The following is a 119,901-nucleotide window of genomic DNA, read 5'->3' as shown; positions in this document are numbered from 1 at the left end:
CAGAGGCCAGAGTGCTTTGAAAGTGGAAATGTTGAGGTAAGTTAGGATTAGAACCACAGGAATAAGAATATGAAGTCACCCTCCTCCTCCACCCACACCAGTAAGTCATACCTAGGCAGAAGAACAATGGCTTCCAACAGTAACTCTTAGGACTGGCTAAGATGGGGGTAACAAATGTGGGGCCCTCCCGGTGTTGGGAGATCTGAGTGGGCAAGCTCCTTCCAGACTCCAACCCCACTCTACCCACACACACACACCCAGAAAAATCTGATTTAATTTTGCCCAGTGTGCATTGGAAGTGTATACAGACAAAAGACACGAGATTGGATGTGCTGGCTCGCAGTCTTACAAGGGTTTGCTATTTCCTCCTAGTATCTCTTGGGACCTTGAGAGGGTGCTTTGGGTTCAAATAGCACTGGTTGTTGTGGTCAAAATGGGCCACTGGATTGCCTCATGAGTGATTTATGGCCCTGTCTGTGCTGCAGGCTGGTTCTGTTAGCAGATCGGGTTCCTCTGCATATGATAAGGCACAAGGTGGGCTTGGGGGGCTGAATGATTATGCACCCTGTGATGTGGGAGCAATTCATACTGGCACCTTAAAGGGGCAGTGGCTTGAAATAACCTGCGAGCATGTCTTACGTAACCATGGAAGGGATGATGCCTTGGGTGTGGGCAGCAAGTCCCTTTGGACTCAACTAGAGGAAAGGCTATTCCCTTTCTACACCTTTTCCCCTCGCCACAGTTGGCTGCCTGGCTAGGATTCTCAACCCGGGAGTGTTGCAGGATGCCTTCCTCGGCTGCCATATAGATGCTTCAGCCATGCTCATTTGTTGTCTGTTAGGAGGGCCTTGGCCTACCTATGAAACCAAACTGAAGTGGTAGCCTGGGCTTAACCAACTCATACTCTACGTCAGGTGGGTGGTATTTTTATATCTTCCCCCTTGTTTAAAATCCATAAAGGTCCTTGCAAATCAAGCTAGCTGGAGAGCATCTCGCCATTCCTACTTGCTAGTGTTGTATTCTGTTTACATGTGGGAATATATATTTTTTCCTAACAACCTCCGTCCTGCATACCTGTAATTTGAAGTGGTACAACCCATTCTGCTGCCTCATTCTGTCACCTATGTAAATAAGACCTCAAGATCAAGGGCACCAAGCTGCTGGTTCCTCTCTCAAGGTTGTTCTTTCTCATAGCCTGGATTTGCCCCTTAGCCACTCCTTTGCAATACAGAGAGGATACAATACAGTGACACTTGCCCCAAACTCATGCCTTCCCGATATTGTTGGGCTACAGCTCCCATCAACCCTGAAATTTGGCCATGCTGGGAACTGGAGTCCGGTAACACCTTGAAGGGCCCCAGGTTACCCACTCCTACCCTAAGTATTTGCAGCAACCTAATAAGGTCAGGTTACAAGGGATGCAGGTGGTGCTGTGGGTTAAACCACAGAGCCCAGGGCTTGCAGATCAGAAGGTCAGCAGTTTGAATCCCCGTGACGGGGTGAACTCCCATTGCTCGGTCCCTACTCCCGCCAACCTAGCAGGTCAAAGGCACGAAGTGCAAATAGATAAAGAGGTACCACTCTGGTGGGAAGGTAAATGGTGTTTCCGTGTGCTGCTCTGGTTCACCAGAATCAGCTTAGTCATGCTGGCCACATGACCCGGAGGTTGTACTCCAGTTCCCTTGGCCAGTAAAGCGAGATGAGCGCCACAACCCCAGACGAGTCCGTGACTGGACCGAACGGTCAGGGGTCCCTTTACCTTTAATAAGGTCAGACCACATATTATTAGCCTATCTGAGTCGCAGAGGGGCTGGTGGATTTTGAGGTATGAACTTGCAACCTTATGGCTCACAAATCCATAACAGCTACTGTACAGCAGTTCTCCGATATAAACTTGCTGGCTGCAGTAAGAGGAAGTCCACATCACTCAAGCTACACCCAATGCTTGGAACGTTGAATCATTCACAAGTCATTGTGTATCTTGTATCTATAACCATGGCTTCCACCCACCAGAGAGCAACTCTGCCCACCTCTCCATCCACTTATTGTGCCATAACTTGCTTATTCCACTCCTGCCTTTTGACTTAACCCAGTGAATGTATAAGCAAGCTAAGTTTGTAATCAGTTTTGGGTTGGGTTGGTTTAGGAAAAAATGGGCTATATCAGTACTGCCCCAAAGATGTTTGATAGCCTTGAATAATCAACCTTAAGGATCCAGCCAGCCCCCACTTCTTGATGGAAAGACCTTGGAGGTGGGGCCTCAAGACTAGACAGGATACGTGGGGTTTGCTTTGGGCCAAGTGTACACATGCGATTTAAGGTTTGGTTCACACATTTGTGTACCTTGCTGGATTGCTCCTCGGTAGCTGGATGACTGTGTGAGCTGTCCCCATTGAAATCTGGGGTGGACATTGGAAGATCTGTCTTGACTAGTGGTTCTGTTTATCCCTCATTTGCACATGCATGGCTGTCTTTGGTGTTGCGGTCACCGCTTCATACCCTAAGAGGACGTGATGTTGCAAGCACAGACCTGATGGAAAATCACCATTGGAAACTATTTAATCAAAGGGTGGAGGGCTTGGGATGGTGAATTCTGGAGGGTTTGGAACATTAGCATATGCTGGGACATTAGCATGTGCTGGGACATTAGCATATATGGGGGTGCTTGGAACTTCTGCATATATTGGATTGGCATCCGCCTTCTCTGAACTATCAGAGCTCGACTCAGAACTCTCTGAGCTGTCCTCATCTCCTGAAGACTTGTCCTTTCCTTGCTCCTTCTGTTTGCGACGGCGATACCTGCGGTTAAAGAGAGGAACCCCCTTAAGAGCATAGCAAGACATCTGTTTTGGTTTTGCTGTTCATTCCCAGGCAGCCAGCGAAAGCTGATGGAATAATAATATTAATTTTAATTAATAAGTGCTTTCAACATCCAAAGGGTTTTGCATACATTATCTCCTGCAGAAAGAGGTCTGAGGCTCAAGCTGTCTTGCCAGGTGACTTCAGCTTGATCCATCCCATACATTTCAAGCACATGGCTTCCCCCAGAGGATCCTGGCAACAAGCTGTGTGAGGGGTAAACCAAAGTTCCCAGAACCCTTTGGGGGAAGCCATGTGCTTGAAAGGAACGGCATGGATGTGACCTTCATGGTATGGAATAGGTTTGAACGAGGGCTATTTTGAGTCCTTGGCTCATTCCCCTAAGCCAGGGGTGGAGAACCCATGGACAATAAATCCCAACATTCCTCTGGGCTCTCAGTGATGCTGGATGCAGCTGATGGGAGTAACCAAGATCCAAAATATTTGGAGGACCACATTTACCCATCCATACTTTTGTTGCTATGCTAAGACTCTGCTGTGTAGCCCAGTTCTCCCTGCCCTGGAGTTGAGCTACAGTTTTGCAAAAATAAAAAATGAATAAATTACACCTATCCACAAAGACTATATATTCATGAACTTACCACCATGCTGCTCCTATTCCAAGCAAGAACGTCAGTGGCACCAGCACTGCTGCAATAACATTGGGCCCTATACAAAAGGAACAGGATAACATTTTTGAGAAGGCAGAAGTCTTGAGAGACCAAGGTGGGACCATGGTGAAGACCTGCGTCAACAGCGTCCTAAGGGCACTTGTAGCCAAAAACAGGTTCACTGACTGCGCTTGGACAAAGAAAACCACCAGAAAACCGGCAAGTACAGTTTTTGCATGAAGGTAAGGATTATTAAAAGGGACGCAGGTTAAACCATAGAGCCTAGGACTTGCTGATCAGAAGGTCGGCGGTTTGAATCCCCGTGATGGGGTGAGCTCCCTGCTCCTGCCAACCTAGCAATTTGAAAGCCCGTCAAAGTGCAAGTAGATAAATAGGTACCGCTCTGGCGGGAAGGTAAACGGCGTTTCCGTGCACTGCTCTGGTTCGCCAGAAGTGGCTTAGTCCTGCTGGCCACATGACCCGGAAGCTGTACGCTGCTGGCTCCCTCAGCCAATAAAGCGAGATGAGTGCTGCAACCCCAGAGTCAGCCATGACTGGACCTAATGGTCAGGGGTCCCTTTACCTTTACCTTTAAGGATTATTAATATTGATACATACCCCGATGTCTACATGATAGCTACAGAGCAAATTAGGCAAAAGAGTAAAGGAGATGGGCCCCAATGAGGGTGTTGAAGGCTCCAGCTGAAGCGCCCCAGGCCACGTTGGCTCTCAGTTTGTACTGACACGTACAGAGAGTAGTGAGAGATGCTGTGACTGGAGGGAGACGTTAAGGGATAGAGGTATAGAAAGGCAAGTTACCTGCACATACAAAGGGGTCAAGGCAGGGAACTTTGATAAGCTGGCAGTTTGAACACTGTGCCACTTCGTAGGGTCGGAACCGGGACTTAGCTGTGGAAATGTCAGGGAAAAGGGGGTTCCATTAGACAATGACATCTTCTGAACATTTTGCCAATCTCTTGTTGATTCAGATGTAATGCCAGCTATGGTTTGTTGTGATGTCTGGACCAAATCAAGTCAGCAGATTTTGGTTTGAGAATGACCACCAAACCAGGAGCTGAAACGTGGTATGAAACCTAAGGTTTGGTGTCGCATATGAACCAACAAACCATGGTTTGGAATGCTGATCCAGGCCTGGAAGCTGCTGCTTCAGATAGCAGCTAGGTATTCTTCAGGGGACAGCGAGAAACTACCCAAAAAATGGTTTCCATTATTCCAGGCAGAGGGCCTTCTCGGTAGTGGCACCCGCCCTGTGGAACGCCCTCCCAACAGATGTCAAAGAGAACTACTACTACCAGACTTTTGGACATCTGAAGGCAGCCCTGTTTAGGGAAGCTTTTAATATTTGAGGCATTACTGTATTTTAATATTGTGTTGGAAGCTGCCCAGAGTGGCTGGGAAAACCCCGCCAGGTGGGGGGGAATAATAATAATAATAATAACCGTATTTTTTGCACCATAACACTCACTTTTTTCCTCCTAGAAAGTAAGGGGAAATGTCTGTGCGTGTTATGGAGTGAATGCCTATGGATGTCGGGGGGAATCTGCTGCAGTCGTGAGCAGAGGATCCATGGTTCCCCTTCCTTCCCTCCTCCGTGGCTCTCCCTCCTCCGTGGCTCGCTTTGAAACAGCAAAGCGGGAGAAGAGCCGCTGAGTGGGGAGGAGAGAGGGACAGAGAGCCTGCTTGCTTTAAAGGAGCAAAGCGGGAGAGGAGAGGCTCGTGTAAGCGGCTCCTGTTCGGTTGGCTCCTTTAAAGCAAGCAGGCTCTCTGTCCCTCTCTCCTCCCCACTCAGCTGGCTAAATAGCAGCAAAGTTTTTCAGCGAGCCGGGGAGGAGGGAGAGAAGCAGAGCCTGCTTGCTTCTCCTCTTATACCCCTCTTCTGCATTATTAACAGCATCCTTCTCCACCCACCCCACGCGTGTTCCTTGGCCCTTGAGTGCTTTTCCTTACCTCCCCACTTAAAACGTGGTTACAAAGCATGGATCCACATAGATCCTCAGGATTTTTGCATAGGGTACCTCAAACTCACCGTCAGATCACATGTCTGTGACCACAGCATGAACCACAAAAATCATACATCCACTTCCGTTTAGAATTTTTTTTTCTTGTTTTCCTCCTCTAAAAACTATGTGCGTGTTATGGTCGGGTGCGTGTTATAGAGCGAAAAATACGGTACTATTATTATCATCTTATTTATTTATTTATTTTATTTATTTCCCTGCACGTGTAGACACGGTAGTTTCAAATCTAAGTGTGTGGTTAGTGAAAATCATGGTTTGGTGGTATGCCTGAACCAACTCAAGGGCACAAAACTGGCAATGAATTTAAATAACCAGTAAAGTCTCGTCTTTGACTCCACAAGCACTAACACGGATATCAGTGCCAACCTGCATTTGCACACACAATCCCTGGATGAGATCCTTTTCATTTATTCCTGATCTGGTTACTGCCTTCTTTTTCCTGGGGCTGTGAGGAATGGATACCCACCATTTATAACTGGCATCTCACACACACACACAAACAGACACAATGGACACTAAAAAAAAAAAAAAAGCAGCAGACACCATATGGCCAGACAGATGCCCCTCTAGTTTGGACAGACGGACTCACCACAGGAAAGGCTGCAGACTGTGGATATAAAAGAGAAAAACAAAGGCATGAGAACTAGAGAAAGGAGATCCCTCCCCACTCACAGGACTCCATGGCCCTATCTTGCCCTACCCAAGAGGTCACCCCAAAACCCTGTCACCTCCATGATGTGTGGGCCACGTTCTCCCTCAGCTGTGTGCCTCCGACCAGAGGTTCTGCCCTCAAGGACTTACCTTCCTTCACAAATGCCTTAGATGCCTCTTCCAATAGCTTGACAAAATTCTTCTTTTCCTCCTCTGCCTCCCTCATAAGGCTGCCATGATCTGTAGGGGAAGAGAAACGGGTCGATAGAAGCCAAGGCTTTTGAGTGCAGCAGAAGGGATAGTGCCTGATCAATTGCCTGGTTCATTGGGGCCACCAAGGGGTGGAATGAGAGGAGGAGGGTCTGGGGGCATTTTGTGTTTGCGTGTGCGCCTTAGGAGCTACTGCAATGGCAATCAATGGCTCCCTGACATAGTTGTGCTGCAGGCAAGTCTGGAAGGAAGAGGAGGACAGGCTAAGAACAACTACCTTTCCCGCTCCTCTTGATGATCTGCTCAAGGTGGAGAAAGAGAGTCCCGGCCTCACGCTCCATATGTTCCCGTTCTGCAGGGGAAATAAACCAAAAAAATGATGCCTGATTCTTTCCTAATTCTCCATTTTGAACACACCCTCCCACACGGTGGAACCTAAGTTGGTGTTCTTTGAATAATAATAATAATAATAATAATAATAATAATTTTTATTTATATCCCGCCCTCCCCAGGGCGGCTAACAACACTAAAATAGTGCAACATTATAAAATTAATTAAAATCAAAATTGATGGCAACCATAAACTAAAGTTTTGTAAAGATTGCCAAACGAGGGAGTCAGGCTGCACCCTGACCAAAGGCCTGGTGGAACAGCTCTGTTTTGCAAGCCCTGCGGAAAGATGTCAAGTCCTGCAGGGCCCTTGTCTCTTGTGACAGAGCGTTCCACCAGGTTGGAGCCACAGCCAAAAAAGCCCTGGCTCTAGTTGAGGCCAGCCTAACCACTCTGTGGCCTGGGACCTTCAAGATGTTTTTATTTGAAGACCGTAAGTTCCTCTGTGGGGCATACCAGGAGAAGCGGTCCCGTAGCTATGAGGGTCCTAGGCCGTATAGGGCAATAAGGTTAAAACCAGCACCTTAAACCTGATCCTGTACTCCACCGGGAGCCAGTGCAGCTGGTATAGCACCGGATGAATGTGATCTCGCAGCGAAGACCCCGTAAGGAGTCTCGTTGCGGCATTCTGCACCCGCTGGAGTTTCTGGGTCAGTCTCAAGGGCAGCCCCACGTAGAGCAAGTTACAATGCTTCAGCAATCCTGGCCTTTAGGACTGAGAAAGGGTGAGGGCAACCGGGCGTGCAGGTGAGGCAGTTGAGAGGAAGAAACACACCCCTAACTGCAGGAATCCTTTCTACATGTCTGCTAAGGACCTGTGTGTGTGCGCCCGAGATCCCTGAGCATCCCTGAATATTTTGGGGCTACTTCTGCGGCACTCCCAGTTTAATCAGGGAAGCCACCAGGCCAGGTAGATGTTGGCTTTGTCTCCTGCTGAGACGGCACCCTGGAATATGTTAAAATATTTCCCCAAGGGTGCAGGTTGCAATGGGAAATCGGCAATGGTAGCTCATCTGCCGTTCCCAATCTTGTTGAGGAGCCCTGGGGAGGCCCCGGAGCAACCCCAACAGTTCTTAAGGACATCGTTTTCATGTGCTCTAAATGACGTCACGTGGAGTCGTTGCACGTAGGAGGCCCATGCACACTCTCACAGCTTGTGGGAGGGAAAGTGGGTGCCAAGTTTGCTATGGTATATGGGTTCCATATGGAAGATTGCATCCCTGAAACTCCAACCACAAAAGTGCTTCCACTAAGAAAATCCTGTTCGACTGTGCTGTTTTAAAGGATGGGCTTTAATAAAGGCTCTTTACTGTATTTTGATTTGTAGCATCTGATGGCATTGTTACAATTTGGTTAAAGATGTATAAACGTATTGGAAAATTAATAAAAAATTATATATATATAAAAAGAAAATAATGAAATAGATTGCTGCACAGAGGGTATAGGAACGCTTTACAAAATGGAGCAGATGGCTTCAACTTGTCTTCATAATCCATTCCACCCACTGCTATAACTTCAGCCTCCTCTCACCAGATGATAATCTGCTGCCCAACTCTTCCTGCTCACTGCAGCCAGCGACAACCAATAAATCTATGTGGATGAATTTAATCGGAGCAGAGTTGCATATTATCATTATGCTCAACAAGATCATGGGCTCTTGGGTTCCTTGGACCAGGGAGGGGGAAACCTGTGACCCCTTCCCCACAACACTGATGGGCTACAACTCCCAGCGATCATAACCATTGGCAACACAGGCTGGGGATGATGATGCAAGTTGGTTGGAGCCCAATAACATCTAGAGGGCCACAGATTCCCCATGGCAAGCAGGGGCGACACCTGTTCTCTTCAGCCATTTGAGTCCTTAGCAAAATCAGCAACAGCTTTGTACTTTTCAGGGTATTATCCCACTGTAGCTGTGCTTCTTCAGACCCAAAATGGCCTCTGTCTTGGATTTCTGAATTGTCAGAAGCCTAGCCTACTTCGCAGGATGGCTGTGGGGTGTTAAACAAGGAGCGAAAGAACCATGTACTCCACCTTGAGCTCCTTGGAGAAAATAAATGCAATACAGTGGTACCTCTGGTTATGTACTTAATTCGTTCTGGAGGTCCGTTCTTAACCTGAAACTTAACCTGAAACTTAACCTTCTTAACCTGAAGCACCACTTTAGCTAATGGGGCCTCCTGCTGCTGCTGCACCGCCAGAGCACGATTTTTTGTTCTCATCCTGAAGCAAAGTTCTTAACCTGAGGTACTATTTCTGGGTTAGCGGAGTCTGTAACCTGAAGCGTATGTAACCTGAAGCGTATGTAACCCGAGGTACCACTGTACTGTAATTAAATAAGTAAGTTCCAGGCTTTCCACCCACTCAGATTGTAAAATAAAATAAAATGGGGAGCTGGATAATGTGCCGTTTGGAGGTTCAGAAATGGGGACCTTTTGCATCCCCTTGGAGAAGTTCCTCCCTAGTATTTGATGGACATTGCTTGTGCCTTCTCTGTACCCAAATAGTGTCTGCCATAGGCGGCGAGGTCTTCAGCGCTGCCTATGAAAAGCTTCCCCAGGTTTTTGGTGGCCTCTGAGTCCTGGCCAAGCAGCAAATAGGAGTCGTAGCCAAAGTAGACAATGGCATCTGGCCAGCAACGGAGGCATGTGCCTGCCAGCTGCACAGGCAGGGACCAGGCCAGCCAGCCGAGCAGAGATATCCTGGCCATAGGAACCAGGACAAAGGAGCCGCTTCCTGCTCAGGGGTAGTGCTTGTTCCGAGCCAAGCTCCTCACCTGCTTCTTACATCACTTCCTGTTGTAGCATCACAGAGACCAGCGCCAAACGCACCGTCTATTTACTCTCTCTCTCCTTGGCAACGTTTCCGTGTGTCGTGGAGGTAGTTGCCTTTCCAGTGGTTCCTGACTTCACGGAAGAGTGTTCACTGGCTGCAGTGTAGGGAAGAGGCAATGGCACCCCAGTTCCTGCGGGTGTTCCCCCTTTGGCTCTTCTCCCTCCAGGCGGTGGCTGGTTGCCTTCAGTGTGACCGCCGCTTCTTGGATTCTGTGGCAACCTTGCTGCTGGAAACACTCCCAGCAGACCTTCCTGACCGAGACGCCCTCATACAACGGCACATCCAGGCCTTTGCTGACCTGCACGGCACCTTCCTCCGGAAGATGCACGAGCGAGTGCTGGGTGCGAACTGAGCAGAGAAGCGTCGGCAGGGCTGTAACATCTGGGGCGGGGTAGATAAGGGTTGAGGTTAGAGCCACAAATCTCTCTTTTGCAGATGTCCGAGGAGTGATGTCTATCAAATCAGATGTTATTAGTCAGTTGAGGGACATCAAGAGCAGCAAAACCTGGAAAGGTGAGCTGGGGAAAGGAGAGAAGGAGCAGGGGGCATGGAATTGCATTTGGGAGAAATTTGATGCAGTTTGTGCTGAAATGTGTACTTAACCTATTTTACGCCTACGAAAACAGCCGTCTCCCCAAATTAGCACTCACTTCTCCAAATCTTGAAATGCAGCTCGCCAGCCAAATCATCTGTGGGAAGACACATAGGCTAGGGTTAATTTTGCCTAATAATAATAATAATAATAATAATAATAATAATAATAATAATAAATTTATACCCCATCCATCTGGCTGGGTTTCCCCAGCCACTCTGGGCGGCTCTGAACAGAATATTAAAAGCACAATAAAACATCAAACATTAAAAACCTCCCTAAACAGAGCTGCCTTCAGATGTCTTCTAAAAGTCAGATAGTTGTTTATTTCCTTGACATCTGATGGGAGGGCGTTCCACATGAATGCATATATTAGTGAAAATAGCATACTGAAATGCATTCTACATGGGGAAATTGCTTTGCCAAAATGTTTATGTGAGGCAAAATAGCACACAAAAATGGGTGCATGCTGGGGGATGGGGGTGGGAATCACACTAAATTTTCTGGAGGACTTAAAAAAAAAAAAAAGCAAACTGATATGGAAATGTGGGAAAATGAGAAAAAGAGAGAAACTAAAATGGGCAAATTTCTACTTAAACGCTGAATCTCATAAAGCTATTAAATCACCATAGGGAGTGGGGTGGGGAGACCACCCAAATATTTAGGTGGTTCTCCTAAGCTTTGAAGTTCTGATCTCCTGCGCTCATGACCAGCTATGGGGACTATGGGTCCTCATAAACCTCCTCTTTGTGTTTGCTAAGGCCCCTGCCCCCTAATTTTATTTCTTTACTGCTGTTTAGGGTGCACGTGTTTTACTTTGTGGGGGTGGGGATTCTGAGCATTGCAAGTTCTTGTGTGTGAAATGAGTATTTTTGGTGCCCTAACCGTCCAAAAAGGCCAGGGACCCCCGATTTGATCCCAGACCTAAAGCAGGTCTGTAGCTCAATGGCAGAGATCCATTTTTGCAGGTGAAAGATCCTGGGCTCAGTCCCCTGCTTCTCCAGAAAGGGCTTGGGAGAGACTCTTGCTTGGAACCTAGATAAGCCACTGATGGAAGTCCACAAAGCCAGGATTGATATTTTAGTGTCAGAATTAATTCCAAACCCTAATCCTAAGTATAACATGTGAGGGGTCAGGTTTTTATGTGCTGTGCAGCTTTGCCAGGCTAAAATTCTAACCCAACATCTTAGGAATTATCTCCCTCTAACAAATCTTAAGCTCTGTTTTCTTCCTCAGGCGTCTTCCTGTGGCAACTTTCCCTGTATCAGCTCCGGGTATCTCTGCGAAGGCGCCTGCAGCAGTCACTGGAGAAATTCGCCGACCTCGGTACCAATCGGGAAGGGAAGCCAGAGTAGTTAAAGGCCCCAGCACCTCTTATTCTAACCCACTGCCCTGACCTTCACTTCCCCCTGTATCCAGGAATCCTGGGGTCAGGGTTGGGGCTCAGGGTGGGCCAGGGGTGCCCTCTCTCTCTATGTATAAAATACTGCTACCGGCAGTCTTGTAGCCAGCATTGCTCAGGAACGATGAGAAACAAAATCAGCGTGCTTTCGAAATCAGAGTTCAAAATAGGTGCACTTTTGAAATCAGTGGTTAAATTTGATGCAATTTTCAAAGATTCGGTCTGCAATCCTGATTAATGATGGCATGCAATTATATCCAAGCTTACACAAAAAACCTGCTCCGTGATCTCAGGACCCATCATGCAAAATTTGTTTACGTTATCTTGAGAGGTGCCCAAATCATAGAATCATAGAGTTGGAAGAGACCACAAGGGCCATCGAGTCCAACCCCCTGCCAAGCAGGAAACACCATCAGAGCACTCCTGACGTATGGTTGTCAAGCCTCTGCTTAAAGACCTCCAAAGAAGGAGACTCCACCACACTCCTTGGCAGCAAATTCCACTGTCGAACAGCTCTTACTGTCAGGAAGTTCTTCCTAATGTTTCCAAATGGATATAGCAAACAGAAAAACAACTTTCCAAAATATATGGTAGAGGATAGGGGCTGTCAATGCTTTCAGGACCACGGGCACATTTGCAGAACGGTGTAACATTTGTTGGCATCACACACACACACACACACACACACACACAATCACTACCATAAAGCGCACACTGCAGCCTGTTCTATTGACTACAACAGAAAACTTCTTTCAAGGCCAAATTCATCTGAAGGAATTCAGCTGAGAGATGGGGCCCTGCAGGCACCATGCAAAGGGCCTGGGAGAGGGTGGGCACACAGATGACCCTGAAGATATGGCCAGGAATAAAACCTACGAATAAGAATATACGGCTAAATACAGAGCAATAACAAACACAAGAATAATGACAGTGTAACAACTTCCTGCATTAAACATCAACAGTTCAGTGAGGTTGAAAATGGGGGAGCAAGAAAAGAGCCGGTGACTCGCTGCGCCAGATGTAGATTTAAAATATACATATTTGCATTTTGGGCAGAACGTGCTCACTTGGAGGAAGAGCTTCGTTATAAAAGGGGGAACTGAATTGCTGTGGCATTGGTAGGCAGAGGTGGGTTATGAGGTGCCAAACTTTGAGTTGATTCCTTGCACATTGAAATAAAAAAATTAAGGTCTTAATAATCAATGTACCAAGCAAAACATGTACATAAATATATAAACCACATGTCTGAAGCAGCACAAGAAAACAGCCCTGAAACCATTTTGACTCCCAAACTGACCAAATGATTTCTCTGCAAGGTCAAGGAAAAGGGAAAAGCCTCCTCATTGTCTTTTCATTTACAAATCCTGTCTTAAGGGTATGTCTGTGTATGAATAGGGTGAGCCTGTGACCTGGCTCAGGAACTAAAGATTTATCATTACAAAAGATAATGGCTAGGCTCCCCAGGGTATCCAATCAAGTAAGCATTAACAGGTAACCTGCCAGACAGGAGGTAAACAACACACTCAGATTTCTGTTGTAGACCGCCCTTTCTGTGATGTAGGTATGATGTATCTAGGGTGGGGCTGGGACTCCAGGGCTGGCAATTTAAAATGTCTATATAAGGGTGGGCACACCTTTGTTTGGGGTCCTCCTTCTCCTGTGTGTGAAGGGGGCACCCTGTTGCAACAGTTCAGGCTCACTAGCTGCTTTGCTTCTCAATATTCTCTGGTTGGCCTCTGTTATTTTCTCCGACCAATGGAGAACCTGCAAATAACTCTCTAAGGGCTCTTGTGTCCCCCATAAGGGAATAACGGCAGATTTCTGTTTATTACAACATAATTGTAAATTGCATACCAGCTGAGTGAGACTCCCTCTGTCTGGGTCTCTAAACCAGGCCTCCCTCTTTTCTTCCACCCTCACCCTTCAGCTTGTTCTGAGGATTGCAGTAAGTATCAGACTCCCTCCCCCATCAGAGCCCTTCCTCCGCCCCCCAAGTTGCCCACACAGCCTCCTGGACTGGAACTGGATGCACCAGCGAGGCCCCCAGATCCCTGCCTTGTTCCTCCCTCTGCAGCGGTGACTGAGGGCCCTGTCCTGGACTGCTGGACCTGCTTACGTATTGCCACCCAATGCTTTGATGGAGAGCTCTGTGGAGGTAAGACCAAGGTGGGTGGGGGGCTTCCAGCTTCTGCCTTCTGTTCCCAAACTTGTGCACAAAGTGGCCATTGGTACCTCTACTCGTGGCTGTTAAGAACAGGTTCCCAACATGTGTTGTAACTCTCGCTTCCTGTTCCCTTTTGAAAGCCACCATTTGGGTGGCTGGACCAGGGAGCAAGATAAGAGAGGATTGCTCATCCCGGCCAACGCCAGAGGCTAAAAGGATGTTTCTGTTGCCCCCTAGTGGAAGACAGACGCCTTGCAGAATATAATGAAGTTGTTCTTTACCTCTTCTTTGTTTGCGAGTCTGTGTTGGTGACCTCAGTTGTTCTTGTGTGAGTAAATGGCTCTGCAGAGTTCTCTCCCTTTCCCATAGAATCCGAGAGTCCAAACTTTCAGGTTTCCTGACAGGCATTTGTCTTCCTTCCCAAAAAAGCCACCGGGCACCCAACCCTATTGTGGTACACAAGACCATCATTCTCTCATCCTAAAGAAGCCAGGAGTTCTTGCTGCCAGCTGTTCCCATTCATTTGACCCACATCTGTCGACTCTGTCGATTGAATCTGGGACTGCCTGCAATCCATAGACCTTCTCTACTACTGAACTGTGGCCCTTCAAAGGAGTGCAAGCATAGAATGTGGTGTGGAATTTAGATTTCTAAGAACATTGGCTGCCTTTCTTTCCAGAAATCTACCGTATTTTTTGCTCTATAAGACCATAAGACACACATAGTTTTTAGAGGAGGAAAACAAGGAAAAAAATATGCTGAATCAAATGTTGTTGAAGAGGCTTTGCACAGCTATCCCTGAAGCTAGAACAGCAAGAGGGATTGCTGCGCAGCTCTCCCTCTTGCTGTTCTGGCTTCAGCGATAGCTGCGCAGCCTGCATTCGCTCCATAAGACGCACACACATTTCCCCTTACTTTTTAGGAGGGAAAAAGTGCGTCTTATACAGCAAAAAATACGGTAGTTTCTGGACCTCAAGGTTCCAGAGTAAATCTCCTACCCATTTCTATTACTTCTCCTTTCTTGCCACCAGATTCCCAAAAGATTTTGAAAACTTGATTTATGGACACAGAATATTCAAATCCAAGCATAGTTAATACATGCTTAATTTCTGCTTTCTGTTTATTTAGGAAAGTTAGTTGACTGGGGTTTCCCCCCTGTGTGTGCAGGTATTTGCATATACAGAGGATTCCAGAAAGTAGACCTGGGTTTAAATTCAAGCCCGGAGATGGAGGAGGGGACAGTTCTCAAAATGTTTGAGAAATGCGGACCAGTCGCTCCATATGCAGCCGTGTGAGATTGGAGAATGCTGAGATTGTAGCAAGAAGCAGCAAAAAAAAAAAAAAAGTGCAAGTCTTGAGCCTTTCTCTCTGATGTGTGATTTGTGTTGCAGGGAGTTCAAATGCAGAGGAGCATTTAAGGCTGTGAACAGACCATGCATTTAAAGCACTTGACTCCCCCCCCCCCCCATATATTGATAAGTGTAGTTTACCCTGCGCAGAACTACAATTCCCAGCATCACTTTGTTGGATTTTTTTTTGGGGGGGGGGAGAAGTAACGAGCTTTAAATGTCCACAGCCTCAAAAAGAGAAATGGCATCTCCCACCTGCAGTCCGAAGTGATATAGTTTGCTCCCCCATCTCAGCATTCTGCCACCTCATTCTGCCTCCAAGGGTAGACCAGGCCCCAGAAGACCCAGGAGTTTCTCTGCCTCCACTAACCACACTTCCCACACTTCCAGGTACTGGGTGTGCGTCAAGCATAAGAAGCAGATGCTACGAAAAGCACTGCGCCTTTAGGGCATTAGAGGCTGCTGGACCCTTCCAGGACCCCCTCATCTGTGAGCTTCTGCTGGTTAGACCAAATACAAATATTTGCACCTGGAATAAAAGAACATCTTTGCTTCTTATTTCATAGAATTGGAAGGTACCCTGAGGGACATCTAGTCCAACCCCCCTGCAATGCAGGATTTTCTCAGCTAAAGCATCCATGACAGATGGCCGCCCAACCTCTGCTTAAAAACCTCCAAGGAAGGAGAGTCCTCCACCTTTCGTGAGAGTCTGTTCCAGCTCTTACAGTCAGAAAGTTCTTCCTGATGTTTAGTCAAAATTTCCTTTCTTGTAACTTGAATCCACTGGTTTGGGCCCTAGCCCAGGAACAAACAACCTTGCTCCATCTTCCATGTGAGTGACAGCTCTTCAGATATTTGAAGATGGCTACAATATCTCCTCTTGGTCTCCTCTTTTCCAGGCTAAACATACCCAGCTCCCTCAACTGTTTCTCATAAGGCTTGGTTTCCAGGCCCTTGATCATCTCAGTCACCTTCCTCTGCACAGGGAACAGAGAAGAGAGAGCTGCAAGCCCCTGTGGTGGATTTTAGGAAGACCTGGGAGGGCAGGCAGACTGTCTAGACCAGAGCTTTCCAAACTTTTCATGTTGCTGACACACTTTTTAGACATGCATCATTTTGGAACACAATACCATATTTTTCAGTGTATAAGACTGTATAAGATGTACAGTCCCCATGTATAAGATGACCCCTATTTTTTTTTTAACCCAAATTTAAGAAATGTTGTTTAGCTTTTTGGGGGTGGGGGGTGGGAGAGGTCACTTCCACCAGTCGCTCACCTGCCTGCCTGCCACTGCCGATCACTTGCCACAGCCACTGCCGATCGCACACCTCGCTGCAGCTGCCAGTTGTCTGCCCGCTCGCTGCCACCACCAATCCACCCGCCCACTTGCCACAGCCGCCAATCACCTGGCCACCTCGCCACAACTGCCAATTGCCTGCCCAATTGCCACACCCACAGCCAATCACCAGCAGGCCTCACAGCAGCCACCAATCACCCGCCCAATCGCCGCTGCCAATCTCCTGCTTGCTGCTGCCATTAATCACACGTCCCCTCTCTGCATTCACTATCCATGTGTAAGACAACACCCAATTTTTGCCTTTTTTTTTTAGCAGAAAGCACCGTCTTATACATGAAAAAAATACGGTAATTCAGTTTTACTAGGAAAGTGGAGGTTAAACTAACCCCCTTCCAGCCCCATGAGGAGAACGGGTAGCATTCGCATGCCACACCTACACATTGCAGCTGACACACCAATGTGTCACAACACAGTTTGGAAAGCTCTGGTCTAGACAGTAAGGATGGATCAATCAATCAATCAATCAGGCTTCTCACTTCTCCATTCTTCAGTTCAGTTCTCCATATTCCCTCTGCAATTTGCAACTTAACAACAAAAAACTCTTGAAAATTCATCAGCATCTTATTTTAAATTTCCCCTGGTAAAAACTTTCTTGTATGCAGTTTTGACTAATGCCCGTATTTTTGCAAGCATCAAAAGCATATGATGCATTTGTGTTTGTTTGTTTCCACTAACATTTCCCCCTAAGATAATGCATTTTTGTACATATCGTTTGGCTGCGAATTCGGCGAAGTTCACATTTCAAAGGGCAGGTGTCTGTTCCAGTTCACGTATTGGTTCAGGAAGTATTAATTGGGTAGCTTCTCATTAAAATGCAAACAAAACTGAATTCCACCTTCATGCCCACTAAACACCTTGGTCTGTGGGCTGGAGGGAACGAGGAAGACTTTATTAAAGCCAGATCTTTGCAGTCCAAAAAGAGAGAAGGACAGAAACAGACAACTATCAGGGTGCGTCTGTGCGTATTTATTTTGTGAATATGAGGGATAAGAAGAGGATTAGAAGGCAAGAGGTGTAAGCCAGGAAAAACAACAACACACTAATTTTGGAGGCAAAAAAAGGATTTCTGGAGGTTGTTACAATGAAGATATGCAGACCACATTTCAGACTTCACAACTGGGAAGCTCGATAGGACCTTTTCCTTACAGGTGAGAAAAGGGGCGGATCTCTGCTAAATGTACAAGAAGAGCCGGTTTTTCCAGTACCTGATAATCCTGGGGAAAAGAGAGAGTTAGAGCCCCCCAAAACCCTCCCTAACCCTTTGACGAGTGCTGAGTGAGATGCCTCTGGGGCTCCCCCCCCCCCCGCCAGTGGCGTAGCGTGGGTTGTCAGCACCCGGGGCAAGGCAAGTAATTTGCGCCCCCTAACCCGGGGCAAGGCAAGTAATTTGCGCCCCCCCCCCTCTGCACTGTCCCTCCCCCAGATAGTCCCTCGCTCTCTCTCCGCACCGTACCGCATGCCTGGCACCCCCCCCCTCCACAGTGGGCGGCGACCCGGCGGCTCGGATTGGATTCGCACAGCCAGCACTGCAGTGAGAGAGAGTGAGCCAGGTAGGGGCAGAGAGCTGCGAGTGCAAGCGCCCCCCCCCAGATGTTACGCCCGGTGTGGCCGGCCCCCCTGCACCCCCTACGCCACTGCCCCCCGCCCCATCTCAAGGTCCCTTTCTGGGAGAGGGAGAGCAGTGCGGCTGACTGAGCTACAGGAAGGTCTATTGCTTATACTCACACGCCTATCATCACCACGAAGAGCAGTCCACCCATACACAGGACAATGGCGACTCCAGTTTTGGCGATATCGGGGTCCTTTATGGGCTTTCCAAAGCGAAGGGAGAGGCGTTCCTGGGCATCCACTGCAGGCAGAGACCCCAGATTCAGTGTTTTAGGCTGAGCACACATCATACATTCGAAGCACACTGAAAAATGTACATCACACACACATACACCAAGAAGCCTGGGAACTGTAGATGGTTTAGGAGGCAGGAATGGTAGGGGGGTTTTTTTGGGGGGGGTTACCTGCAGTTCCCAGGATTTGGGGTCTGTGTGTTTTTTTGATATGCTTTAAATGTATCTTTCTTCCCATACACAGTCATGAGTCTCGAAACAGGAGACCTCCATAAAAGAATGCAGTTTGTGCTTAGTCCCAACACAGAAAAATATATATCATGATATATAAGAGACTGGGTTGTAGATAAGGAGGCCTATAATTAAAAAAAAAAAAAAAAAATCTGCCATGAATTTGTTAGGCAGCCTTAATGTAATCCATTGTGGGGTTTGGGGGGGTGTTTAAATAATTTTTATTAAATTTCTGTTTTACATTTTAGAATATTCACTTAGCCTTAAAATATCAATGACTTCCCTTCCCCTCTTTTCATGGTTCATTTTGCACAACATAAATACCTGCATGTTTTATATAAACTAAATCATTCAGTATTCCATTATTACATCCATCAAAACTGATTTACACTGTTCAATTTATCTTAATGCTGACGTTTTAAAGTGTACACAATTTTCTTCTATGTATTCAATAAACATTTTCCAGTCTTCTTTAAACGTTTGTTCTTTTTGTTCTCTTACTCTATATGTTAGGACTGCAAACTGCGCATATTCCATCAGTTTAAGTTGCCAATCTTCTTTAGCTGGGACTTCGCTTGTTTTTCACTTTGGGGCTAACGAAACACGAGCTGCAGTAGTGGCATACATAAATAACCTTTTTTGATACCTGGGAATTCGGAATCCATTGTTTATAGGCCTCTCAGGCCACCGCTTGCAACAGCTAAGAACAGCGGCCTACCTTATAAGACTGTGGTAAAGTTTTCTGAGACGATATATTGCGGAGCACTTATAAGTCAGGAATGGGAAAAATTTGGCCCTCCTGGTGTCATTAGACTCCAACTCCCATCAGCCCTGGTCAGCGGTTATGGGGGGAGCATCTAGAAGGCCACAGGTGTCCCATTTAAATACTGATTTCATCATCCTTCCATGTCAAATTCAGATTAGGCCCTTTGTCCTTCAGTTCTGACATTTCTTCAGTCAGGCCTGCAAAAACTCCCTGCTTCATATTTGTGCAGGAATGCCCATGGGCCACCCAGTAAGTGCTGCCCTCCTCTGGAGATGGTATCACATGGCACCACCCTGAGTAACACCTTTCTGATGAATTCTCCTGGAAGCGAAACCTGTATCCTAATCTGGGCTCCCGCCTCCTGTCAGCATTTGGGCCTGGAGTCGGGATTTGTGTTTCCACCACTTCACTTTGGCCAAGGAAGGGAAGCAGAGCAAAACAAACTGGACCATCAAGTCAGCTTCTTACAACTTCCGTGTCAGGCTATCTGAACCGAATTGGGCTGAACAGGAAGAGTGCGTTGCTGCTGTTCCTACATGACGGGGCAAATTCATCTTACATCTCACCTTCCCCTTCTTGCGGGATGGAGATAATGGCCAGAAAAGGGTGTCATGCCTTGCTAGAGGATTCCTCCTCAGATCAGGATCTGGAGCCCCCCGCCCAGTGCCATCTAGAACCCTGGACCTCTTAGAGGAGCCTGTAAGGGGTCCCAGCCCACAGGAGGGGAGCTCTGCCTCAGAAGCAGAATGACTCCCCAGCCCCAGGACTGCTGGCCACTTGAAGAGGCAGGTCAGCATCCTCACGTTCAGAAGGAGTGCCTGTTTACAGAAATGGACTCCTTGTGAGCAAGACTCTCCTCCCAAGGAGGACTTCTTCCAGAAACTTAACAACAACAACAATTTGTTATTTATACCTCGCCCATCTGACTGGGTTTCCCCAGCCACTCTGGGCAGCTCCCAACAGAATTAAAAGCACAATAAAACATCAAACATTAAAAACTTCCCTAAACAGGGCTGCCTTCAGGTGTCTTCTGTAGTTGTTTATTTCCTTGACATCTGATGGGAAGGCATTCCACAGGCCAGGCGCCACTACCGAGAAGGCCCTCTGCCTGGTTCTATGAATCTACAGCTACATTGTGGGTGGGATTCTGGCCCCTCCTGCTTAACTCCAGGCTGAAAGAGCTGCTGGAATGATGTCTTCATATTAGTGCTGGGCCGTGTCTACCTTATCTTTGGATTTCCTTTGCTGGATCCTGGTGAGTAACCTTTGGGTTCTTGCTTTTGCTTGGGCTGTCGCGATCTGCTTGTGCAGACTGCCTTGGGGCCCTGCTGTCAGTGGGACCTAATCCTGGCCACGCCCGAGACACGTCAGTGGGTCTGACACACACGCAAACCCAGACCCCACTTTCTCTGCCACATATCATGCAGACTCCTGCGTGGACACACTGCCCAGGCCAACGAATCGTTCCTCTTTCTACCTACCAAAGCACTGGCTTAGCGACAAGCAAACGGCGCTGGTCTCTTGGCATCCTTTGCAATTGAGCACTTTATAGCTCAGCCAGCCTGAGGCATCAGGAGTCCGGGAAACGGAGGAAGAGAAAGAGAAAGTGTGAAAAAATACCAGCCAGAGAGTAATATGGATGGTATCAACGTACGCCTACAGAACCCAGGATGTTCATCTTCTAGCAAGGCCCACTACATCCAATCCCAACACTCTGCAGTCCAGGGATTTGCAAAATTCCCAAGATGGGGGTAGGATCTTTCTGTGTGTCTTGGGCAGTGCATGGCTGCATAGGGATGCCATGTGTCCTCATTTTCCAGGACACTTCCTCTTTTTCAGGGGTAAAAATTGAGACATATGGCCTTGATTTGCTTTGAATGGTCGTCATATTGTCCTCTCTTTTTTGCTCTTCAAAATATGGCAACCCTGCATATGGAGCCAAGCCAGTCTAGGCCCAGGCCGCTTTGAAACCATACGTTTTAAAGCACAAGGATAGCATTTTAAACAGTCACGGCCTCCCTCCCCAAGGAATTCTGGGAGCGGCGGTTTGTTCCCCTGTTCCCCTCACAGAGCCACAGTTCCTAGAGCTCCTTAGGAAGAGAGACTGTTTTTTTGAAAACCACTTTGAGAATTTAAGCTCTGTAAGGGGGCTCTTAACAAACTGCAGCTCCCAGAATTGTTTGAGGGAAGCCATGTAGGGTGTGAATGTGAAGAGAATCTTGGGCATCTCTTTGTTCAGTCATGATGCTGATTAGGTTATTATTCTGTCAAATTAAAAACACCCACAAAAATTAATGCAAAACTAAGGGCTGTTTTACAGATGAAGATGAACTGCTGGCACTAATTTTTTTTAGTTGCTGGGTGGGTAGTTGAATCAATTGCCTCTGATAGATGCCCCCCACCCCCTGAGTCAAATGCCCCCTAATCCCTCCCTGTAAGACAGTCCTTTCGGTTGTCTTTCTCCTAAATCCAGCCCTGGCAATATATCCATTGCTTTTATAAATGTCTTTACCGCAGGGGTTGGCAACGTCAGTCCCAGGGGGCAAATGCAGCCCTCTATCTATGCCTCTGTCTAACCCTTAGAAATCTCTCAAGGCCAAACCCATCACTGGACTGCTCCATACCCTCCTCTAATGTTTCCAGGGGTTATTATTATTATTATTACTTTGCTTGAATGTGTCCTTAAACTGCAGTAACGCCTCTTGCTTCCCTGGATGTAGAGAGGTACATGTGGAGACCTCTGGTTTGTGTGCGGCTGAGCAAAGTTGAGAATCACATTGTGTGTGGCCCCTGGAAGGTCGCCCACTTTGGAATGCGGTCCCTGGGATCACAAAGTTCCCTGCTCCTGCTGTATAGATGGCCTCCTAGAAACCCTCCCTCTATTCTCTCCCTTTCCTCTTCTCCTGAGGCCCAAACACAGCTAACGGCAGAACTGGAGAAATCCTCCTCAGCCCCCCTGGCCCATGTGCGTGCGAGAGACTCTGGCTTCCTTGAGCTGCTCCCACGCCGCATGCTATGTGTCCCCGCCACAGAACCACAACACTTCTCATTTGCTTTCAATTGCCGGGTTCCCCTCCTCTTAATACCCAGCTAGGCAACAAGATGAACTCACCGCAGGCAGATTTGTCGCAAGCTGTGAGGGGAAGAAAAGCAGAGGCCGAGAATGAGTGTACATGCCCCAAATATTCTATTATCCCCAGATTTCTTTCTTTCCACATCCAAAGCGTTACCGCAGGGCAGAAATATTCCTGTCGATACAATCAACAGAACCCTGCAATAAAGCAGGGAGTTTTTCCTGGCACAGCGTTCTAATCTATAATACATTATTATTATTATTATTATTATTTGCATACCGCCATATACCCGCAGGTCTCAGGGCATCTCACAGGATAACATCGCAACATAAAAACACAAAATACATAAAATAATACATGGAATTGGGGGAGACTTGCTACCTTTCATTTGGTGTTCCTTTAAAGCTTCCTTGAGCTTCATAGTCGTTTTCCTCCGGAATTCAACCAATTCATCCAACAGAGCCTGGTCTTGGGGTAGATCGAGATACATAGGATGTGTGTAATATTGGGAGCCCCCTACAAATTCCTTCTGTAAATGACCAAGAGGCCTTTTTCTGGCAAATGAGGCCCTGGGAGCTTCAATCCCAACAAAAGGGCACTGAGGGAGAGAGGAGTCGGGATCCTCACCTGTCAGATGGGTTTGAAGTAGACTTTCCGTGCTGAACCTCGCCTCGTGGATCAGGGCGTCAACTTTGCTCTTAACTGGGGGGAAAGGGGAATAAAAGGGTGGCTGCAGATCTGGGGTCAGCAAACTTTTTCAGCAGGGGGCCGGTCCACTGTCCCTCAGACCTTGTGGGGGGCCGGACTATTTTGAAGGAAAAAAGAAAATGAACAAATTCCTATGCCCCACAAATAACCCAGAGATGCATTTTAAACAGAAGCACACATTCTACTCCAATGCAATACTCTTCCCACCCGAGGGCAAAGCCTCATAAGGCTACACTACTAATGTAAAAACACGCTGATTTGCAGGCCAGATTTAGAAGGCGATTGGGCCGGATCCGGCCCCCAGGCCTTAGTTTGTCTACCCATGCTGTGTAGACTGTAGGAGCCTGAATATGCAGAGAGCAACAATGGGGAGGGGAAAGGGGCAGAGGGATTTCAAGAATACCAGGCAGCTGTTAAGAGTCTGGAAGGGCAGGCAGAGGTGATTGTTTGTGCATCGTTCCAGATAAAAACTTGGGTTTAAACACCCATACAGGCTGTGTACACATTACCGGATTAAGACGCAGCCAAGTCATTCTTTTTCTCCAATTCGGATTAAAGCTGGCTGGTGGAAAAACACTTTGAACCACAGGATAGATATGGGTTGTGGCTATGCGTACACCGCTTCCCAAACCAGCGCTGGGAGCACTTTGGGTGGAGGAAAACAGGAGTGTGTGCGCAGCCAGAGTGTTACACGGCAGATTGAAGAAGCAGATCCTGTTCTCAATCGCAAAACCCAGCTCTGCCATTCTCAGGTCTCCTGCTCCCTCTAATTTCTGTGTCTTTGTCCTTTTCTGCCCAAGGGGATGCGGTAAAGCAAAGGGGCAGCAAAGATGGGTGCTGGGAGTCAGGGCACTGGGGGAACTCTTGGTTGGCACCAGACCTGCAGGAGCTCCTTTGACCTTGTCACCAACCCAGCAGGGCTGGGGGAAAAGCTGCCAATCCCAAACTCTCCCCCCCCCCAAAAAAAGCTTGCCACCTCCTTACCCATCTTTTCCTGGTGAATGCCAGCATGAGAACCCCACTATTGCTCCACATTCCTTGTGCACCAAGGAGAGGGAGAATTCTCAGGTGATGCAGGTGAATAAAAATGCACGAAAAAACGTATTTTTTGAAAAGTTCATTAAATGGTGTGGGTACAGTGAGGGAGGGAAGACGTTGCTCGTTATCAGAGATGTGATGGGCGGTAGCCAGTCTGTCACCCTTGCACAGCTAGATTTCACACTGCAATCCACAAACGGCTTTAGCTGGTAGGGATGCACTGCTGCGACCATTTTGGATTTTGGATTCTTATTTTTGCAACATTTCTGTGTCAGTTTGTAATTTTTATTTAAGTCCCCGTGAAGATTATTCTTGCTAACAATGCATTTTTTAAAAGGTTACTTTTAGGATTATATGCACTTTTATGCTGTTTGCCCACATTTGTGCCGTTGTTGTTTTTTAACTGCATCACAACATTTGGAGAAGTGTGAATTTTGATGGAAAGCTGCACTTTGGTTCATGCATTGTATTGGGAAGGGGAAATTGGGTCAGCTGGCATTAAATGCAAATGGAAACTGCTCTCTCCTCCATCCCTACTAGATAAAGAAATCACATTTTCTTTGCAGTGAACATAGCCTTGGATGACTCATGCTGCCCGGGTAAGAACCATGCAGTCACCACCCAGTCAGATGATCAGCATGAAATTCAGGCCCCCTGATTGTCTAGTGTGGACCCTGAGCTAAGCAGAGCAGGAACTTGTATACCTGCCAAGCCAGAAAACTGGCTGGTGGCATAGTGCAGGAAGAAATTCCCCTCCAGACCACTGAGGAGCACTTCGGCCCGCTCCCTGAGGCGGCTGTCCTGGATCTTGCTTGGGACAACCTCTGTCCGGAGCTTGGCCACATTCTCCTTGAACTTTTGGTCGCACTGCAGGCAGCCCCGGAGGCTTATGGGAAACCAGGCCAGAAGCAGAAGCCGCAAAAGCGGTCCTAGGGGAGGCATGCTGGAGCCAAGCGGAATTAGATGGCCTCAAGGTTCCGCAGGAAGTGACATCACAGTGGGGGGCGAGTTATGGAAGGGGCATCTGACAAGGGTTAGGTTTGCATAGGGAGAGGACAGATAGGGACACCTCAGTCCGGAGGGGGGGGGCGGTTCTTCCTCCCCAAGGTTAGAGCCCTCTCGTATCCTGTGGTTTCCATCAATGATATTCAGAAGCCTACTGACTCCAACCGTGGAGGCCATCATGCATTTAAAGCACACATGCCACATCTAGAATCCTGATCACAGTAGTTTACCCTCACAGAGCTACATTTCCCAGCACCCTTGACAAACTACTGAAGGAGGTGAGGAATGAATAGGCTCTGTCATTGCCAAGAATACTCAAGCCTGAGAATTGACTTTTATCTCATTCAGTTGCAACATCTTGGAAATGCTGAACCACCAGCAGTGGCGTAGCGTGGGGGGTGCCAGGGGTGCGAGCCACACCGGGCGCAACATTTGGGGGGGCGCAAGTCCAGAGGGAAGGGACAAGCAATCGAGGCTTGGTTGGGGTGAGGGATCGTCGTCTCCGTTTGGCCGGCCCCCCTCGAGGAAGCGGGAGGGAAAAGAGCCGCGCAGCAGCAGCAGGGAGGAGGAGGTGGAGGAGGAGGTGGAGCAGCAAAGCCGGGAGGAGAGCGGGCCCGTCCAGGAGGAGGCGCGATGCTCGGGACCGATCGGGGCTCCGGTTCGACAGGCGCCGGCGGCCGGCTACAGCCTGCCGGCCCGCGTCTTCCTTCCCCCTCGGAGAACTCAGCGGAGAAGGGCAAAACTAGTTTGAGTTGGTTCTGCGGAGTCTCTTTGGCTCTGGCGCCCCCCTACCGCTTGTCTCCCTCCTGCCATACCAGTCCCAGGGGGCACCGACCCCCCACATTGACCCTAACTTCCATGTGGTTTGCTCCTGAGTAGCCTCTGGTTGGGCAGAAGAGCTTGTCCACCTGGAAAGGCAGCCCACCTAGGAGAAAGAAAACTCTTATCCTAAACATCTGCTGCCTTGGGAGAGATCTCCCAGTGGTGGAGTTTCCTTCCTTGGAGGTTTTTAAACAGGTCGGTTGGCCACCTGTCATGAATGCTTTAGCTGAGATTCCTGCATTGAGGGGGTTGGGCTAGATGACCCTTGGGTCCCTTCCAGCTCTGTGATTCTATGAGAGAAGAAAAGGCTCAGGAGTAAACACTACACAAATACCGAGTGGAGTCCCCAACATGGTTGGATGGCACCTGGAACACTTTCATCAGTGAGGCCGAGAGGGGGGCTGTCATCTGGGCAGCAGTCAGTGGCGTAGCGTGGGGGGTGCAGGGGGTGCCGGCCGCATCGGGCGCAACATCTGGGGGTTAGGGTTAGGGGGCGCAAATCCACGAGTTAGGGGGCGCAAATTACTTTCCTTGCCCCGGGTGCTGACAACCCACGCTACGCCACTGACCACCAGGGCTCCTCGACCCCTTGGCTTCTCACCCCCCTTTCGGAAAAGACAGGAGCTTTCTGTTCATGCTCAGGGGAACTCGAGGCAGGACTCTGGAGGAGGAGGAGGAGAAAGGGGAGGGAACTGGAAGAGGAATATATACCCTGTGCATATGACTGTGAAGTGTGCTTGTTTGTGAACTATCACACTTGCTCCTTCTACCAGTTCATGGATGGTAGAAATAAAGCTTTTTCTCCGAAACTATTCCTTGAGTGTCTGTTGACTCCCATCTCCCTTTCCAGGGCGCAATATTTTTCCCACCCGAGGGCAAAGCCTCATAAGGCTACACTACACTTCCTGGGATTTTCCGGAGGAAAAAATGTTCTTTAAATATGTGGTGTGCATGCAGCCAGCATTCATTTCTTCAGTTGTTTTAAATTTGTTCTTATTGAAGATTTTCTTGCGTAACAAAACAAGGAAGAAAATACATACAGCGTCTCCACTTTCAATTCATAGATTCTTTTTCACAGTTTGTTTTCATTTGGTATGAGACACTGTTGACGTAGACATTATGTGGTTGGGGGAAAAGAACGGGGAGAGATAGGGGAATAATGATCTTTTGTTCAACTGCCCAGTGTTTGTCCAGGGTGCAGCCAGAATTTATAAAGCGTTTTAGAGTGTTCAAAGCATTCCTCTTCCTCTTAATCTTGCTGCATCCCTAATCTTTAATCTTTACAGCATCCCTAAAAGATGGCTCATGGTATGTCTTTCAGAAGGCATGAAGGCCTCAAGGGGAAGAGCATTCCCTTAGCCTTGGGGCCATCGTTGTAAAGGCCCTGCTTCTCACATCTGCAGTTGTATGTTCTTATACCGGTGCAGCATGAGGACCAGGCCGTGTTTTGAAGAAGGTGGGCATGAGGGTGTTAATTTAAGGAGACAAATCTCCCGCCATTCCCTGGGCAAGGTTTGCAGAGACCAAGAACTAGAAATGGAGATGGGGTGCCGAAAAAACCACAGCACGGCCCTTTGGTCACTTCTCAGACGGCATCTTTACTTGATTCTCTCCTGCCCTGGATGGAAACAGCCCAGCCAAGCCTGGCACCGCCTGGAAGAGCTGGGAGGTGGTGTCGTGAGCATCAGTTTGGCGCAGGTAGCAGAGAAATGCCGTCCACAGGAAGGAGCAGGCCCCCACGTAGGCTGTGCGCAACAGGGGTGGCACAAGAGCAAAATTCACTGCCTGGTGGAGAGAGAGAGAGAGAGAGAGAGAGAGAGAGAGAGATGAGGAGGGAGGAACATAAACCGCCAGTGGGTCTTGGACAGCAGCACATGCTCTGATTCTCCTGGTATTATTTTATTGACTGACCGATGATGATGATTTATTATTTATACCCTGCCCAAAGAGTTCAGGGTGCTGTACAGGGTGGTGCTCGCTCTCCCCAGCCCCCAACTTCCATTTCATCCTAACAACAACAACAAGCCTGTAAGGTAGGCCAGGACGCGAGAAAGTGGTCACCCAGGGAGCTTTGTGGGGATTAGGAGCTCCCTGACCTTCGTCTGACGTGGCAACCACAACACTGCAGTGGATTCTGTAAAGGGGATGGTCAGCTTTATCACCCAGGTTTCTGGGCTCTTTGCTTCCTTATGAAACTAGCTTCTTCAAGAAAGTGAATGATTCCTAGTGACTGTAGGAATGGATCTGAACCATCTGAGAGGAAGGGGTCATCAGCATCCCATGGTCTTGGGCAGGCATAGGCAAACTCCGGCCCTCCAGATGTTTGGGACTACAATTCCCATCATCCCTGACCACTGGTCCTGTTAGCTAGGGATGATGGGAATTGTAGTCTCAAACATCTGGAGGGCCAGAGTTTGCCTGTGCCCGGTCTTGGGGAAGGTAGCTCTGTGTGTGCCTCTTAGACTAGCGATGATACCTCTCGTGCCTATCGCATACTTATTTGTTGTTCTTTCAAATATCTTATAAACTGCTCTTTACGGCCAAACCCTCAGAAAAAGAAGTACATAAAAATAGTGCTCCTGTATGCGCTAGGCACACAAAGTAGGTGTATGATTATTTCGGGGAAACTGCTCTGAGTCACACAAGTCATTAACAGTCTAAAGAAAAGGCGGCACTGAAGAGAGAGAGATGTTCAAGGCCCTCTTAAAAGCCTGTGCTGAAGCAGCCAAGCATAAGCCAATCACAAGGTTAGTTCCATAACTGTGGGGCCACCACGGAAAAGCCCCTGTCTCTCACGTATGCTAGCCAAACTGGCCTTACCAACACGCATGTGAGCAGGACCTCCAAAGCAGATATTAGCATCTTTGAAGGTCATAGGGTGAAGGCCATCCTTGAGGTCACCCGGATCTCCAGCCAGTCTCTTTTAGGGCAATCCTTCTCAAAGTCCATGGGCGGTAGCTCAGTGGTAGAGCATCTGCTTTGCGTTCAGAAGGTCCCAGGGCTGGGAGAGATCCTTGCCTGAAACCCTGGACAGCTCCTGCCAATCAGCATAGACTATACTGAGCTAGGTGGACCAATGATATGACTGGGTCCAAGGCTGCTTTCCTGATGGCTATTTGGGGCAGGTCCCAAAATATCAACCACTCTGTTGAACTTCTGGCACTTTCTGAAGCCTAAAACAAAACAAAACAACAACCCAAACCCCCAAACCCAAACCAAACCACCCTCCAGCAGGCTTTCTAACTGAATTCTGTTTTTATAGTTTGAATTCATTTGTAATCTGATTGTTCTGGGTCCCCTGAGAGACAGCTGTGATTAAGCGGTGTACAGATTGTTGGAATAAATAAACAATTTCAATACATTCCCGGCAGGCTTCCGAAAACCCACTGTATTCCTAGGACAACTTGGAAGGAAGTGATGCATTTCAAATATTTTAGGTTTGCTTTTCAGCAGCTCCCTGACTAGCAGAAATGAAGCAGGGGAATGTTTTTCCTAATGCTTTATCCCTTTATGACAGGAAAAACCTGCCTGTCTGTCTCGCAGTTGTCTATTGGCACAGGAGCTCTGTTTGGGGGTGGGGGTGGGGAAGCTGGCAAGGCTTCCAGCTCATTCAGGGAAGGAAAGGATGGACCACAATACGTACCTGGAACAAGGTCCAGCACACCACACCAGCCTAAATTGGGGGAAAATAAATAAATAGCAAATTTAACATAAGGGTTAAAGTTGAAGTTCCTCAACAGTGCTTGGATTTCACACTAAGGAGTTGCAGGACTTTGCTGCGGAGTCCACAGCAGCTACTCCTGAGGCACCAAGGGTCAGAAGCTACAGTAACAAAATGGCCGACGGACTGTGCACCAAAGTATTATTCTTGTTATTTATTAATCAGCTTCCACATCTGTCCCAAGGCGAGGCACAAAATAAAACGGAAAAGTCACAAAAATAACCGAAGATTAGTTTAAGAACAATACAAAATGGACACACACACCACACCTGTCCAACCAGCTGGGAAATCTTGACAGGAGGAAAAAAATATCTTAGTTGTTTCTGGGAAATTCAGATAGTGGGCCCCTGCTACTATCGAAAAAATCTGGGAAAGAGAAGAGATCCCAGCAGACTTTAGGGATGCCAAAATTACCAATCTCTTTTAAAAAAGGTGACAGAACTGATTGTGGAAAACTATCGAGGCATCTCTCTATTAGCTGCGGCCGGCAAAATTCTTGCAACGATCTTAGCAAACTGTCTCTTAACAATATCCGATGTGAACCTTCCTGAATCCCAAAATGGTTTCCGGCCTTCTAGGGGGACAGTGGACATGATTTTCACCGCTTGACAGCTTCAAGAAAAATGCAGAGAGCAAAATCAACCCCTGTATATGGCGTTTATTGACCTGACTAAGGCTTTTGACAGGGACACAGGTGGCCCTGTGAGTTAAACCACAGAGCTTAGGGCTTGCCGATCAGGAGGTTGGCGGTTCGAATCCCCTCGACGGGGTGAGCTCCCGTTACCCAGTCCCTGCCCCTGCCAACCTAGCAGTTCGAAAGCACCTCAAAGTGCAAGTAGATAAATAGGTACCGCTCCGGCGGGAAGGTAAATGGCGTTTCCGTGTGCTGCTCTGGTTCACCAGAAGCGGCTTAGTCATGCTGGCCACATGACCCGGAAGCTGTATGCCAGCTCCCTCAGCCAATAAAGCGAGATGAGCGCCGCAACCCCAGAGTCGTCCATGACTGGACCTAATGGTCGGGGGTCCCTTTACCCTTTACCTTTTAAGGCTTTTGGCACTGTAAATCGTAATGCCCTGTGGACTGTCATTCTGAAAATTGGCTGCCCAGATAAATTTGTAAACATCATTCGGCTCCTCCATGATAATATGACAGCAACAATTTCAGATAACAATGGCTTTCAAAGTGAACCGTTCTCAGTGGGATCAGGTGTTAAACAGGGTTTCCCCAACTCTATTTATTATTTTCATTGCCATGATCCTACACTTTGTCGAACGGAAACTCCCTACTGGAGTAGAAATCAGTGACCCTCCAGGTCCCAGCCCGGCCCGGGATTCTGAAAAACTAGTCTTTATGGTGCCACAATGGCCTCTTTTTTCTGTTTGCGTGTTTCTTTGCTGTAACAACCTAGCACAGAATCTACAGAGCGGTTATTATTACCTTGTACGTTGGCCAAAACTTCTCCTGCAGCTTCCCAAATATGTTGCTTTCACCATCCAGGAGAGAGAGACCTGAGAAAGGGAGGGAAGCATAAACATTCACAAACTTTTTATTGATAATAATCAGCTAAATAGTTTGAGGATCTATACAACTTTGTAACATGCAGAAAACAGCAGTCTCAGAGAAACCAAAGGCTGGAACTGAGGGAAGTTGGGGGGGGCGGGTGGGTTTTGTGGGGGGGGGAGGGAGGAAAAATGGGGGGGGGGAAACAAGGATGATATGTTTTTGGATAATATGTCTTGTTTTAATTTTGAATATAAAAAAATAAAGAGAAAGGGAGGGAAGCAAACTCATCACTTCCAAAGAGCTCTCCCAGTGGTGTAGCGTGGGTTGTCAGCACCCGGGGCAAGGCAAGTAATTTGCGCCCCCTAACCCGTGGATTTGCGCCCCCTAACCCTAGCCCCCAGATGTTGCGCCTGGTGCGGCCGCCCCCCCCTGCACCCCCCACGCTACGCCACTAAGCTCTCCAGCCCCCTGTTGTCTCTCACCAGTGTAAAAAGCCCCAATGGTGACTGGCGCAGCGATGACCTGGTCGCAAGTGACCTTTGCTATCACCGTGGTCACCTTCACTCCTGGAAGAATGCGCTCCAGGCTCCGGAACCAGGCGTAATTGAAGTTGGCGTGGAATGTGAACCCGACCAGCGCCACTTTTGCCGTCTGCTTCAGATCCAAACCGTCATGTCTGCGGGGATCCTGGCACGGCTTAGCCAACTTCTGCTGGGCTGCATCTGCCGCTGAAAACAGTGTGCCGTAGGCAACAACATTTGCCAGCCAAGGGTGGCGATGCACCAGACCAAGCAAGGGGTGCATTTGAATACAGATCTGGTGTGGCGGAAGTGCAGTTCCCCAAGATGGCCCCTAGGTGGCGGCGTCCTCTGCTCAGGTGGGTTGCAATGTCGCCTCCTGCTGGTATATATCTGCAAATGCACACGGAAAGGCATGTGGCTATTATCTCCCAAGGCCAGAAGGCTGCGGTTGTGTTGGTCAATTGTGTGAAAAACTTGGGATGTGGCTTAATCCTTAAAGAGCTTAGGATCTGGGGATCTTAAGGATCACCTTCTTCCATATCCTTTTTTATTTTTTTTATTGCATTTATTTATTCCCCCACAGTTACTCAGAGCAGGGCTTCCAGTGGGGCTGCCCCTGTTCTGTGGAATAGCATTCCTGTCAAGATACGACAAGCGCCCACTCTCTGAACTTTCTGGAAACAATTGAAGACATTCTTGCTCCAACAGGCTTTTCCAGCTGGGTGAAAAGATCTCTGCCGCTGGTGTTTATTTTGTATTGTTTTTAAAAACACATCTACCATTTTCTGTGTTGTTTTTAAGTGTTTTTAGCTGTTTCAGTTGTCTCCTGTACGTTGCCTTGAGATGGGTGCATTCGGAAGGCAACTAACAACTTCTCTCACAGACAACATCCCCTCCCATAAAGTCTGCAGCAAGTGACAAGTGTTTTCTGAAGACCTGCCTAGACGAGATGCTCTAAAGTGTCCTGAATTTCCCCTTTAAATAAGCCTGGTAGTTATAAATCTATAAGGACGAGAGGGGAGGAAATGCTCAGTGCCCTCACCAAATAACTGATCTTTCTAGTTAAATCAGTTTGAAACTAGTTTATGTTTACAAAAGAAACAGGAATAAACTCTGTCGTAAAGCTGTTTATATAAACACAAATCTGTGTATGCAACATCCTTGTCCAGATACCTGTTGGACCACAGTATAAACACTTACCTACACAGGGGTATTTCTGCACCTGCTTAATGCTGCCCGCCCTTCACACAAACAGGATCATGTCATCTCCACATTTTAATACCCGGCTGTTCACACACCTGTGTCACTTGTGTGCACCATCTCTGCACCACTGGACTATGCACTTTCACCACACACCTCAAACACAGGCAGCAGGCGCACACACCACATTTAAAGCACATGGGAACTGTAGTTTGCCCCCTCACAGCGCTACAATCCCCAGCCTCCTTAATAAAGTACAGTTCCCAGGATTCTTTTTGGGGGGTGTGCTCTGTACGCACTGCAGCCCCCAATTCTATGTGCTGCCCAACTACAATATGCCAACGTCCTCTTCAGGCCTCTCTCTAATAACACACTTCTCCTATGGTAAGACAATCGTCTATATTCCACATGCACGTCAATGCACAGTTCTGCAGACTGCAGCCGCCTCTGCTCTCTCTGGGCCCCTGTGACGAAGCAGCGCTATCCTTTATGGGCATGATGTGTGCGCACACCTCCCACAGAGCCTCTTCTGCCACAGCCTTTAATGCAGGACAAAAGGATAAGGTTAAAAATCCCCCCTGCCATCATAAATACAGGTGGGAAAGATTGGATCTGAATGAAACAGGAATCCACATCATTTTAGTTGAAAGGTTAGGGAGAGACATCTGTGAGCAGGATCAAATAGGAATTTAGGAGCTTGTTTGTCGGCGCCATATGTTAGAGCATTTGTTTAATTATTACATTTCTATTCTGTCTTCTCTTTCCCCACCCTTTTCTCTTCGCAACAATCCCATGAGGTAGCTTAGGCTGAGAGAAGGTGATGGGCCCAAGGCGAGACTGTGAGCTTTGTGGTGGCAGACTGAAGATTTGAAACTGTCCTCATCGGTCACCCTAACCATTACTCAGTTTTAACCAAAGTTCTGTCCTCTTGCAGAAAATCTGACATATATAACATATCAATCAAGACACAGCCTGCACTTGTTTTTAGCAGAGACACCCAATGCTGGGACATATCAAATACAGTGGTACCTCAGTTTACGAACTTAATCTGTTCCAGAAGTCTGTTCTCAAACCGAAACTGTTCTTAAACTGAGGTGCACTTTTCCTAATGAGGCCTCCTACCGCCGGTGCCCTTCCACCGTTTGGATTCCGTTCTTAGACCGAGGTAAAGTTCTCAAACCGGGACACTATTTCCAGTTTTGCGGAGTTTGTAAACCAAATCGTTCTTAAACCGGACTGTTCTTAAACCGAGATACCAGTGTAATCAGAAAGCAAAGTGTGCCTTGGAGCACGTACAAAGTGCATTTCTCGCACAGCAGTGCAGGGCCACAAACCACAGCACAGGTGGGTAAAGAAATTCATGTCAGTCAATATTCTCTCTCTCTCTCTCTCTCTCTCTCTCTCTCTCTCTCTCTCACACACACACACCCTTCTCTTTGTCTCTCTCAAGCCCAGCCGCTTTCCTCCCCCGTTGCGTTGCAGCCATTATTACCCCGAATGCTCTGTCTTCTTTTTCTCTAGGGCTAGGAGAAGCGATAAGGGACGGGTCAGCCACGCTTGTCTGCTCCACAGAACTATAAATATCTGGACACATGGTAAGGGTGCAGACAGGGAGGACAGCAGAGAAGGGGGGTGGGAGAGACCCACTGAATAGCCAATCCTTGCTGCATACTAAGAAAGTATAGTTGTGGGGAGAAAGCAAAGCAGCTGTGGAGGGAGGAAGTTGGCAGCCCATTTGAGAACCAAATAGAATACCAGACCCAGTCCCAAATTGCAAGCAGACATGTCTGGGGAAGACAGTTAATTGGGAGAGAGACCTGGGAAAGGGCTGGCTGAATCAATAAATCACACAAAAACACAAACCTTATTTACCTAAGCTCTCCCCCTTTCCTTTTTAATCTTAATACTTACGATTTTCTGAGATGCATGGGATTTATTTATTTGGATGTTTCTGTGTCATACCATTTCCTAATTGCTTACGTAGGGTGATATCTCAGCTCTGTAAAAAATACCTGTAAAAGTGTATTCAAATCACTTTCTTTCCCTCAAAGAATTATGGGCTTTGTAGTTTACCCCTCACAGAGTTACAATTCCCAGCAGCCCTTAACAAACTACAGAGCCCAGAATTCTTTGAGGGAAAGAATGGGCTGTATATGCAGCCTAAGTCCTACTCAGAATAGTACACCCACTGAAACCAATAGACAAATCAGATAAAAGTGTAGTTGTTCACCACAAGGAGTTATGGGTGATATTCAATTATAGTCATCTCAGAAATCAGTGGACTGAAATTAATGGACTCTACTCTCTGAACAAGACTAAGACTGAATAGCACCCCTAATTTTTTGTAGTGAACAACTGCATTATTATATTTTTTAAAGGATTATAGTTAGTTTAAGTTAGTTATACACCACATTTCCCCCTCACGGGAATCAACGTACAGTAGTTTACAGCTAAAAATAGGATCTGCCCATCTGAATGGGGTGTTGTTGTTGTTCTTGTTAACATTTATTACTATATTTGTTGTTGTTGTTGTTGTCACTGCTTTTTTCTGGGGCCACGTAGGGGTGTGCATACCCCTAAACATTTTGTGAATCTAAGTTTGGCCTGATTGAGGGACAGTATTTCAATATGAGTGGGAAAATGAGAGTACCCCTAAACAATTTTTTTAGAAAAAAAAGCACTGGTGGTTGTTATTTTAAGGTACCCATCTCCTGGGGCTCGGTCTGAAACAGGTTCGACATATCTTAGCCTCTCACAACCAGTCTTTGGTGCCTTTATTTCCTCCGGAGTGTTATTTGCTACGATCTCAGCCTCTGGGAGTTACAGTACTGTACTGTACTGTGTACGTAGTGGGAAAAGAAAACCATGAGCCTCTTTGTTCCGGCACCAGGGGGCGCTGTTTTATCACATGTGCAGGGAGCAGGTTTTCTCTTGCGCAATCCCCATAGAAATGAATGAGCCGGTGCTCCAGAATGCAGAGTCGATGCAATCTCTTGTTCCTTTCAGAAGGGCTTGCGCAAAAATAGGCCCAGTGGTAGATTGTGCTAATTCTTTCTCGTTCTTATCTGTTCAGCCTCATCTCTGCTGCTGGGCACCTCTTGGGTACTTGGTAGGAGGGGACTGACTCTCTTGAATGGTTTGGGTGGGAGGGTGAAGTCTTCTACTTTTATAGCTATTTATATATTTCTTTATTTAAACATTTATATCCTGCCTGTCTAAAACAAGCACACACAACAGACACAATGGTTCTTATCCAGCTGGCAATCTTTCCAAAACCAGAGGCGATTCAAAGAGACGCATTCAAAGCTGCTGTGCTAGCTTCCCTTGTGTTATCAGCCCTGCAGAAGAGATTTTAGCCGGTTTGACTGTTCAGTGGTAGCTCGGGTTACATACGCTTCAGGTTACAGACTCTGCTAACCCAGAAATAGTGCTTCAGGTTAAGAACTTTGCTTCAGGATGAGAACAGAAATCGTGCTCCAGTGGTGTGGCAGCAGCAGGAGGCCCCATTAGCTAAAGTGGTGCTTCAGGTTAAGAACAGTTTCAGGTTAAGAACGGACCTCCGGAACGAATTAAGTTCTTAACCTGAGGTACCACTGTATGCTGATAGATAGTCAATCCGCATGACGTTTGGGACTATGGTTCATATGTGCACATGCCGTATTTCACTTTGTAATTGAACTGCAAGTTCCAGGTGGCTGTGATTACACTACGTGGTCAAATCCAAAGGCCCTTTGCAGTTTGTCCACCTGATTTAACTGCTAGATGATGATAATAATAATAATAATAATAATAATAATAATAATAATATTTATACCCCGCCCATCTGGCTGGGTTTCCCCAGCCACTCTGGGCACCTTCCAACAAAAGATTAAAAATACATTAAAACATCAGTCATTAAAAAAATCCCTAAACAGATGTCTTCTAAATGTCAGATAGTTGTTTATTTCTTTGGCATCTGATGGGAGGGCGTTCCACAGGGTGGGCGCCACTACCAAGAAGGCCCTCTGCCTGGTTCCCTGTAACCTCACTTCTCACAGGGAGGGAACCGCCAGAAGGCCCTCAGAGCTAGACTTCAGTGTCCGGGCTGAACGATGGGGGTGGAGACTCTCCTTCAGGTATACTGGGCTGAGGCCGTTTAGGGCTTTAAAGGTCAGCACCAAGTCTTTGAATTGTGCTCGGAAATGTACTGGGAGCCAATGTAGGTCTTTCAAGATCGGTGTTACGTGGTCTCGGCGGCCGCTGCCAGTCACCAGTCTAGCTGCCGCATTCTGGATGAAGAATTCTTTGTAACTTCCAGCTGACAGCGAACTGCTCCACAAACAATTTTTCTTTTTAAGAACAATTTTATTGTAAGTTTTAAAACTACATTAACCAGTAAAATTCAGACTCATTTATAAGAAAAGACAAACCACAACTGCACAGAAAAGAAAAAGAGAAAGAAATAACAGCGAAAGGATAACTAAGAAGATCCTTTATCACATTTATATCGCGCATAACGTATCATTTATCCACACACAGAAAGCCAGACTCCACCAGCTCCACCAATAATTCTGTGTGACATAAAAAAAGGGGCATCCTTCTATCTAGAGTAGCAGGTCTTGGGCATTTTTTAAAGCTGTGTCTCACCATCTTTCTTAAGCCATGCTGAGCACATGCACCTATTTGGGTTCCGATGAAGTTTCCGCTTTCCATTTTTTGCTCATGAGCTTTGCAGGTGGCAAGAATCTGCCTTGAGCGTCACACAGATAAATATAGCGTCGCACACATTTAAGTGCATCATCGCTGTGGGTGGAGGACTTTGTTGAGTCACTTCTACCTCTAAAAGTAGTCCAGGGAACCTTTCCTTTAGGCCCTGCCCCAGATAACCTCATTTACTGCCATTCCCTTCGCTGCCTCCCGTGGAGTTTTTGCTGTGTCACACTGGCAACCTGACCCAGGCCTAGAAATCAGGAGTGGAGCCACACACCTTTACCCCACAAGGGGGCAGAGTAGCTTTGGCAAGACAGACCGCGGCAAGAGCTGTGGGCTTCGATAATCACAGCGCTGTGTAGAAAGCTGAAAGTTGAACTCCTTTATGGCTCCGTCTAGCTCAGTATTGTCTACAGTGATGGACAGCAGCTCTCCAAAGTTTCACAGTCTTATGTGGAGATGCCTGCTATTGATTGTGGGACCTCCTGAATGCAAATGAGGTGCTCTACCCCTGAGCTACATCATACCCTCCAACATCTCTCCAATGAAAGTAGGTAAAGGTACCCCTGACCGTTAGGTCCAGTCGTGAACGACTCTGGGTTTGCGGCGCTCATCTCGCTTTACTGGCTGAGGGAGCTGGCGTTTGTCCGCAGACAGCTTCTGGGTCATGTGGCCAGCAGGACTAAGCCGCTTCTGGCAAACCAGAGCAGTGTACGGAAATGCCGTTCACCTTCCCGCCGGAGTGGTACCTATTTATCTACTTGCACTTTGACACGCTTTCAAACTGCGAGGTGGGCAGGAGCAGGGACTGAGCAACGGGAGCTCACCCCATCACAGGGATTCGAACTGCCGATCAGCAAGCCCAAGTCTCTGTGGTTTAGACCACAGCGCCACCCGCGTCCCCAATGAAAATAGGGATATCCTATTTCATAGGTATGCAAACTAAGGCCCGGGGGCCGGATCCGGCCCAATCGCCTTCTAAATCCGGCCTGTGGACGGTCCGGGAATCAGCATGTTTTTACATGAGTAGAATGTGTCATTTTATTTAAAGTGCATTTCTGGGTTGTTTGTGGGGCCTATCTGGTGTTTTTACATGAGCAGAATGTGTGCTTTTATTTAAAATGCATCTCTGGGTTATTTGTGGGGCATAGGAATTCGTTCATTATTTCCCCAAAAAAATATAGTCCAGCCCCCCACAAGGTCTGAGGGACAGTGGACCGGCCCCCTGCTGAAAAAGTTTGCTGACACCTGTGACCTATTCCATAACAAATTGTTCTTATATTTATACCCTGCTCACCTGACTGAGAGAAACGTCCAGTATACAAAAACGTAATAAAATATTTAAGAACTACCCTATACTGGGCTGCCTTCAGATGTCTTCTAAAGTTTGTATAGTTACTTATCTCCTTGGCTCATAACTATACACCCTCTGACGTTTCTCTGATGAAAACAGGGACATCCAAAGGAGAAGTGGGACATTCCAGGATCAAATCAGAAACTGGGAAGGCTTCTGTAAATCCAGGACTGGAAAATAGGGACACTTGGAGGGTCTGCTACAGCAGCCTTTCCATGCAAACTGGATTAGGTGTGAGGAGGCCTGTTCACACTGCCATTTTTGCAGTGCATGATGTCCTCAGCAAATTTATCTCAAACGGATGTGCACTGTAGTGTGCTGAAAGTGGGATCCTACATGTGCTGGCAGATGTGGCTGCTATGCGCTCCCCTGGTTATTTGAATTAAGCTCTGAGCAAGGGGTTAATGCAGCGAAATGTCATGGACCAGAGTTGCTGAGGATATATTTCAGTGCCGGATTGAAATGGGTCCAGCTTTGTCCAGACTTCGTTATACTTCAAAATGCACCACCGCACCACTGCCCAGAAGTAATGTGCCCTGGCTTGAATGGGACTTACTCCCAGCAACCTGTGTATAGGATTGTTGCTGGGGAACAAAGCAATCCCAAGCCCTGACTGGGAACGGAAACACAACAACCACTGCCATCGAAAGTCTTGCTAGCGCAGGATGACCAGGACAAAAAAGAGGGTGTTGTTTTTCTAATTTTCTGCTATGCCAGCTCCAAGCTAGAAGAAGCTGAGAGGTCTGAGATGGGTCCCTCTCCAGGGATGAAGCACCTTAGGATCCAGCGGATACATGGCTGGCTATGCTCCACCCCATAACATCCAGTTTCACAGCCTTCCACTAGCCAACACCAGTGGGAATGTCGGTGGAGGGGCTCCCTGACCCTAGCTGTCAACTTTCAGATTTGAAAATAAGGGATCAGCAGCGTCGAAAATAAGGGATCAGCAGCCTCACCTGTCCCGGGGACCGTCTACGGGATATCTAACAATCCAGGATAGCAGCGGGAAACGGCGCTGGAATTAAGGGAATTTCCTGCAAAAAAAGGGAAGGTTGACAGCTATGTCCCTAACCCTGGCCCAAAGGCTGATACAACCCAGAGCATGGGCGTATCTGTTACATCCTAAATCCACCCAACAGCAAGGATCAGGGTGTTAAGTTTGCATCTTAAACTCTACTTAGTACTGGAATTTGGTTTTTAAAAAGTTTCCAAACCGCCCTTCGCCCAGTGGATTCCAGAGCAGTATACGAAAAGCTTAAAAAAGGGGGATTCATATAAAGTACAATTAAAGAACATTTTTCAGAACTAAGAGGCAGCAAAAGCTATAAATATGTTTATTATATATTTATTATTTAGCACAGTAATTATGAGGACCAAAAAGAAAAACAACACAGCCTACTTTAATCATCATCAGCTAAGATAATTGTGCTAAGCGCAGAAACAAGTTAGTTCACTGTTAACTGTCAGACAGCGAAATTAACTTTAATCCTTTAAACGTTTCAGCAATGTCAGGGAAAGTTTCTGTAAACGCAAACTATTTGTGGAACTACTGTTCTTTGTCACATTTATACTGAAACACCAGGATCAGCCTATAATTTTGTAAAACATGTGAAATTGTAACAGAAATCAAGCAAGCAACTATGAAAAAGGGCAGTTGCACACCATTCTTTAAGTATCATCACTTCATGGGATACTGGGCTGTGGTAATTTCCAGATGACCGGTTTTTCCACGTTCATCTTAATTTGGACAATTTGCAGAGATTTGTTCCCTTAAACGTTGATAGAATTAAAACGATATACATACATATGCATACATACATAAGCACTCAAACAATATTAAATCCCTCCAAACATGCATCGGGCACCCCTTCTGCAGAGAGACACTTACAGGAAGCCCTTAAGCATTATTACTAATTTATTATTTGGCAGCGCAAGTTTTCTGAGTACAGAGTTTGGGAGTCCCTAGTTTTGCGGGTGAAGGAGAGAAACTGCAGAGGAGAAAATGCGTGACCCTTGGGGGGGAGAGAGGTTTTGGGGGAAAGCTGGGGGGGGGGGTCCTAGCTTCTGACGTAATCCCAATCCCCCTCCCAGCAGACAATAGACCCCATTCATCCTTCTTCCTCGCCCCCCGCCCCTCTCACGATCTGTTCACACACAAAGAAACCCATTCAGCGCCCAAGAGGGCCCAGCCGCTCTCCTGCCTCTGGTTGGTGGATTCCCCTGTCACTCATTCTATTCCCCCACCCGAAAGGGGGTGTGTCGCTGCCCCCTTTCAGCCTATCTTTGTCTCGCTGTCAGATTTCCGCCCCCCTCCCCGCCACCAGCGGCGCCGCTGCCACTCCCTCTTTTTTGCGATTGGCCGTGGTGGGCGTGGCCACGGCACCGGGACTCCGCCCCCCCGCCCGTGGCTGCTCAGTTGCGGTTGGGCCTTGGAGGTGTCAACATCTCTCTCTCGCTCCTATCTGCTAAGGTACAGTGCAGCCTTGTCCAGGGCCCTCTTCTTCCCTCTGCGCTGCCCTTCTCTCCTTGGTCGAGTCTCTCTGTCTGATTGACGGCGGCTGGCAAGGGGCTCTGCCAAGGTCTGGGGAGTGGGAGGGGCAAGGGGGTCCGCGTGCCTGTGCATTTTTTGCCTTAATCATAGTAGCGTGCTCCAAATTGTTGATCGGGTTCCTTAGAGGGGTTGATCCTTTGTGGGGTGATCTTGCTTAAATGACAGAAAATGACATTGCATGATGGGGAGGGGGGGTGGGGATTTGTTTAGATTTGTCTTCTGCTCATCCCCAGATGATAAATCAAGTTTCCCCCGCCCCCGCCCACCCCCCGATCTTTCTGCCTCGGCTTCTGCTGCTTCTGATCATGTTTTCTCTGCGGATCTGTGCACCGGTGTTGCTTCCTTTATATGTGTCCAGCGAGAGAGCGATGCGTGGCTTTCCATCCCTCAATCTGTTCTCTTCATTCCCTTCCCTATGTCTCTCTTATACATGACTCCATCTGCCTGCCCGTCCCTCCATCCATCTAGCCCTTCATTGGTGGCCAGCCAGAGAATGTCAGCTGCTGAATTTCTGCAGGGTTCCTTCTGATGCTGTCCTCCCTCCTCCATTCCCGCCTGCACCCTATTCTGGGCTTTGCTCAGGTATGAATATGCAGTCCTTTCTTGCCTTTGAGCCTGTGACCCGGTAGCGTTAAATAAAAAAAAATCACCCCAAACCTACTGAGGATGTAAATGGGATGGAGGCAACTATTCCTGCCAAGGAAAAATACCTACAACACTGTACTGCAAAGGCCTCTGGTAAGGTGTTTTTGCCGAGGCTTGGTGAGTGGAAACAGAACCGTTAATGTAAAGAGAAATGGGAGGTTGTAAAGGGGACTTAATCCGAAGAGGTTTGGAATGACAATGGAAGATGGCACTGCAGAAGGATGTGGAATATGGGTGCAGCTTGTAACCCTCGTACACCTGGATTTACTGGCAAGAATAGGCCTGTCTCCCGTCTCCCAAGGTGGCTTGGCAATGCAGGCTTCCCACTGCAAAGAGTTCTCTGCAAGAAGTGGAATTCTCAAGGATAATGTGATTCTGTGTGGCCTCTACATTTCTATATATCTGCCATGCTCTAGTAGCGGGGAGACCGTTGGGAGGTTTCAGCGGCTGAATGTGTCACCCAGTGAACCGAAAGCATGATTGGATGCCTGCATTCATTGCACATTGGGATAAAGGTGCTGGAATTTCTGAGTATTATGCCCAAAATAATATAAAGCATTTCAGGAATGCAGCGGAGTGTTTTCATGCTGAAAAAGTGAGGTATTTGTAGTTTGGGGTTTTGTTTTGTGGTGGGGTTTTTTGGGTGATTTTCTTTTGCATGTGTCTAACCTCTAATTCAAGACAGCTGAAAGAGCCATCTGAATTTAATCAAGCCAATTACAGAGTTTTATCTAAAAGTCCACTAAAATGCTCAGATTTGATCTGCAAATCCGAGGAATGCTTAGCATTTGGAACTTGCTGTGTCAACAGAATGGTGAATTCCAGAGGGGTGGGTGTGTGGCTGTGTTAGTCTGTTGTAATGAAAACAGCAAAGAGTCATGTGGCTAATGTTTTTTTTTTTGGTGGCATAAGCTTTTGTGGACTAGAACCTAATTCATTAAATGAATTGGCAAAATAGTTGCAACCCTTCCATTGGCCCAGTTTGCATGTAACACTAAGCTAAACTATAGCTTAGTGTGTGTGATCAAATCTTGCAAGAGCCTGGAGAGGAGATACTTGCCCACGTTGTTCCTCTCCTGTGGTTTCGCTGCTGTGCTAAGCCAAGGCATGATTTAGCTCAGTGTGTCATTCAGGTCCAGGCTCATGGGTTAGGTGTTCCAGGCAAACCATAAGCAATAACCAAGGTTTGTCCTAAAGTCTACAGCCAATGGTTTGCCTAGGAGAGTTAAACCAGGAGCCTGGACTTAGGCAACACAATAAACCATAGCTTAGCTCAAGTGGGTACGACCTCCTCTTTCAAGATCCTGTACACTTGATCATGGTTTGGCTTAGTGTAGTGTGTGAATGAGGGCATTGTGTGCTGTGTGTGTTCTAGTGTCCCTCACTCCCTTTAAATGTCTGAAGGATTTATTTTGACAGATGATTTGGTTTCTGGATTATATGACCCTCAACACTCACCAGGCCTTTCATAAAGTCACATTCATCTGTTCTTAAAACTGAGACATTCAAGTGGGAAAGGCAGACTTACTGTTCTAATGGAAAGTTGAGGATGCCTGTTTGGTTGTGGTTTAGTACAGAAAGTTAATATATTTGAGTCTTAAGAACTATCTTTCTTTTATCATGCCTGCCACTCAACAAAATGTGGGCTGCGTCGCTCAAAAGGCATTTGCTGGCCATTAGTTAGCAGCCAGGAAGTGCTTTGTGTCCAAAGAGGCTGTCTGTCTGATTTCATAACCCTGGAGAGGTGAATATTTTCAGCTGAAGTGAGCCAGTGGAAATGGTGGTGGCGGTGGGTTTATTTCCTGATCCTTGATGTCACATGTGTTTTTCATATTTCTGTGAACTGTGGCCAGAGATTTAAGGCAGACTTTTTTATGGGGAAGGTGGTAGAAGAGGAGTAGTTTGAGGAGACACGTGGTAATTGATGTTGGGATGTTCAGCAGTGGGCCGGACGGTGAGCATTTCGTTCCAAATTCTTGAAGGAGAGAGGGCTGCAGGGGTGGTTGCGGTGCTGTACGTAATGCTAGACATTACACAAATCAAAGAGGTGTTTTTGCTTTTTTTTATTTTAAAAAAGAAGTTAATTCCAAGTAATCCTGGTTTCATGTTGAGCTGGGGCTAGAACCGAGAGAGTTCTGGTTAAAATCCTTTGCCCTCCCCACACAGCCGTGTCTCCTCTGGGCTTGAGCACCAAACAGTTATGTTGTCGGCAACCCGGTATTTATAGCTGCAACGGGCGCCTTTACACCATGGAGGCAGCCTGCTCCCTGCCCCCCACCTCCCAACCCTCCCAGCTCAGTCCTAAACTTGGAACAGGGATTTTGGCAGAAAGGTCTGGATACGTTGGGAGTCATATGAGCCGGCCGGCAAAACAATTAGCAGGCGTGTCGTGAGCTCTGCAGAAAGGGGTGGAGGGGGGACGTAATGTGGGAAGACGCAAAAGTGGCACACACGCCACACATATGTGGGGAGTGACACACATTCAAGTCGGGTTTGTTATTTCACTCTGTGACTGTGATAGTTATAAAGATAGTGGCCGTCACCCCAGAGAGGCCCAGGGTTCTTGGGAGTCCTGGCTCCCAGCCACTTGGCTAGAACCCACATAGCTCCCCATCCTGTTTCCAGATGAATCCAGGAGAGTCCTTTCTCCCTGCCCTCTTGCTCTGATGCAGGCTTCCCCAACGTGGTGCCCTCCGGATATATTGGACGCATCAGCAAGGCAGACAGCTCTGAAGCATCTGGTGCCATCTTTCCTGTCACATAGCTCAGGACTAATTTCTACAAACTCTTCTGTGTTCCTTTCCTTACTTGCCTCTTGGACAGGTATGGAGACCCTACAGCCATTCAGTTGCTACTGAACTACAACTCCCATCATCCCTAGCTACTGGTGACACTTGCAGGGCTGTTGGGAGTTGTAAGTTAGCCGCATCTCAGAGGGGCAAAGGCTCCTCACGCCTACTCTTGGGGAATCCAGAATGCTAGTCTCCTGACATCTCTTATAGCCTTCCCTCAAGAAAGCCAACTATCCTGACTCCCAGATTCCTCCTGCCTTTAAATCTTGGCTAGCCAAATAATGAATTGAGGTTCATTTTGGAAATTTGGTGGGTGGAGAAGGGGCTGCTGCTGTACCCCATAAGGAAAAGGGCACGGGGCCCATATAGTGGAGTCCTAGAAGGGGAACTGGTGACCCATCTGCACTACACATTTAAGGCAGTATTATACCACTTTAAGCAGCCATGCTCCCCTAAAGAATCCTGGGTAATTTGTCAAGGCTGCTGAGAGTTGTTAGGAGACCCCATTCTACTCACAGAGCTACAGTTCTCAGAATCTTTTAATGCTCAATCCCTCTTTCCAGGGAACTCTGGGAATTAAAGCTCTCTGGAGGAGATGGGGATCTCCTAACAACTCTCAGCACCTCTTAACAAACTACAGTTCTCGGGATTCTTTTAGGGAATTGGTGATTGTTTAAAGTGGTACAATACCGTTTAAAATGAATAGATCAGATGAAGCCTGATCAGATGGGGACGCGGGTGGCGCAGTGATCTAAACCACTGAGCCTCTTCTAGGGCTTGTTGATCGGAAGGTCGGTGGTTTGAATCCGCCCAATGCGGTGAGCTCCCGTTGCTCTTTCCCAGCTTCTGCCAACCTGGCAGTTCGGAAGCACACCAGTGCAAGTAGATAAATAGGTACCGCTGCGGTGGGTAGGTAAACAGTGTTTACATGTGCTCTGGCTTCTGTCACGGTGTCCCGTTGCTCGAGAAGCATTTTAGTCATGCTGGCCACATGACCCGGAAAGCTGTCTGTGGTCAAACGCCAGCTCCCTCTGCCTGAAGCGAGATGAGCGCCGCACCCCAAAGTTGCCTTTGATTGGACTTAACTGTCCAGGGGTCATTTATTATTATTTTTTTAAAAAACCCTTTATACACTTGAAATGTCATGAGGCCTACCTGGATGTGGAGTGAAATGGCATATATATAGTGTTCATTGACCTTGCAGCGGGGGGACGGGGGTCCTGTGGCCCTTCAGATGTTGGACTCTTAAGCTCCCATCATCCCTGACCATTAGCCATGCTGGCCAGGCCTGATGGGAGGTGGCAGTCCAACAAGAGTGGGAGGCCCACAGATGTCCCCACCCCTGGTTTAGGTTTTACATAAACCACATGGCACTCTCAATATATTCAGTTAAACACAGCAAAAAAAGATAACGTAGAGATGTGCTCCCTGAAGGGTGTAGGTAAATGTATGTATTGGAACCAAGTATGTCGGTTTTGCAGATAATTATTGAATGGATGGCCCCCACTTCCTGTTCTGACCAGCTGTTCCTCTTCCCCTCCCTGCAGAGGCAGCTGCCATAGTATTTTACCTCAGAAACACAGCACTGGGGGTAACATGGCTGCTTTCAAGGCCTACTCTCCCTCCCTCCGTGCCCATAATCCCCAAAGCAGTCATGGAGCTTTGGGGTGCAGCCACCATTGCGCAGCCTGAAAGTGCCAGGCTATGTTGATATCTCTGCTCTTGTCTCTCTGCTCTTGGTCTTCTAAATTAAAAAGCAGAGAGAGGAGGGATTAGCTTGCAGGTTCAACAGAAGCTGCAGTGAGGAATCGGTCCCTCTGTTCCTCTCCCTTCCACACCAAGAGATACCGTGGCAGGAATATCTGCTAGGACTCAGCCAAGTGCAAGAAGGATTTGCTTTGTTTGCTGTCACTGTTTCCCTTGGGCCCCGAGAGCAGTTGCGGTGACGACGGCTGTGCTGCTAAGTTTGTGTTGCCTCAAAGAGCCTGAGATCCTTGTGGCAGAGGGCAGATGGAGAGGGAGCCTTAGCAGTGCTGAGACAGCTCTCCATAGACGCATCTTCCCGCCTCCTTTTGGTAGCCTTGAAAAGCTAAAACCACTGAGATAGGTGTGGCATACTTTGGTCCGTGGCTCTTGCTTGCCTAGGAGAGTCGGTGTGGTATAGTGGTTAGAGTTTCGGACTCAGACTTGAGAGATCGGGGTTCAAATCCCCCTACCCACACACCCCAGCCATCAATCTCACTAGCTGACCTCAGGCTGGTCACAGAGAGGCGGAGAACCATGTAGGCCACCTTGAGCTCCTTGGAGAAGAGGAGGGCTACAAATGGAGTGAACAAATAAAAGCAATTTATTTTTTTGTTGCTTGGTTTGTTGGTCGGTTATTCCGCTGCATTATGTGGATGGTGTTAGAAATTAGCCAGGTGCGTTTTACGACTGACGCAGGTCCAATTGTGACCATGTGGGCATCTCACGGTGCCAAGTTAGTGACTGGGGAAAGCAAAATGTCACTTTGAGAAGGATCCGAAATGTTTTCCTTGAAGCTTGAATTTGTTTTATTCTCGATTGTTTTATACAATATTTTAATGTGTTGTAAACCACTTGGAGATTTAAAAATACAAAGTGGTATAGAAATGAAATTATTATTATTTGCAAAAAATGGCACCTAGACATTCCATTGCAGCAACTGTAACCTAGGTTTAAAGTGCCATTTGGCAATAAGATTATATATATCTGTGTTTCTAACACTGCATGTCAGATGGAAATCGTTCACTTGGCTTCCTCTTGGCCAAACGCTGGTCAACTTTGTTTGCTGAACACAAAACAAGTAAGGCCTGTGTGTGTGTGTGTGTTTTTGTGTGTTTGTGTTTGAAGTGTCTTGAAATTGTAGAGGGTCCCCCACTAGTCAACGCTGGTAATGGGAAACAGCCTCCTTGGTTTCTTGGGAGTTGGGGGGGGCGGGCTATGATGTTGTGCTAGGAGGAGGTGGGCAGATAGTTCCCATCACTGCTGCCTTTGCCTTTTGGGTTGTTGCCACAACAAGAAAGTTTGACAGGTGAGAAGCAGAAGGTGATGACTCCCAACACAAATAGGTTCGAGCGGGTGGCTGAGAATCAAGCAGAGCGTGCAAGTCAGGCACCGCCTTCTGGGGGTTTAAGGAGCCTCCGAAATTGGGGAGGCAGCCACACCAAAAATATTCCGGTCATCCCAAGCAAAACAAACTCCTGTGGCTATCTTAACTAACAATTATAGGACCATTTCATCCCACGGGATGCTGCTTCCCGCTCTTAACCCACTCAAGCCCAGTTTCCCTCTCTCTGCCCAGGATTCCTCCCCTCCCCTCCATCTCTGTCTCAGGAGGAGCCCTCCCGGCCTCGAGTGCCCAGGAATCCTGGCTCCCAGCCTCTCCCTCCTTGAGCAGTAGGCATCAACCACTCCCTTCTCGCTTCTCATCTTCAACCAGCTTTGAAGATGAGATACTTCAACTGGCACCTCTGCACAGATCTGCGTTTTCTGCCTCTTTAGCCATGCCGCGCCCCAGAGGGAGACGCATTTGGAACCAATTACCTCTGGGCATGGTGCCACTCAGTGCGGCTTCCTTTTGGAATATCCGGGCCAGATCAAAAACCCACAGGGCCTAAAAGCCCTGCATGTCCCCCTCCGCCCTGAGATTTTTCAGTATGGTGCAAATGTCTAACCCAAATGTCTCTTTATATTTCTTCCATGCATCTCTCTCCCTCCCTCCCTCTCTCTCTCTGCCTCTCCTAACCCACAGTGCCCGCCCATCAACATTTCTCTCATTGTCCGTTTGGTGCCGGAAAGGCGAGGGCTCGAAGTTGTCCCTGCTCTTCAGGTTGCCGTGCTTGCCAATACCAGCTGGGCTGTGGGTTTTCAAGGGCATTCTTGCGATTCCATTGCGGGTGCTGCCAATCTCAAACCAACAGGCGAGCGCCAGGGGGCATTGGCAGGGCAACCTCCATAAAGCACAGGGGAGGGAGGAACTTTACCTCCTTTGACCAACTCCCCCCCCCAAAAAAAAAAAACACAACACAAATTTGGGGTCATATCGTCCTTTCCTTGTTTCAGTTTCCCCATCTCTGTGGAGGCTTCTTTTACTGTCCCATTCTTTCTGGCACATCCCTGGGACACAGGACGCAGAAACACCCTTTGATCGTTGCGACTCCTTTCCTCTACACCTCCCTTCACCAAAGATTGCGTCCCCTTCCTGGGAAAGATGTTGTACAGTATTAGCTCACTTGCAAATGTGTTCCCTCGCATGGGTAAATAATCTGCTTGCTGCAATCCATGAGGTGTAGCATGAAATAAATAAATGATTCACCTACTATTTAAAATGAGTCTTGTGATGATCATAGCTACATTTGGCTCTCTCGAGAATCCAGGCCTGTAGGGGTCACAGCAAGACCTCCTGAGCTTTCTCTGCCAGATCCCGCTTCCTTCCCAGAAAACCTCGTGTGTTCAGGTTCCCAGATCTCATTTGCCAACTCCAGAACGGGGTCTCTGCAGTTGTCCTTTTACCATCAGGATAATGTGAAGGCAGCAAAGTTCAGCTCTTTGCCTTGAAAAGTTTCACCTGTTGATTTGTGCATTGCACACCTCTGTTGAGGAACTGGCTGGGTGTGTGCTTTGTTTCTTTAGGGCCTTTGGGCAACCCTAACATCCCTTACTACTCCCTGGTTTTGAGTTCTGTGCCACAATAAGGCTCCAACCTTTTTTCTTCTTCCCTGGCCTTCAAATTCATCAAATGACACTTTCCCCCAGGATTGCATCCCCATGTTGGGGAAAACCTGGTTAATTTCTGTCTGTCTCAGGCAACTGCTAAAAAGCACAAGAGCTCCACTAAGGGGGGGCGGGGAGAGACAATTATAGCCTGTGTGCTGGAGCTTGAATGAAAAATGCCTCAGTAAGTTCCAAACTTCTCTCTCCCTCCCCTCTTTGACCGGCTTCTTCTTTTTGGGGGGTTTGGAGCCTGTGGGAGATTTTAGGACCAGAGACTGTCATAGGAATCTTTTTGCTCTGTCAAGAACCCCGAGGGGCCTGAGGCAATTGTTTGCCACCACCCTAATGGCCTCACCCTGGGATTGCTCAGCAAATTAATTAGCTAACGAGGGCGCAGCTGGCTCGTTAGTGCCACTTGGCTGGGCACTGTTTGGCAGGACTTGATGTTGCTTGACGCTGCTCTTGCCTCAGACTTGCCTGGTTCGGGTGTTGTCCAATCCCCTCTGGTGGGGTGGGCGGTGGGGCCTGGTGGGAGACAGACAGCACGGGATGTGCTGGAAAGCCGGGGCGATGTTCTGCCAGAAATGAAGAGAAAAGAAAAAGTTGCCCGGGGCAGGCGAGGGCTGGAGCCAGGACTCCTGGGTTCCTTTTAGGCAAGGACTGCAGCTTAGTGGTTTAGAGCAGTGGAACAGCGAGCCCGGACTCCTGGGTTCTTTGGGCATAGAGTTGGGCCTAGTGCTGTGGTTGCCTTTCCCTCTGTAGACAGTAGGTGTGGTACTTTGAGGGCTGGGCCTGTGCAGATAATTGTTTCCATGCCTTATTGGTAAACGGGCCTATAAAACAGCCAAAGTTCTGGGGTTCCCAAAGTGTATGTTTCAGTAAAGGGGTCAGTAGAGCCAGAAGTCCTCTGGTTATTTTGCAAAGGGGCAGGGGGCTGGTTACCTTAGTCTGGAGATAGCATGTTTAAGGGAAAATGGCAGTGTAAGAGTGAGAGAGAGAGAAAGATCTGGTTAGCTTAGAAGAGGATTGATCACCCAGGGCGTTTTAATTTATGTCAGTGTTTAGAATATGGCACCACTGTTGGTTCGAAATTAATTCAAAGTAAACAGGAGCGAGCTTGTTTATGCCTTGTAGAATGTACTAGACATGGAGAAATAAGGTGTTTCAGGGTTCTCTGGAAGGAGGAGAGAGGAAACATCAGCATTAAAAGGGAAAGGAAAAAAGGAGCAACCTGGGATGTATGGTTTTTCTCTGGTGCCAGCGCATTAGCGCTCCTGGGTTCTTGGGCAGGGGTGCGGCAGCTTCGGCAGGTGGTTGCCAGGCACAGGTACACTCAGCAGGCTGCACCTGCCTTGGTTGGCAGCCAAAGGGCGTCACCTACCACCCTTTGCTCTTTGTGGGAATATGTGGAGCTGCTTTCCCTCCCCCACCGTAGCACCACACAGACTTTCCTCTCTTTTTCTCTCTCTGTCCCCCCTCACTTCCCTGCGTATCTCTACATCGGAGAGCAAGGTGCCCAACTGACAGCCCTTGCCCACCTTTCCTGTTGCACCGAGCTCTCTCAGTTGCACCCACCCTTCCTGAAATAACTGAATTCCTAGCAACTGACAGATCAGAGCGGAGGCAGATCAAAGACCAGGTTGTTTTGTGTGTTTATATCCTGCTTTTCTTCTGCCTTGGAACTCCAAGGCTGTGGCTGGTTCCAGGTCTGAGGGGGCTGTCAGGAGTACCTCTCCCGGTGAGTTATTCTCTCCTACGTTGGTAGGTCTCCCTTGGGCATAAGTGGCAGTGGGCGATCTCATTTGTTCCCTGTGACTCTTAATGGAGGTCCTGGAAGCTGCCATTTTGATTTCCCACAATGCTCAGTGGGCTGCACCTGCTTTTTTGGTCATTCAGAGACCACCCTTTGCTCCGCATGTGAAGGGCACCATGTGGGAGGGATGCTATATCAGGAGCATTGTGGGAAATTTCAATGGCAGCTTATAGACCCAGCCACCCAGGGTACAAGGGTCATTAGTGGTCTCTGCCAGGGCACTAGGGCTTTGGTTATTGCTCAAGACATCATACATAGGGTCTCTCAGGCAGGCACCGACCAGAACCTGAACTCGGGTTACTTAAATTGTGCTGCGCCTCATTTAGAACTAAGTGCTGTGATGTTGACATCCCGAGTGTTTGTTCTGACCTAACATGAGAGGAAAACGCCGAAGAGCGGAGTTGCTTTGAACATATGCAGAGTGCTTCCCCATTTTTTAAATTTTTTATTTGCAGAGTCAGCACAGACAGCTCCCACATGCCTGGGGTTTGGGCTCTGGGTGTGCCGGTCTGAGCACGTGACACCAGACAAGTTTTGGCTCCTTGGATGCTCTGTTTCCATGTACCCATTCAGGCTTCAGGGAAACCACTGGAGGCCAAGATGAGCAGGGGAAAGGTGATGTAGAAAGTGCAGGGCGCAAGACGCCAGGACAAGCTCCTTTGAAAGAATAGCAGCGGCAGAGCGGTCCTCTAGCGCAGTCTCATTCATGCAAAGCAATGGGCAAAGCCTCTTGTCAGAGAGGAGACCCCGGCGGCCGGCTGTGCGCCTGGAACAAGGACGCGAGTGTCTGGCTCCAGCAGCCCAAGCAAGCGAGGCTGCAGCTTACGCCAGCGAGCCCAGCAGGGGGCTGGTGGGGGTGGGTGGGAGAGAGCTGGAAAATCTAGCTCATCAGCCAGGCGGCTGACTGGGGTCGCTCGGCCGGGAATGAGGGAAGAGAGGCTGGGGGCCTGGATTTTCCAGGAGGAGAAGTTAAACTAGCAGGGTGCTTGATGATAGCGGGTTGCAGGCAGCCAGGGTTCCTGAGGGGGTTTCCCCCACCTTTGTGACACAGTTGAGTTGTTCAGCCACATTTTTGGCTCTGTTTTTCTAGTGTTTTCTCCCCTTGTCTGTTCCCGGCTTCCTTGTTAAGTCCCTTGACTGAGAGCAGCTCTGCTTATTGTGTCTAGAAGGTAACATCTGTGAGTCCACCGCCATCCAGTTTTTGTAAGTTCATACTAGAAAAGTGTGTGTGTGTGTGTGTGTGTGTGTGTGAGAGAGAGAGAGAGAGAGAGAGAGAGAGACAGACAGACAGACAGACAGACAGACAGACAGACAGATGGAGAGAATTGCATACAATGACAGGTTCTGGCAAACCCAGAGTTTTAAAATATTTTCATCCTGATTCATAATATCTTTCATTAATTCATCTGCCAATAATTATAGTTTTATTGTGTATGGCTAAATAGGAATCTATTAGACTCTTCCACACCAACTTCGGAGTACAGGCCTATTTGAGGACATATGGTTGTGGGTTTAGTTTTGTTTTGCTTTTTTTGGAGGGGCTTTCCCTAGATTTTGCAACATTTTGTGCATGTATCGAAATGGTGGTTTGGGTTGTATATTACTTCCCAATCCCATTTTCTCTCTTTCACATGCCAATCAGATACCTCGAATCTTGCAAACTGTGCGCAGAATCTTTCTTCAGTAAGATTCTATACAAGAGTAATGAACTACGTTAAGTATCTTAGAGAATTCCAACTTTGTAAGGCTTGTATTTTGTGGAAAGTGAGGTGGGCGTGAATGTGTTTGGATGTGTCAGGCCAGTGATGATGATGGGACCTTACAAAAACCTTTTTTTAAAATGGCTATGTCCTCCCGGTCTTAAGGAAAAATCTGAACACATGGTGGGAGGTGGAAAATACATATGAATAAGAATATACCAGAAGGCCAGGCTTTAAGTAGCAACTACAGACAGTCCCCAACCCAACTCAACTCAGCGGCTCTCTTTTTCTCTCGGCTCATTAAAACCACAGTATTCTGGCTGGGGACCCCAAAGTCCTGGTTCCAGTTACTTTTTGCTTTCCCACAATTGGCTCCACCCTTGCCAAAACCCAGGCCTTATTTCCCAGTGATTACTTTGTAAACATGAACTGCTCTTTTATTGGCCTGATAATGTTTGTTTAAGACGTTCCAGAGTTCAACGGATTTGGTCAGGTTTTGTATTTGATAGTCAAGTCACTGCTTCAAATATTTCCTTTCCCTGCTCATCCCGCTCCTCAAAGTTTCATGCTTGGTGTTTGTTTTTTTTCCATTCGAAGAAGTGGGGAATTTCACACTACTTTGCCTGTGTGCCCTGAAATTTGCCGCATCTCTGGTGTGTGGGGTGGAGGGAGGAGATATGAGAAGCAAATGTGTGCAGAAGTTCACAGGAGCAGTGAAAAACGTTTAATACCCCACTGGCCTTATCTGAGCATCTTCCAGTCATATGGTAGAAAAAGACACAGGCACGTGGAAGAACTTGGGGGGGGGGCACCAGGGGCCAATTATTATTTCCTGGGCATTGGAATTCTGTGCTCCCACAGCTCAGGACTGAGGTGTTCCCTGTCTGATCTTTTCTGGTTTTTCTTCTCTCCCTGCCCGCAGCCATGGCTGTCCGAGCCCCTGCTCCGCGGGGCGACGCCAGCGCCGAGAGATACCTGTTTGTGGATCGGAACCAGGTGGGCAACCCAGCCTCCCAGGCTGACTGGACGGCCAAGCGTCTGGTGTGGGTCCCGTCGGAGCGCCATGGCTTTGAGGCGGCCGGTCTGCGCGAAGAGCGGGGGGACGAGGTGCTGGTGGAGCTTGCCGAGAACGGGCGTCAGGTGCTGGTCGCCAAGGACGACATCCAGAAGATGAACCCCCCCAAGTTCACCAAGGTGGAGGACATGGCGGAGCTGACCTGCCTCAACGAGGCCTCTGTGCTGCACAACCTCAAGGACCGCTATTACTCAGGCCTCATCTATGTGAGTTGGCTTGCCTGGAGGTTGGGAGTCCTGCCTCTCGGCTTCCCCTTTCCCTACCAATTTCAACTTTCCCCAGAGGCCTGGCTGCCACCCTCCTGCCCACCCTCCACTTGGTACCACGTGGGGAGCCATTAGTCCCCTGGGGAGCCAAGCTCCCATTTCCTGGCACTCCTTGCTGTGAGGAGCCCCTTCCCCTCCATGAGAACCCAGGCACTTCTGGCTTCCAGGCCTGCCTTTCTCGAACCCAGTGCTTCTCAAACTTGGGTCTCCAGCTGTTTTGGATTACAACTCCTATCATCTCTGACCAGTGGCCCTGCTGGCTAGGGATGATGGGAGTTGTAGTCCCAAAACAGCCAAAGACCCAAGTTTGGGCCTCTAGACTTGCCACCTTCGTGACTGAAGTTCTGGCTTCCACAACCCCATTCTCTCATCCACCACAAATACACCTGGGCTGAGAAATCCGAATGATGCAGCTCATCCCGTTGTTGCCACCATAAAGAGAGAAAATGTGTAGAGTGGCACATAGCCTGAATTTCTGGCGGGGGGTGGGGAATGGCGGTGGCGGCGGAAAAAATGTCATTGGGTGCAATTCTTACTGGTGCAGAGAACTGCCACTCTAGGCCTTGTGTTCTCTTTGGAGAAAGCACCAGAAACTCGGTGTTGGAAATCAGAATGGAAAACGGCACTTTCTAGATTTTAAACTGGAAGCACACGGCTCTCAGGTTGAAGAGCTTGCGGCTCTCCAACTGGACTACAACTCCCATCATCCTTGACCACTGGTCACGCTGGGTGGGGCTGCTGGGAGTTTGAGGCCAACAACATCAGGAGGGCCACGTGGTTGGGGAACTGGGGGGTCCAGCCACATTTGGAGGGGCACAACTCCCGTTTGGAAGATCCAGGCCCGCTCTAAGTATTTTCTCATTTCAGTGGTGGCAGCTAGGCCCTATTGGGTGACCTAAGCCAAACTGGAGCCCATGTGCCCCCTACTGGGGAACAGTTCCCGGAGTTTGTGCTCTTGGCCCACAGATCTGTTCTCCCTTCTGAGTGGAGGTGCGGTTTTGTTCAGATGCTGAGCTGTTCAGTCATAGCAGGCGCTGGTGCCAGGGAGGAGGAAGAGCTGGTTCTGGGGCTTAAAAGTTGGGCCTTTGTTGTTCCCAGTTTGTGGAGCCCGGGTGCGTGGGTGATGACGCCAGAAGGGGGGGAGCTGAGCCTCCTCTACCCCAGTAGCACACACAGCTTAGCTACGAAAGGAAGCGGGGAGAGATGCCCCCTTCTCTTCTGCCCTGGCTGGCATTGTCAGCTTTGGTTTCCGTGCCACCCAAGCGGGCACAAAAGGCTGCCCTGAGAGGCAGCGTGCCAAGGCATTCTCTCAGCCGCACGTCATTGCTGACTCGCGGACAGCCCAGCAACCCTCCCTTCCCCCGCTCCAGTCCCCACCCCTGCAGCTGGGTATCGGGGCGGGGAACGGACTAGACCTGTTTAGCTAGAACGGGAGCCCGCGACGAGGTGTGAAACAAATTCTCCCGAGGGCGCAGTTGCAAACACACACACTTCATCTTGAGAGTGGAAGGCTCTAGATTGTGGGTCGCCTAGCTCTGCCACCTGCTTTGGGGCAGAGGGCCTCTTCTGTGGGAGATCCCAGCAGGGGGCACCTTTTGAGAAAGTGCAGCTTCCCTGGGCGGCATCTTTTGCTCAGGTGTCCTTCCCCCTCTCTGCTGTTTACCCTACACCTGCCTCCCTGCAGTCCCAGTCTATTGCTTTGTGTTCTGTTCACATTCATCCAGTTTCAGGCAGGCTTCCAGCCTCACTGGCCCTGCAGTAAAACTGTACAAGCCTAGTCAGGGTAGGCCTTTGGGGTTGGAGCAGAAGCCCAGGGCTCCACTCAGCAGAGCGATTCGCAGGGTCCCCAAATACTGCCGCAGCTCCGGTTAATCTCATTTTGAAGTTGGGTGCAGAAATAGACTGTGCCCTTCCTGTATGCCCGTGAAGTCCAGAGTCTAAAATTATGTAAGCTCACCACTGGATTGCTTTGCCGTGCGTGGAACTCCGCTCTGAGTGTGGTACCATAAACCACCCCAAAATCGGGCCGGTGGTGTAACAAAGACCAATCAACATTCAGCTTAATAACCAGGTTTAAAGAAAACCACGGCCACGGTAGCATTAAGAACCCGGCCCCGTTGGGTTATGTGTGAACAATCTGTTTATCTTCTTAAGCTTGCCCACTGTATTTCCTTCTTTAAAAAAGCCCTGGCCGTATGTACCCAGGAGTGCCCTTGCAATGAAGCCACACGAGGCAATTGTTTTGGGGCAGGGGATTTTCTTGTGTCCATCAATCCACATCATTTTTTAAAAAAGAGAGTACCAGTCCAGACCCCAGAGATTTTTCAGAGTTGAAAAAGCTGGAATCACCTCTTTCTGCCGCATATATATTCTGCCCCCCACCCCCAATTGCTGTTCATGTAAACCAGGTGGTTGGTCCCTGCTCAGCCTTAAGATACGCTTGATTGATAAATTGGAAGTGGATTAACTTAGCCTGCATCTCTTTTTCTTCCTTTTTGCTTCCGCCCGAAGCAGAAGCAATTTTCGAATTTTCAGATGTTGGTTTTGGAAGGAAGCACGGCAACTTGAGAGCGCTTGTGCGCAGGCATATTTTACCTTGCGGTTATGTGTGTGTTTTGGGAATGGGGCTTGCGGAGAACTGTTCTGACGTGCTGCTCCCCCTCCCCCTCCCCCTTCCTTCTCCTGCAACAACAGACCTATTCGGGGCTTTTCTGCGTGGTCATCAACCCTTACAAGAACTTGCCCATCTACACGGAGCAGATCGTGGAAATGTACCGGGGCAAGAAGCGCCACGAGATGCCACCCCACATCTACGCCATCTCTGAGGCTGCCTATCGGAGCATGCTGCAGGGTATGATTTGGAAAGCGAAGGGGGCACACGGAGGTGCCATACATTTCAGACACTATGATGCCGCTTTAAACAGTCACGGCTTCCCCCCAAAGAATTCTGGGAGCTGTAGTTTCTTAAGGGTGCTGAGAGTTGTTAGGAGACCCTTATTCTCCTAATTCTTTGGGGAAAGCCATGGGTGTTTAAAGAGGCATCTCATGGCGCCATAGAAGTGTGAATGTGGCCCGAGACTGGGGCTTGCTGTGGGAGGTGGGGAGGGGTGGAGAAGTTCCAGCCATTCCCCGTTCCAAACTGAATTGGAGGAAGGGAAGAAGTGTGTGGCTTTGGGGTGAGTGCGCAGTGTGGTATGTGCCGGAGAGGTCCTAAGAATCCTGTGGTCGGTGAGCTTTGGGTGGGTGGGTGGTTGCATGTCTGCCTCTGGTGCCCTCTGGCGGAGGAGACAGCCCCTGCCTCTTGTCTCTGAACGGTCTCTCTTCTTCCTTTCCCCCCTCCAGACCGAGAGGATCAGTCGATCTTGTGCACGTGAGTGTCAGCAGGAACGGTTTACCTGCTGGGGAGGGGCTTTCAGCAGCAGGTATGTGGGTGAGCCAAAGGTCATTACACACCCATTGCTTCACATGCCTGCTTGCCTGCGGCTGTGGAAATCCCTGCGGGCCAAAAGGGCACCGAGCACCAAAACACACCAGTATCTGTCACAAGGCATGCTAGTTTAAGCAAGAGGATCCCTGCAGGCCTGTCAGCTGTCCACAATGTGGGCTGTTGTGCTCACACAACCTTACAAACACCCATCTTGAACCCCCGGCTTCGTTTGCCCAGCTCCCTCCTGTTCTGTTCAAATGCCAGACAAAAATGACTGATCTGGGGCCTAAACCACGAGGCTTGTCTTCATATTAAGAGGGAAGTGAATAATGACTCTTTACCATTTAGATATTGCTTTAGAGAAGCCTTGGCACTGGGGACTACAACTCCCGCCAGCACAACCCCCTAGTCCCCTCTCTGAGCTACAGTTCCCAGAATTTCCTGGGAAGAGGGATTGCTTATCAACACCGCTTTTAGAATCGTGGCTCTCTGCGGGGAACAGGGGGCCTCCAAACAACTCTCAGGACTTTAAGCAAAATTCCCAGGATCCTTTGGGGAAAGCCATGGCCGTTTGAAGTGGTCCTATGCCGCTTTAAATGTTCAGTGTGGGTGGAACCTCTCTGTCAATATGCTGCGTCAGCTGAACTGATGTGCGATACAGACCCAGGAAGCGGGAAGATAGGATGCTGCGTTTATTTACCTCTTTAGTAGACCACTTAGATGAAGCTGGGGAGGGAGAGGGGGGTGAGCGCCACCCAGGATTGAGCGCCCTCTTTTTCTCACCCCCGGTGTCTGGTCTCCTTGGCAGGGGCGAGTCAGGTGCTGGGAAGACGGAGAACACGAAGAAAGTGATCCAGTATTTGGCCCACGTGGCTTCATCGCACAAAGCCCGGAAGGACCACAATGTGCCGGTGAGTGACCTCTGGCCGATGCGTGGTGTTTTAGCTTTTGCTCCGCTCTGCCCCCCCCCCCCGTTTGAAAATGCCCCCTCCCTGGTAAGTGGACTGGCCTGATCTCTCTGCCAACCCTTGAGCAGAGTTGACAGGCTCTTCCTCCCCACTCCCCCCCTGGCAGCCAAGGAAAAGATGCCTGTGTGTGGCCTGACAGCCTCCCACCATCCAGGGCTCAGCTTTGAGCCAAGACCAGCCCGGAGGCTTTCCCCAACTGCTGGTGCTCAGACTCCGGAATGCGTGAAGTAGCGGGAAAGTGGAAGCACCCTTCCCCTGAGTGCCTTCCCCTGCCACACCCAGTCTGTGCCCGCTTGGAATGTCTGTGGCATCTGGGCAGAGGCATCCGGGCAGAAGCCAGCACCAAAATGGCCTGCCCGTCCCTCTTGTGTTGTTGTCGAAGGAAACGAGTGGCTGCCTGTACCTGTCGTAGTCATTCCTTTCAACCTGCGTTGCCACGACTGCTCACTCTGTCCTTCCCACCTGCCCTGTGTGCCTCTCGCTCACCGTGTCCTCCCCCCCCCGCCCCCGTCTGCCTCCCTCCATCCCTCCCAGTCACTGCCGTTCTGTCTCGACGCCCTCGCAGATCTGCAGATGGAGGGCTTGTCTTCCCAAGCGCTCCTGCGTCTTGGCGGAAGTAACACAAGACGAGGCAGTTGGTGCCCGCCCTGTTCTATAAGTGGCTGGATGCGGGCCTCCTGGAGTCAGGATCCCTTTCTCTCTCTTGTCCGCAAATATGATAGAGATTTCACCTCTTCCTCCTCCTCCCGCTTTGGAAGTCCTGGGCGCTTAACAAACTGGAGAACGAAACCAGGCCCGTAGCCAAACATTTTGCGGTGAGGAGGTCTACGTGGGGGCAAGGAAGTAATGCAGAACTGCCAGAACATAAGTACAGGCCACCTGATATATCAGAGTCAATTGTTCCAATAAAATAAAAATGAATTAACATTTTAGGAATAAGGGTTTGGTGCTCATGCGTTAGTTATCCCCACACTCACTGGCCAGAATGTTGGTAGTGGGGAGGAAGTTTACACCTAAGTTAAGCAGTTGGGCAGACTAGAACCTGCAGGCCTCCCCCCTAGGTAGCCACAAATAAAAGCGTGAAGAAAGTTGACAAAAGAGAAGCTTTCCCCTGCTCTCATAATATGATGACTCAGGGGTCATCCAGGGCAGTGAAGTTGACAGGAGAGCAGATTGAGGATAGGCAAAAGGAAAGGACTTCTTCACATAGTAAAATATTGGTGCCTGATAGAAACATTCTTGCTTAGACAAGCCCATCCAGGTGCTTAGAATGTTGCAGGTAATATCAATCTCTTTTGGTACTTCAGCTTTTGTATGTTTTAAAGTATGGTTGTGAATTGTTCTTGGGTTTTCTAGTTTTATCTTTTTGCAAACCGCTTTGAGGCTTTCCCCCCTTTACATTCAAGCAGTGTATACATTTTATGAAATAAATAAAATATATAATGAGTGTTTCAATGTGGAGGGTTCCCTGCCATAGGGACCTGGTGATTAGGCCAGTTTACATGGAGGAAGATATGCCCTAACCCTGGCATGTCCAAAGTCCATTTTGGGGGCCTAATTCGGTCCCTCAGCCGGTTTTATCCTGCCCCTGTGGCAGTTTATTTATTGGGGTCAAATCCTTGAAAAAGCTCAGCTACTTTGGTCGGCCCTCACGCATGTTCACTTCATCAAATCTCTTTGAAAAAAGTTTGGGCACCCCTGCCCTAACCGACGTCCGCTGGCCATGACAGCTAAATGGAGCTTTCCACATTGAGAGGCTGCCGTCCTCCGTCGGGGCAGCAGCAGCAGAGGGCCATTGGATCAGGCCCTTCTTGGTTTTTGTTTGTTTTTATTCTTCACAGTTAAATGAGTTTTCCCTAGAAGTGTCTGATTGGCCAGTGAAAGGAAGCAGGAAGTTTGACTAGATGGAGCTTTGGGCTTGCCCTTCACTCTGAGATCCCTTTAAGGAGGAAATCGCAAAGAGTGAATCTGGACTGGTTGCAGGACTTGGGGGCAGGAGGGGGAAGCTTAGAGGGCTCCCATTTTCTGTCACTGCTAAATGATATTTACTAGCAGTGGTAGCGATTAATATTATTGCAGAAGCCATTCTATTATCTACAATGTCATCAGCGTACAGGGTATCCTACAGAGTCACAGTAACCAGAGCAAATGCCCCCTGCCCTCCATCTCGACATGGGGGGCATTTTCTCAGGCGTCTTCTTATCTTTCTTGGGAGCTTACTGAAAAACCTACAGAGAAGTGGCACCGTCTGTGCAGAGGGGCATTGGCAAGCCTGGCTTCCCTGGCCCCAGCACCCAACTGGATCTGGCCCAGGAGCCCAGTGCCTGCATAAGTGTGTGTTCAGCTCTGGGCCTTCCTATTGTGCTTCTGTTCACTTCTCGCAGTCTGGATCACATAGGGAGGCAGCGCTGGGCAAGAGGGAGGGAGCTGGCCTTACCTTACCAGATGGGCATTTGGGCCCTCTCGGACCCTGGTTTTGTAATGGGGGCATGTTTGGGAGGAGGGGTGTTCTTGTGGGCCGTTGAGGGGAGCCTTCATTAACCTCCCCTCTATTGTCTTGCTGCCCCAGCCGGAGTACCCGAACGAAGCCAAACAACAGGCAAGAGAGCGCAATGCATGCCGCTGAAATGCCAACTCCCTGCCCCCCCCCCGCCAACCCCCACCACTGCTCCCTCCTCACTTGCCTGCCCTCCAACGCTGATCTCTGGTCACTTACTGGCTGCCGCTCCTGACAATGCCGACTCCTTGGGCTGCGATTCTGGCTTCGAACGCTTTTCTCGTTGGTTTTTTAAACTTTTGTGTTCTGTGTTGAAAGCGGTTCAGTGGGCTCTCTTCCCTCATCAGAGCCAGGGCGCTGGGCTCTCTTGAGAAAGGAACAGGATTCAAGGGGTGCTGGGAAAGGGAAGAGGGCTGCCTGGGTGCCCTCCCTGCCCCCCACAGACCCTTGCATTGGTTCCCGGCTCATGTTACTGCATCGTCACTGTTGGGTCTTTACTTTTTTTTTCCGTCGTCTGACTTAATCCTTTGGTTGTTGTTCATTTTTGTTTTGTCTTTTGTTTTGTTTTCCCCACCCCACCTCGTCTTGCTCCCTGCTCTCTCCCTCCCCGTCCCCATTTCATGTTTCGTGACGTCATCCCCACCCATAGACCTCCAACCCTGCTTCCTACGTGAGTAGTTTTCCTGTTGTGCTTTGGGGGGGGGGGTTCGGGTGGGTATTGCTCCCTGGTGCACATGCTTGTGGGGTCCACCCCCTCACACACACCCTGTGGTCAGAAAAATGGAAGATGGAAGTCGCTTTGGAGTGATTCCCTTCCAAGAGGGCAGCCAGTTTTTCTCCTGCCAGGATCTAAATTTCGCAGAGCACTGCATCTGCCCACCCACCGAAAAAAACACATTTCTAGGGCTAGAGCCTTGAGTGCTCTTTCTACACAGCTTCAGCTTTTGCTGCTTCTGGGTCTGGGCAACCCCCCCCACTCCACCCCCCCACCTGACCTCTTTCTCTTTCTTTCCAGGGTGAGCTGGAACGTCAGCTGCTACAAGCCAACCCTATCCTGGAGGCCTTTGGCAACGCAAAAACAGTCAAAAACGACAACTCCTCACGATTCGTAAGTCGGCCTTTCCCCCCCAGTTGGTGCTTGCATGTAGAAGGTCCCATATTCGATCCTCGGAGTCTCCAGGCAGAGGGGTACGTAGGGGCTGGTGGAACCGGCCCCCGCCAGGGAGCAAAAATCACCTATCGGACTATGGAGTGTATGATGTGTGTGGCGACATGCCGCCTCTGTCATGGAGAACTCAGACATGGAAGAAGCTCCCCTTCCTTCTCGCAGCGTGGCACAAAGGTGTGAGGATTTTTCTGTCCTTCCGCCTTGCCTCAAGCTCACTACGGATGCTTCCGAGTACTAGAGATGCGTAAAATGTGGTAATTTCTAATGCGGCTGCTGTGGCAAAGTGAGTTTTTTCGGGGTGGGGTTGCCTATACAGGTCCCTGCCAAAGGACTCTCAATGTGCCTCTGTCTCCAGGCAGGGCTGGCAGAGACCCTTGCCAGGCGAGCTGCTGCCAGTCAGTGCTGAGCTAGGTTGACCAAGGCAACTTCCTGCATTCCTATTGTTACGGCATGACACCATTGGGTCTACTGATCTGCCTTGCCTCTATCCAGCAGCTGGCGTGGGGGTCCCCTTCCCTGCAAATCCCCAAGCGCCTGGTTTGCAGGAGATTGGCACTGTGATTTCAGAGCTCCAGTCAGTGTATTGAAGTGCCCATATCAAATCAAAATAACTGGCCACAGAAAATCCTGGAGTGCTGGCTGAGTAGAGTCTGAAGGTGGGAACATTTGACCTCTTTGGAGCATCTTGCCTCTGTTTTAGCTGCTTCCTTGAAAGGAGTAAGTTGCCCTTCCGCCTGCTTGAATGGTGGCAATGTTAAGGCCCAGCCACCTTCTGGGGGAGAGCTGAAGGGCAAGAAGCAGCGCAAGGTAGCATTCATTATGTGGCCTGTTGGGAAAATAAAAAGGAACCAAAAGCCAGCTCAGCATCCTGATCTTGAAAGAGCCGCTCTCCCTCCCCAGCAACTGATATTCTTCAAAATTCACACTTCTCTGAATTTTGCAGTGCAGTCCTACAGCCAAGCAATTTGTACAAAATTCATGTATTAGGGCAGTGGTTCAAACCTGCAACCTCAACTTTACCAGCACCATGCTCTAACTAACTGAGCTATGCAGGCTGTACTTATGTCCCATGTTCATATGATGAAGTAGTTGTGTTCTATATTACAAATCAAGCACTCCTAGAAGTTCTTTCTTTTTGTTTCCCAATATATTTTTTAATCAATAAAAAAAATTGGTGTGGCATGAGCAAATTTTTTATTTTGAAAAATAAAAAGGTTGAGAACCACTGTAGTAAGGTGACGATGACATTAAAATTTGTTATATTAGGGATAGGCAAACTAAGGCCAGGGGGCCGGATCCGGCCCAATCACCTTCTCAATCTGATATTCAGAGGCTCCACCATTACTGCCATCCAGCAACCCCCTGTTTACCTTTCCTCTACTGGTGTTCCCTGCGGACCCATCTACCCATCGTGCAGGATGCAAGCCCATTCAAGAACAGAGTTGTAGAGTTGGAAGGGTCATCCGTGTCCACCATGGGGCTGAAGGCCATGCCCCTGAGATTCAGAGCCTCATTCTCTGCCGACTGAGCCATCGTGCATCTTCCCTGAGCCATCTTAAAATGCACCTTAACCCACTCTTCAGAAAGGGCAGGTTGTGTACACAACTGTGTTTCTCACATCCCCACCTGCTTTGTTGAACTATGCCAACAAAGCCTCTCCTCCTCAGGAAGAAAAACCAGTTTCTTCCCGTCCTTGCCGAAGATCTGCTTTCAAATCCCCTTTGTTGTTGTTGGGAAATGTCACTTTTCGGTCCCTCCTTAAGAAGCTGAAATAAAGTGTTTTATCTTCCTTCTTGTTGAAAGGAGAGGAGTCGGCTTCGCATCACCCAGTAAGGCTAAGTTTCTTCCAGTTGGTGCAGAGGCGAGTTTCTACTCCTTCCTGCTGAAGAACGATTGATTAGCTCTGCCCCCATCTGCAGTTGACTGGGAGAAGGAAGTCTGCTCTTAGCCTCTGTTGGCAGCCTTCACCAAGCTGGTGCCCTCCAGAGGTTTTGGACTAGAACTCCCATCAGCCCCAACCAGCAAGGGAATTCTGGTCCAATAGCACCAAGTGGCCCAAGGCTACTCTATAGTTTGTCAGAATGTTTAAAAGGGGACGGGGAGGAGGAAGAATCTAATAATTTCAGAGCGTTCTTATTTTAAAATCATGGTGCATTGAGTGATGTCCAACATTAGTCATACTCAAACTGATGGAAGTCAATGGACTTACATTAACTTACTTCCATATATTTCAGTGGGTCTGCTCTGAGCACCACTTAGCTGAATATCACCCTTCTATCACTATTACGTTTAAGGCTAGAGAAAGCATTCTACTCTGGGTGTGATGTGCACACATCCCCTGATTCGCATGGGGGTTGCATTCCTGGCCCCTGCGCATGTAAACCCACCCCTTTTCTGGGTTGTGGCGGTGATGTGGGCACGCGCACGATTGCACGTGCATTGAACAAGCATAAAATGATTGTTGCCTATATATTGTGTTTGCCAGGGATCTGGGTATGTAAATGAAGCAATCGTCCTTTACAAAGCCGCTGAGCCCTTCTGATCTCTGTCTCATTTCCCTTTCCCCTCCCGCTGTGTTCCTCCAGGGTAAATTTATACGGATTAATTTCGATGTAGCTGGCTACATTGTCGGAGCAAACATAGAAACATGTATCCTTGCTTGTGGAGTTCCGTGGATTTGGTTCAAAAACTAAGACTCCCCTGAGTTCTGTAGGCAAGAGAGCAAAGCCTGAATTAGAATAAATATGGGATCCCGGATGCGGCGATCCCTGACAGCTTAGAGGCACCTGTGGATCCTAGACCCAGGGATTTCTGATGGTGTTCTTAAAGCTTTGGGTCCCCAGATGTCATTGGACTACAACTCCCATCTGGCTAATCTGGCTGGGGATGATGGGTTTTGTAGTCAAACAACATATGGGGGAGCCAAGGTTGAAGTGGTAAGCTAGGGAGTCTCATAGCTGGCTTTGTGGAGTGGGGATACGTGTTTCCAGATGCAATTGTGCTTCCTCCTTAACCCTGAGCCGCCCAGACCTGCTGGAGAAATCGCGAGCCATTCGCCAGGCCAAGGACGAGAGGACTTTCCACATCTTCTACCAGCTCCTGGTGGGCGCCGGGGAGCACGTGAAAGGTAAACGGATACTGTGCACTCCCAGAGCAACATGAAAAAGGGGGTCCAGTCATCCTCCTCCCACGCTTTTGGACCTTGTTGCTTCCTAAAGCAGCAAGCAACAAACTCAAGGGAGAAAGAGAAGGGCAATGCTTTAGCCTTCTTGCCTCTCTGCATAAATCTGGAAGTGGAACTGGTGGGGAGGGCAAGGGTGACAGCAGTAGAAAAGCAAAGATGGTCATTGATGACAGAGCAGCGTGTTTTACAGCACGGGGAGCTCCTGGGTGTGGGGATTGGCTGGCGGAAGTGTGGCCCCCTTGCCTCAGAGATGCCTCTTCTTCCTCAATGGCGCTACAGGGGAGCTGCTGTTGGAGCCCTTCAATCAGTATCGCTTTGTCTCCAACGGATACCTGCCCATCCCAGGACAGCAGGACAAGGAGATCTTCCACGAGACCATGGAGTCAATGCGAATCATGGGCTTCTCGCACGAGGAGATACATTGTGAGTCGTGTGTGTGTGTGTGTGTGTGTGTAGGGGGTCAAGAGAACAGCTGTGATCTGTCTAGCTTGGCCTTGGCCAGCTTGGTTGCCCTCCAGAGCTTATGGACTCCAACTCCCATCAGCCCCAGCCAGCACATCCAGTGGCTGATGGGAATTGTAGTCCAGAACTTCTGGAAGGCCCCAGGCTGGCCAAGGCTGAGATAGCTGATCACTATTTGCTGACTGCGTCACGCCACATTCCTCTGGGGATGTTCCCAGGCAGGGCGTGATGGCGACACCCGTGACCTCCTTAAGTCGCCTTCAGCATCCGGTGGGCAGAAACTTGCTGCTTTTGAACATGAAACCTGTCATTCTGGCCCATGTGGCTGGTAGTCTCCCCAGTCGCCATCTCCTCCCATGTATGTCACCTAATCAGAAATTAGTTTAGGTGGTGTTTTTTAATTAAGAAAAAGATGACAAAGTGACTTAAGAACCTGGACTAGGAATCAGGAAGTCTTTGCTTCAGACTGAGACTCTGCTGCGAACTTGCAGTTCTAAACTCAGCCCTCCCATGCCGTGCAGAGATCTAGAAAATAAACAGTGCAGGGTTGTCACGTTATCGTGTTGCATTTGGAGGACTTTGGATGCTCTCACAGTGTTGCATGTGCTTCCGCAGCGGCTGCTGCCACATCCCATTGGCAGTGAGCTTCACAGGTCTTTGCATTTTCCTTCAACCTGCTCCCTTAGCCTCTTTTGACCTTGGGTGTTTCAGTCTGCGCAGAGGGGTGGAGGCGGAAGCGTGCTCACACTAAAGGCCTTTCTTGCCCCCCCCCCCAGGTATGCTGCGGATGGTCTCAGCTGTGCTGCAGTTTGGGAACATTGTCTTCCGTAAGGAGAGGAACACAGACCAGGCCTCCATGCCTGACAACACAGGTAGTAGCGGGGGCTCACCAGCCCAGATAAGCAGCCAGCTGGACTTGCGGGGACGGGCTCTAGCGGGAGGAAGCCTATTTTGCAGTCAGAGCTCAGCCTGCTTTCTGGAATATATAAAGCAGTGATGGCTAACCCATGGCCTTTCGGGCAGCTGAGACCCCCAAGCAAATTTTTCTGCCCCACACAAGACTCCACTCATTTTGATGGCAGCAGAAAGGGGGGGGGGATTAAAGTAGACACAGCACTAGGGTGGGTAGAGAGGGTTAACCCTTTCTGCCCTGGCCTGCGTCCTGATGGAGATGGAGTTTGCCTCCTGCACAGTAATTGGATTGAGCATGGGCGCGAGGAGGGGGCAGTAGCAGATCTGCATGGATCAGCTGAGGAGTGTGTGTGCGCACACCCGTGTTAATGCAACTTCATGGGTATGTTTCACCTTCTTAAAGTAACTTTCCATTGTATTTTAGTGATTGGTCGTCTGTTTGCCTGAATTTTTCACCCTGAGATTGCAGGGGCAGTTTACCCAAAAACCCTGAGCACAGGGCTGGGGAACCTGGTGCCCTCCTGGTGCTGTTGGACATTTGCCATCTGCCCCAGAGAATAGGGCCTCGCGGTGAAGAGTGTTAGGAGCCCATCCACATCTGGAAGGGCCACACGTTTCCCCACCCATGATCCAGGTTAAAGAAAACATACACAAGCAACCATGAATAAATGGGGGGGGGGGATACCCATAAAACACTCTTAACAAAGTAAAATGCACGTGGACTAGGAACTTCTTAAAAAATAAGGGTTGTGCAGAGAGAAGCTAAGATCATTCAGAATTGAAATTCTGTGCAATAGATCCTAACTCCGGGAGCGCATTTAACTATCAGCTCAAGAGGTTAGGATGAATGAGTCTTGGGTGCTCTCAGGTCTTCTCCTGTGGCTGATACGGTGCTGTGGCAGGGAGGAGGAAGGATGAGGTAGTTGCTGTCCTTCTTTGGACTGGGCTGCAGGACTCATCCTGTTATTTTCCAGCCTGCCACTCAGTTCCGCTTCTGCCATTTAGCTGGGCTAGCAGCAACCAGGTCGTTGGGTGCGTAGGCAGAGGAGAGCCTTGGGTGGCCAGTGCGAGCCAGCAGGGGACTGAACTAACAATGGGGTTGTTGCCGGCCTGTTCTGTGCCCTCTGCAGCCGCCCAGAAGCTTTGCCACCTCCTGGGCATGAACGTCACAGAGTTCACCCGCGCCATCCTTACCCCGCGGATCAAAGTTGGCCGGGACTATGTGCAGAAGGCGCAGACGAAAGAGCAGGTTGGTGGCAACGTCTGGGGTTCTGGGGGTGCCAGGGGGCGGGATTGGGTTGCCTGAAGCATCATTGTGGAGGCGGGCGGGAGGAGGTTTGAAGTGGTGAAATGAGCCAAGCCTGGAGCCATGCCTCCATCTGCCCCCCCCCTTTCCAGGCTGACTTTGCGGTGGAAGCCTTGGCAAAAGCGACCTACGAACGCCTCTTCCGTTGGCTGGTGCATCGGATCAACCGGGCCCTGGACCGCACAAAGCGCCAGGGCGCCTCCTTCATCGGTATTCTGGACATCGCGGGCTTTGAAATATTCCAGGTGAGGACCTGCAGCTGCTGAGCATCCACCTTCCTTTTGAGAGCCAGTGTGGTGTAGTGGTTAAGAGCGGTAGACTCGTAATCTGGGGAACTGGGTTCGCGTCTCCGCTCCTCCACATGCAGCCGCTGGGTGACCTTGGGCCAGTCACATTTCTTTGAAGTCTCTCAGCCCCACTCACCCCACAGAGTGTTTGTTGTGGGGGAGGAAGGGAAAGGAGAATGTTAGCCGCTTTGAGACTCCTTAAAGGGAGTAAAAGGCGGGATATCAAATCCAAACTCCTCTTCTTCTTCTTCTTCTTCTTCTTCTTCTTCTTCTTCTTCTTCTTCTTCTTCTTCTTCTTCGTCTGCATGTAAATCCATCCTTCTTATCCATTCCATTATCCTTTCCCCAAGCCCTTCCTGCTCTCACCTGTCCATTGTATTTGCCTTTGACCTTCGTCCCTGGAAGAAAAAGGGAGGATGCTCCTCCTTGCTTCTCTTCTTTCTGACACGGGCTCTGTGCTGATTTGGGGGGGGGGAGAGAAAGGAAGGGTTAAAGTTCAATAGGTGTACCTGCACCGACGCCACTGGATGCCCATGTGGCACTAGCTAGATTGCTGCCTCTCGCATCAATCCAAAGGCACAGTGTTTATGCCGGGAATGAAGCCTTTTGATGGTAGTTTCATAACTGGGGTGTGTGGGGAGGAGCACATCCGGTTTGTGCGTAGGGCAGGTATAGACATGCTTGGGCATTAAAGCACCTCTAATGGTCTGGTTCCCAGCTGATTGTCTGGGCTTGCATAGCTCGCACATGTGGTATTTGATTCCTTGCGTGGTTAATTGATTCCCTGCATGGGTGAAAAGTCACCTGACAGTGAGGTTAGGTGATCTACAGGTGAGTGTTTGGTGATATACAGGAGACCATTTGGAGTCTCATGTAGAAGCAGAATTCACACATACATATACACACACATGTGCATAGATAAACATCTATATCTACACACACACACACGCATTAAAAATCAAGCAAATGTACTCACATAAAACCAGCACAATAATAATGCATCCGCAACAATAAGTCAAAATCCAAGGTTTTTATTGCATTCCAGAGGGAGAGGGAGCTTGGAGGGCCCCTGTAGGAGGGGGCTTCCTAAGTTGTGATGCACCTACCAATTTTAATATCCTTGAGCAGAAAAGGCACAAGGAGCAGGGCCCTGTCTGGTTGTGACACATGGGGAATTTCATGCGGGAGAAGATATTGTGGGGCACCTGAAGTCAGAGGTGTTCGCTCTTCTTGCCAGGAGCTGATCTCCACCTGAATGCTTGTCTTTCTCTCTCTCTTTCCTTCCCCCGCCCTGCAGCTGAATTCCTTTGAACAGCTCTGCATCAACTACACCAATGAAAAGCTCCAGCAGCTCTTCAACCACACCATGTTTGTGCTGGAGCAGGAAGAGTATCAGCGAGAGGGTATTGAATGGAACTTCATTGACTTTGGCCTGGACCTCCAGCCCTGCATAGACCTCATCGAGAGGCCGGTGAGCTGCCTGGGGATGGGAGAAAGGAGATAAGAGACACACCGTGCTTATTTGGGGAAAGTCTGTTCCATTTATAGGGAAGAGGCTTTCTTCTACAAGGTCTTGGCCGGGGTGGGAGATTTTGATCGGCACCTCAACAATCTGACATTTTTGCCCCAGTCTATGAGGAGGTTCAGTGGAATCTGCGCATAGGAGCATCACATATGCTTCCTTTTTTGCTGTTTGTTTGTTTTAGCACGCACAAAAAGAAAGAAATGCAATAGCTGCAGGCTTCTCCCAGCAGGCAGATGCAACAATGGAGAAGGTTGCATTCTGCAAAAAACAAAACAAAAGAGAAAAACAACTCTGTGCATGTAGAAGACTAGCGCAACAGAGAGCATGCTGGGCTAGAACATCCTCTCCCTATGATTGGCTAGTTGTTGTGTTTTACTTGCAGGGAGGTTTTTGTCCTTTAAAAAAAGCAAGCATGCAGGAACATCCACAAACACTATTTTCCCCCTCCTCCCCGACCCAGTGTGTGTTTGGCTAAGTCACCTGGGACTGTTGGCACCCCTTGGCAGTGCACTTGCACCCCGCTAATAACATGGTGTGACCTGGAGTATGTGGATTGATTTTCCTGTGAAAGCCGGTAGGCGGTTAGGAATCTCAGCCCCAGACCTTTTTATCTAGGCTGATCCTACAACTAGTCATTTAGGGTGTAATCACCGCACCTCTTTCACTCGCATTTTATATTCCTCCCATGTTTTCCTAGGGAGTCTTCCTGGAGCTGGTGGGGTTCCCTTACCTCGAGAAAACTAGCTTAAGGGGGGGGGGAACCCGCAGCACTAGCCCTGTGGGTGATCCTTAGTGCTGTTTTCCTGTCCTCTGGGAGGTGCATGGCTTTGACATGTCCATTGACATTCTTGGGGAGGAGGCATGTTGTTCTAACACCTCCTCCCTTCAGGCAGAGCTGTGTCTTGAGCAAACCTTTCTGGTCAACACCATTGCCGGGTGGGTTCTCCCACTCCCTGCAAATACAGCATTTTGACAATTGTTTTGCTTTAATAAATGGCTCGAAATCATGGCGCAGGGAATGGCAGTGGAAGTGTAGGTATCCTGATTTTGTTTAAAGAACCTTACACAGTGGTACCTCGGGTTACATATGCTTCAGGTTACAGACGCTTCAGGTTACAGACTCCGCTAACCCAGAAATAGTACCTCATGTTAAGAACCTTGCTTCAGGATGAGAACAGAAATCGCGCGGCGGCAGCGGGAAGCCCCATTAGCTAAAGTGGTGCTTCAGGTTAAGAACAGTTTCAGGTTAAGAACGGACCTCTGGAACGAATTAAGTTCTTAACCCGAGGTACCACTGTACACTTTTCCAGGCACTCAGTACAATTGACTCTTTTCCAGTCTGTTTATCCACACCCACAAACAACTCTTCCTAGTGAGGCACTTTCAGCTTCTGCCTCGATTTCCCCCTTGGGTTCCCTTGCTTAATGGTTTTGGTTTTCCTCTGTCCCAGGCAAACCCCCCAGGGGTGCTGGCTCTGCTAGATGAAGAGTGCTGGTTCCCCAAAGCCACTGACAAGAGCTTCGTGGAAAAAGTTACCCAGGAGCAGGGAACCCACCCCAAGTTCCAGAAGCCCCGGCAGCTGCGGGACAAAGCCGACTTCTGCATCATCCATTATGCTGGCAAGGCAAGTTACCTCCACCCCACCCCCATGCTGGGTTTCCCCCTATTTTACTGACAGTCCTGGGCTCACTTGCATCTTGTGGCTCTTCCTGCTATAAGGCGAAAGCCCAGCTGCTACGTTCTAGGTCTACAGGTGTTGCTGGGCTACAGCTCCCATCATCCCTGACCAATGGCTGGAGCTGATGGGAGTTGTAGTCAGGCATCACCTGTAGGGTACCAGATTGACAAAGGCCAGTCTCATGACCTAACTGCAGTGTCTAAAGGAGGGGGCTCAGAGCTCCCTAGTGGAGCTGAGGTCCCAGGCTGCATCTCAGTTAACAGGGCTGGGAAAGGCTTATTGCCTGAGGGCCTGGATAACTGCTAGCAGTCAGACTTTGGCCCCACCTGTTTCTTTCAGTTTCATTTCATAAAATTTATATACCCCTTGTTTCTAAGAAAACGTCTAAGTGGTTTACAGTGATATAATATTAAAAGGATAAAAAAAAGCTTGCATTTAAAAGATTGGCAAAATCAGTGCTTTTTTCGGGGGGGGGGCAGGGGTATGCACACCCCTAAACAGTTTGTGAATCTTCGTGCTTTTTTCCATTTACTGCATTTATTTTTCCCGATTTGAACTATAAAATGGTGATTTTCTTGAGTCAATATGAGAGTACCCCTAAACATACTTTTTTTTAAAGAAAAAAAGCACTGGGTAAAACTATGAGTAGCTAAAATAAAAATAAAACACATGTAACTTCTTCATGAGGGACGCGGGTGGCGCTGTGGGTTAAATCACAGAACCTAGGACTTGCCGATCAGAAGGTCGGCGGTTCGAATCCCCGCGACGGGGTGAGCTCCCGTTGCTCGGTCCCAGCTCCTGCCCACCTAGCAGTTCGAAAGCACGTCAAAGTGTAAGTAGATAAATAGGTACCGCTCCGGCGGGAAGGTAAACGGCGTTTCCGTGCACTGCTCTGGTTTGCCAGAAGCAGCTTAGTTATGCTGGCCACATGACCCGGAAGCTGTGCTCTGGCTCCCTCGGCCAATAAAGCGAGATGAGCGCCGCAACCCCAGAGTCGGTCACGACTGGACCTAATGGTCAGGGGTCCCTTTACCTTTACCTAACTTCTTCATGGCTGGATAGGCTTACTTAAGCAAAAATGCCTTAAACAGATGCTGAAAAAAGCACAGCGAAGGCTCCTGTCTGACATCAACAGGCAAGGAGTAGGTGCTGCCACAACAAAAGATCGATTTCTTACAAGCGCCAAATGAGTATTATGTGGCACTTACGATCAGTATGAGGCCCCTGACCACTTGCATCCAAAGGAATGTGGCCCTTGACATCCCTCCCCCCCCCCAAGGTTGTCCACTTCTGGAGTAGACACTATTGGGCTTAGAAATGAACTGAATGGTCCAACTTTGGGATATGGCGGTTTTATCCCTGCACATGGCTGGGTTGTGACGCAACCATAGGTCTGATATTTATGTCTTTTCTCGTCTTCTCTTTTCTCCTTCGCTCTCCCCCCTTTTCCTTTGAAAGGTTGACTACAAAGCAGACGAGTGGCTCATGAAGAACATGGACCCCTTGAATGACAACGTGGCTACACTTCTCCACCAGAGCGCAGACAAGTTCACGGCAGAGCTGTGGAAAGATGGTAGGGGGCCTGGGAAGATCTAAGCTGATCTGTTCATAGGCCATCTTCTGTCACCAGTGTCCTCCGGGCGGCTTTCAAAAAGCAATTCAGTCGTGCCTTTGATCCCTAATGCCTTGGTATTCAGATGTTTTGGTTCTTGAACGCCGCAAACCCAGAAGTGAGTGTTCCGGTTTGCGAACATTATTTGGAACCGGAACGTCTGACGGGGATTCTGTAGCTTCCGACCGGCTGCAGGAGCTTCCTGCTGCCAATCAGAATCTGCGCCTTGGTTTCTGAACGTTTTGGAAGTCGAACGGACTTCCGGAACGGATTCTGTTCGACTCCAAGGTACGACTGTATTGCAATAGAACAATGAAGATAGTGGGTAGCTTTAAAACAGAGAGTTAACTCAATAATTAATGAGTCACGGTGGGTGGGGAGCAGTTGCCTGCACTGAATCTGAGTCTCCATACTTACACATATTATTAACCTGTTTTAACTTAGTGGCCTGTAGATCTTAATAACTGTCAATATAACTTCTCAAAGCTGCTTCAAACTCTCTCTTGTTGCTGCTGGTACTAACCACTTTGCTCTTTGCTCTTTCTGTTTCCTTCTATCCTTGACCCACCTCTCTCTTTTCCCCCTGGTATGGATTGCTTTGCGAAACCTCACCTCCCCCTTTCCCTGCCTGGCCCTGCCCTTTCTCCAGAGATCCAGAACATACAGAAGGTCTATTTCTTTGACAGCTATGCCGTGGCATCTCAGGGTCCAGCAGAAAGTATGTCCCTCCTTCCCACACATGAGCCACCAGCATGTAGGAAGGGAGGGCTATAGGCAGGTTTATGAGGGGGGAAGACATGCACCCTCTTCCTCTTAATATGTGGGGTGTGGAACCAGGGGGCCCTCTAGCTGTCGCCCAACTCCCATCAGCCTCAAACCAGTGTGGCCCATGGTCAGGGATGATGGGAGTTGTAGTTAAGTAATGTTTGGAGGGCCACAGGTTCCCCACCCCTGTTTAATATTTTCTAGATGAGCCTTTCCCCCAAACTTGGGGAACTACAAACAGATGGGACTACATTTCCCATCATCCCCGACCACAGAAGCTGCTAGATAGGAGTGATGGGAGTTGTACTACAACAGCATCTGGGGACCCAAGGTTGAGAAAGGCTGGTTTAGACCATGGGCGGGGAACCTCCGTTGTCAGTCTGCGACGCCCACCATCCCTGACCATTGGCTAAGAGAGCTGGGGGTGCTGGGAGTTATAGTACAACAACATCTGGGGACCCAAGGTTGTAGAACATTGGTCTAGACCAGCCTTTCTCAACCTTACATCCCCAAATGGGAGTACAGTTCCCATCACCCCTGACCACTGGTCCTGCTAGCTGGGGGTGATGGGAGTTGTAGACCCAAAACAGCTGGAGAACCACGTTTAGGAAACCCTAGTCTAGACCATGGATGAGGAACCCTTGGCCCTCCCAGTATTTTCGGTGTCACAACTCCCATCATCCCTGGCCATTGGCCATGCTGGCGGAAGCTGGAGTCCATGAATCTGGAGGGCCAGAGGCGTCCTATCTGGGGTCTGGATAATTCAGATGTGATTTCCTTTACTAACAGTGCACTCCTGCGAATTGGTTTAATAAGTCCCATTCTTTTAAATAGGGCTTAGTCCCTGGCAAGTGTGCTGTGTTTTCAGGAGCGCAGCCTCAAAGCCGCTTGTGGGCTTCAGAATTAAATTGCCGTGGTTTCTTTTCACTCTCTCCGCTCTGCCCCACATGTCCTCTGGGTGCTACCTGGGCATGACGCTCCCTTTCCTCTCTGCAGTATCTAAACCAACAGCAGCCCAAGAGCACCTGAGGCTTCTCCCTTCAAAGGCCCACTGAGGCAGATGGGAGCAAACAGGCCCTCAGGACTGCTGGGTAACACTCGCCTTGTTTTCTTCTGCTCTCCAACGGCAGTCTAAATTGTGTGGATTAAAAAAGCGGAGGTGTGAGAAGGGGCTCATTGAAACTTGTTTCAATGTCCCTTGAGGGCTGGGCTTCCACTGTCCTTCGTCACATCCGCTCTGAAAGTTTTATGTATAACTTAAGTGGGTTGGGAAAGGCCATTGGCTCCAGGTGGCTTCCGTTCCCTCAGGGAGGGCTCAGAGGGGTTTGGGGCAGTTGCAGTGGATGTTATGTGGGGTTGGGAGGGAGGGAGGAAACCCACAGATTCCTGCATTTCCCCCTGGGGAGTGGGCTGGAAGTGCTGGACGTGAGCTGAGAAGCCCCTTACCCCTGTTCCACAGTGGACCGAATTGTAGGCCTGGACCAAGTGAGCGGGATGGGAGACCTTGCCTTCGGCTCCTCATACAAGACGAAGAAGGGGATGTTCCGGACGGTGGGGCAGCTGTATAAGGAGTCTCTCTCCAAGCTCATGTCAACCTTGCGCAACACCAACCCCAACTTTGTGCGCTGTATCATCCCCAACCATGAGAAAAGAGTGAGTTGCTCAGGCGGCGGAGGCCTGTAGTGCGTATGGGGAACAGGATGAGTGTCCTGGCGTTGAAGGGAGCCCATCGGAGAATGTCGCTTCTGGTCTGAAGCAGGGGAGGCCTCCTTCTCTGTCAAAAGCAGGCCCAAGCCTTCCTCTGGGTGAAAGGGGAAGGGAGTTTCTTGGCCAAAGGGCTGTGTGGAGACCTCTGAGTGTCTGGAGGCGGTTGGAGGATGCCTGGCGGTCATTGGATTGAGGCTGAATCCCAACAAGACAGATGTACTGTTTCCGGGGGAGACAAGGGTGGGCGGGTGTGGGGAACTCCCTGGTCCTGAATGGGGTAACTGTGCCCCTAAAGAACCACGTGCGCAGCCTGGGGGTCATTTTGGACTCACAGCTGTCCATGGAGGCGCAGGTCAATTCTGCGTCCAGGGCAGCTGTCTACCAGCTCCATCTGGTATGCCAGCTAAGGCCCTACCTGCCCACACACATTCTTGCCAGAGTGGTACATGCCCTGGTTCTGTCTGACTTTAGAAGACAACTAAAATAGGGAAGTTTTTAATGTTTGATGTTTTACTGTGGTTTTATAATTTGTTGGAAGCCGCCCGGCAGTGGCTGGGGCAACCCAGTCCAATGGGCGACATATAAATAAATTATTATTATTATTATTAGTAGTAGTAGTAGTACACATCTCCCATGAGGGATGATGGGGATTACACTCTCGGTAACTTTAGTCGCACCACTGGTCCTCCATCCTTGGCATGCAGTGGCTAGAATGTTAGACAGGCCAGGGAAACCTGATTCGAATCCTCCTCTGCCACGGTAGCCTTGGAAAACTGGTCCAGTCCCACCTTGCATGGTTGTTGGGAAGATTAATGAGGGATAGCTCCCCCACATACCACCCTGGGCTTCCTGGAGGGTGGGCAAGGTATAACTAAGAGAACAAGCAGTATTACTCTGCTTCCTGAAGTGCCCTCTGACAGCTCCTGCTTCTTCCCGGCTCCTATTACAGGCTGGAAAACTGGAGCCACACCTCGTGTTGGACCAGCTACGCTGCAACGGAGTCCTGGAGGGAATTCGCATTTGCCGCCAGGGCTTTCCCAACCGCATCATCTTCCAGGAATTCCGGCAGAGGTACCCTGAGGACTTGAGGGAGGCCCGGCCTTAGTTAGGAGGGCAACGGGGGTGTGCCCAGAGGGGTCTACCCCTGTTCTCAGCCCCTGAGGATCGGATCCACCATGGGCCTAACTCATCCCTGGTATCTGAGGGTGCTAACGTCAAGCTCAAGCGTGCCTGGTGGTGTCCTTGCGATTTCTAACCTCCCTGCTTTCTCCTTCTCTCCCGGCAGGTATGAGATCCTGACTCCAAATGCCATTCCTAAAGGCTTCATGGATGGGAAACAGGCCTGCGAACGCATGGTACGTGGGGCTCTCTGGCCAGGGCGATGGGGCAATGTGGGCTAGAACGGGCCCAGATGCAGAAAACCAGAATGTCCACCTTCTGTTTCTTTCCATCCTTACAGATCAAGGCCTTGGAGCTGGACCCCAACCTCTTCCGCATCGGCCAGAGTAAGATCTTTTTCCGCGCTGGCGTCCTTGCTCACCTGGAGGAGGAGCGGGACCTGAAGATCACAGATATCATAGTCTCCTTCCAGGCAGCTGCCCGCGGATACCTGGCCCGCAAGTGAGCACTGAGCCGCTATACTGGGGCAAATTGCCCATGGGCCACTTTAAAGGAGGATGTCATCAGATTCTGGGGCAGGGAACCCGGAGCTGTACAGGAGGTGGTGATGGACTCCCAACTCCCATCAGCCCCAGCCAGCCTGGCCTATTGGTCAAGGATGATGGGAGTTGTAGTCCAAAAACACCTGAGGGGGTCAGAATTCCCCCCCATCCCTGACAACAGAGGAGTAGACAGTTATAGAACTGTAGTATTGGAAAGGGACCCCAAGGGTCATCTAGCTCAACCCCCTAGAGAGATCTGCGAGCGAGTGTTTGGCCTATTGCAGGGGTCGCCTCTGTGCGCCTCTGGTGAAGCTGTCATGGCTGCCACTACACACACACCGCAACCAAGCAGAGGCCGTAACCTGTTCTGTCAGCTGTAGAGCAGCCAGTTAGGCTTCTTTCAAGCCTGCTTGTACCAGAGGGGAGAAGTGGGGGAAAGGGAAAGGAATGTGTGGGCACCAGGGAAGCAGATGCGTGTGTCATTCCAGAGTCGTGGGTTCAAGCCCCGCGTTGGATGAATGATTCCTGCATTGCAGGGGGGGGGTGGACACGATGACCCTTGTGGCCCCTTCCAACTCTGCAAGTCAGTGATTCTGTGATTCTGCCCATGGGGTCCATGTTGGCAGCCTCTGGCGTAGTACGCTTGGGAAGCCAGAACTTCTGGTATTCTCTGGAGAGGGGTTTTCGCTTCATCCGCCGCCAGTGATTGGGTGGAAGCTCTGTGACTGGCCACGCCCTCTTCTTGGGAATCTTGTGAGGGGACCCATGACTCTTCCTCAGAACTCCTCTTCATTGGGCACACAGAGCCCCTGGGCTAGGAGATTGCTCTCCACCTGGCTCCCTGACCGCCCTCAGTAGGCCTTCTTCCTTTTGTCTCCTCTGGAGTCAGAAACCTATATGAACCAAGCCAGCTGCAACTTCACAGCTTCACTGGTGGGCTTTGCATGGAGGGTGGAGGGGAGGGTAAGGAATTACAGAAGGTTCCAGCATTGCAGGGGGTTGGGCTGGATGGGGGTCCCAGCTCTACGTTTCTATGATACTACATGCACAGAGCCGTTGGCTAAGGTACCTGTTCGTGCTTTTCTGACTGTGTACCCTTCCCTCTCCTCCCAGAGCCTTCATAAAAAAGCAGCAGCAGATGAGCGCTCTCAAGGTCATGCAGCGTAACTGCGCCGCCTACCTCAAGTTGCGCCACTGGCAGTGGTGGCGCCTTTTCACCAAGGTGGGTCAGGCGGCGACGCTAAGGATGGGGGTGTCTCATAGGACATCAGGCATGGTTTGGGGAAGAGCAGCCTCACGGGCCAACTTGAGACCTGTCCCAAGTCTCATTAGCCCATGGAGGGCAGAGGTTCTTCCTTCCCAACCCCCCCACCCCAACCTCCCACTCTGGCTCTCTCAACACCTTCCCCTCCTTTTCTTCTTCCTCCTCCCCTTTTCCCCAGGTGAAGCCCCTGTTACAGGTGACCCGTCAGGACGAGGTGATGCAGGCAAAGGCAGTGGAGCTGCAGAAGGTGCAGGAGAAACACGTGAAAACCCAAATGGACCTGAAGGAACTGGAGAACAAATACCAGCAGGTGAGCGGGGAGAGTGGGAGGAGCCAGGAGTCCTCAGCCATTAAGCCGCACCTCCTCTCCTGACATCTGCAGCGGAAGCCCCACCCCCTTCTTTTTCAACCATTCACTTGGACTCTCCCTGCATTGCCCTCCATATTGGCCTTCCTGCCTGCCTACTCCGTGTCCTGAAACAGATGTTGTAATAGGTCCGCCTGAACTCCTTTTTCTCTTGGGTCACATCCACACCATAAGCACTCTTATTACACATTAACAGTCATGGCTCACCCCACCCAAAAAAAGAATCATGGGAACTGTAGTTTAGCCCTCCCAGCAACCATATCAAACTACAGTTCCCGGGATTCTACACCTGTGGTGTAAGAGTGCATTAGTTGTATGGCGCAGGTGTGACCTTTCATTTGTGAGGACTGCATCCTCCTCCTCCGCGGCAGCTAAAAAAGCCAATGCAATTCTGGGCTGCATCAATAGGAGTATAGCATCTAGATCAAGGGAAGTAACAGTGCCACTGTATTCTGCTCTGGTCAGACCTCACCTGGAGTACTGTGTCCAGTTCTGGGCACCACAGTTCAAGAAGGACACTGACAAACTGGAACGTGTCCAGAGGAGGGCAACCAAAATGGTCAAAGGCCTGGAAACGATGCCTTATGAGGAACGGCTAAGGGAGCTGGGCATGTTTAGCCTGGAGAAGAGGAGGTTAAGGGGTGATATGATAGCCATGTTCAAATATATGAAAGGATGTCACATAGAGGAGGGAGAAAGGTTGTTTTCTGCTGCTCCAGAGAAGCGGACACGGAGCAATGGATCCAAACTACAAGAAAGAAGATTCCACCTAAACATTAGGAAGAACTTCCTGACAGTAAGAGCTGTTTGACAGTGGAATTTGCTGCCAAGGAGTGTGGTGGAGTCTCCTTCTTTGGAGGTCTGTAAGCAGAGGCTTGACAACCATATGTCAGGAGTGCTCTGATGGTGTTTCCTGCTTGGCAGGGGGTTGGACTCGATGGCCCTTGTGGTCTCTTCCAACTCTCTATGATTCTATGATTCCTCCTCTATAATTCACACTGCTTGTACGTTCCGCGTCAAGCTTCTACTCCCCACTGCTTAAATGCCAGGATTGGGATAAAGCCTTCCTTAATTAATGGTTTGCTGTACCCTAACGTCCTGAGCTAGGCTCCAGGGGGATCTGATGCCTGTCCCTCCCTCCTTGATCCCGTTTCCAGCTCTCGGAGGAGAAGGCCATCCTGGCCGAACAGCTGCAGGCGGAGACGGAGCTGTTTGCCGAAGCCGAGGAGATGCGGGCGCGGCTGGCGGCCCGGAAGCAGGAGCTGGAGGACATCCTGCACGAGCTGGAGTCGCGGGTGGAAGAGGAGGAGGAGCGTTGCCAGCAGCTGCAGGGGGACAAGAAGAAGATGCAGCAGCACATCCAGGTGAGTTGGGAAGAGAGGACCGTCCTCCACCACCAGGGGGAGCAAAGGAGGAGGGCAGCTGCCGCCCACTCCCTTGCGGGAAGGCGGCTAAATTGACCCGTGCAGCTATACGTTAGGTGTGGTGGGTGGAACGAAGCAATAGTTTTGCTTCATCTGCTAACGTTTGTGCAGAAATCGGCTTTTCTCGGACCAAGCTTCTAAGGGCATGCACAGAGAGAGAAGGTTGGTTGTTACCAGGTTAGTTGTGACGCTGAACGGGGCCTTCTCAGTGGTGGTGCCTCAGTTGTGAAATTCCACTCCTCTAAAGGCCTACCCCCCAAATCCCTTTTTAAAATATAAATTTATTCAGCTCATCTTTAAAAATAGGTCCTGGTTTTGTTGTGAAATCCAGTCAAACCTTGGTTGTCAAACGTAATCCCTTCCGGGTGACTGTTCAACTTCCTAAACGTTCGACAACCGAGGCACGGCTTCTGATTGGTTGCAAGAGCTTCTTGCACTCAAGCGGAAGCCATGTCAGACATTCCAAAAAACGTTCGAAAACCAGAGCATTTGCTTCCGGGTTTTCAGCGCTCAGGAGCCGAAACATATGATAACGGAAGTGTTCGAGAACTGAGGTTTGACTGTAAATGCTTTTGTTTATGGCATCTGCAGAGCCCTTAGGGTGACTTGCACAGTCATCCTTGCATCAGTCCTGTGCTGCAGGGTAGACTTGGGGGTGAGCGACTGCCCTGAGGTCGCCCCGTGAACTTTGTAGGTGAGCAGGGATTTGAACCTGGGTCTCCCTGGTCCCAGTCCAGCCACTACACTGGGCTTGAATATTCTGCTGACCCTGCTGCTTTGTTGAGGCAGTTCCAGGGCTTGAAATAACCGCTCCGCTTCTTTCATATGGCCCGCTTCTTTACGTATGCCCATTGTCCCCCTGCTCTCCCTCCTCCCTCGTAGGACATAGAAGAGCAGCTGGAGGAGGAGGAGGCCGCCCGGCAGAAGCTGCAGCTGGAGAAAGTGAGCACGGAAGCCAAGATGAAGAAGATGGAGGAAGACCTGCTGGTGCTCGAAGACCAAAACTCAAAACTGCACAAAGTGAGTTGGGGGCCTTTCCTGCTGCAGCCTCCCCCCCACCTCTGGCACAAAGCAGAAAAAGGCTGGGGTGGGCGTTATTTGTGGTGTGGTTTATTTGCCTGCCTGCCTTGTGTTTCGTGGCCCATCCTTGCTCTGGTGGGCAGCCCTTTGGTTGCTTCTGTTCATATATCTAAAATTTTATTAGTTTTTTAACATATAATTTTCAACAGTAGCTAAACATACTTTTACATCTTACTCGATTTTTTTGACTTCCACCAGTCCTGTCTGAAAATTTTCCAGTCTAATCTCTTAGTATGCATTTCTTATTTTCCCTATTGCATTGCAATCTCATAATCAATCTCTCTCTCTTTTTTTAAAATGATATTTATTAAATGTTTAATAGTTACAAAAAGACAAAAAAGAAAAACGAAACAATAGAAGTTTAACAAACAATACATCAATACATCAAAAAAAAAACAATACCACAAAACAACAAGAAAAAACTAAAACATTTAAAAACACATCCAAATTTCATTTCATTATCTTTCATATGCTTGTTTCCTCGACTTCCTCACACCTTCCTTTTTTGTATTCTAGTTCAAATTAGCTGGTTCAACAAATCCTTTCCCTCTTTCTCAATTTTTGTTCTATAATTTATCCTAACACAATTTAACTTTAAATTTTCCACTTTAACACATTAACAATTAATATTCATATAATTCCTAATAACACTTCTGCTAAAACCATGTAACTTCATTCCAATATTCTTCTAACATTCATTAATTTTGCAATATTTCTGTAAATATACTTTAATTTTTTTCCAATCTTCTTCCATTGACTCTTCTCCCTGGTCTCGGATTCTGCCAGTCATTTCCGCCATTCTCATAATCAATATCTCTATCTTTTTTTACTTTGTAACACTTCGTATCTTTCTCCTTACAAAACTTCTTGTAGTCCTACTAGCGTGGTTGCTTCTCTTTTCAAGCGCTTCAGCAAGTTACGTTTTATTGTGTTTGTTTAGAGTTGAAAACCGATAATATATATATATATATATATATATATATATATATATATATATATATTTAAAAGCAGAGGAGGAACCTCAGCCTGCTGATGCTTTGTGAGGCACAGACTGCCCTCGGTGCGGGGGGGGGGGGCGGATTTAAACTATTAAACTCCGCAGTTGCAGAGATGGAGAGATAGAGGTGAAGAGAGGGCTATTGGGGGACCCTAGAGACACTTCCAAGCTGCTGCTGGTTTTGGGGGGGGGGGTGTTTCACTCATATACCGGCTAGTTCAGGCAGCGCAACTACAAGCTGGATTGGAGCTCTTGCTCAACAAGCCTTGTCCCCCCCCCTAAAAAAAAATCAGATGTTTTGCAGTAAGGAAAGTTAACAGGGAAATGCTGGGTCACCTCTGTTTTGGCATCATGTTGCCTGACCTTTCTGCAAATGAATTGGGGTGGGTGCTCAATAAAGCAGCTTGTCTGGAAGTGAGATCTAGGAGGAGGCAGATGGGTAATAGAAATGTTGGCTAGGTCAGGACTCTAGGAGCCTGGATTCCTGGGTTTCCTGGAAGTGTTAGCAGTGGCGTAGCGTGGGTTGTCAGCACCCGGGGCAAGGCAAGTAATTTGCGCCTGTGTCTTTTTACACCAGGAGAGGAAGCTGATGGAGGAGCGTCTCTCGGAGTTCACCTCCCATATGGCGGAGGAGGAGGAGAAGGTGAAGAGCCTTTCCAAACTGCGCAACAAATACGAAGCCGTCATCGCTGACATGGAAGGTGCGTCTGGGAACAGGGGAGGAGTACACAGAGGTGGGGGGGGGGGCGGCCTAGATTTCTTCCCTGGGCACTTCAAACCCCAGGAATCGCATTCCTTTGGTGTGGCAATTGAAAACTGGCATAAAACTGGCCTCTTTGGGGGGGATGTGCTTCTTTGGGGAGGTGTCTCCCCCCCTCCCCGCCCCCGACTGGCAGCCTCTTGGCTGAAGTCCGTGCACAGAGAATGAGCTGCGCAGGGTGTTGGTGGGGCCACAGCTTGGTAGGAGAGCACATGCTTCTCCTGCAGAGAATTCCAGGTTCGCTCCTTGGCATCTCAAAAGGAAGAGGACTGGGCAAAGGGATTCCTGCCTGAGGCCCTGGAGATCCTGTTGGTGCAGGCCAGGGTTTCCCCAAACTTGGGTCTCCAGCTGCTTTTGGACTACAACTCCCATCATCCTTAGGTCAGGGATGATGGGAATTGTAGTCCAAAAAACAGCTGGAGACCCAAATTTGGGAAACCCTGGTGTAGACCAAGACCGGGCTTAGCCGACAACATAACAAGAGCCCTCCTGGATCAGGCCAGTGGCCTATCTAGTCCAGCATCCTATTCCCACAGTGGCCAGGCAGGTGTCCCTACTGGAAGCTCCAAAGCAGGTCCTGAACGCAGCTCCCACCCTCTCCCCTTGCGATTCCCAGTAACTGGCATCCAGAGGCTGTATTACACTGCCTCTGACAGCGGAGGTGGAACATTAGGGACCAATTTTGGGCTCTGGTTAGGGATGGGGAACATGTGGCCTTCCCAGGCAATGCTGGACTACAACTCCCAACATCCCTGGCCATCAGCCACGCAGGCTGTGGCTGATGGGAGCTGGAGTCCAGCTGCATCTGGAGGGCCGCACGTTCCCCACCAGCGATGAACAGCCTGCTTCGAGTGCTTCCGCAATGGGGGCGTCCTGTTTCCTTGCTTGACCTTTCCCCCATTCTCCCTTCCCTTCGCCCTTCTAGATCGGCTAAAGAAGGAGGAGAAGGGGCGCCAGGAGCTGGAGAAGCTGAAGCGCAAGCTGGACGGGGAGGCTGGGGACCTGCAGGAGCAGGTGGTGGAGCTGCAGCAGCAGCTGGAGGAACTCCGGCAAGCGCTGGCAAGGAAGGAAGCCGAGCTTCAGGCAGCGCTGGCCAGGTAAGTGTGCCGGGCTGGCGGCTCCTGCCTGTTCGGCAGTAGAGGCTGATTCAACAGGGCACTGCCCAGCCAGCCTCACTCTCCCACCTGCTGGTGAGCTAGGCTGGCTGCAAGTAGCCTCAAGGTGGAACTCTCCCTTCCCATTCGTTAGGATTCTTTTTTGCGGGTATCCAAGAATCAACAAGGGAAGCAGAAATGCGTAAGAGTATTGGCTGAAGCGCCCTGCCTTGCAGATGGTTGTTACGGCTTCCTCATAGGGAATCCCTTAGAGCAGGGAATAGGCAGAAGGTAGATATGGGGATCTGCTGGAAGATCTCAGGGTGGCTTTTGCAGCAGATCTCATCAAGGGTGCCCGGCTCTTGGTCGTCCAACGAGTAGCAACGACTTTTCCTTCCCAATTAGGCTTCTGAAACGAAGGAAAGCATTGGTGGAAACTATGAATGGACTTTTTTGTGTGTGGAAGGACTTTGATCTCCACTCTGGTACTTGGGACACATTCCTGGGCAGCTGAGATGCACTCAGAGGGGCACTTGTCTTTTAATTCTAAGCATATGCCTGCCCCTTTTAAAACCCACTGTTTTGCACTTTGCTCCAGCTAGTGGACCTTGAGGGTTCTAGGGTGAAACAAAGCCGATACCCTGACTTAGGGCAACCTAACTAGCCAAAGTCATTAACCTATGACTCCCGAGCATGGCTTAGAAAGAAACTTCCTTAAATTTCTGAAGTATAGGTACAACCTTGGGTTAGATTCAGGGGAACACAATTGCTCCTCTGTGCCTCTTTGGCATCCTGCAAAGATCTTCCTCTCTTCCCCTTTTGGGTGCCTGCCGCCTGCCACTAGCTTTCCTCCTCCTCCTCGCCCTCCTCCCTGCTGCCCCCCTTTCCCTCTGGCCCACCCTCAGCCTGGCCCTCTCGCCCCTCTGACCTTTCCCGCCCGCCTTGCAGGGTGGAGGAGGAGTCTGCGCAGAAGAACGCCGTGCTGAAGTCCCTCCGCGAGCTGCAGGCGCAGCTGGCCGAGCTGCAGGAGGACATGGAGTCCGAGAAGGCGGCCCGCGCCAAAGCCGAGAAGCAGCGGCGGGACCTGGGCGAAGAGCTGGAGGCCCTGAAGACGGAGCTCGAGGACACCTTGGACTCGACGGCCGCGCAGCAGGAGCTACGGTAAGGGCCTGGTGGCAGCCGGCAGTCCTGGCTGGACCCGGAGGTGGCCGCACCTGGGGATAAGTAAGCCAACAGGAGGCAGAGATGGCCATCGACTTGGGTGGCTTTGAAGGAGAGGGCTGGACAGACCCAAGGCTATGCTAGCCATAAGGACTGGGTTCTGCTCCACAGCCAGAGGCAGTAATGTGCCTGAAGGCCAGTTCCTGGAAACCGCAGGAGGGGAGAATGGGCTCTTGCACTCAGGTCTTGCTTGTAGGATCTGGCCAGTCACTTTGAGAAAAAGATGCTCGACTAGATGAGCTTCTGACCTTGATCCAACAAGGCTCTTGAATTCTCCCCTACTCCCTAGTGGTCTCTCCAGGGCAAGCCCGCCTCACCCTGCTGGCCTCACCCTGATCCCGTCCTTTCCCTTCCCCTGGCAGGTCGAAGAGGGAGCAAGAAGTAACTGAGCTGAAGAAGACCATTGAGGACGAGGTCAAGGTGCACGAAGCCCAGGTGCTGGAGATGCGCCAGCGGCACACGTCTGCCCTGGAGGAGCTGTCGGAGCAGCTGGAGCAGTCGCGCCGGGTATGGGGCCGGGGGTGGGGGTTGCCGGGATGTTTCTGGGGGATTACAGAAAGGCGAGAGGGAGCTGGTAAGAGTGGGGATACAGAGAATCTGTGGGGCCTTCTTGGACTGCGGCAGCTCCCATCATCCATTGGCCATGTCGGCTGGTGATGGAGTTGGAGCCCAACAAGATGTAGAGGCTGAGAAGCTGGAAGGCTCTGAGAGCCAGAGATCGGGAAGGCCTAAGACCAAGGGTGGCTTGGTTTTCAGAGGCAGGGATGGGTTAGGAGAGGCCAACGGCCCAGAAAAAAGGGAGGGTCTGCCCCTAGTTATTTATCATTTATTTATCTATTGCATTTATGCCCCACCTTTCCTCCAAGGAGGTATATACGTGGCTCTCTCCCTCCCCATTTTATCCCCACAAAAAAACCCTGTGAGGAGGCTGTGACTGGCCCAAGGTTCACCCAGGGACCTTCCTTCCTGAGCAGGGATTTGCACCCTGCTCTCCCCCAGGCCCTAGTCCAAACACTAGGACACTGACAAACTGGAACGTGTCCAGAGGAGGGCAACCAAACTGGTCAAAGTCCTGGAAACGATGCCTTATGAGGAACGGCTAAGGGAGCTGGGCATGTTTAGCCTGGAGAAGAAGAGGAGGTTAAGGGGTGATATGATAGCCATGTTCAAATATATAAAAGGATGTCACATAGAGGAGGGAGAAAGGTTGTTTTCTGCTGCCCCAGAGAAGCGGACACGGAGCAATGGATCCAAACTACAAGAAAGAAGATTCCACCTAAACATTAGGAAGAACTTCCTGACAGTAAGAGCTGTTCGACAGTGGAATTTGCTGCCAAGGAGTGTGGTGGAGTCTCCTTCTTTGGAGGTCTTTAAGCAGAGGCTTGACAACCATATGTCAGGAGTGCTCTGATGGTGTTTCCTGCTTGGCAGGGGGTTGGACTCGATGGCCCTTGTGGTCTCTTCCAACTCTATGATTCTATGATTCACTCCGACCGCCACACCACATTGGCTCTCCTCTGGAGAACACTCAAGCAGAGAGATTTTTTTAAGAAGTCATACTTCCCCCTGAAATAGGTCTGTTAAGTCCTTCAGCCCAGTTTTATGCACATCCATTCGGTGAGCCCAGCAGGATTCAACTTGCCTTAGTAAGCCCGCTTAAGGATCATGGAGGGGAGAGAGCAAGCAGTGCCCCGGAGCCAGGGCCACGGCGGGTTCTGATGTCTTTTCTCTCCCCCCCCCCCCCAGTTCAAAGTTACCCTGGAGAAGACCAAGCAGGCCCTGGAAGGGGAGAACGTGGAGCTGCAGAAGGAGGTGAAGGTCCTGCAGGCAGCCAAGCTGGAGTCGGAGCAGCGGCGCAAGAAGCTGGAAGGCCAAGTCCAGGAGCTGCAGCTGCGGGCCACTGATGGGGAAAGAGTCAAAGCTGAGCTTATGGAGAGGCTGGGGAAGCTGCAGGTGTGTGTGTGTGTGTGTGTGTGTGTGTGTAAGCGCGCTCTCTGAAGACAACCACCCTTCAAATTGCCTTCTCCTTCCACCCACTTCCAGTCCTCATTTTCCAAATCTTTTTACCCATGTAGCCTCCCAGGCTTATTAAGGCTCTCGCGTCTCTATAGCTGTCCTCTGTACCTTGCAGGATTTGTGCCGAGTCAGCCCACAAATTCTATGTTTAGAATTAATTGCGCAAGATATTAAGTGCCCCTATAAGTGCCTGCGTAATTCTGCTGCAGATATTGAGATGTTTAGGGAGGAGGGAAGTTGAGCAGCTGCTGGGGGTGGGAGATGGCACCAAGATGGTAAGACGGCAAGTTAAAAATGGAGGGGAAGAGTAGGTAACAGTCACCGAAACAGCCCTGGCAGCCCAAAATTATACAATGCTATGCCCAGTTGCCAAACTGTTTCCTGAGCCCAAAACGGCTTTCATGGTTTATAAAGCCTTTCTGTGCATTCACAAGGACTGGGAATAGGCATTTTAAAAATATGTAAAAGAAAGCTGAATTTCTCAGAATTCCACATTGTGCACCAATTACCGGAGTGGGTTACTTGCTTGTTTGGTGGATGCATAGAATACACAACCAGAGTCTTATTTTTAACTTTTGACTTGTGATAGATGGGTGTTTTGATTTCCCTTGATGCATTTGGACTTTTATCTTTGGTATGTGTCTGTCTCTCCCCGTCTGTCTGCTGCCTTCGTCTCCCGGAAACAGAACGAACTCGACGGAGTCTCCGGTACCCTTGGAAGTGCAGAGTCCAGGGCGATAAAGCTTGCCAAAGACCTGGCCAGTGTAGAATCCCACCTGCAAGATTCCCAGGTACATGGCAAAACCTGGGAACGCGAGGCAGAGAGAGGCTGGACCCTGGATGACAGAGGGTGGTGGTTTGTGCCGGAAGAGAATCTCTTGAGGTTTAGGGACAAGGGGAAAGAATGTGTAAAGGGTAAGAAGCAGTTTCAGCTTGTAAAATGTTGCTTATGTCCCAAGCATAGCTGTGAGTTCACAAAGCAATATTGGACAAGTAAGTCACCGTTTCATTTGGCCTCTGTTTTTCTGTTTCTGTAAATGGGAATGAATGTGTCTCATAGGGTGCAGCAAGATGAAAATTTGTAAAGTACCTGCATATTCCACATGCTAAAAGAAAAAGTATTCTCCCTGCTCACAAATACATTTTATCATTAAATATTAGTGGCCTGTGACAAAAATAGGCTGTTAAACAGCTAGGAACCCAATGTATCTACTTGTAAAACAACCTCAGAAAGAAGATCTGCCTGGAACTCTCTTAATGGTAGGAGGGGCAGGCACTAATGAGCATTGCTAGATAGCATGTAACGTCATTTGGGGGCCACGAGTAAAAAGACCATGCTCCATCCTTTCATGCTTCTGCCACCTGCCATAGAGGCAGGTCTTGTAATGCGTTAGGGCTTAATTGCACCTAGTCCCTGTCTTAGGTTCCCCAGGAGAGCTCTAGTAGGTGCAGAGAGAACAGTGGGCTGAGAGCTGGGGCACCTGATTTCCTGAGAGGGGAAGAAGAGGAGTAGATCTGGACAGGTTTGGTCTCTCAGCACATGTCCTTTAACGCCGCTTCTCAATCGCAGGAACTGCTCCAAGAAGAGACGCGGCAGAAACTGAATCTGAGTTCTCGAGTGCGGCAGCTGGAAGAGGAAAAAGCGGGTCTGCTGGAGCAGCTAGAGGAGGAGGAGGCCGCCAAGGGGAACTTCACCCGCCAGATCCAGAGCTTACAGCAGCAGGTGGGAAACAGAAGTGGTTGACAGGCAGCCCTTCACCGCCATACACAAAGCGTGAGCCAAAAGGGAAAATCAGGTGTCATTGGCTCTCGTGGCTCCACCAGAGAAGGCATGTCGGACAAGCTTTTATCTGAAGTCAATGGCTTTCTCTAAGGAGAAATGGAAAGATCAAGGCTTCCCTGCCCCCTTTCTCCTCCCCTGTGGATTGAACGGGGGAAATGTATATCCTGGCCCAGTTCTGCCAGATCACTTTCTTTGGACCTGCACACAAAAGGGAAGAGGGACTTGGTTTCTCTGCCACCTCTTTCCTGGCACCAGGGCTTGGAAAAGTCCCCCTGCAAACATAACTAGTTGGTGCTGAGTTGCTGCTTTGCTCTCCGTGGGGAGAGGCAGCTCAGCTTGCCTTCCCCTTTCAGCCAGGGATTTGCTGGGAAATACGTTAAGAAATTATAACGGAACATGATATCTGGGTAAACACATGCTAATAGAGTTCTTTTTTAAAAGAAAGAAAGAAAAGTCATTTTGCATCACCAGCATTTGAAGAAAGGAAGAGAGAGGGGGCTGATAAGGTCTGGGTGGAACTGGGGCTTTTGCTGCAGAAGCCTCTCATAAGCTTGACTTCTGAAGTTCCCAACACCCCTTTGGTCAGCCTGGCCCTGTGCGGACAGTGTGTGACTTCCCCTGTGGCCATTCTGCCAGGTGATGGAGACCAAGAAGAAGCTGGAGGACGATGCTGGGGTAGCCGAATCAATAGAGGAGGCTCGGCGCCGGGCGGCCAAGGACCTGGAGGCTCTCTCCTTGCGCTATGAGGAGCGGGTCCAGGCCTGCGACAAGCTGGAGAAAGGACGGACTCGGCTGCAGCAGGAGCTGGATGATGTCACCGTCGCCCTGGACCAGCAGCGCCAGGTGGTCTCCGCCCTCGAGAAGAAGCAGAAGAAATTTGACCAGGTGAGGCCTATGTTTCCCCCATCAGGTCTTTCTACCAATTACCGTATTTTCCGCTCTATAAGACGCACCAGACCACAAGACGCACCTAGTTTTTGGAGGAGGAAAACAAGAAAAAAAAAATTCTGAATCTCAGAAGCCAGAACAGCAAGAGGGATCGCTGCGCAGTGAAAGCAGCGATCCCTCTTGCTGGGATAGCTGGGCAGCCTGCATTCGCTCCATAAGACGCACACACATGTCCCCTTACTTTTTAGGAGGGAAAAAGTGAGTCTTATAGAGCAAAAAATACGGTAGTTGTTCTGCAGTTTGCCCCTCAGTCACTGCAGTTGACTATATACTGCTCCCCGACTGGGGAAATAGATGTCACTCTCCCTGCACACAAACACCCCCTGTTCTAATTCAGTTCTAAAATGGCTTTGTGTACCTGAAAAGTGGTGTCTCAAAAACTACGCCCACGAGAAGTCTTTCTTTGGCTCAGAAAAACCATTAACTTAAACAGGTCTTTCACCTGTGATTTGGAACTATTCCCCTCACAACGGGATCTCTTTATTCCTGTCATTTTGGATACCATTTCCCCCCACCTTCCCATCTTTATCTTAATGGTAACCTGCATTCCTGCATCTCTCTCTCTGCTGCGTCTGGCATCCCCAAAAATCCTAAGTTGAACCCAATTCTCCGCTGCCCAGTCAAGGACAGCTTGGTCACTGTTTACATTGAGGCCTCTTTGGATCATTGACAGATGCTGGCCGAAGAAAAGCTGATCTCTGCCCGCTACGCCGAGGAAAGGGATCGAGCAGAAGCAGACTCCCGGGAGAAGGAGACCAAGGTGCTCTCGCTGAGTCGCGCCCTGGAGGAGGCTCTGGAGACACGGGAGGAGCTGGAGAGGCAGAACAAGCAGCTGCGGGCAGAAATGGACGACCTGGTCAGCTCCAAGGACGACGTCGGCAAGAACGTAAGGGAGCCCGGACCCCTGGGTCCACTGGAAGGGAAGAGGGGGTGACAGTAGGGCAGAAATGTGCCGAGAGGTCTGGCTCTCATTCTCTGAAGAAGGAGGCAGGAAGTAAAGTTTTTTCAGGCTGCCACTTCCTTTAAAGCAAATTCTTCTCTCCCCACCCCTCCCTTGCAACAGCAAGACCCACAATTATTATTTTATTTTAAAAATGGAACCTTCAGATTTCTAAGACTCCAGCACAGTCACGAGTTTGGGAAACTGCGGCATATGGGATGTCATGCAAACTTAGGAATACTTTGAGAGGAAGCCAGCCTTTCCACTGCAATCCCCTCGGTGTGATCACGACACTCCACCCCTTACATCAGGGGTGTGGGACATGTGGCCCTCCACATGTTGGAGGACTCAAACTCTCTTCAGCCCCAGCAAGCAGGGTCAATAACCAGGGTTGTTGGAAGCTGTAGCCCAGCTTTTCTCACCCAACACCCCACCCCCGCTTCTTCCCACCAGGTGCACGAGCTGGAGCGTTCGAAGCGGGCCCTGGAGCAACAGGTGCAGGAAATGCGAGCCCACCTGGAGGAGCTGGAAGACGAGCTTCAGGCCACGGAGGACGGGAAGCTCCGCCTGGAGGTCAACATGCAGGCCCTGAAGGCCCAGCATGAGAGGGAGCTGCAGAACCGCGACGATGCCAACGACGACAAGAAGAAGCTGCTTGGGAAACAGGTGGGGAGGGAGGCTGGGGAGGCTCAGTCCCTGTCAGCCTTTGCCCAAGTGTGTTCGTGTGTGTGTCTAGAACAAAAAGTGTCAAGACTAGTGGCAAAAGGGCCCTTATTTGCATAAGAGGACCAGTGTGGTGCCACAGTTAGAGGGTGGCAGACTTAGACGGATGGGTGCAAGTCGTAACCCAAATGAACTCTCACAAGGTGGTCGTGAGGCTTCATGGGAGGTGGGTGGGCAAGGTTGGATTAACCATGAAGCAAAAGAAGCATGTGCTTAGGGCATCAACAGAAGGGGGGCACCACAGAATTTTTCCCGTTGCCAGATTTTTAACATTCAAGGTCACAAATCTCTCAGCTGAGCGTTCATTGAAGTATGTTAAAAATCCCAACAGAACAGCGATGCAACAATATGGATGCCTTATCTGTGCTAAGCAGAGAGGCAGATGTTTCTCCTCCTGACGTTTTCTTGCTGCTGCATCCCCAGGTGCGGGAGTTGGAGGCTGAACTGGACGCAGAGAGGAAGCAACGGGCCCAAGCGCTTGCAGCCCGGAAGAAGCTGGAGCTTGATCTTCAGGAGGCGCTGGCACAGCTGGATGCGGCCAACAAGGGACGGGACGAAGCAGGGAAGCAGCTGCGAAAATTGCAGGTGTGTGTATGAGAGAGAGAGAGAGAGAGAGAGAGAGAGAAGGAAGGAAGGAAGGAAGGAAGGAAGGGAGGGAGACACTGCCTAGTTTTAATTTTGTAAAAAAATATCCTTACAAGCAACAAAAGCGGCTAACAAATGTTTCTCCACAACCAATCAATGCAGCCAAAACAATGCACATATATAAGAAGGTACATGAAAACTGGTCTGAGAAATCTCTCCAGGGATAGCTATTACAACAATGCAACACCACTATTGCATTGTCTCCCGTATTAGGGTTTTTTGATTATTCCAATCAATATTTATATCATAAGGGAGATGTGAAACTTTTAAAATAGTAGATGCTTGTTTAGAGATAACTAGATGTGGGCGTTTCACAATAAGCGTATCTCTTGATTCTTGATACACTTGATTCTGGACAGTCACTCTGGCAGGAAAACTGAACTGCCAAGTCTGAGCAAAACAAACCCATTATCTTTTCATGTCACTTTTATATATGCGGCATGAGGGCCATATGAGATACTCCCTGATTATATTATTTAGACAGTGCCCTCGATGCGCAATCTACACGAACGTACAAAGACAGGATCCTGCTCCAAAGATCTTTCAGTCTAAAAATTCAGCACACAGGAGATGACTGAGAAAGCAGTGGAGGGGGGGGGGGATAAAGAGAGGAAGGCTGTGTGACTTATTTCAACAATCCCTCCTTAGGCTTAGCTACAGGTAGGGCAAGGGGAGCCAACATGGGAGTCCTCTGGATGTTGTTGGACTTGCAACTCCCATGAGCCCCGGTCAGCATAGCCAGTGGGCCAGAGGCATTGTGGGCACTGTAGTCCAGCTACAACAAGAAGGGTCATAGCTTCCCCTACAGTAGGGTATGGGGACTAGGGCATTGCCATACAGTCACTTGCCTGGGAGGGCGCGCGTGTGTGTGTGTGTGTGTGTGTGTAATTCCTCAGCCTCCCTTATGTTCTTGGCCTAAGGAGTCAAGCTTTTGCTGTTTTTTAAGCATCTTTCGCCTCCCAATTCCAGGCCCAGATGAAGGAGCTCTGGCGGGAAGTGGAGGAAGCCCGTGCAGCCCGCGAAGAGATCTTCATTCAGTCCCGCGAGAGCGAGAAGAAGCTGAAGAATCTGGAGGCAGAGTTGCTGCAGCTGCAGGAGGTGAGGGGTGAAGCTCCATGGAGCCTCCTGAAGGAGCTGGAGAGGCAGCGGTGGCTGGTGGCGGGCAGGTCAATTGTGGACACCCTTCCATTTTGCTGCCAGCTTGAGCCCATCTTGAGCCAGTGGAGTGGAGTCCCCAAGGCAGTTGGATCACGCCTTGCAATCCTCCTTCTGGCAACTCCATAGCCAACCCAGTGCCAAACATATTGCTTTGCTTTCCTTTGGACCACATCAATGGGACTGGGGGGTGGGGCTTGTCAACCTCCATATACAGTGCCTAGGCTTGCCATCCTGCAAATGCGGCAAAAGCAATGTGGGAGGCAGCAGTTAGGAGTTAGAAACTCAATATGATGGGCCTAACGAGAGATCATCGTGTCTCACTGGTCAGCTACTGCCCGCTTTAAGCCAGGCAAACCCCGGTCAATAAACTGATGACCCGCCAATGTCCGCCTGCTTCAATGGGGTTTGGACAAGCACTCAGCAAGCAGGCCGAACTTCTGCTCCAAGTCGACAGGTCTCTACAGCCACAGCTGTAGTTTGACTTCAGCCAACAGGTTGACCCCCGAAAGCGGACTCCTTCATTGTCTCCCAAGACGGATGGATGCTAACCAAACCAATGTAGTAGACAGGGGGTTGAAAGTAGGACACCTGAGACCTGGATTCAAATCCTCCCCAGCCATGTAGCTCACTGAATGACATTGGGCAAGTCATCTCTCTTGTCAATGTGACCTACATCACATCTCTCTCATATGCACACATTTATAGTTGCAAGGGCTCTTAAACTGATAAAAGTGCCAGGAGTGTCGGCACAGAATGGCTGCCATTCCCCTGTACCAGTGAGAACATACGTGTATGTGTGTCTTTCTATATAGATCTATTCCACACACACACACACACACACACACACACACACACACACACAGCTTGAGCCTATTCCAGGCGAATGGGAATAATTATAATAATTATAATAATAATAATAATTTATTATTTATACCCCGCCCATCTGGCTGGGTTTCCCCAACCACTCTGGGCGGCTTCCAACAAAATATTAAAATACAATACTGTGCACCACAGCCAATCACAAGCAAACAATCACACCCTAGGCCAACCCCAACCTCTCTCACCACCAAAGGAACACAAGTGAACAACACAAACAACGCTGACCCCAAACTCTACATACATTAAACATAATAGAAACACCGCCACCCGACCCCACCCCCATCCATCTTCCCTCTCTCCACCCCCCCTTTCTTTTTTCTTTCTTTTTTCTTCTCCCCCTAATGCCTCAACAAATGAAACGGATTTGTAAAAATGTTACATGGGGGGGAAAAATACGAGGCATTACACTTACTTCTGTAAAACAAGAAAATCCTTAATAAAATATCAAGACGGGGGGAAAAATACAATAGTGTGTCAAACATTAAGAGCTTCCTTAAACAGGGCTGCCTTCAGATGTCTTCTAAAAGTATGAAATGCTGCTGCTGTTTTTTAATCAGTGGATAATGGGAAGGATGCCCTCTTTCCTGTTTTGACCTGTTCCTCCCTATCGCCATCCAGCCTGCCTTCTGCTGACCTTTTCCCATCCCTTGCAGGAACTGGCAGCGTCAGAACGAGCCAAGAGGCAGGCACAACAGGAGCGGGACGACCTGGCGGATGAGCTGGCCAATGGGAACAGTGGCAAGTGAGTGGGGAAGCCCATTTCCCATGCTCCTTGGATTCCATTGAGCATGCACAACGGATGGCGGTGTTTTGTGCGAATTGAGTTTTTTTGCCCAAGGGACTGCTTAGTTAAGGCACTTAATCTGCTATGCAAGCAGCCAGTGTGAACACAAAATGGTTAGCTTTCGAACGTTGCTCTAGGGGTAATTAATCTGGATCAGGGTTGCCTCTTCTAGGCTTGCCTTTTAATCTGGAATCGGCATGGTTTGTTCATTCGCTTTGTACAGAGAATCCAGATGACATGGTTTGTTGGGGGGGGTGGTCTGTGTTGTACTCATGTCCTTTATTTTCAGACGTGACCTGTTGTGGGTTTTTTAAACGTTAAAATGCAGTGGTAGCGGCACGTCCAGTGTAGATAAGCAAAATATTACTGAGGTTTTCCAGGGCTAGTGTGCCTAAGCTGCCTTTCAAGAAGGGACCTCAATAAGCAGGTTCCCCTTTTCCCCGTTTTTAAGTAAAACAGCACTGTTTTTTATAAAATGGAGGCGGGGAGCAAGGAGCGGACATTAGTTATTGAAGACTTCCCCCCTGCCCAGAGGAAGAAACTGACTAAGAATCAATTAAGGGGTTGTTCATCAGGTAACGCTGCTGCCGCCATGTTGAACAGGAAGTGATTAGAGGCTGAAGCCCATTTTAATTTTGCTTCCACCCAATTGCAGAAAAGCAGTATCTCAGTGGCGCTAAAGGCTCTAGCCTGAATGGTGGGATGTTCCTTGGGTGGGTTTCCTCCAGAGATTTTTCTCTGATCAACTGCTGTACCACGGCCCTCACCCCCCAAATTACGCCCCCTCAGGTCTGCTCTCATGGATGAAAAGCGCCACCTTGAGGCCAGGATCGGTCAGCTGGAGGAAGAGCTGGATGAGGAGCAGAGCAATATGGAGCTCATGAACGACCGATACCGCAAGCTCAGCATGCAGGTGAGTTCCCCCACCCTTTTCGGAGCAGGCCCTCTTACGGCATGCGCTCCCTGGCCCTGTGGCTCTGAAACCTCTTCCTGACACACACACACCCCATCTCCCGTGTCTTCTCTGCAGGTGGAAACGCTCACCACAGAGCTGGCAGCGGAGCGCAGCTTCTCGCAGAAGGCCGAGAACGCCCGGCAGCAGCTGGAGCGCCAGAACAAAGACCTGAGGGCCAAGCTGGGAGAGATGGACTCCTCTGTCAAGTCGAAGTACAAGATGGCCATCGCAACCCTGGAGTCCAAGGTGGCCCAGTTGGAGGAGCAGTTGGAGCAGGAGTCCAGGTAGAGCCCTGGGATCCAAGGTGGCAAAGACACCCCCACACCCAGTGCTTTGAGCTGGTGTGGGACTGAGTGGTTAGAGCGCTGGACATAGTGCAAAATGAGACAAGGAGCCTGTACGCTCCCCGCCCCTTATGACAAAACAGCTTTAGATTGGACATATTTATTGTTCATTTATTTTTTACATTTATATACCACCTTTATATTCACTCCAGGGATGTGGGTGGCACTATGGGTTAAACCACAGAGCCTAGGGCTTGCTGATCAGAAGGTCAGCGGTTCGAATCCTTGTGACGGGGTGAGCGCCTGTTGCTCGGTCCCTGCTCCTGCCAACCTAGCAGCTCAAAAGCATGTCAAAGTGCAAGTAGATAAATAGGTACCGCTCCGGCAGGAAGGTAAACGGCGTTTCCGTGCGCTGCTCTGGTTTGCCAGAAGCGGCTTACTCATGCTGGCCACATGACCCGGAAAGCTGTACGCCGGCTCCCTCGGCCAATAAAGCAAGATGAGCGCCGCAACCCCAGAGTCGGTCATGACTGGACCTAATGGTCAGGGGTCCCTTTACCTTTTTATATATTCTCCAGGTGGCTACATGGTTCTCCCCTCCTCATTTCATCCCCACAACCACCCTGTGGGGTGGGTTAGCTTAAGAGTTAGCGGGCTTCATGGCAGATTCAAACCCTGGTCTCCCAGGTCCTAGTCCAGTACTCTTTTAACTGTTACACCAGACACTAAATAGATTTAGGCTGGATAAACAGCACAAAAGGGCGTTGTCAGGGAACTGCCATCAGTGCCGGAGAGAGAGAGCAAAATCCAGAGGGATTCCAGAGAGCGTCCCGGGATTGGGAGAGGCAGCCCATCTTCTGGGGAAGAGAATCAGCGTAGCACCAGTGGAGAAGGGGGGCAGATGGGAGAAGCGGCGAGGCGGTCCCACGACTCCTTGCCGTGGACCAGCGGGGAGAGTAAGGGTCCTCCGCTGCCTACGCCCTCCTTGCGCAGAAGGCTTTTGTGCAGAGAGAGTAGGAGGAGACTAGGCGTCAAAGAGCTTCTTTGCTGGAAGAAGTTTAAGAAACGCCCACTGACGGATTCTGCCAGCGATTGAGACAGCCACGGGTGAGTGGCTGTCCGGACAGAAAAGGTTCACTCAGGCAACCCAGCCAGGTGTTTGCACCGGCTTACACACGAGCAACCCCTAGAACCATTACAGGGGTGTTTTAAACTCCCCCTTTGTTCAGCACCACTCTCCTGCGGTCCCATTGAATGACAAACAAAACACAAAAAATGAGTGGGAGATCTCCTGGTGTCTCTTCTAACATGGGCTGCATTGATGTGTCCCGGGTTCAAATCTCCGCCCGACTGCAAAGCTTGCCAGGTCAGCTAATGCGACTCGGCTTAATCTCCCTCAAGGGTTGCTGTAAGGATAAGGTTGGGGGAACACCACATATAACACCACCTTGACCTCTTCGGAAGAAGGAGGGGATAAAAGTGTAGTGTTAATACGCATACGAAATACAGTGGTGCCCCGCAAGACGAATGCCTCGCAAGACGGAAAACCCGCTAGACGAAAGGGTTTTCCGTTTTGGAGGTGCTTCGCAGGACGAATTTGCTATGGGCTTGCTTCGCAAGACGAAAATGCCTTGCGATTCCTGGGGTTTTTTTCCCCCTCCCAGCCTTTTTCCCAAGCCCCTAAGCCGCTTATCAGCTGTTCGCTAAGCCGCTTATCAGCTGATCTAAGCCGCTAATAGCCTTTTAGCAGCTAATCCGCTAATCCCTTAAGCCTTTAATAGCCGCTAATAGCCGCTAAACCGCTAATAGCGCTAATCCGCTAATGGGCTTGCTTCGCAAGACGAAAAAAACCGCAAGACGAACGATTCTTTTCGTCTTGCGAGGCACCACTGTATATCATGCATATCTACTGCTCTCACATGGGCTCCCAGTATTCTCCCACCTAGTTTACTGAATAAAATTTCACCTTGCTTATTTCTAGGGGTGGGGCAATCTCAGAGGTTCCCAAGCCATTAATTAGGGCTCTCTTCCACATTTTCCGTTTTTTAAAAAAAATTAAATTCTCTGATTTGCACAAATTGCATATCTTTCTCTATCTTGCTAGCTATGTTGCAGGGAGAGCTATGGGGAAAACTCTTATAGTGAAGACTAGGACCATGAGTGAATTTGCAGTGGGAATGGACAAATAAACATTAAGAATTAATTTCTTCAGAATAGAGGTGGCCGCTTTAAGCATGCTTATCAAAAAGTATGAGCAGACGTTGGCATGTAGAACAGCCCTAAGGAAAATGTTGTCATGTCTAATTTCCCCAGGAATGGATACAGCTGGAAAAATATACCTAACCTATATAAAGCCACCCCAGCTTCCCCCTAAGCAATGCTGGGTCCAGGAACATCCCCAGACTAAATAATAACTCCCACCCACAGCCACCCTGATTTCTTCCTATATTTTCTGTTTTTTTAGGGAGAGGATTCTATCAGGGAAACTTGTGCGGAGGGCAGAGAAGAAACTCAAGGAGGTGATTCTGCAAGTGGATGAAGAGAGGAGGAACGCAGATCAGTACAAAGATCAGGTATGGCCAAGACGTCGTGTGTTCCCCACCCACCCCTCATTTTGAGCCCTGGGGCGTATTTTCAGTGCTTCGGACTCATCTATCGGAAATGTTGAAGAGATAGTCAACAAAACCTCTGAGCATGTGCAAAACACCTTCCCTCACCATTTATAAGTTTCCCAAGGCAAGGCTTTCAACTTCAGGGCACGCTTTAACCCTGCCATCTTTTTCCTTTATGCTAGATTTTCAGGCTGCTCTGCACGGACCTATTTTACAGATGCATACTGTTTTATTTATCTTTTTAGCCTTTGTTTTTCTTACTTCTCCCTTCCTTTAAAGGCAAAAAAAATTAGTTCCCTAAAAATGAACAAATATTTAGAAATTAAGCAGCCACACAGTATTTAAAACACTTCCCCCCACGTCCTGCATCTTGACCTCAGCGACTTCGTTTCCTTAAGTCATAAAAACGGGCAGGTGAAATGGTGGCACAGTAGCCATATTGAACTTAACGCACGTCGAGCTGCCTGGAAGATTTGCATGCCTTGGGGATCCAGTTTTCTGCTCACCTTAGACCTCTCTCTCTCTCCCCCTCTGTTTTCTGGCAGGTCGAAAAGAGCCACCTGCGGCTAAAACAACTCAAGCGGCAGCTCGAAGAAGCGGAAGAGGAGGCCTCTCGGGCCAACGCCAGCCGCCGCCGCATGCAGCGTGAGCTCGAGGACGTCACCGAGTCAGCCGAGTCCATGAATCGCGAGGTGACCAGCCTGCGGAATCGTCTCAGGTGAGCAGGGTTATTATGGATGAGCGGGGGCTTGGCCTGGGTGGGATCTGGGTGCAGGACGCTTCTTCAAGATTCAGACCCTCTGCCATATGCCTTGTGACTAGTTCCTAGCCCTAGGAACGGAGGAAGCCTTAGACCGATGGCCCATCTTGCTCATCATTGCCTTCACTGTTGGCTGTGCCTCTCCAGGTTTTCAGGCCATTAGGATTGAATTTGAGACCTTCTGCCTGCAAGGCAAATGCTCTGCTCCCAATATAGGGCCCTTGACACAGCTAGTTGAGAGTAGATTGCCCTGCCTTGTATGTCCCCCATGTCTTCCTGTCCCCACATGCCCTTAGATGCTCCCCTTTTTGTCTCTTTTTCTTTTGCTGTTCTCATAGCTCCATAATCCCTAGACGTGTATTAAACATGATGCTCAATATGCTACAGAATGTAGCTTCAGGTAGGGTTGCCGCATTTCAGAAAGTGAAATTTGCTACCAAAACTACACTACTGACACAGGCTACCATATGTCCGGATTTTCCCCAAACATTTCAGCAATTTCCACCCGGATGCTGTTTGTGAGGGCTGAATACCGGCTATGCCCGGGAAATTCCAGACGTATGGCAGCCCTGTCTTCCAGTAAATGTTTATCACAGTCATGACCACAGAGAGACAAAATGGCTAGAGCGGCACTCAGACAGCCTGGGATAATGAGAAGCTGCTGTTGGCCACGGTTGTCTCTGTGGGTTTGCCCAGTGCATCGTTCCACCCCTTGGCAGCTCAGCATTGGTTGCCTTGGAAATTAGAGGAGGAAACTGATGCAGAAAGTCTCCCCTACACGCCCACACAAAACAGATCCACACTGGATAACTGGAACCTTTAGAATACGCCTGCACTAGAGAAACATGCAGTTATTTTAAACGGTTCCGGCCCGACTTGCTCCACTCCGCAGGCCGGCTCTTCTGCCGCTCCCTGGTACAAGAGGTGGGGAACTGGAGCCAGACAGTGGCCTGGATCTTTGATTTCCTGTAGGCCAGACTTTATACTTGTTTTAAATAATTTTGAAGGTGAAATCCTTTTTCTGCTTTGCAGAGACAGCCCAGGTTTTAGTACCACCTCTCTTCCACGGGGGCGGGCGGGGGGACGACGACGACTCAGAACCCTATTTCAAGGCAGCGGTAGATAGAGAACCTGGAAGCTACAGTTCTGAAGCCTTCGCTCCCCAATATCTCTGAGGATTTTCAGCCCCCTCGTAACAGTTCTGTCTCCAAGCACAAATCCCAATTAGTCCCCGGTTCTTCAGCCCGGGAACCTAGGGAACCCAACTCGCTTCCCCATCCTGTTTATACTTTTTTCTGACTTTCCCGTCTCTTTCCATGTGGAGTTCTTTCCAGATCATCTGTTCATGCTTGCACCTCTCTCTCTCTCTCTTTTTCTTTGTCTCTGTTTACATCCCATCTTTTTCTCGGCCCAACAGCAAGTTAGAACGCCGGCAGCGGAAGTACGTTCTCACTCCCCTGTTGTTCTGCATGTGTGTGCTGTGCAGTTTCGGAGTGTGTGTGTGTCTCCACGCACGTGCAGTTGCCGCACAGAAGCTCCTGGCTTCCCCCCTCCTGTTTAAGGGCTGGAACAGATTTGTCATGGGAGATCCGCATTCTGATTTCCTCCCTTCCGCTGTGCACACACCATGTGACTCCCCCCCTCCAAAGAATCCTGGGAACTGTAGGGTTTTTTTTAAAAAGGACTGCTGGGAATTGTAGCTCGTCTGAGAGCAAACTAGAGTTCCCAGGATTCGTTGTGGGGGAGCAATGTGCTTTAAATGTGCAGTGTGCACCCTACTCTTGACATTCTGACCACTACACTGTGATTTTTGTGTGTGATGTGGCCGTAACTGCCTTTTTGCCCATCCCTCCAGCAATACTTAATAGCATGTTGTGAGCGGGGGGTGGGGTGGGGGGTGGAGAGAGCTGTAAAACAGGGGAGAGCTGAGCACCAGTTGGGAGATCTGACCCTGGATCTCGCCCTGCCATGCCTGTTTCTGCCCTGATGGCTGCTATAGAGAGGAGAGCAGGATTGCTTGCTGACATCCCTGGCAACAACTTTTGACTCTCAGTTAAGGGAGCGCTTTTAGCTGGAGTGTTTGTGGGCAGGGGAGTGCTTCTACTGTGAAGGCGCTTGCTATGGACGTGAGCTTCCAGCTGCCCCCGTCCCAGGAAGAGGGGGACAGGAAAAAGCCCCCAGTAAAGCTGTAGACAAGGTGTGCTTGTTGTAACCTCAGTAGGCTCACTTTTTCTATCCAAAGAGATTCCAGCTGCCCAGTGTGATGAGAGAGAGCAGACCCTGCGGGCGCTTTCTCCCCAAGCAGTAGCTGCTTCTCTCTTGGCAATTGTACCATCATCCACATTATTTCCAAAATGAAAGAGGCAAAACGAAAGGGGAGGGGGAGAATCCAGAATTAGATGGTCCATTTAGAAATGCCACAGATGGTTTGGAGAAGGCGGGAACTTAGGGTTGCCCTTGCAGTGATGTCCCGGGCGGCATTTAGCAGGTGAGGCTGATGCCAGTATAATAATTCAGAAAGCCTCTTGGAAGAATGCAAAGCACAGTTGCGCTTGCCCAAAAGGGAAGTACCACCGTTTCTTAGCAAGGATGCTCTGGGGATGCGGGCAGTGGTGAAACTGTCCCTTGCATCTCTGTGGTGCAAGCTCAGCATGGACCGTTCTGAGAGGCAGCTTTGGCACAGATTTCAGCGGGGCAATCGGGGCGGCATTGGGAGCGAGCGCACTAGGCAAGGAGCTTGCCACTTCTGCAGGCTCCAGCAAAATAAACAAGGGTCAGAAGAGGCTTCCGGTTGCTGGAAGGCCACTGTGCAGTGTGGCTGTAGAAATGTTTGCTGGAGGGAGACGCTTGAGTTGCGCCAGAACAGGAATAGGGGGCAGTGGCCCTCCTGATGTTGTTTGGCCTGCAGCTCCCATCATCCCTGACTATTGGCCATGCCGGCTGGGCCTGGTGGCGCTTGGCAGCCCAATAGCACCTCCCAATGCCTGCGCTAGGGGCATTTGCCAATCCCAGCTTAGGGAGTCGAGGACCTGGGAGCATGGCTAGCTTTTGTGGGGTGGGAGTTGATACTCCAATGTCCTCTGTGGTGCCAATACAGATTCCGTTTCCCCTCTTCATTGCAGGCGCACCCCCCTGAGCTTCACCACCCGAACTGTGCGGCAGGTGTTCCGCCTCGACGGCGTCTCAGACGAGGAGACCGAAGACCCGGAGAGCGACTCTCCGTCTGCAAACCACCAGCCTCCGACGCCCCTGACGCCCTCTCAGGGGCAGCAGCCGGCCCCCCCTGCGGAGCCAGCCCAGACTGAATGAGGCAGGGATGTCAGACCCCAGGGGGTGGGGGTGGGGTGGATCGCAAGACCAGGGGCGGGGAGTAGGAACCCCAACCTTGCTACACTGTCATGTATACAACAACAAAAAAGGAACCCCCTCCCAACACTTGCCCCCACCCTCCGGCTTCTCTTTCAAGGGTCTCCCAGCTCCCCTATCAGGCTGCACTTTAATATCAACCACCCCTGAGGGGTGGGAAATCTGGGAGGAGGGAGGTTCAGGGGTCAGGATTTTAACTATATCCCTTTAAAAAGAAAAAGGAAAATCCAACTCTCAAATAGCCATTGCTTCTCCGGCACCTTCTCTCCCTCCCCCATCCCAAACCCATCTTTCTCTTCTCTCCTCCCAGCTCCAGTACAGATATATATATAAAGAACTCCTTGCCCACTACTAAGGAAAAATATACATATCAAAGTGGCAAATGTACACAGACTGGGGTGGGAAAGGGATGGCACTATGCAGCCCTGCTTCTTGGGGTTCATGCAGCGATCGATCCCCTTGCCTGGCACCCAAATGCACCCAAGCCCCGGATGGAGACAGATGCTTTCTCGCAGGGAGACCCTTTGCTCTCAATGCTGAGGGGCAGCTGTGTCGGGGCCTTCTGCTCCCTTTGGTTCCAGCCACTCCATCTCACCTCCTTGCCTTCCCGTTCCCCTTCTTCTTCCCAGGGGGGTGATGGGGGAGCTGGAGGAGTGGGTCCTTGGGATGCCTTCACGTGAAGGATACATGTGGAGATTTTTTTATCATCTCTGGAAGGCGGCTTCCCTCCAGCACACCTTAGCCTGCTGGAGTTACTCTCTGGACCTCCCACCTGCCTTTCACACCTGCCCAGACTGTGGGCAGAGGAAGATGCGGAATGAACTGGAAACCATTCATCTCAGCCTGCCTTCTCTCGTTTTTTTTTTTGGACTGGGATTTGGATCTCGCCCTTTCTGCATATCGTTGTCAGCAGCCAAGAGCACTTTGATCTCCTCCTCTTCTCTTGCCACCATCCCTAAACCTGCTGTGGTGGTGGGTTGCGCGAGGAAGCCAGGATTTGCAAACCCTGTAGATTCAATAGCAACGACAGGCCACAAGCTGGCCAGTTTCATCTTGCCTGATTGCACATGTGTGTGGAATTCTGCTATGTACCGTGCACAGAATTTGAGTTCTAGGGACTCTCTGCATTCCTTTTTTTTTTTTTTTTTTTTGGTCTTCCTCCAATCCAATAGAGGGGAAAAGAACAAGCCAAGTTGCTGGTCCTTGTGAGCTGTGGATATACATTCAGAAACTTCCAGATGAACGTCTGCAGAAACCTCTGGTGTTCAGAGGCGGCTGCATCTGTGCCCTCTTAGCTACTTGCCTGCTTTTGCTTTTGCACCTGATCGTTCTTCCTATTCCTGTATGGCTCCTTACCAGAATTCAAGTTCTGCTAAAAAAAAAAAAGACCCCAGAAGCTTGAGGCAGGCAGTTGATATGCCTACATCTACATGCAGAAATCATATTGATTTACTGAAGGGATTTGAACTCTGGTGCAGAAGCTGTGGGTTAGCACAAAAAACGAAGAAAGTGCTAACAGTAATAAGCAGCTGCTTCCAAACTGTCCTCGTTCCTCTTTTGCTGAAACACCAGGATATGCTTTTGGTATTTGGAGGGAGACTGGTCATCTTCCCCAAAACCTACTGGGTGCGTCTGTGAGGCTGGGTTCACAAGCAGCTTCATTGCTTGCAATGAATTCTGATCCTTGCTCACCTTCACCTGTTTTAGGAGCAACAACTTTGCTTTTCTCTCTCAAAGTCTTGGCACTGCTTATCACCACTGTGCAGGGCCAGTTCATACACAGCCATGCCTGAAAACTGCACGAGCGTTGGTTGCCACGGTTGCAAATCTGGGAGTTTCAACTGCTTCCACGTATGAACATACAGATAGCGTGTGAAGCAGTCCTTATCTCAAGGTGCAACAGGCAAGCTAAGAGTCCCTAATTATCCAGGGGCTCTTTTTTTTTTCCTCTTTGGTTTCTGATTTTAATTCCTTAACAAGGGTGCACAAAGGAGCTCCTCCCCTTATTCAGTTGTGCAAGGCTCTGACAATGAGCTGTCTTTTGTTGAGAATGTGCAACCCAATTCTATGCATGTCTACTCAGAAGCAAGGCCCACTGTGTTCAAGGGGGCTTACTCCCAGGCAAGTGCCCGTAGGGTTTCAAGCTTAGTAATATAAAGCACTTTTAAGTATATGCAAAGGGTTTTACATTTGGGCGCTATAACCTTCCAGCAGATTGTCTTCACCCCCAAAGGTGTTCTCCTCCATTGTCTCCTGAGGCAGACGGATGCCAACAATTTACATCCATTACTTTGGAATAGATCCATTGTGCACCTTAATTAAGCTAACAGCAGATGGGCAGAGTGAGACCAAAAAATAATAATCCAGCTTGTTCCTGCACCTAAGACGTGTGGAGAACCTTTAGTACCCTCCAGATGTTGATCTACTACGTTTCCCATCATTCCTGGAAGTTGTACTTAAGCAACATCTGGAGGGGAGGGCAAAGGTTCCCCATGCCTGCCTTGTTAAGGAGTTCAAAATGAAGGGTTTGCAAATCCTAGCTTGGACTCAAAATATAAACATCCACTTGTGCCTGGTCCTAAGGCTCCAGGAACTGGCACTGGGGGTGGGGTGGGGTCTGTCTTTCTAAATATATATATATTTGAATAATTATTATTTTTTTGCATGGTGGTTTCTTGTCTTAATTTGTTCTAATTCTGTATTATTATTATTTGTTTCTAACAAAAGCATTTTATTCCAGGCGACTTGATTTTGTTTTTTTCTCAAACCCAGGGGGTTTGCATTATTTTTTTTCTAAATCTTTTTGTCCCGCCTTCTCCCCACCCTACCATTGCTGACTTGGATCTGTTTGGAGTTTCTTATCCTGATGTAAAGGGCCATAGCAATTATCCTGCTCCTTTTTTTGTTAAAAAAAAAAGAAAGAGAAAAAAAAGAATACTTTTTAAGAAAAAGTATGTCTTCTATTAAAAGCTCATCTCGAATTACCAGTCTTCTGCGTGAAATATTATTTGTTTTTGTAAATGAATTGTTGGTTTGGGGGGGGGGGGCGTTGATGCCATGCTGCTACATGTTGTCAAAGATCTTGCCTGCAAGGCTGGAATTCTGGAGCTGTGTATTTCTGGGGGTAACTTTCAACTGTGCAAATGCAGTCAGCTGCCCATTCCTGCAGAGTCTGGGTTGCCAGACAGCCAAGCCTGGCGGGAAGTGGTAATTGTGCTGTGTTTTTGTACAGCAGGTCAGATTATCTAGTCTTTTGGCATCTCTCCAGGGAACTTGGGCTGGGAGAGTCTTTCACATCACTAGATCCTTTTAACTATATGTGTCAAAAACTGAGCCTCAGAGACCATGGGCCAAGGGGTCATCCAGTCCAACCCCCTTTTGTGCTGGTCTCTGCCCCCCTGGCCATTTCAAAAACATGCCAGGCTACAACAGTGGTCCTGCTCTGGACTCGACCCTTGCAGACTCCATCTCCATCCTTCCCAGCGACCAATTATTTCACAAACGAGCCCACTCCCTACCATTGCAGGGTATATCCTCAACCAGCAGCTATTTGCTGTTTGTATTAATTTTGGGAGATCTAATGGTTGCTCCCTGCTCCCTTTCAACTAGGGTTGATTTTGGCTCTCTTTTTAAATGGAGAATTCGTGAAACTGAGTGACAAGCCAGAAAATAAATGCCCTGCTCTCTCTGACCAAACATCATAGGAACCTGACTCAGGATAAGTCAGACCCATCTAGCTCATTATTGTTTACAGTGGTGTCCCGTGTCAGTCGTAATCCCGCAGTAACCCAGATGAAAGACCTGTGCATGGGCGTAGCTCTTAAGAGGGTGCCGCTAGATCAAGTAAAAGAATAGAAATACTTCACTAACTGACCAATCACGTCGGTTCTGCCCTCCCCAACAAAAGCCTTGCCCCCCAACCAAGTCTCCCCCCCCCTCCAAAAAAAAATCCTGGCTACGCTCATGGATCTCTGTGCTGGATCCGTAACCATTTGGCTGTGCTGCCTGGTGCTGATGGGAGTCCCGCAACATCAGGGAGAATGCAGAATAACTGCAGTCGATCCCAGGAAGGGGGCGGGTTACTGAGCTACCGGAGCACGAGCCCCAGCACCTTTTAAAAAGCAAAACACACTCTCGCCAGTTCCCAAAGGAGGAGACACACGTGCTCTTAATGCAGCTCTAAATACGGGACTTTGGAACGCCGAGTTGCATTTTGGCCGCGCGTGGAACGTGAGAGGGAGCGACGCCATTGGCTGGAAGGGAAAGAAAGGCTTCGGGGACGCCGAAACTTCCCTTCAGCCCGCGCCAGGCCATTGGCTCGCAGCTGTTCTATAGGCGGGGCTCCGAGGGTTACAGGTCCCGCTTCTGATTGGCTGGCACCTCGAAGTGTCGCAATTGAAGATCAGAAGAGGTGAGTCCGGGGGGTAAAGCGTTTTGTTGGCGCCTGGGAAAGGGGAGCTAATGGATTCGGGACTCCGGACGGGCCTGACCCGGGTTCGCAGCCGCCATGTTTCTGCGTGGTAAACGTTCGTGTGAATCGGTGGCTGGAGACTGAGGAGGGTCTGTATCTCTCACCCCTTGCACGGGATTGTGTGAACGGCCTGAGCTGCCATATCGCTTTCCACCCCTTACAGCTGAAATTCCAGGTACATTTATCTGGGAGTAAGTCCCACTGAAGTCAGCAAGGTTTACTAAGGAGTAAACTTGTGTAAGGGCAGATTTGGATGCCTTGCTCTCCAAACCTCACTTTTTAACTCCCCCCGACCCACTTTCTGTGGTGAAAGAAGGATGCGTGTTTAAAAACAGATTAGGAATAGCTACTCCTCCACTCAAGAACACTTGTTGCTATTATACAGGGTGTAACGAGATGCTAATTTTGATTTATTTAGAACATTTCTATATTGCCCTCCAGTTAAAAAAAAAAGGCCCCAGTTTACAACATATCAACAAACAATAAAACAACAGCAATCCAAACCACAATGAAAGTTGAAGGCTGAACAACCTCAGCTAAGTGATGGGAGAAAAGCATAACAGCCTTGGATTAATGCCTAAAAGATTAATACTGGCAGCAGGTGAGCCTCCTTGGAAGTAATGCAAATGCAAAAGTCTTACCCCAAGACGTCAAGCATGCTTCCTCAAGATGGCAGGGGTTCCTGGAAGTAAAATGGCAAAAAAGGGGGGTCTTATTTTATTGGGAAGCTGATACAAGAAGAAAATTTGGCGGGCAGCCATGGCTTACTGGTAGAACAGCTGAAGGTGTGCTGAAAATAAGTTTCAGGGAGTAACTGATCACAGATGAGCCCACCCACAGGTAAGATGCATCCTCCAGGACCTCGGGAAATTCCTATTGCCTGGTGTCAAAACAATTCGTCAGTCACAGCTCTGACTTGTTTTGTTGGCTAAATACCCAGAAATGAAGGAGGAACCAGGCTGGCTTACCTTACAGAAATCACTTCGATGAGAACCTGCATCTTTTGCTTCGAAACCTATTGTTGTGAAGCCTAGAGACTTCCCTAAAACAGGTCACCACCACCTGGAGTTAGGGAAGCAGGTTCTTTTATGTTTTTCCTCTGCTTGTATCTTTTTATCTTAAGAGAAGTCAAAGGAAGTGATTCATTTTTAGGAGGGGAAAATAAATAAAGCCTGGTATCCCATAGGGTAATTTTTTCTACTAGAGATGATTTAAAAAGAGAAAAGGGGGAAAAGCTGAGCTAATACACCTAACCTCCCAAAGTTATGCTATAAATTACTTTTTGCACTAGCCTAAGAGGATCATGTTTATTTGAAATGGTTTATTATTTTTATTATTATTAGAATTTATATACAACCCTATACCCCAGGGTCTCAGGGCGGTTCACAGAATAAAATCAGGATATCAAACCACAAAATACATAATAAAAATAAAAACAACAACCCAAGCATTTATTTCTTTAAATGCTTTTTTCTCAAGTTTGAAGGAGCTTATGAAATAAAAGCGATACATTACATTCCCCGGCCCCCAAAAAATCCCAAAACCAATACCTTAAAACAGCCAGCCCAATTTATACAATGCTAGATAACTAGCAAATTGGCTGTTACTCTGTATTCTCAGTTTCCCATAAGCAAATGTTATTTGCATGATGAGGTCTCTTGGAGCCCTCTATGCAACCTTTTGAGTTTTTGTTACTGGTTCAAGGAGCAAGTCAGGGGCTGAAGAGAGTTCACAGTGGGCAACCGCTAGCCAAGATCAGGGGCCCTGGAATCATAAAACAGCAACGGGAAGCCTGTAGCTTTGCAGGTGTTGCTGGACTACAACTCCCATCACTCTTGGCTGTTTGCCATGCTGGCTGGGGCTGATGGGACCGGAAGTCCGGCAATTTCTGGAGCTGTGTCCCAGGCTCTGCATTTGTGGTGTAGAACAAGCATGAGGTGGTTGTTGCAGAGGAGCGTTCACATTGATGAATATGCATTGGCCTACTTAGGTGACAGGTGGCAGTTAGCTAGGGCTTGAGGCAGAAATAATAGGATCAAGGATTGTTACCCAATGTTTATCTTCCGTCTATGGGAACCCCAAGGGCTGCTCCTGTGCTCAGTGTGTTCTTCACAACCTAAGGCAAGGTTTGATGTTGCAAAAGATTCTGGGACACAGTCTCTGTTTTGTGCAGGGAGTGAGCCATTCCGCAAGCAGCAAATATGCTGGAGCAGAGCTTTGGTTTCCTCCTTTTGATGTCTGGTCCTTGGCAGCTTCCTGTCTGTGAGAGCAAGAGGCGAAGCTTATACAGTATGGGTTATCCTTTCTTGGCCAGCAGAGGGCACCCACCTCCCTCCTTCTGCGTATGGCGGGGGGGGGGCGGAAATCATAAATTGCAGTACTTGGACATAGCTAATTTATGAGATGATTTGGCTGGCCTTCAGTGACCCACTTTCTCTCAGGCTTTAAGCTACGTCACCAGGTTGTTGTGAAGATGCCATGAAAGGTGGATAAACGGAGACCTTAACTGAGCATTTAAAAAATACCATAGGCGATAATTTTGAAGAATAGGGACGTTTTTCAAAACTGCCATATGAGCACATTTTTTCTCTCAGATTCGTCATTTCTCCTTTCTTCCTCTCTCGCTCTCTCTCTCTGAAGCAGGAGCATCTGCTAACCGTTCCCTCTTCCACACAAGTGCTAAAAAACGGGGCGGGGTAGAGCCTTTGCATCCAATTACCCTACTTGGAAGGGTAGGAATTTTGTCTTTGCATTCAGCTAGCTGCCACAATGGGAAACCCCCCAGAAAGACCCGGGCACAGCAATTCTCCCTGCTTTCGATTCCCAGCAATGGGTGTTCAGATGACAGTGGAGGTAGAATATAATTATTGATTTGTGTGTGTGTGTGTGTGTGTGTGTGTGTGTAGATTAGGGATGGAAGGATCTGCCCAATGCTTTGTGTACTTCCAGTACTGAAACTGGATTGTTTTGTGACAAGGAAAGCAAAGGAGAAATGCACTGGAAAATGTAGGATAACACACCTTCCAACATTTCTCCACTGAAAATAGGGACATCTTACTCCATCATCATCATCGCCATCATCATCATGTTATTATACGCTGCCCATCTGACTGGTTGCCCCAGCCACTCTGGGCAGCTTCCAACATATATAAAAACATAATCAAACATTAAGCATTAAAAAACTTCCCTACACAGGGCTGCCTTCAGACGTCTTCTAAAGGTTGTATCTCTTGGGGGGGGGGTCACATAACTCCCTACCCTCTGACATTTCTCCGATGAAAATAAGGACTTCCTAAGGGAAAGTGGGCCTGCCAACCTAGCAGTTCGAAAGCACCCCTGGGTGCAAGTAGATAAATAGGGACCGCTTACTAGCGGGAAGGTAAACGGCGTTTCTGTGTGCGGCTCTGGCTCGCCAGAGCAGCGATGTCACGCTGGCCACGTGACCCGGAAGTGTCTGCGGACAGCGCTGGCCCTTGGCCTCTTTGAGTGAGATGGGCGCACAACCCTAGAGTCTGTCAAGACTGGCCCGTACGGGCAGGGGTACCTTTACCTTACCTTTAAGGGAAAGTGGGACATTCCGGGATCAAATCAGAAACTGGGACAGTTTCTGTAAATCTGGGACTGTCCCTGGGAAATAGGGACACTTGGAGGGTCTGGGTGGGATAACAGTTGCTTGATGTAGCATTGCGTAACCTCACTGCAAGCACATGGGACAAAATGCTGAATAAATAGCCAATGCCATCTAACCTCCTTGCAAAGAAACCTGGATGAATGCTCCATAAACAAATTGTCTGGAAGCAGCTTCCATCTGCTCTGTTTTGTACATGTTGGCCCTTCAGATATTTGGAGACGGCTGTTGTGTTTTCCCCTTCTCTGCTCCAGTCTAAAATTAGCCATTTTCCATTCTACTCTGCAGGATCACTCAAAATTCAGTATATTAGTTTGCTTGGGATTAAAGCAACAAACATTTCCCAGTGGCATGCAAATTCAAAACACATTTTCTGACCTTATTAGACCCATAGCCTGCTTTCTCTAAGGGGTACCAGAGTAAAATGTAAAATCCTAAAACAGAAGCAAATATTTATATCAAAACATCCAGAAGTAACTTCCAGGCTCTCCCCCTTTACTGTCTCTCAGCTCGAAAATGTCCGTGATACGACTTGGAAAAGTGGTCCCCAAAACCAGCATCCTGTTCCTGTGTGACATGCAAGAGAAATTTCGCCCGAATATCAGCTACTTCCCTCAGATTGTATCTGTGGCAGCTCGGATGCTAAAGGTAAAAGTTGTGTAGTGGAGAGGCTTGCTGGGCTATGAGAAACAGGCAAGGGACGCGGATGGGGAGGGGAGGAGGGAAGGCAAGGCAAGGGAGGTTAATTCTATTAATTAGCAGGGTTGGCTAACATCGATTAAAAGGAAGAATGTTTTTTGCCTCTTAAGACTAGTTCTGAAATGGCTCTCTGTGCTGGAAGGAGGAGTGTTCTTCTTGTAATTGGCACTCTCCAATAGGTGCCTACAGGAACTGCGCCACAGTCAAAGAACTAGAGTCATCTAGTTCAATCCTCCTGAAATGTAGGAATATACAGATGGCCCATACAGGGATCGAACTTGCAACCTTGGTGTTAGCAGCAGCATGCTAAGATTCCTGCATTGCAAGGGGTTCAATTAGATGACCCTTGGGATCCCTTACAACTCTATGATTCTATTATACTATGCTCTAAACAACTGAGCTAACCTATTATGTGTTGGTTGCAGCAGCGTTGATAACTTGGTTAGGAGCTGGTTTGGGAGCTTAGCGAGTACCTTTAACATTTGCCACAGTTTGATTAGAGACCACGGTGAGGGAGAAGAAAAATAAATGTTTGCACCATTGCCACTGACATATTTACTAAATATATGGCCTCCAAAGCTGCAGCCTTTGCCACCCATAAAAGCACTATTAAGCTACCCAGTTGCAGTTACACAGATGGACACATGGGGGCAGCCTAATATCAACTAACACTGTCATGAGAACCCACTGTCACTTCCCGGAGAACCCAGGAGTCCTGCTTTAACCCTCCAATGGCCTCTCCCCTCTCCCTGCAGGTTGCCAAGGGTCTCGAAATCCGGACGGTGGTGACCGAACAATACCCCAAAGGCCTGGGCCCTACGGTGCCAGAGCTGGGTGCTGAAGGCTTGCCGAAATATGCCAAGACCTGCTTCAGCATGGTTACCCCAGAGGTGGAGAAGGAGATGGCCGCTGTGCCCGACCTGAAATCTGTGCTTTTGTGTGGGATCGAGACACAGGCCTGCATCATGGTATGAGGCTGAAGGTCTTCTTCCTCTCAGATGTTACTGATTGACAGGGCACAAGATCTGACCTCGGGATAGATGGGCCTGTGTGTTTGAGCGGTGCCAGGACCCCAATAGTGAAGAGAGGCCTGGCAGTCCATTTATCAGCAGGTTTGATTCTGTTTGTTTAGGGATCGATGGAGACCAGGGTTCTCTTCTCCTCGTACAGATGGTGCCACCGTTTCCCTCCTCCCTTTCAGTCCTTATTAAATATTTTCAAATCCTTAGGAGTCCAGGAAAAAAGCGCTTGGTACCCCCCCCCCTTCCAGTTGAAAGGGAAGGAAGGAATTAAGAAGAGAAGAAGAAGAGGAGTTTGGATTTGATATCCCGCCTTTCACTCCCTTTAAGGAGTCTCAAAGCGGCTAACATTCTCCTTTCCCTTCCTCCCCCACAACAAACACTCTGTGAGGTGAGTGGGGCTGAGAGACTTCAAAGAAGTGTGACTAGCCCAAGGTCACCCAGCAGCTGCAGGTGGAGGAGCGGAGACGCGAACCCGGTTCCCCAGATTACGAGACTACCGCTCTTAACCACTACACCACACTGGCTCTTGCATTTCCCTTGCTCCTAACTGGAGGGGAAACACCCTTCTCGGCTAGGATGCCAAGCCGTGTAGAAGCCAGGGGTGTCCACAGAGACACAATCCAGGGACAACAGGGACAACTCTGGTGCTGGGACACAGCTCCCTTCATCCCTGACCATTGGCCATGCTGACTGGGGCTGGTGTGAGTTGGAGCCTTAAAAAAAACATCAGGAGGGCACTGCATTGACTATCCCTGGTCTAAGGAGGAGCCTCAGAGCTGGGTGACACATGAATAAGCTCACCACCAGTAATGGATGAGTGATTTCTGATAAGGGACACAAATCTAGAATCTTTTAAGGAAGGCTGGAAACTTTTTCTAGACTATTTTTAAAAAATTATTATTTTTCATACACCAAGTCCAGAGCGGGGTTTGAAGTTTTAAGAAAGAAATAGCAGAATATATTAAGAAACCTGTTAAAGGGGATGAAAGCGGATATGGTGGAATTTTAAGATGCGATTGTATGCAGTCGTGATCATAAGCATTGAGGGTGGGGGTGAGCAGGAAGTTGTTAGTATGAGAGAATAAGGATTGTTGAGTGATGAAACGCGACTTTGAACCTTGAACTAAAAGAAATCTGAAAAAGAAAATTGGATGGGTGGAAATGAGGCATGCGGTTGACCCGAGTTTGATGTGTCTTTTCTCTTTGGGTGCAGAGCACAGCATTGGACATCATGGAACGAGGCCTGGATGTTCACATAGTGGTGGATGCCTGCTCTTCCCGCAGGTGACTGGTGGGATGGTCCCAGCGGGTGGCAGGAAAGGGCTCTTTTCCTCCCCCCTTGTATACTTATTTATGTGGTCTTCTTTTCCCCCTCTGGATTCCAGTCAGCTGGACAGGATTGTGGCTCTGTCCAGATTACGCCAGAGCGGCGCCTTCCTCACCACCAGCGAAGGGCTCATTCTGCAACTGGTCAGAGATGCTGCACACCCCTATTTCCAAGAGGTAATTTCCCAGCCTCCTTTGCACCCCTCAGCCTGCCACCCTCCTCTACTATATGGGCTTGTTTGAATTATCATACTTATGCTCAGTAAGCTGGAGTAGGAACAAGACTCGTATGTTTGCAGACATACTTCTTCATGCCTCCCTTTGTTGTGGGAGCGAACAAATCAGGAACTTTTCCAGTTAGCTATAGTTTCCTGTGACATCTGAATCAGGAAACTCTGGTTTAACAGTTTCTGAGCCAGCCCAGGATGCTAAGTGAGCCTCAAGGCATGGTTTAATATCCTGGTTTGTGCCAAAGGTATTTACCATAGTTTCCCCCACTTTGGACAAAATGGGAAGTTGTAGTTAATGAAAGAGTTCCTGGTTTGTCAGCTCACCCAACAGGAGAATTGAAGGGTCTGCATGTGCAGGCAAAAGACTCGTTCATATCTCTGCTTACAAAGCCTTTCAGCCCTTGCCAGTTGAGTTTGCAATTAGAGAGCGCGTTTATCTCCACCAAAGAGGTCTCCCACAAACTCCCAGTGATGTATAAATAACTCCCAATGGTTACCTGTGCAGTTTGGAAGAAGCCTAGAATTCCTTCCCTTTGGAGGAGATGGGTTGAAAACAGGAATAGTAATTCTGTCTCCCCTAATCCAAAGAGGACAATCGCTTTGAATAATCCCTCACATCTCCTGCCAAACTCTGATTGGTTAACTTACTGAGAAACTGCAGAGTGTTTGGAAAAAACATAGGGCCCCTGACAAGATACGGGGCTCTTGCTGCCGCCTCCTTTCCTACATCTGCTCCTTATCCCTTTCCTAAATAAGTGAATCCCAAGAGCGAGAGCAGAACTAGGAACAATTCCTGCTCCAGAATTAGCAGAAAGTTTGATTTGATACATTTAAGGCTTAGTCGAGACCAGGGTTCTCTTTCCCCAGCGCAGGTGGTGAAATCAGCACAGCAAAGCTAGGAATATTATTGCCAGTTACTGCTGTTGCAAGTGATTTCTGTGCTTTTTGCATAGAAATGTCACTGATGCTATCTTCTGCAGCTGTAGCCTTTTGGCCCATTTGCTCACCGTTCCTCCCTGCCCCCCCTCACCTCAATATTCAGACTTGCGTGAGAAAGATAAATGAAACAGCAATCAAAAGAAGATAACACTTCGTGCATCTGATGATGGCTTGGCCCCAGACCATGAAAGCTTATGTCACAATAAATCACAAGGCTTCTTTTCGAAAGAACAAGCGTTGCTTCCTTAGGGGAGGCAGAGTTCACAGTCCCAGAGAAGTGGCCTATGAATGACCCAAGATATTCTGCAAGGCTTTTCTCATGCATATAGGAAGGAGTTATTTCAGGATAGTAACAATAAATAATGTTTATTATTTATTCCTTTTGACAACCAAGGTACGACTTTAATAAGTAATTTTAATAGTAATGAATTGCCGTCATCATCGTTTTCAAGGGGAAAGGGGACGGTTCCCTGACTTAAGAGCTTACCATTACAATTTCAACCATGCAGGGAGGAAATAATGGATAGACAAAGTAGGCAGGCAGAGAGGAGCCTGTCGCCTTCCAGATATTGCCAGGATACAGCGTCCCATCATCTCCAGCCAACACGAACATTTAGTTTATTGCATTTATATCCTACTTTTTATCCAAGGGGGTGCACATGATTCTCCCCCCCCCCAATCTCATTTAATCCCCACCAAGCAACCTGCGAGGAGCGTGAGAAGCTGCCTTATACTGAGTCAAACCATTGGTCCATCTAACTCCATATCGTCCACACTGGCTGGCAGCAGCGCTCCGGGGTTTCAGGCAGGGGTTGCTGCCAGCCCTACCTGGAGATGCCTGTTGGGATGGAGCCTGAGATCTTCTGCTTGCGAGGCAGAGATTGCCCAAGGTCACCCAGTGAGCTACATGGCAGAGGGAGGATTTGAACCCTGGTCTTCCAGGTCATCGTCAGGCATTCTAACCTCTACACCAGCCCGGCTCCCATCGATCAAGGATGATAGGAGATGGAACCCAACAAGTTTTGGAGGACCACGGGTTCCGCCTTAGTGGGCCACCCCAGTGCTTGTGCCAACAAGATGTGAAACAAACTCAGGCAAGCCCTGATTTTGTGAGTAAGACCCAATCCTGGGGCAGCAGCTTGCCAGGCCATGAGGACATGGAGAAGATAGGCAGCCAAGGTCTGCCTTATTTAGGAAGGGTGAGCATGTATTGCTTCTGCTGTATTTCCTTGTTTTCTTTCTTCTGGAGCTTGCCGGATATTGTTGGACTACAACTCCCATCATCCTTGACCAGTGTCCATGCCAACTGGGGTTTATAGGAGTTGGAGTCACAGCTTCTGAAAGGCAACCAGATTTGTGGGGCCGGGGGGGTGGGGTAGCTGCCTCGGAAGAAGGTTCTGAAAGAAAGCATAGTTGGTAGCCCCTGGAAGATTTCGCGTCTGCATCTCCTTCTCTCTCTTTTCAGATCCTGAAGTTGCTTAAGGACCCTGCGCCAGACAGCGGCCTTCTCCCCCTCCTGAAAGAACCAGGCCCCCTTTTCAGCTAAGCCAGCTGCTCCGTTGATCCTCCTCCTTGCTTTAAAGCATCTCCAACTGCTTAGGTCTGCCATTGCCACACACTGGGTAGGAGAAGTGGAATCAAGATGTGCAAATATAATTTTTATACAGGAAATTAGGGGGTTGTAGCCTGTCCTGGAAAACTGATACCCTAATTCTCAATTTACAGCTTTCTCGTGATTATTCAGTGGGATGGAAGTGTTTCCATTTTTGTGCACAGGTTTGGGGGCATGGCCCCAGGTTCAAATTTGGGACCCATCTGCACTACACATTTAAAGCAGTATCATACCACTTTAGACAACCACGGCTTCCCCGAAGGAATCCTGTGCTGAGCATTGTTAGGAGATGCCCCCATGTCCCCTCACAGAGCTACAATTCTGAAGAGACTGCACCAAAAGATTTGTGGCATCTTCTCACAGATAGGCACATTTTGTGTGGCATTCAAGGTACATGAGGAGGATTTTGAATTCTGCACTTGTAAAAATGCCAGATCCCGCCGCCCCCCGGCAACCATAATCTGCAGTTAGAATAAATGATATTCATTTATTTTTGCACATATTAATCTGATTTGCGCATTTCCTTATTGGTCAGGTTCTTGAAGGTGCGTCTGCAGAATTTGAAATTGTTTTTCCTTCTATGCATTTTGTTGCAGCTTTGGGAAATTTGTTTAAGAATGTTGAGAGGTTGGGGAGAGAGACAAGGGAGATATTAAAAGCAGAAAGATGAGGAACTGGGTTTGGGGAAGGGGAAGCACCTTGATCTGAAGATACCCCCCCCCCACAACACACCTAGTGCTACTTACATAATTTCTTGTTCTGCCCACAATTATGAGGGTAGATATTTGGTTATGTTCAAGGACAGATCCTGATGATTCAGTAATGCTTGCCAAGTTCTGACTTTTTAGAGTCCTCTTATACATACTCTCTGGTACGTATGTATTCCTCGGCCTCAAGAGGGTTGCCAACTTTTAAATCAGTCTCTGTAGCTGTGCCTTTTGATGGTTGCTTTACATGCAGCTACACACCAATGAGAGCAGCCTCTCTCTGCAGTAAAGAGAAGGCTCCTAGGCTTTGAAGCTTTGCATTGGATAGTGCCAATTCCACAAAATGTAGCTTCCTCTCCCTCCCACCCCTCCACACCTGCGGCACCAATGTAGGAAAAGCCACATGTGCGTTATGGGGGGGGGGCGTGTTTGTGGAAATGCTTGCTATGAAACCTGGCAGCTCCACATGGGGCATATTTGGAGCAGAAAGGCTGAGCTCACCATTTGTGTGCAGGTGTGAAGTGAGCTCTGTGCCTTTCCAGAATGCCAGCTCCGGCGAGAGCCTGCTTTAGTTCCGCACATCTCACTGCTTTTAGGCTGCCAGTGAAAGAATAGACCCGCTGGAAACCAGTGCATGCCCATCAGTTTACGGTGGATCAACTCTGAGTGGAGTAACACACTGCACGCGACAACTAGCGGCAACTATACTTTGATATAGAGATTTGTAGCGTGTTGGCATTAAGGATTTAATCCTTTGGATTCCTATGCTCTGCAAAGGGTAAGCTGCTTTGGTGAGATGTTTCACTCCCCTCCTCCCCGCCCCAATTGTGTTTCTGAGCAGCAGAGGCACTGCAAGGAGGAAAGAGCAGAGGTCCCTGGTTGAGCCTGTGATCGCTTTAGGCAGGGATCGCCCACCTTCCCGTGTCCTCCTCGCTGCCCCTTTAAGACCCAACTTTCTCTCTGCTCTGCTCCCTCATCACAACACCAGCAACACGTGCCTGCTCACGTGTTCCCAATCCCGAGCAGTCTCCTGCTCCCCCTCCCACCGCCTCGCCATTGGCCAAAACTGGGTCAGGCTCCTCCCATCTGCTGCTCTGCTATTGGCCAAATCTAGGTCAGAGCCCCACCTGCCCCATGGCAGGCGCACATGACAGAACGGGAAGGGCGCGGGACGGGGGAGCTGTGTTTGCAAATCTCGGGCTGTTGGGCTGCCGATTGGAAGAGAGGGGCGCCCTTAGCTCCGCCCATTGGGCCCTCGCGGCTCCTCCCACTTCGAATGTTGCAAAAGGAGGGGGGGAAAGACCCGAAGACAGTTGCAAAGTGCTTAGAGGAAAGTAACGAGCAATTTTTATTTATATGTAATTTTTTTATATAAAAAGAAAAATTGGTTGTAGATTCGCATTTGGGGGAAAGCCGGAGCCAAGGATTCTGGAAAGCGGCAGGATCTGCTTTCGGTTTCCCTTTATTTTTATTATTATAATATAATAATACTGATTAATAAAAGGAAGGTGCGAAGAGGTTCCCCCACACTCGGATTCC

At 49.1% G+C, this 119,901-nt stretch overlaps 7 protein-coding genes and 1 long non-coding RNA gene across 35 annotated transcripts in view; 4 read left to right on the top strand and 4 right to left on the bottom strand.

Moving 5' to 3' along the window:
• Positions 1 to 2,541: 2,541 nt before the first annotated feature.
• On the bottom strand, positions 2,542 to 9,546 carry TEX51 (testis expressed 51). Of its 2 annotated transcripts, XM_083409271.1 has the most exons (7): positions 9,259 to 9,541; positions 6,648 to 6,722; positions 6,311 to 6,400; positions 6,099 to 6,116; positions 4,290 to 4,379; positions 3,462 to 3,528; positions 2,542 to 2,799 (listed from the first exon to the last, which is right to left on the bottom strand). In XM_083409271.1, the coding sequence occupies exons 1-7, from the start codon at positions 9,467 to 9,469 to the stop codon at positions 2,559 to 2,561; spliced, it is 792 nt and encodes a 263-aa protein (XP_083265397.1). In that variant the 5' UTR covers positions 9,470 to 9,541; the 3' UTR covers positions 2,542 to 2,558. The 2 variants fall into 2 exon arrangements, with proteins under 2 accessions (XP_083265397.1, XP_083265398.1); XM_083409272.1 differs by lacking the exon at positions 6,648 to 6,722 and having other exon boundaries at positions 9,259 to 9,546.
• A 31-nt stretch (positions 9,547 to 9,577) lies between these two features.
• IZUMO3 (IZUMO family member 3) lies at positions 9,578 to 16,244 on the top strand. Of its 4 annotated transcripts, XM_083409270.1 has the most exons (7): positions 9,578 to 9,935; positions 10,030 to 10,107; positions 11,423 to 11,512; positions 13,516 to 13,533; positions 13,663 to 13,743; positions 13,990 to 14,080; positions 15,492 to 15,659. In XM_083409270.1, the coding sequence occupies exons 1-7, from the start codon at positions 9,710 to 9,712 to the stop codon at positions 15,547 to 15,549; spliced, it is 642 nt and encodes a 213-aa protein (XP_083265396.1). In that variant the 5' UTR covers positions 9,578 to 9,709; the 3' UTR covers positions 15,550 to 15,659. The 4 variants fall into 4 exon arrangements, with proteins under 4 accessions (XP_083265396.1, XP_083265395.1, XP_083265394.1 ...); XM_083409269.1 differs by lacking the exon at positions 13,990 to 14,080 and having other exon boundaries at positions 15,492 to 16,239; XM_083409268.1 differs by having other exon boundaries at positions 13,516 to 13,743.
• Positions 16,245 to 17,404: 1,160 nt separating this feature from the next.
• IZUMO2 (IZUMO family member 2) lies at positions 17,405 to 25,495 on the bottom strand. Of its 4 annotated transcripts, XM_083409095.1 has the most exons (7): positions 24,822 to 25,096; positions 22,999 to 23,073; positions 22,753 to 22,839; positions 22,410 to 22,430; positions 20,779 to 20,859; positions 18,185 to 18,308; positions 17,405 to 17,673 (listed from the first exon to the last, which is right to left on the bottom strand). In XM_083409095.1, the coding sequence occupies exons 1-7, from the start codon at positions 25,057 to 25,059 to the stop codon at positions 17,631 to 17,633; spliced, it is 669 nt and encodes a 222-aa protein (XP_083265221.1). In that variant the 5' UTR covers positions 25,060 to 25,096; the 3' UTR covers positions 17,405 to 17,630. The 4 variants fall into 4 exon arrangements, 3 of the variants coding, with proteins under 3 accessions (XP_083265221.1, XP_083265220.1, XP_083265222.1); XM_083409094.1 differs by lacking the exon at positions 20,779 to 20,859 and having other exon boundaries at positions 22,410 to 22,545; positions 24,822 to 25,495; XM_083409096.1 differs by lacking the exon at positions 20,779 to 20,859 and having other exon boundaries at positions 24,822 to 25,120.
• A 1,397-nt stretch (positions 25,496 to 26,892) lies between these two features.
• On the bottom strand, positions 26,893 to 34,492 carry LOC310662306 (mpv17-like protein). The gene is made up of 5 exons (XM_083409097.1): positions 34,383 to 34,492; positions 31,652 to 32,080; positions 31,104 to 31,174; positions 29,588 to 29,617; positions 26,893 to 27,729 (listed from the first exon to the last, which is right to left on the bottom strand). The coding sequence occupies exons 2-5, from the start codon at positions 31,971 to 31,973 to the stop codon at positions 27,523 to 27,525; spliced, it is 630 nt and encodes a 209-aa protein (XP_083265223.1). The 5' UTR covers positions 31,974 to 32,080; positions 34,383 to 34,492; the 3' UTR covers positions 26,893 to 27,522.
• A 2,712-nt stretch (positions 34,493 to 37,204) lies between these two features.
• On the bottom strand, positions 37,205 to 41,104 carry LOC310662088. The gene is made up of 3 exons (XR_014504246.1): positions 40,596 to 41,104; positions 39,890 to 39,967; positions 37,205 to 37,218 (listed from the first exon to the last, which is right to left on the bottom strand). It is a non-coding gene; the product is annotated as an uncharacterized lncRNA (long non-coding RNA).
• A 227-nt stretch (positions 41,105 to 41,331) lies between these two features.
• On the top strand, positions 41,332 to 106,715 carry LOC310662357 (uncharacterized protein). Of its 17 annotated transcripts, XM_083409184.1 has the most exons (46): positions 41,348 to 41,403; positions 41,953 to 42,066; positions 54,091 to 54,449; positions 57,204 to 57,360; positions 57,852 to 57,879; positions 58,745 to 58,847; positions 61,474 to 61,503; positions 62,051 to 62,071; positions 62,417 to 62,509; positions 65,155 to 65,218; positions 65,598 to 65,696; positions 66,033 to 66,176; positions 66,992 to 67,087; positions 68,258 to 68,376; positions 68,526 to 68,678; positions 70,018 to 70,191; positions 71,696 to 71,869; positions 73,382 to 73,496; positions 74,185 to 74,253; positions 75,760 to 75,953; positions 76,957 to 77,078; positions 77,293 to 77,362; positions 77,467 to 77,627; positions 78,782 to 78,890; positions 79,111 to 79,242; positions 80,457 to 80,663; positions 81,606 to 81,743; positions 83,378 to 83,501; positions 84,486 to 84,657; positions 85,603 to 85,815; positions 86,238 to 86,382; positions 87,622 to 87,828; positions 88,578 to 88,682; positions 89,462 to 89,614; positions 90,311 to 90,559; positions 91,296 to 91,508; positions 92,016 to 92,228; positions 92,709 to 92,870; positions 93,900 to 94,028; positions 95,621 to 95,709; positions 96,541 to 96,664; positions 96,782 to 96,990; positions 99,455 to 99,563; positions 100,148 to 100,320; positions 101,780 to 101,803; positions 103,485 to 106,715. In XM_083409184.1, exons 3-46 carry the CDS (start codon positions 54,093 to 54,095, stop codon positions 103,669 to 103,671), a joined length of 6,129 nt encoding a protein of 2,042 aa, XP_083265310.1. In that variant the 5' UTR covers positions 41,348 to 41,403; positions 41,953 to 42,066; positions 54,091 to 54,092; the 3' UTR covers positions 103,672 to 106,715. The 17 variants fall into 17 exon arrangements, with proteins under 17 accessions (XP_083265315.1, XP_083265312.1, XP_083265313.1 ...); XM_083409174.1 differs by lacking the exons at positions 41,348 to 41,403; positions 41,953 to 42,066 and adding an exon at positions 42,147 to 42,222; XM_083409190.1 differs by lacking the exons at positions 61,474 to 61,503; positions 74,185 to 74,253.
• A 1,291-nt stretch (positions 106,716 to 108,006) lies between these two features.
• On the top strand, positions 108,007 to 118,157 carry ISOC2 (isochorismatase domain containing 2). Of its 5 annotated transcripts, none has more exons than XM_083409193.1 (6): positions 108,007 to 108,139; positions 112,337 to 112,475; positions 113,282 to 113,494; positions 114,762 to 114,832; positions 114,934 to 115,051; positions 117,509 to 118,157. In XM_083409193.1, exons 2-6 carry the CDS (start codon positions 112,344 to 112,346, stop codon positions 117,587 to 117,589), a joined length of 615 nt encoding a protein of 204 aa, XP_083265319.1. In that variant the 5' UTR covers positions 108,007 to 108,139; positions 112,337 to 112,343; the 3' UTR covers positions 117,590 to 118,157. The 5 variants fall into 5 exon arrangements, with proteins under 5 accessions (XP_083265319.1, XP_083265317.1, XP_083265318.1 ...); XM_083409191.1 differs by having other exon boundaries at positions 108,120 to 108,374; XM_083409192.1 differs by lacking the exon at positions 108,007 to 108,139 and adding an exon at positions 108,148 to 108,288.
• A 1,485-nt stretch (positions 118,158 to 119,642) lies between these two features.
• The window catches only part of DBP (D-box binding PAR bZIP transcription factor), an 18,399-nt gene continuing 18,140 nt past the window's right edge, over positions 119,643 to 119,901 (top strand). The window contains exon 1 of the mRNA XM_083409173.1: positions 119,643 to 119,901. This exon is cut by the window's right edge and continues 928 nt beyond it. The gene's annotated coding sequence lies outside the window, so the exon portion shown is untranslated.

The sequence above is a fragment of the Podarcis tiliguerta genome (assembly GCF_965153285.1).
Source record: "Podarcis tiliguerta genome assembly, chromosome: 13".
NCBI lineage: Eukaryota > Metazoa > Chordata > Lepidosauria > Squamata > Lacertidae > Podarcis > Podarcis tiliguerta.
This window is presented reverse-complemented; position numbering and strand designations above follow the sequence as displayed.

Excerpts from the sequence above, each read along its gene's own strand:
- TEX51 (XM_083409271.1), bottom strand. The coding sequence starts at position 9,469 with ATGGCCAGGATATCTCTGCTCGGCTGGCTGGCCTGGTCCCTGCCTGTG. Across the intron at positions 6,401-6,647 it reads CATCAAGAGGAGCGGGAAAG|ATCATGGCAGCCTTATGAGG; the intron begins GTAGTTGTTCTT and ends CTTCCCCTACAG. Across the intron at positions 3,529-4,289 it reads TGACCCCTTTGTATGTGCAG|GGCCCAATGTTATTGCAGCA; the intron begins GTAACTTGCCTT and ends CCTTTTGTATAG.
- IZUMO3 (XM_083409267.1), top strand. The coding sequence starts at position 9,710 with ATGGCACCCCAGTTCCTGCGGGTGTTCCCCCTTTGGCTCTTCTCCCTC. Across the intron at positions 11,513-13,515 it reads GGAGAAATTCGCCGACCTCG|CTTGTTCTGAGGATTGCAGT; the intron begins GTACCAATCGGG and ends CTCACCCTTCAG. Across the intron at positions 13,744-15,491 it reads TGATGGAGAGCTCTGTGGAG|GTACTGGGTGTGCGTCAAGC; the intron begins GTAAGACCAAGG and ends CCACACTTCCAG.
- IZUMO2 (XM_083409094.1), bottom strand. The coding sequence starts at position 25,059 with ATGCCTCCCCTAGGACCGCTTTTGCGGCTTCTGCTTCTGGCCTGGTTT. Across the intron at positions 23,074-24,821 it reads CCAGTTTTCTGGCTTGGCAG|TTAAGAGCAAAGTTGACGCC; the intron begins GTATACAAGTTC and ends CTTTCCCCCCAG. Across the intron at positions 18,309-22,409 it reads TTGCGACAAATCTGCCTGCG|TGGATGCCCAGGAACGCCTC; the intron begins GTGAGTTCATCT and ends CTCTGCCTGCAG.
- LOC310662306 (XM_083409097.1), bottom strand. The coding sequence starts at position 31,973 with ATGCACCCCTTGCTTGGTCTGGTGCATCGCCACCCTTGGCTGGCAAAT. Across the intron at positions 31,175-31,651 it reads CATTGGGGCTTTTTACACTG|GTCTCTCTCTCCTGGATGGT; the intron begins GTGAGAGACAAC and ends TCCCTTTCTCAG. Across the intron at positions 29,618-31,103 it reads AGTTTTGGCCAACGTACAAG|GCTGGTGTGGTGTGCTGGAC; the intron begins GTAATAATAACC and ends CCCCCAATTTAG.
- LOC310662357 (XM_083409174.1), top strand. The coding sequence starts at position 42,162 with ATGGAGGCAACTATTCCTGCCAAGGAAAAATACCTACAACACTGTACT. Across the intron at positions 87,829-88,577 it reads AGAGGCTGGGGAAGCTGCAG|AACGAACTCGACGGAGTCTC; the intron begins GTGTGTGTGTGT and ends TCCCGGAAACAG. Across the intron at positions 89,615-90,310 it reads TCCAGAGCTTACAGCAGCAG|GTGATGGAGACCAAGAAGAA; the intron begins GTGGGAAACAGA and ends CCATTCTGCCAG.
- ISOC2 (XM_083409193.1), top strand. The coding sequence starts at position 112,344 with ATGTCCGTGATACGACTTGGAAAAGTGGTCCCCAAAACCAGCATCCTG. Across the intron at positions 114,833-114,933 it reads GATGCCTGCTCTTCCCGCAG|TCAGCTGGACAGGATTGTGG; the intron begins GTGACTGGTGGG and ends TCTGGATTCCAG. Across the intron at positions 115,052-117,508 it reads CACACCCCTATTTCCAAGAG|ATCCTGAAGTTGCTTAAGGA; the intron begins GTAATTTCCCAG and ends CTCTCTTTTCAG.